This window comes from Leptinotarsa decemlineata, unplaced genomic scaffold (genome assembly GCF_025532065.1).
Source record: "Leptinotarsa decemlineata unplaced genomic scaffold, Ldec_3_MD MMD2_tig00000505_RagTag_RagTag, whole genome shotgun sequence".
In the NCBI taxonomy this organism is placed as follows: Eukaryota; Metazoa; Arthropoda; class Insecta; order Coleoptera; family Chrysomelidae; genus Leptinotarsa; species Leptinotarsa decemlineata.
Genome location: NW_027412549.1, coordinates 8,453,888 through 8,598,066, shown reverse-complemented (window position 1 = coordinate 8,598,066; position 144,179 = coordinate 8,453,888). Strand labels below are relative to the sequence as shown.

The following is a 144,179-nucleotide window of genomic DNA, read 5'->3' as shown; positions in this document are numbered from 1 at the left end:
ATACTGATGCACTGACGAGTTCCTAAAATATCTTCCATTGAAATTGTTGTTATGTGATGTACACCATGACACTATCAGGAATAGAGAATAAAATAATGAAGATAAAATATTCGAAAATTTTCGAAATCAGTTGATTTTAACTTCTCTGAGTGAGATTTTTATTCATCTGATAAGAACATTTTCGAAAGTGAATATTTGGAATGTATTTTCAGAAGATAGCTTTTTATGGAATGAAGAAACAGATTCATTCAAATTGAAAACAAAAATAACAATCGATTTGGAGACTTTCGAAAATAAGAGTCAACATTAAGAAAATAACCTAATAAGATCAGTGAATTGATGGATGTAGCCGTTACTACGTGGTAGGAAATCATAATGAAGAAAAGAAAATTGAAACTTCCTATGTTCTTTACCACTTTTATTTGTACCTAACGTTACTGGAGTTTCGTCCTATAAGGACATTTTTGAACTTATACATTAAACTAACTGATATCACTAACGCCACTTCCAGAAAAAACATATTGACATCTATGATTATTTTTTGGGGTTTTCGTTATTGCTTAGCCCTTAGTTTGCCGGAGTATTGAAATATTCGAAAATATTTGTTTTTTTTTGTAGTTATATTATTTAGGTGATTGAAAATGAGGGTTTGATTTTTTTGAAAATTTTACGAATTATCTTTCTTTGAAAAAAATTGGCAGTACTCTTGAGTACCGTCAGCTGTAATGGTACCAAAACAAAAAAAAATTTGAAATTGGCTTATTTTATTAAAAATTATCACATAGCTGAAAATAATTATATCTGTATTTCATGAAATATATTGAAGCAATTCTTCTTTTCATTACTGCAAAGATGAATGTTGCAAGTGGAACACTTGGAATGAGGTCTAGATTGTATACCTTCCTGGCTGCATACTTCACATCTACCTCTAGTTTGAACATATATTATCCAATTAACACCTTTATTGGCTAACCTCACGTCGTTTACTACGGAATAGTTAGTCTTATGGCGTTTTGTTGGTGCGTTCATGGTAGAATTTTGTTCGGAAGATTTTCTTTTCGTTCCCTTGGCCAATTGTGAATAATTCGTCAAGCCTTGCACTATCGATTTTCGATATTCGAGTAATCTAATTGATGAAAAAAGTTGACAGTAGGCAATGTAAGAGTTAATGACAACAATATCCAGCATTCCCCAGAATAACCGGTGCCACCATTTTTTTGACCGTCTAGATAAACCATAGGCGGCACGAAGTTGATCAGCGTGGTCAACGCCGCCCATATTTTGATTATAATCTTTTACAATATAAGGACAGATGACATCGATTGATGTACCATCCTTTTGCTTCCATTTCACAGTTGTTTCTTCGCTTCCGTGATAATTACTGCAAAAGAAAATAGGTTTGCTGTCCTTCCATTTGAAAACACCAATATCTAAATTGGAATGCCTAAAGTCGTAGTCACCCCTTTTCATATTTTTATCTGGTATCAAATTTTTTGGCATGAATTTTCTAGTTTGACGTATAGTTCCACAGGCCAAAACTTTTCAGCTTTCAATTTTTCCAGAAGAGGAATGGATCTAAAAAAGTTATCGAAATACACTTTCCTGTTCTTTCCCCATTCATTTTCAGTTAGAGTTAGAACAACTTTTCTCCAAGACCAAATCCCGGAAACTTATCAGTTTCTGATCGATTTTTGCCTTGATATACGTCAAATTTCATAATATAGCCCCTTTGATCTGCCATGCACCATAATTCGTATCCACGCTTGATCGGCTTCATTGGGTTATACTGTTTGATACTACTTCTATTTTGAATAATATCATGCTCTCGTCGATGCTAACTTCCCGTGTTCCTTTATAAAGTTTGATTCAATGTTTGCATAAAAGGACGTAACTTATAAAGTTTATCGTCATTGTTGGGAGGTATCATTGTATTGTCGTTTACATGCAAATTACTGAGAATTGCATCAAAACGATCTCGTCTCATTCTGGAACTTACAAATGGTATAGCCATATCATCGCCTGTGGACCAATAATGCTTCCAAGAAGGCAGTCTATGATAACCCATCAATTGGTTTATTCCAATAAATACGTACAGTTCTTCTTTTGTGAGGTTCAGTTGTTTGCCTCTTTGTATTGCATACAAATTACTCTGGAAATCTAAATCTTCCACAACAGGCAAAACGTCAAAAAAACATCGGTGGGCAAGTTGCAATTTTCAAAACAATTGTCCACTGGCCCCACAAAATAATCATAGTCTGCGGTTATCTCATGCATATCTTTCTTTCTCCACTTTCTCTCTTGGGCTTTTTCTATATGCAATAGTTCAGAAAGAGGAATATTGTCATCTGAATCAAAATCAGAGTGTTCTGCTTCATAATTGTTTCGTTTGGATTTGGATTTTCTAATTGCGGATGTTCTACGTCTGCTAATGGCATGTCCTCATTTTCTTCTAATGCATCGTCGTCTTCTATATCTGTATCATAATTATTATCTAATGCAAATATACAATCCTCATATGCTTCTTCAGCTGCTGCGAGCAATTCAACGTCACTCAATGGTCTTGTCCAATATCGGTCTTTTTTTCTATCTATAACAAAAATACCACTAATAGTTGACTTCAAACACGAAGGAAAATCTAGTAATGTAGCTTCAATTGTAGTTCACCTAAAATGTCCGCTACTAACTTTACAAAAGCAGCCATATAAGACTGAAGGTACTTCTAGGTACCATTTATAATTTACCCGATTTAGGAGATATTAGTATCTCATTTGTTGAAAAGTATTGGCTAGCACATTATATAAGCCATGATTATTGTGAAAAATATAGATTTACTCACCTCAGGCTTGATAAAACACAGTAAAAGTAGAATTTTTTTAGAGCTGATGAACCACCTGTGACACATTAACTTCAACCTCACTTTTGACATGCACTATTAGCTGCCTACATTTAGGCGTTTATTCAGTTGGTTATTCTAATGTACTTTAACGTACCAACCGGCCCTCGGCAGCCAAATATATTTTCTGTTGAAGATATGGAACTTTGAAACGCTTGGACTTTAAAGTACCGCCTTGATAAAACACAGTAAAAGTAGAATTTTTTTAGAGCTGATAAACCACCTGTGACACATTAACTTCAACCTCACTTTTGACATGAATTATCTCACCACCTAGGACAATCCCGCTGATCTAGCAGTACCACTACCCTGTTCCAGATGCTGACAAGACAGTTCTCACAGGAGCGCACATCTTCGAAGCTTCGCATCCAGAGTCAGTCAGATTTTATTCATCAAACCAACAACACGTATAATTTCATATATTTTGTATTTCTGTAATTTTTCATTTTCAAGTTTGTAACAATAAAAGTATTTTTTTAAAAAGCAAGTTTAGTGCCGTCGATAGTTAATTGGCGCAGTCGACAGTAGGATTGTCAGAATTACGCGTATCGTACGAGTGATTTTCGTTTCAACGATTAATTGGCAATCGAACCTTTGTGAACAGAACAAGTTGGTGTTGAAAGCAGAGCGGCTCCTAGAACTTCAGGAAACCCAGTCAATCGAAGACCTGCAGAAAACTCCGTACCGAAGCTGTTTTCGAGAAGAGGAACTTCATCGTCCCCTTCTGCAAGGAAGAAACACTCGGTGAAGACAAAATCGCTGAACCAGGGCAGACTCCTTATAGTGGTTAAGAAAGCGATGGCCAAAATCTTGCTTTTATTGTGAGTACTCTGATTTTATGTCGCTTGAAAATATTTTTCAATCATTGTCTTTAGCTGACTCAGACAATTCTATTCCCAACCCAAATCCAAGAACCAATCGAGTTTTTGTGAACCCCTTTTCAAATCGAAGTAATTTAATTTCTCAATCAATTCCAATCAATAGTAATAATACATCTTATAACCAAAACCCAGAATTGAATATTTCAAACTCTTCAGAAATGGCAAATGTTTTCAAACCCGAATATTTAAATTGTGTTCCACAATTCGATGGGAACCCAAATGAACTTAATAGATATTTGAGTACTTGTGATAGCTTAATTACTCATTTTTATGATGCCGAAAATCCAAACTCTTTCCAAAATACATATCTATTGAATAGTTTGATTAGTAAACTAACAGGAAATGCTAAATTAGTAGTTAATATTCAAAATGTCACAACTTGGAATATTTTGAAAGACTGTATAGGAATTTTGCGGATCAACGCGATGAAGCCTGTTTGAATAGAGACATGGTTATGATGAAACAATACCCGGCTGAAAAACCTCAACAATTTTTTGATCGAATTTTGCAAATTCTCAATCTGATTTGTTGCTATATTGATTCTCATGAAGCAGACGAAAATTCGAAAGTTTTAAAACGCAAATTATATAATTCATTAGCTTTAAAAATGTTTTTATCTGGATTAAAAGAACCTTTAGGAACCACAATTCGTTGTATGAGACCTATTGATTTGAATGAAGCTTTGCAATTCATCATTCAAGAAGAAAATATCAATTATTATCAAAACCAATCAAACAGAGTTTCTGTGAGACAAAATAGTAGCCAAATAAGATCAAATTCTAATCAAAATTCAAATCAGTCTCATTTTCCAAGAACTTCTTTTAATGCTAATACAAGAAACGATCAATTCCAAAATCGTCAATCGTTTAATCAAAATAGATATTCAAATAATCAATTCCATTCACAAAACAATTTCCCTTCACAGCCTATAAATATTCAACCAAGAACTAATGTTCCACAACAAAAATTTTTCCGAAATTCCCAAGTTTTCAAACAACCTACTAATAACCAGAACGTTTTCAAGCCCAATCCCAATCGGAATCTTCCCAGTCAAACTCCTATGAGTGTTTCAACAAGGCAAACGTTCAACAGAAATCAACCAGGTCCCTCATTTCCTAGTAGACCTCAACAAAGAAACTTTATCTCAGAAGAACTTTTCAATACAGAAACGAATGATGTCGAATATTATTCACAAGATTCTGAAGTTGAAAATCAGAGCCAGTATGAAAATTTCGAAAATACTGAATGTAATCCTGATGAAAATTTTCAATTGATAAACCAAGACATCAATCAAACGTAGAACCAGTGATAATATCTTTAAATTCAAGTAATTCTAGTGAATTACCCTATATAATTCTACCTGAATATAATTTGAAATTTTTAGTCGATACAGGCTCGACTAAATCTTTTATTGATCCAAATCTAGCTTATAATCTATACCCCGATAGAATCCAAAATGATCCTTTCATAGTGTCAACCGTATTTCAAAAATCTTGTCACAAACATAGTGCTTTCATTCCAATTTCAAGAGTATTTAATGTTTCTGGAAATCTGAAATTTTATTTATTCAAATTTCACAATACATTTCATGGATTGATAGGTATTGATAACTTGAAACTACTTCAAGCAAATGTTAACTTGAGCAAAGGATTTTTGACAACACCTCATTCACAAATCAAATTGCATTATCATAAAATAAAAAATGATTTGAACCTCATTACCATACTTCCCCGAAACGAACAAGTAATTAATATAAAAACATCTGTACGCGACGGTGAAATTATAATTCCTTATCAAAAGATACACAACTGCGAAATTCCAGAGAGTTTGTCGATCGCGAGAAACGGAGAAGCGCTAACAACTATATTAAATAACAGTACGGATCAGATTACACTAGATTTCTCTGAACCTATTGTCGTTGAAAAATTTGATAGAACATGCATACAAGAATTTAACTTCAACAATTTTGATGAGACGTACAAACGTAAACTGGACTTATCTAACATTAGAACTGACCATTTGAATGTCGAAGAAAAATCAATGATAGAAAAATTATGTTTAGAATTTTCTGATATTTTTTACAATGAGGATGAACCGCTCACTTTTACAAATAAAACTAAACATCGTATAAAGACAACTGACGAAATACCCGTTTATACAAAGACATACAGATATCCATTCATTCACAAAAAAGAAGTCCAAACACAAATTCAAAAAATGTTAAATCAAAAAATTATAAGGCCTAGTAGTTCACCTTGGTCGTCCCCAATTTGGGTCGTCCCTAAGAAAATGGATGCCTCCGGTAAACAAAAATGGCAAGTTGTTGTAAATTACCGGGAGCTTAATGAGAAAACAATTGATGATAAGTATCCCTTGCCAAATATAACCGATTTACTAGATAAACTAGGTAGATGCCAATATTTTTCGACTTTAGATCTTGCCAGCGGTTTCCACCAAATTGAAATGTGTGAGGAAGACATCGAAAAAACAGCATTCAATACCGAAAATGGGCATTACGAGTTCCTCAGGATGCCATTTGCTCTCAAGAATGCTCCCGAGACCTTTGAACGAGTGATAGAGAATATCCTTAGAGGTATTCAAAACGAAAAATGCTTAGTTTATTTAGATGACATAATCATCTTTTCCACATCTCTCCAAGAGCATATTGAAAGGCTAAGAGCAGTTTTTCAAAGACTCAGAGAGTCAAACTTCAAAATTCAACTCGATAAGTCAGAATTTTTACGAAAAGAAGTGGCTTATCTTGGGCATATTGTTACTCCGAACGGTGTCAAACCAAATCCGGATAAAATTAAATCAATAAAGAACTTTCCTATTCCAAAAACAACTAAACAAATTAAAGGATTTTTAGGACTGTTAGGATATTATAGACGATTCATTAATAACTTCGCGAAATTAACGAAACCACTTACCAAATGCTTGAAGAAGGGTGCACAGATCATCCACGACGAAGAATTTCTATCGTGTTTCGAAACTTGTAAAAATTTACTAATTAACGAACCAATCCTTCAGTATCCAGATTTTACTAAACCGTTCAATTTAACAACGGACGCCTCAAACGTAGCTTTGGGTGCAGTCTTGAGCCAAGGACCTATTGGAAAAGACCTTCCAGTAGCGTATGCTTCAAGGACTCTAAACGACTCCGAATCAAATTACAGCACAATAGAAAAAGAACTATTGGCTATTGTCTGGGCAACCAAATATTTTCGTCCCTACCTTTTTGGCAGGAAGTTCAATATAGTCATGGATCATAAACCACTCCAGTGGCTATTTTCAACGAAAGACCAGAGTTCTAAATTGCTAAGATGGCGAATTAAACTTGAAGAATATCAATATAATATAATTTACAAAAAAGGGTCATCCAATACGAATGCTGATGGACTTTCACGCATTGAACTACACACAAAAGAGTCAAAGACTTTTTGGGAAGAACTAGACGAGATAATCGAAGAGTCCGAACGTCTAGCCGGCCCCTCTATTACTTTTGATAAACAAAATAGCGTTAACCCCAACTTAAATACCCCAGACTACCAACCATCTTCAGATATATTAGAAATAGGTAAACCTCTTCAAGATAATATTTCTATGATAGTTAATGCCGACACAGAATCTACTCAAACTCCTGAAAAACATGAACTAAACCCAACTAAACCCAATTGAAGAAATTGATGACGTTACCGTACACACTAATACCGAGGAAAATCCAATTGTTGAAATACCCATTTCAGAATCCCCAGTAAATTTTGGCCAAAACCAAATTATTTTTCAATCTGTTCTTCATTCACCATCTAAACCAAAAATAACGATCTTATTTGAGAAGAAACAGAGAATGACTGTTCAGCTTTCTTTAAATAACTTTGAAAGAGACGTAATCGATTTTGTAAAAGAATATATCGCACCTAACATACCTTATTATCTTTACTTTGAAAATTCAGATAATTATGAACGATTTTGTGAAGTAATTAGACAAAATTTCAAATGGCCTTCATTAAAATTTAAAAGATGTAAATTCAAACTAATCGATGTCACAGATAAAAAAGAAGCTTTAGAACTGATACAAGCATATCACGAAGGAAAAAGTAATCATAGAGGCATTGACGAGACCGAACAAAAACTCAAAACCCTTTATTATTGGCCCAATATGAAAGATTCTATCCAAACCTTCATTAACGAGTGTGAAATCTGTCAAAGAAGTAAATACGAAAGACATCCTATCAAAACAAAAATGAATATAACCCCGACAGCCACCAAACCATTCGAAATTATCCACATTGACGTTTATACTTTAGAGAAAAATAAATTTCTTACTATTATAGACAGTTTTTCGAAATACGCGCAAGCATATCATTTGCCTTTTTATCGGCTACCGATATAGCTGACAAACTTTTGATATTTTTTTCACATCATGGCGTACCTATCCAAATTATAGTTGACAACGGATCTGAATTTAAAAATACAGTTATTGAAGAACTTCTCAAACTGCACAAAGTAAAGGTACATTTCTGCTCACCCAATCATCCCCAATCAAACGGACAAATTGAAAGACTTCACTCTACTCTCATTGAACACATTAGACTTCTCAATACTAGAGGATTTCTTAAAACACCGCCTCAAACGAAAATGGTTTACGCTATACTTGCATATTATCACTCAATACATTCCGCAACAAAATTAAAACCCATCGATATAGTTAATGGACATATAACCAATGAAAATCCATTCGATATCGACATAGACAATATTCTTCTCAATGACTATACAAACGACCACCGAGAAAAAACTAAATTACTTTACGTGGAAATAAACAGAAAACTAATGAATCGAAAAGAAAAGGTTATTTCAAAATCTAATGAAACGCGCGATAATCCAGAAATGTTCAAACCTAATTCTAAAACGTACGTGAAAAAACACTTGAGACAAAAACACGCTAACAAATTTGAAAAACCAACCACTATCACAAAAGTAGACGAATCTATGAAAACAGTTTCCACAGAAAATCATGAAAAAGTACACATGGACAATTTAAAAAGACCAAGAAAGAAGTGCTATGATTTTAATAAATAGTTCATTTCATTTCTTTTCAGAATACCTTTTGTATTCGGACTTCAGGACAGAATAACATTGAAAAACCTGGAAAACAATACTGGTATGATACCTTTAACTTATTAGGGAAATTCAAAACAACCAAAAAGAATTGGCTTCTAGTGTTGTGGAACAAAATTCAGTTTCAATCAATTTGATCAATAAATTCAATCAAACTGTTCAACAAATAATTCACAATGAAAAATTTCTTCAAGAAAAAATAGTTCATATTGCTGCCATATTCCAAACAAAAAGTTATGAAGAAAATAGAGCATATGTTCACGATATACTCAACCAAATGATTGATATGTTTGAAATAGTCAACTCTGTCTTACAGGACATTGAGAATTCTATAGCATTCGCGAAACTCAACATTATGCATCCAAGCATAGTGAAGCCCACTGACTTATACGCCGAACTTCTTAAATTACACGGAATTATTGCAAAGAATCAATTTCCTATTGATATTACTTTAGAAAACATCTTGAAATTAGAGAAAATCATAAACATCGAATGTTTTATTCTGAATAATAGAATAACCTTTCTTCTTCATGTTCCAATCACATATCCATACATTTTCGATTACTATCACTTATATTCAATCCCTACATATAGTCAAAGTCAGTTCAAGGCACTTATACTCAAAAATTCATTTTTACTGAAGAACTCAGAATATTTCACGTTTAAAAGCGACGATTGTGTCAAAGTCGAACCACAATTCTATGTCTGCAAGAAAATGCCGATTAGAGAAATTTCTGGAAATCTCTGTGAGCTGCAACTCCTGAAGATGGAAGACACTTCCACATGTAGACAAATCGATGTTACGATTACTAAGCCAATAGCTAACCAACTGGAGGACTCTACCCAATGGATAGCGATATTTCCAAATAAAACGACAATCCACCTACAATGTAATGAACAAGAGGAAGTTCAAAGAATAATTGGATCCTATTTAATTGACATTCCAGTAGGCTGCAGAATCAAAGCGAATCAAATCGAAATAATCAATGAAGAAAATGTAATCAATAGCAATCAAATAATATCGATTCCCGAATTGAACCAAGATCGCAACCCTCCAAGAAGTGTAAATATGAGCTTTCAATTGGACGATGTTGACCTGAAAGAACTCCAAAACCTGAAAAATCAGCTAATTGATAACAATCCTGAAATAACATTCAACCAAGGCGGACTTTACCAATCACCGAGTATATGGACTTTAGTGGTTTACTTAGCGATCATATCAATGATAGTTTACTTCTTGTACAGGAAAAATGTACTTCGATGTTGCACCAATAAGAAGCCAAGTCAAGAAGAGAACCAATTACAAGTAGTAAATGAAGTAACCGATCTATCCACTGTTCAACTACCCCGCTGCGCATGATAGTTGAATCTTCGGGGGGAGGAATTATCTCACCACCTAGGACAATCCCGCTGATCTAGCAGTACCACCACCCTGTTCCAGATGCTGACAAGACAGTTCTCACAGGAGCGCACATCTTCGAAGTTTCGCATCCAGAGTCAGTCAGATTTTATTCATCAAACCAACAACACGTATAATTTTGTATTTCTGTAATTTTTCATTTTCAAGTTTGTAACAATAAAAGTATTTTTTTAAAAAGCAAGTTTAGTGCCGTCGATAGTTAATTCATGCACTATTAGCTGCCTACATTCAGGCGTTTATTCAGTTGGTTATTCTAATGTACTTTAACGTACCAACAGGCCCTCGGCAGCCAAATATATTTTCTGTTGAAGATATGGAACTTTGAAACGCTTGGACTTTAAAGTACCGCCTTAATAAAACACAGTAAAAGTAGAATTTTTTAGAGCTGATAAACCACCTGTGACACATTAACTTCAACCTCACTTTTGACATGAATTATCTCACCACCTAGGACAATCCCGCTGATCTAGCAGTACCACTACCCTGTTCCAGATGCTGACAAGACAGTTCTCACAGGAGCGCACATCTTCGAAGCTTCGCATCCAGAGTCAGTCAGATTTTATTCATCAAACCAACAACACGTATAATTTCATATATTTTGTATTTCTGTAATTTTTCATTTTCAAGTTTGTAACAATAAAAGTATTTTTTAAAAAGCAAGTTTAGTGCCGTCGATAGTTAATTCATGCACTATTAGCTGCCTACATTCAGGCGTTTATTCAGTTGGTTATTCTAATGTACTTTAACGTACCAACAGGCCCTCGGCAGCCAAATATATTTTCTGTTGAAGATATGGAACTTTGAAACGCTTGGACTTTAAAGTACCGCCTTAATAAAACACAGTAAAAGTAGAATTTTTTTAGAGCTGATAAACCACCTGTGACACATTAACTTCAACCTCACTTTTGACATGCACTATTAGCTGCCTACATTCAGGCGTTTATTCAGTTGGTTATTCTGATGTACTTTAACGTACCAACAGGCCCTCGGCAGCCAAATATATTTTCTGTTGAAGATATGGAACTTTGAAACGCTTGGACTTTAAATTACCGTTAGTCGACTAAGGGTTAGGTACGCTATACAATAGCTTTCGCAAGCGTTTACGCAGGTGAAACACGTGTCGCGATTTTTGTAAAACCCTTTATAGTGAAAATCATACAATGAACTGTATTGATCAGTTTCAATATGGATTTTCATAAAGTATCGGCCAGTTCTATTAATTTTTTCCAAATTTCAATTTTAAGCTTATTACTATTCCTGTCGTTAAGCGATTTTAGGTCAATTTTTCGGTCAATTTAGCATCGAAGATGAGCCCTGAAGTGGTCGATTCACAGTAATTCAGGACGAGGATTTGACGACCGCGGTGGAGAGTGACCCATCACAAACGATGCGTGGGGTGGCGGAAGTACTGGGCATCAGCTCACATGCGATTTTTGATGGTTCAAACGTATTTGAAAGGTTGAAATGCTCGAAAAGTGGGTGCTTCACGATTTGAATGATCAACAGAAATTGTTACGTCTCGAGGTCTGTTCTTCTTTGCTTTTGCGAAACCAAAACGATCCTTTTTTGGATCGGATCGTCTCGTGGCAACAGGAGAGGAGGTAGGATACCGATGAGCTACACAGGCAATTTCCAAAGGCGAAAATCCTCCAAAAAAGACCATATGGTGGTCAGCGGCCGGTGTGATTCACTATAACTTTCTGCGATTGGGTCAAACTATCATAGCAGAGTTCTATTGTGGAAAATGGACGAAATGTACCGAAAATTATGTCAAATGTAGCCAGATTTCTTGCCAACTTTCTACCATCTTTTCAAGACCAGGCAAAAACGGCCTTTGTCTACTTCATCGAATCTCGTGCACATAATTTTATGCTGATGGAATTAATCGACTTGTGTTGGCAAAAGTGCAGTGATTCGAATTGCTCTCATTTCGATTGAATGGAATGAAGATCCACTGAGATATTACATTTTCAATAGATCATTTAAACGAAGATAACTTTTGGAACAACCTAATTAAATTTCACTTTCAGGTAAAATTGATGAGAATTACTTTTACTTTCGGAAGATACCAAATAGGTGAAATCATCTGTTTTTAGTTGAAACAACTTCTTGTCTTCCAAAATTTCTATCTTCAAAAAATGTGGGTACCTGCATCTGGAAGTAACTTCTGTTAATGATCTACACATTTTTTCAAATACTTTATTTTGAAGTTCATGCTTTCTTCCTTCTTGCGAAAGTTGTTTCGTATTGTTTTGATAATGCACAAATAGAAAGTGAAATGCTTTTTTTTCGAAAAGTTATTCTATTGTGATAAATATTACTTTCCAATTAAATGCTTGATTGAGTAAGAGAAAAAACTGTGACACACAAGTTTTTTTGGTTTGATGATTCTGTATCGTTTTGTTACTTATGGACCATAATACGAACTCTTTGGAAGTATGCCATATCCCCATATCCATTTTCAAAATAAATAATAAATTATTTCAGTGTATGTTCGACTTATTCTTAAAAATCTTCATTTTCTTAAAAAGGTAATTTGGTGGTAAAGCCTCTTCTCTTAAGCTATGCGCAAATTGAGCACGTGTGAGCTGACCTGCACGAGCCGCTCGTGTCACACGCGTAGCGTGAATGATCCGCAAATTTAATACCGTTCCAAAGTGAAAATCTTACTGCTAAGTCCGATTGAGTTCGGAAGCAGAGTGCGACAATGACGCTGAAAACAAACTTTTGCTTTATTCTTTGCTTGTCAATAATGAAGTGAAATCACCCTTGGAAACGAAAAAATGTGGACAATTTATGATATCAAAGAAGATGAGTGATTTTAGTAATAACTTCCAACTGAACCAAAACCTATTTGCAGAATTGCATGGGGATGATCCAACGAGACATGCCCAACAGGAATGTCATGCCCAACAACCTATTCCTACAGAGTATAGAAAGCCTTTGGCGACACGCGAAAGAATTGGCACGGAAAACTGTATCTTAACCACTGTGCCACGCGAGTCACGTGTCACGCTAGTGGCGACACCTCGTGTCCGGGCACAGACTTACACTGTTCTATTGGTTTTCATGGGTAGCAAAAAATCGCACTGTGCTGCGTCACCCCACACGCTTTCAATTTGCGCCTAGCTTCACTGAGGCACTAAATTCACCTCATCTTATCTCCTAATCAGCGGTATTCTGAACAGTAATTCACACACATTAGAAATGTATAGGTTTTTCCACAAAGATTTACTGTTATGTAATACTCAACTGATTAAATATGTTTTAGATATATATCTACTCTTTGTTATCACTGTATATTCCGCTACAAACTTCTGTTCCTGTTCCGAACAAATTTCTGTTCCTACGTTAACGTTTCTGTGAAGCAGCGATATATACAAATAGTGTTTATTGAAAATAAAACTGAATTCGTTAGTTTTTTTTGTTATATTTCTAAACTCCTTGTCTCTCGTTATAGCACTTTTCATGAACAGATATTTGCCTTTGATACGTCAGAAAGTTATACCTTCAATGACTTTAAAGTAACGTTAGTTTGGTCAGAGATCTATAAACCGTGTTTTATCATAATTCTACTTTCTCTTCAATTTGCACACGTCAATCATTATTATCGAAGATAAGCATTTTTTATCTGAACTGTTTAAGAGTTTATCTGAATTAGTTCCCGATTTATACGAGTTACTAGAAGTTGAACAATATTTTCTGTATATTCTACGATGAATAAAATGACGTGGAAATCGCTTCTGTTCTCTTGTATCCTTTTTTTGGGAGCAATAAATGCAGTCCTCTGTAGTAGCTTCATTGAATGTCCGGACGTTTCGAAAGCGTAAGTTTTGAATTATTTATGGATTTTCGAATATCCTTGTGAAAGTTCCTAGGAAGTATATAAATATTTATTACTATTTGCCATTGTCTGCACTCAACAGTTGGTTCGAAATTCAAGCGCCGGCAGACATACATCATTTCAACAAAAGCCAAAATTTTGACAAAAATTGTGTGAATATTTACATTTCATCAAATGTAGCAGAAGCTTTCCGAATTTCGCGGATATCATCAGTAATTACTGTGGTTGATTGCAAGGCCGAGACAATAAGCTCATGGTATGAGAAATAAGAACCATATGTTTTCGAATGAAAGATATCAAGAGAAAACTGCATCGATTATTGTTCCATGTCTTGCTGTAGGCTCATTTCGGTTATTATTCATTTGTAGTTCCAATTTATCTTGTAGAAAGTTTACCATCTATTTTTTCGGTCGTGAAATTAACATTGTCTCCTGCTCAACTTAGTGGCAACGTATGATGGTTTTTTCCTAATTCTTCAACGCCTACTCGACCGTAAATGTGTGCTCGCACCCCTCTCTCTCTTGCTCCTGCAGTAATATACAAAACGTTACTCTCTCTCTCTCTCTCTCTCTCTCTCTCACTTTCTATCTTCACTAACTCATACTTCCCTCTCAACCTCCGTTCGCCTCGACCTATCACACTTTTTCGTAACGCTCTCGTCACGCATTCACCAGCTCAAGGCTGGGCACAAATTGAGCGCGTGTGAGCTGACCTTCACGAACCCCACGAGACGCACGTGTCACACGCGTAACGTGGATGATCCGCAAATTGAACTTAGTTTTGAAGTGATAATCGTACCACTATGTCCGATGGAGTTCGGAATCAGAATCCGAGAATGATGCTGAAGTCGAACTTTTGCTCACGCAACAAGAATGTTCTTTTGGAAAGAAAAAACAAATGGACCATTTATGATATCAGAGAAGACGATGATGTTGATTTTAGTAATTACTTTCGAATGAATCGAAATCAATTTGCAGAAGTGCATGGGATGATCCAACGAGGCAGTGACTCGAAGGAATATCATGCCTAACTGAGCATACAAAGCCTTTGGCAACACGCGAAATAATTGGCACGAAAAACTGTGTCTCAACCACTGTAACATGCGAGTCACGTGTCACGCTAGTTGCGCCAAGTCGTGTCTGGGTGCCAACTTGCCCTGTTTTATTGGTTTTCATGGGTTACAAAACATCGCCCTGTGCTGCGTCCCCTCACACGCTTCCAATTTGCTTAAGCTAGGCGGATCATCTATACTACGCGCGTGACATGTGCGACTCGTGCAGGTCAGCTCACACGCGCTCAATTTGCGCCTAGCGCTTACTCCCCAAGTCAAGCGCGCGTGCAGCTGTTTCATTTAAAGAGGAATGAAAGAGCGGTTGGAATAACGATATATACTATTCACTTATGATTTTCTCAAAATAGTATTCTGTAATGAAAATCTACAAACCACACTTCAAAGTATAATATAAAAAATCGTTGGGATTGTTGAAAATCACGGACACAGAGTAATACTGCATCTTCATTATCTATATTTCAACCCCATTAAATCAGTATTGGCATCTCTGAGGCAGTAGGTATGAAGCTGATAAAAACTTGAATTTGAATTTTGAGTGCATGATGGCTTGTGTAACGAATTATTCACATCGTTTTCTAAGGAAGAATAAAAAAAACATTCGCACACGATGAACGCTTCGAGGAGCTTCATTCCTCTGAAGAAGACGATTTTAGTTAAGCTAGTCATAAAACAAATACAAGGTAATAGTTATGATGACTGCTATTGTAGTATCATGTTCCATGTTCATTATTTTAGTTCTTTCATCTGACAGTTAGAATGTTCTGTGATGTCAATTATGTCAATAAAAAGAAACACATCGACTATCAGTAAAAGGTGATTATTTCCATCAACCCAACCATACCACATTTTATGGCGACGAGGATAAACCAGTGAGAGTTTAGAAGACAGATAAACATATCAAACAGTACGACGAAAACATTCAACACAAGCAGCCAACAAGATGAACCAACCAGATAATTTGAACTGTGTCAAGGGAAAAATGTCAACTTAAACAGAGCACTTGAGATATTTCCAGTTTGAAAGATTTTCCCGGGAAAAAGAAGGCTGGGAGTACTACATACAACGTTTCAAAATGGAATTACAACTTCATGGTCTGGACACAAACGATGAGCCTACTAAAGTGAAACGACGTAATTTGCTTTTGAGCAAGGTAGGACCTGAACATTTTAAGATTCTGGTTGATCATTTTAAGCCAGATGAAGTGACAACAAAATCTTTTGACGATATCGTGAACGTACTAAACAAATATCATGGTAAAACGAAATATATTCTGTCAGAAAGGGTAGCATTTGCGCTCCGTTATCGAAAGGACAGTGAAACTATTACCCAGTTTATGAACATTTTCCGTGGACTGGCAGGAAATTGTGAATTTTCCGATAGTTCGAAGGAACGTCTTCGAGATCAACTAGTTATTGGTATCAACAACATGGCCTGGCAACAGGAATTAATTAGGTTACATCCAAATAATACAGCCACCCTAGAAGAAATTGAAGCAACAGCACTTATTTAAGAACAGGCTTCGTTACAGTCAAAACAACTTTCGAATCTATCAGGACAGTTTGATGTCAAGCATACAAATGCAGTAAATCCAGACTTTAAACGAGCAAGTCGAGAATTTCTTGAACGTAATGACAGAAGTAATAAATTCAAACAAGATAAATACAATAACACTCTGATATTGAACATTGAAAGACTATTTATCATGTGGAAAATTACGCCACAGGGGAAGAGACTCATGTCCTGCTAAAAATAAAAAGTGCTCAGCATGTGGAGCATTGAATCATTTCTCATAAGTTTGCATAACAACGGGACATGCTCGAATACAAAACCAGAAAAAGAATACACGACATGTACATGTTGCTGAAACGAAGGACGGCGATGAAAGTGGTGATAGTTATAGCTCTACTAACACAACAAATGTACGAAACATATATTCCACAAACAAAGTCATGCTCATGACAAAAATGAATGGCAAAGAAATAGAGATGCTATATGATCCAGGGCCTCACATTCCGTGTGTGGTAAAAAGCTGTGGAAACAGATTGGCAGTCCGTCTCTTAAACAAACTGAAAACTTAGTGGCGTATACAGACATGGAAATCAAAACTCTTGGGAAGGCAAAAGTAGAAGTTGCATGTTTCAATTGTCGACCAAAAATACTATCTCTTTACGTAACCGAAACAAACGACATTCCTTTATTTGGTCGCGATTGGTGTCTTGCTTTTAACATACCTCTTCCACCAGGAGCCAAGTTATGCCAAATTAAAGAAAGAAAAAACAAAGAAACAACTCAACCACTTGAAAATCGGACACTAAATTCATCACTCATATCGGATATAGAAACCAACGTTAATCACGTTTCAGAACTTGAAGCCATACTTGAGGAATTTAGTGATTTATTTAATGGACAAATTGGAGCAGTTCGTGAACACTTAGTTAAGATACACATGAAAGAAAATGCTGTACCGAAAGCAGTTAGACCAAGACAAGTTCCTATAGCCTTACAAGAACAGGTGAGGGCTGAATTGGATCGTTTAGTTGTAGAAGATGTACTGGAACCCGTCAATACAACTATTATACCTATTGAATGGGCAACACCCATAGTTTTGGCAATCAAATCGAATGGAAGCATTCGCATTTGTGGGGATTTTTCAGTAACAATAAATCCTCACGTGAGAAAAAATGATTACCCTCTTCCACGTTTCGAAGATATAATGTCAAAACTCAGCGGAGGCCGATACTTTTCCAAAATCGATCTGAAGGATGCGTATCTTCAGTTGCAAGTTCATCCTGATTCAAGGAAATATGTAGTTATATCAACAATCCAAGGTTATTACCGCTATAAACGACTTCTTTTTGGGGTAAATTTTGCACCATCTTTATTCCAAAACTTAATGGATCAACTACTAGCAGATATTGATGGAACAGTGTGCTATTTGGATGATATTTTGATAACTGCACCAAATAAGGATTTACACATGGTACGACTGAGACAATTGTTAGAAAGATTACAGTTAGCAGGAGTTAGAACACAACAATCGAAGTGTAAATGGTTACAAAGCTCTGTGACATTTTTGGGTCACAAAATTGATGCAGAAGGATTACATCCTATATCAGAACGCATTGAAGCTATAAGTGATATGATATGCTGAGATCTTTTTTGGGATCGATAACTTATTATGGACGTTTTATACCAAACCTACATGTTATTTGCGTTCCATTATACAGACACCTGTAAAACAACTCAACATTCAAGTGGACAGTTGATGATGAAAAATTATTCCATGAATTAAAGAATATCCTTAGTTCATCAGATACTCTGGTACATTTCAATCATGAATTGCCAGTAGTAGTTACAAGTGATGCAAGTTCGAAGGGTATTGGGTCAGTTTTGTTCCGCAAATTCCCTAATAAACAACTAAAACCAATTGCTTATGCTTCACGCACGTTGAGTGATGCGGAAACCCGATATTCTACTATAGATAAGGAAGCTTTAGGAATCGTGTTTGCAGTTACAAAATTCCACCATTATCTATATGGAAGACATTTTACACTGTTAACAGATCACAAGCCTCTAGAACGAATATTCAGTAAAGACCGTGAAACACCAAAAATTGCTAGTAATAGACTTCTCAGATGGGCCATGACATTGAATAGCTATGATTTTGACATAGCGTACCATCCTGAAAAAGAAAATGCACCAGCAGACGCATTATCACGTCTACCACTTCCTGATACAGAAACATCCCCTTTGGAAGAAGCTGGACTACCTAAAAGAAGTCAACTTTTGCATCTCAGACTACACCATCTTCCTATCACGAAGAAAGTTTTGCAGTCAAAAACATCAAGTGAAAATGCATACAATCTTATTGGCCTGATAGAAGACAACTACCTAACGGAATTCTTCCATACTTCGAGAAACGTGAAGAACTTTCGGTTGAGGAAAATATCCTTCTTTGAAAAGGAAAAATTTGTATTCCAGAAGCACTTAGACATGAGGTATTGATGATGCTTCATGATGGACATCCTGGTATAACTGCCATGCAGTCCAGTGCACGTTTACATGTCTACTGGCCGAACGTGGACAATGACATTGTGAGTTTCATTAAAACATGTACTTCTTGTCAAGAATCTAAACAAAATGATCATAAACTACCATTGTATCCATGAAGTGCTCCTTCGGAACCCTGGTCGCGAGTGCATATAGACTTTGCCGGACCTTTTGAAGGAAAAATGTGGCTAATCATAATAGATGCTTACACACGCTGGCTCGAGATCTTTCCGATGAAGAACATCACCACGTCATCAACAATTAACGTGCTTCGTGAAGTGTTTTCGAGATTAAGTTATCCGAAAATAATTGTGTCGGATAATGGTCTTCAGTTAACCGCTGAAGAATTTGGTTCATTTTGCAAGTCTTATGGTATCACACATATTCGATCAACACCGTATCACCCCAAGACAAACGGACTTGCAGAAAGAGCAGTGAAGACTTTCAAAGATCACATGTCAGCTAGTGGACAAGAAAAAAATCAAGATGAACGTTTACAAAGTTTTTTGTTGACTTATCGTAATACCATACAACGTTCGACAGGCAGGGCACCAAGCGAATTGATGTTTGGACGACATTTACGTACTCTGTTCGGCCAATTGAAACCCGATCTATTCCGACACATGGATAAGGCAAAACTTGATCAGAAACGAATTCATGATCGTAGTTCAAAAGACTCGATATTTCATCCAAATCAGACGGTCTGGGTGAATAATCCACTAGGTAAAGGATCCACACCAGGAACAGTAATGGATCAAACAGGACCTTATTCATATATTGTTGAGGTAAATGGAACACCAAAGAGGAAGCATGGAGATCAGTTAAGATCTCGTTTGAACCAACCTATCAAAAACAGGAACATGCCAAGGATTCTGAGAAACCTTTTATGACATGTGTTTCTAATGCATTGCAAGATGAAGATTCCACCAGAGAAAGCATGACACAACCTGTGAATATAGAGATACAAGCCATTGACGACATCATTCAAGAAGAACAGACGATCTTTCCGGAGCCTAGAAGAAACCCGTCACGGAACCGGAAACTGCCTGCTCGTTATCGTGACTGAGTAAAACATTCATTCCTCATTTTGTTTTGATAGGGAGAAATGTAGTATCATGTTCCGTGTTTATTATTTCAGTTCTTTCATCTATCAGTTCGAATGTTCTGTGATATCAATTATGTCAATAAAAAGAAACACATCGACTATCAGTAAAAGGTGATTATTTCCATCAACCCAACCATACCACAGCTATCGTGATGGCAGAAGTAGCAAATCGGATCTCTCACTAATTCAATCTTCATAATGATATAAAACGGAAATAAATTTTAGGTCATTCTTTCATTTTTTGCAGCTGATTAAACTGAAAATAGTTTGACCCAGGTAATATGTACCTATTCAAATCTGCATGAATAGCAAGTATAGTACCCTATAGTAAATGGGTAGTGAGTATCTAAAGTATCTAAAGTTTTCTTTCTGCTAAACAAAATATTTCACCTTGGATTCACTCTAGATTGAAATTTATGAATGAATGTTGGCTTGTGAGTGTTGTAATTATTTTCCTCAACAATGTGCTTCGCTGGAATTCTTTACACACCCGTGTATTCATTAACTTGTATAAACCTTCCAGGATTTCCGATAAGTACCTAACGTACTTCAAGCTGGTTTTCTCTCGTGCATAATACAGTTTCAGTATGCTCTTTATTGTAAGTGTTTGCTACTGGTCCCGTCTATTTGAAATGTTTCAAAATTCTGCCGTTTTGTTGATTTGAAATATGGTAACAAGGATTTGGAATACCAATTTCATACCTTGTTTCAGAATTTTTTCAAACGCATAATAAACGCAAAAAAGATGAAGTTGACGGTTGTCTGAAAAGTACCAATCCAAGTGGAATCTACTAATGCGCTTCAGTTTGTAACGAATTGCATCCAATAGATTTGATTGTGGCTGCTTTACGTATGTTATGATTCACAATACTGAAAAATACAAAAAAAAAATGAGACTCTGTTTTGAGTATAACCATAAACTCTGAATTTTTTTTCAAATATAATTCCGTTCTATTTCTCAAAATGATGGTTTTTCATTCTTGAACAAATTTAATTTTTTTGACTTGTACCATATACTGTTTGACTCTTGACTTCTGAGTGCATCTAATATAGTTATCAAAAATGCACTAACTTCCGGTAATTCAAACTTAGATTGTGCAGTTGATGAAAGTATTCATGTTTGAGAATTTGGGTAATAGTCAATATCTGTTAGGTATTTGGGAAAATAAATCATTCTCTGACTAGTTGTTTATAATTTATCTCAATCGTAACAAATCTGTGAAGAACTTTTTTTCAAAAAGCTATATATATTCGAATATCTCTATAGTATTCAGAAGTCATATGCGATATTCATCAAGGTATTTATCTATCTATCCTATTTTTCCAATGTAGGACCAGAACTTGCTAATAAAATACCGCGGACTTCAAATTGTAAACATTCGTACAAATCACTACCCCATTCAATTTTCTTGGAACCTGCAACAGAAGAAGAAGTTATTAACACCATAAAATCTTTAAAAAACAAAAAATCACCGGGTTACGACGAAATTACTGCAGAATGTTTGAAGGAAATTGCAAATGAGATTGCAACACCACTGTGTTATTTAATAAACAATATTATTTATAAAGGTGTATACCCTTCTTGTTTTAAATTATCAATTGTAGTCCCATTACATAAAAAAGGAAGTAAAACTGAAGTTTCCAATTATAGACCTATCTCCCTGATTTCTAACTATGCAAAAATATTTGAAAAAATTTCGAAAATTCGTATAACAAAATACTTAAATAAATACAATTTAATATCAGAACATCAATTTGGGTTCAGGGAAGATAGGTCAACACAAGATGCAATCTCTTTTCTGACAAGCAAAATTTATAAATCACTGGATACAAACAAAAAATCGTTATGCATTTTCTTGGATGTTGCAAAGGCATTTGACACAGTGTCTCATAATAGGATGTTGGAAACTTTACAGGATTTAGGTTTCAGGGGCAGTGTTTATAATTTGATGGTAAGCTATTTAGCTGGAAGAAAGCAAAAAGTCAAAATAAATGATAAATTAAGTGAAGAAAATTCAATAACATATGGTGTGCCGCAAGGTACGGTTCTAGGGCCTACTTTGTTCACCATTTATATTAATCATTTACTTACCTTGAATACTGAAGGTTCCATTATTAGTTTTGCAGATGACACGGCTGTTTTTTATCAGAGTGAGTCATGGGCTGACCTACAACAAAAAATTAATCAAGATTTTATTCACATTATAGACTGGTTTGATTATAATTTATTAACTGTTAATTACTCAAAAACGTGCTTTGTTCCATTTAGTTGTTATGAAAATGGTTTACCAGATTTTAATGTTGTACAGTTACATGTCAACAATAAAATAATAGAAATAAATAGAGTTAGATATATAAAATATTTAGGTATAACAATTGACGATACTATGAAATGGAATATACATATACAAAATGTAATTAAAACATTAAGGCCTATGCTATATAAAATAAAATTTCTGAACCGATACTTAGACTTACCTGTGATAAAGATTGTATATTACTCTCTGGTTGAATCTAGGCTAAATTACGGAATATTGGGATGGGGTGAAGCCGCAAACTGTCATTTGTCCAAACTTGAGACTCTACAAAAAAGATTCCTAAAAATAATATTTAAAAGAGACATGTTGTATCCTACAAACCTTCTTTATCAAGAGGCTAAAATATTTGATATTAGTCAGTTGTACTACATACAGTTAGTGTATTTTCAATATAAACATAAACGTCACGATTATATAGACCACGTACATAACACTAGAAATAAAGTAAAAAAATTGATCAAAACAGAACTGACACTCAAAACAATTGGTCATCGAAGTCATTTGCATTCAGCTAGTCGAGCCTATAATATACTTTCGGAGTCCATTCGACAGGCAGAACATTTTAAAAACTTTAAAAAATTAATTAAAAAATTCGTTTTGGACGAACGACATCAAATTAATTTGTTACTAAGAGCCTGACGTCCTAGTAACATAGTATGTTGTTCTTTTTTTTGTATTGGCAAATCCTGTTGTTTGCAATGGTTTGTAGTTCTTTTTGTTTATTATTATTTTTATTAACTACTACATACAAAAGTTTTATTTACTGTCTAGATTATTTCTTCTGTATTTCTTTTTTGTTTGTTGCTATAGTTTATTTCAAAAAATACGTAAATTTTTTAATCGAAAATTTTGGCAGTTTCATCGCATCCATGCTCTGCTTTCGCGATGTTCTGTGTCGGTGTTTATTTGTATTTATTTGTATATTATATATAATATAATCGATGTAAATTAGCATGTGAACAATTGACAAATAAACATATATTATTATTATATTATTATTATCAAGTGCATCTATGCATATTTCCAGGAATGTGTTGACACTGGACCTCGAAAAGCACAAAAGTGCGACTGTTGGAAGTACCACTCTTGATTTCCGACTTCCTGAAAGTGGTTTGTTCCATCAGCCAATTAGTTGTATTGTGGTGAGTTTGATATTTTGATTATCTGCTTATTGATCAGTTGTTTGAAGATACACCTAATTTAATACTCATTTTATGTGCTGAGATAAGTACAGATTTTCACAATAAATTGAATAATTATATATAATTGAATGTAACTCACTTACTAGTGTATACTAAAACTAACTTAAGAATAAAAATGACAAATGATTTGTGATAGAGGAGAATGAGAGAATGAATAAGAGAGTGAGTGCTGGAAATGAGATAGATGATTCCACATTTATTGTCATGTTTTACTTATAATATAATCAGTTATAATCATTTGAGTGAGTGTAAAGCAGACTGTAATTCCACTGGGACTGATAAAAAAATCCATATCAAATTCATCATCATTAGTAGCAACTCTAAATAGGAGACATTGTTTTTCATAGTTACAATGATAGAAGTCTACAACAAATGTTTCTGTATACCTTGTACTCCTAGACAAAAATGTGAACCAATTTGAGCTGATAGAATAGTGTAATATTTAAAATAAGACTTTCAAGTGATTTTGCAATCTGGGACCACTGAGTTTCTGTATATTTGCAGTTTAATGAGTATCATTTGATTAATGGTTCCTCGGAAGCATTGTTGACTTGAAAGTTAAAAATAGAAGGAATTTCTTTTGCAGCTTTTTAATGGTGTATACAGGACTTTCATGAGTGTGTGCCCAAATGCAACTGCAATGATCAAGAACTGACCTTAGTGGAGAAAATACAATATTTCAGACATTCTATATTTGAGAAGTCCTTGGAAGTACGACAAACAAACCCTAGTATTTTCGTTGCCTTAATTATTATATGTTCATATTGCAGATGCTAGTCTATTTTTTGTCCATCACCATTCCCAAATCAGTTACGATTTCAACACAAGTTAGGATTTCACTAGATATGTTCTGTACCTGTAGAGTAGGGATGGTCAGTGTAGGCCCACAGCACTTAGACCACATGTGACCGATTGTACATCTTCCTGAGGAGTTGTCCTCCTAGGTCATCGTCCATCCTGTCCTTTCCAGGAAGGTGAACAAGTCACCTCAAGATAATGTTATAATATAATAATATTTTATACGTGGTAGCACTCGATAATATGTCACGTATTCATATTTATCGACGGTCAAGTACATATCATTGTGTGAACACCACATCAGTAATACTACCTAACACTGACTTGTCTTCGAAAAATTATCAGCAGAAAGTAGAAAGTCAGAACATTTTGAATTACCCTTTGTTCCATCTTCTCCAGTTTTCTTTTATTTTATTTTTTATTTTTCTCTTTGTGTATTTGTCTATTGATGATTTTCACTCAATTTGCAAAATTTTTATTCAACGCGGAATTCCGCTGTGTTTCCTATTCTGATTAAATATGTGGAGCGCTCCTTGTATCAATATATTTGGTCAGTCGCTGAAACAGCAGCAGAACAACGGATTTGATATATAGACTCGCTACAGAAAGCATATCAGGTGATTCGACAACCTATTCAATGAATTAAGAAAGTTGCTGGCCAGCTGGTGTTTTGTGATACAACGGGTTCTTACGATAATCCTCCAGGAACCAGAAGTCTCGCTACAAGCCGCTACTAGAGCCGACATACACTCAAGTGAGAACCACAGCCACGGAATCTCTCTCGTCCTAAACAAAATTTTATTGGGAACTTCCTCAACTCATACAATCATATATTATACTACAGTCCACTTATCTGATGAAGCTACATCCTTGATGTCGCTTATGAAAATGTCTAATCTATATATTAGTATTTCAGTATGAATTATTGTTCTCTACTTGAGTATTATAATTGTATTTCGTATTTTGTAACACAAAAACACATTATTGTTCTACGTGTTCAGCAAATTGTTGATAGTGTAGATAATGTTGAAGATTGGAAATTCAATAATTATAATCTATATCCTTATTTTTCCAAGTTTCACATATTGACAATGAATGAATTACGTCTAATTGTTAACTCCTTAGACAAAAAAAGTACAATGTTCATGAGATCTTGAACTCCAATATGCTCAAAGTCATTTTTGAAACATGTGGACATATAATTTTAAACCTTGTAAATACTTCTCTTCAAACTTGTAAAATTACACATTCTTCAAACTAGAGTTCCCATATAGACCTATAAATACATTACCACCAATATAAAAAACTCTTGAACAGGTACTTGTGCAGGTACTTGATCATGTTGAAAAAAATGAAATTTTTTAACAATTAATTTTCAGTAGCTGTTTTTCTTGATCTGAAAAGGGGTTTTTGAAACAATTGACTAATAAAGTTAAGAGATGATGGCATTGATGATGATGTTTACCAATGGTTGTCCGACTATTCATCTCATAGGAAACTAATAATATATCTCAGTAACTGGATATACATATAGGTGTACCGCAGGGTAGCGTGTTAGTATCTCTGTTTTCTATCTTATACTTGAATGACATAACCTTGTTTATGAATGTTGATTTTGTAAATTCATTTGCAGATGATACACTATTGGCATGCTACGATACAAGCTTAGATGAAGCTATTGATAAAATGAATGCCGCATTAAAGGATGTAAATGAGTACTTTATGGCAAATTAATTGAAACTAAATAAAATGAAAACCAAAGGAATGATTATGACAACAAAATATAAATGAAGTGAATCTACAAATCGATAATGAAAACATTGAAATTGTGTTATGTATCGAATATCTTGGTTAGTTTAGTTAACTTCTTACTGCTATTACTTTTTGGTAAAAATATATATGATTATATTTAAAAAAATATCTAAAAAACTATATTTCTTTGCAAGAATTTCTGGTAATTTATCCACTCAGTCTAAAATTACTGTATACAATGCAATTATCCAGCCACATTTTGATTACTGTGCTTCTATTATTTTCTTGTTTAATTTAAATTAAACATCTCGATTACAAAAACTTCGAAATCGCCCTATGCGAATTGTTCTAATAGTGAATAGATTCACTGAAATCGGAATCATGTTACAAACTTCGCGGTGGCTACCAGTTTCTTTACGGTTTTATTACTTAACTATGACATTTATATATAAAATTCTGAATAATTTATCACCTTCATATTTTTCTGAATTTGTCAGTCTGAATTCAGAAGTACACAAATATGCCACAAGAAATCATACTATGCAGAACAAATAGGAGAAGTGCCATGAATTCGTTGTTTTTCAAAGGGTTTGATGCATACAATAAATTACCAAATGTAATTAAATCTAGTCCATCATTAAGTATTTTTAAAAAACAGTTATTGAAATCCATCCATAATGCTAGAATAATACTTGGTAAGATGGTAGATGATTAATAAATATAGTATTTGTATGTTGTTTTCTCCTATTTATCATTGTATTGGAGCTGCACCTATGTTGCAATGTATTTTTAATAGTATATGTCGATATTTTTCAAACTAGAAATTTTTTATTTTTTCATTTTCATTCTTGAACTATATCTACATTTTGAGTTTTTTATAATTATTTTTAATTTCTATAATGTTAGTATATAATATTGTATATTAGGGTTACCTATTTCAATAAATATATTCTTCTTCTTGTATAAAAAAATAGATTAAGGCTGTCTATAGAGCCGCGATTAGGGTATCAATCAATCAATCAAGATATGCTTTATTGTCAGAAGAACATAATTCTTGTAGACAAAGCTATACAATGTGATTTGGTCAAACAATTAGTTAGATTACATCTACGTAAAAAATCTCAATATCTAAATCCTAATACATAAAATTGAGATTTATACATGTTTTACAACTCTACACATGATTTTTATATTCATATATGGCTACATGCTGAGATGTTTTATGAGCAGCCCACGTAGTAAACATACAGTTATTAAGATAATTAGTCAAAAGTGGAGGAAAAATATGCATTAAGGGTATAAGGTGAGATTTCAAGCAGTAGTTTTTTGGACGATTTTCTGAAACGGTTAATGCATGCGCTGTCCTTTATAACTGTCGGAAGATGTAGATTTTAATCCCATTATAGATGATTGAATCCTTTATTAAATTGCTGGAGGGGATAGGTAGTCTGAAGAGAGAGCTTTACCTCGATTCACGATGATTCAGGGATCTATGTAAGGTATGTCTATTCTTGTGTATGAGGCTCACCGTCTCAAGTATATAAAGTGATGTTACTGTTAATATTTTATGATGCTTAAATAATTCTCTACACAAGCATCTTCGATCCACTTTATGTGGGATTCAATCAGAGCGAAATAAGCAGTTCTGGCCGTGGAACTACCCAAGTCATTGGAGATTATATGAACTGTGTAACAACCTGATGCGAGTTTTTTACACAAAGATTTTATGTGACATTCAAATTTCAATTTATTGTCAATTTCGAACCCAAGAAATTTCTTTTGTGATTTATTAGTTATTAGTTCATTTCGCATTGGTATATCAGGAAGACTGCAGCGAAAAGTGACTATGCTAGTTTTATATAAGTTCAGAGCTAGAAAGTTTGAGTCGCACCATTGTTTTATTTTGCACATATCCTTTTCTATTTTATTAAACAGTTGCTATGGTGTTTTACTGTGCCACAGTACAGTGGTGTCATCCGCAAAGAGTGTAATTTTTGCTGAGATGTTCAATTTAGTGATATCGTTTATATACAGTAAGAAAAGTAATGGGCCAATAACCGAGCCCTGAGGGACGCCATATTGTATGTGTCCTACTTCAGACTCCGTACCATGTCGAACGATTTGTTTGCGCTGTTCTAAATGAGCTTTTAGCCATTTCAAACTCCCATTTCTGACTCCATAGAATTTGAGTTTTTGCAGCAGAATACCGTGGTTCACACAATCAAACGCCTTCGAGAAATCGCAAAATACTGCAGCGGCGCACTCACCTTTATTTATGTTATCATACATGTTCGATAAGAATGAGAAGAGAACATCGTTGGTTCCCTTATTTGGTTGGAATCCGAATTGTTCTTCTGTTATTATATTTTTTGATAGTAAAAAGTTTTGAAGTCGATATTTCACTAGTTTTTCTATTAACTTCGCTAAACTGTTTATGAGCGATATTGGTCTATAGTTTGAAGGGTCGTTTTTATTTCCGCCTTTATGTAGAGGAATAATAACTGCATTTTTATTCATCTAAGGCTGAATCTAGGAAATTCTGTATTACTCTCATTGAGATATCATCAATTCCCGAGGAGTTTTTGAGTTGAGTATTGTTGAGAATTTTTTTCAGTTCGGAAAGATTGGTGTCGTCCAAGTAAAACTCTTCTGTTATGCAGGTTCCATTCATGTAATCTAAAGCAGAGTGAGGTACCGAAATTGAGTTAATTATCTCACGTGCTATGTTGCAATAATAAGTATTTAGGTCGTTGGCGTCTATTGAAATTTCTTGATACTTTTTGTATTTACCCTCAATTCATTCATCACTTTCCATTATTCTTTATGCATATTATTTGCACTGTCCATCCTACTAGTATAATGATTTGTTTTTGCTGCTTTGATGACATTTCGGTATGTTTCACGGTATGCCAAGTAATACTTGTGGAAGAATGGTTCTTCAGTAAATTTATGAATCAAGTGCAAGGATCTCATATTTTTTCCCGCTATTTTGATGCCTTCGGTTATCAAAGTCTTTAATTTGTTTTTGCGTTTAATGTTTTGAATAGGGAATGCTTTTTCAAAGTTGGTGCGGAGTTTTTCATAAAATTCCAAGAATGCATCGTTATTACGTAATTTAATTGCCCAATCAGTTTTATTACAAAGCTGTTGAAATACATTATATTTTTTTTTGCTATTGTCGCAACTCAGTTCTCGCTTGGCTATTAACGAGAGGATTTTTATTTGCTATTTCACCCGCTCATTTATTCATCCCAAATAATGAAAGAACTCATTTAAAACTTAATAAAATATTTATTGTGAGAGAAACGGAAAAATACTTTAAATAAATTCACACTCAATGTTAATAAAAAAAAATACATTAAAAATAATCAAAAAACTTACATTACACTGCCACCCAGCAGGATTGAAGAAAAGGAGATGTGCTGCATTTCTGATGACCCAATCGATACGTAAATGAATACTGTCTGTTGACTGTTAACTGTTAACTCTGATCCATGATCTTGACCTCCCTCAATATTTATAAAGAATTATACGCTGACATTGCGACTTTGATCCGGTCACTGTACTGAGGTAAAATGCACAGCATGCAATCTGTGCCAAGTTTGCATATTTGGAGATTGTTTTATATTCCATATCCTGTGATCGGATCAATTTCGATGTCTATGAACTTGAAATATCAAAAGATGGAATTCTGAATACTGAGTGTTCTTGTGTTAAAATATTGAAGTGAGGTTGGAATATCTTTCAATTCATATATTTACTCAAATGAATCTGAATCATTTCATGATTATTTTCTATATTTGACACATCTCCCCTCCACGTTAAAGCTGGCCCCCAGCTTTCTGGGTGGTAATGAAAAACAAAAAAAAAATGAAAACTCACAACTCAATAAAAATATTTTGAATAATAAAAAAACAATGGGTTTAAAATATGATTATAAACATCAATTACAAACTACATGTCCTATAAAAGTTGGAAAAAACTATATTGTCCAATTGATTCTGCAACTATGAGTTCCCACACTAATATTGTCATAGTCCGGCACTGAACTTTATCTGTCTTTGTGTCACTCCACCAATCTGTCCGCACATTGTTCCGTGTCTTGGTTCTGATACTGTTTAGGTTGACGGCTGCTCGGCTACCACAACTCAACTGGATGGAAACATTGGCAACGTAACAGTGGACTGAATTGGACTGGACTATAATTACGTATTACGTTGTGCTTTGCGTTTTCTCGTACTCACAGAAAATGTTTTTATGGTTTCTGTGAAATGTATCTGTCATTCTGTTCCATGCCTATTCTCTCAATTGTGTATAGAGAAGAAGATTTACGACTTGACATGACATATGACATACATATAATTTGATGAATATGTGAATATTTAGCGCCATTTTTCGTTCACTGAAGTGATTTTGATTTTACACTTTGAAATATATTTATATCTGTGTGTTCATCGTGTAATAGTGTGATCAAGTTATTAGCTGCCAGGAATATAGAAATTACCCCTTCGAGAGCTTTTGGGAAACTTCAAACATCATCGTCTGTGGTTCTGTTGTGTCAGCATTTATGAAACTAGCGTCGTTCTCATAAATTATTAGTGAAATATTTTCTGTAGGCTGCTTGGGATTTGGATTATCCTGGTACTCAACGGTATGACGGTGATTCTGAATTGTTTTGAGTATTACAATTCTATTCACATATTATGTCTGTGGATGATGTCTGCCCACACAGGAACTGTTTATCAGCTACTCAGAACAACTGGTAACGCAACAACGTAAGTATTTGTTTCTGGTTGAATATGGCACTAGTGACTGCGATATTCCTATAGTCCATTCATTTGAGCCATGATGATTCAACTTCATGTTTCCCTAGGTCATCGTGCTGTCTGTGGTACGATCTGCTGAATGTCCTGGAGTGGAAAACCGTAACAGTGGTGATGGAGTAGTGGAGTAGTGACTGCCTCGAAGTGCCTTGGGGTGTGGTGTTGCCTCGATTGCATGAAACAAGAGAGAAATTCGGCAGTAAGTTCTTTCATGATATACTTTTATTCTTATAGCTAGGTTATGTTACTATTAAATTCGATAATAAAAAAAATCAACAAAAATCACTGCATTATATAGTTAACAATCATTTGACAGTTTAATCTAATTGGTTAGAGTACACATAATATACATTAAAGTTAATTTGATGATAAATAGCAAATAGCTTACAGACTTTCTTTTCAACTTTGAAACATACTTTTTGATTTATGCTTGAGCATACTGTCAAAATCCATTGGTTCTTTATGACACACCCATTTCAACATCAATTTCTTTATGTACAATTTTTTTTTTACTGATTCCTTACAGTCTTTGTCACCTGCCTATTCAATTGTCACCTCATGTGATATACATTTCACTGAATAATAGGAAATTGAAAATAGCAATAGCAATTTATTTTCTTTTCAATGAAAATAAACAGCTATTGGAAATATTTATCGAAAACAACTACTTTCCTGGCTAGTACCAACGACGAATATTGAATTATATCTGATAAATATATATTAGAAACCACATGTAATTTGCATCTCTCAGATTTTGCATATATTATTATTATTCTCTTTATACTCTTTCACCTTTTTTCATAATTACCATGACGTAGTAACTTTCTACATCTTGAAACATCATATTTGTCTTTTCTTAAGACAACTTTCTGTGTCGTACTTTCTACAACATCGTACCTGTCTTTCCTCCGAAGACCTCATATATGCGCATTTCATTTCATGCCTCATACAAAATTCATATTATAATCATCATTATTTCTCATGAACATCTAACATATTTCACACACCTTCAAAAATGAAAAATTGCATGCAGTTTTGGGAGCGTCCTCCACAGTCTGCCTTTTCATCTCGTGTGTATAGTCTACCTATATAAATGATCCTTCTTCAATACATAATCATCAATTCTCACCTTTTCAATATATCTATACGCTTCTTTTATTTCTCATAATATTACAAACTTCACTGTTTGTAGATCATCAGTCTGAGATGCTATTTTCTATTACTTTCCATACAAAATAAAATTAAAATAAAACTATGTGGTGACATTGAATTGTTTGTACTACTTCTGGCAAGGGGTGTGTCAATAATGCATTCATTATTATTATGTTTCTTTTCTTATGTAATTACTCCTTATTTTTCCTTAATTAATTGTATGTGAAATTATATTTTTAAAAAACTAATTGCAACTGAAAAAATATTTTGTATCTGCATTTTTATTTAATTACTATTCTCTAATGTTTATATCCTAATTATTCTGGATTCTTATATGTTTAAAATTGAATATTTTAATTTGAGTCAGAATACTCATTCATAAAACAGTTCACAGTTCTGGAATTTTTGCGTATAATAGATACCTAACTAGATAAATTAATTGTTGTTTAATATTATATGTACTCTGGACATGCCCTACCGAGCATAATTTAACAAATTTAATTTTGTTATAGGGGAGGCACTTAAGATTATGCAACGAATAGTGAACAATAGTATTTGAGGAAAAAACTTTTTGTGAAAGAGAGGTAAGTATGCTTGAAGTGTAACACTGACATGTAAAACATGTTTCAATAAAATTTTTGAAGACCATCTTCTTTTATTACCTCTTGATATCAGTCTCGCAATAAATATTTATAGCAAATGAATTGTTACTCTTCAAACTCAAAGAAAAAAAGTTATATTAAAATAAACCTATTCCCAGAATTTATTGAAAATAGTAAATCTGAGGGATTTTTTAAATATTTTACGTTGCGCTGTATTGAAAACAACATCATAAACTAATCGACAAGGGTTCATATTTATACTGTATGTCAAAAATGAGGATTTTTTCATGTTGGCGATCATGATGGCGTTCCTTATCTCAACAGTTTTCAAAAAGTCAATAAAACTCAAAAATGGACCTTTTTCTTGTGTCAATATTCTCATTGATTAAATTAAATGTATTAATTACTTAATAGCTGATGTTGATGACTACTATAATTTTTTTTTTCGAATCATTACCAATAAAATGTTGAAGGATGATTGGGAACATGGAATATCTTATGAATCCAACTAATTGATACTATGATACACATTCCCAAGCTGATGAAACAGATATTGGTAGGTGTATCATTTATTTTTCAAAAAGTCAGATACATATGCAAAATTTCGAAATCATGTAATGGGTAATCGTACAGAGCTGGATGAACAGATATTCCATGCGTTTAGCCAATTCAACTGTACAATTCCAAGCTGATAAAACAGATATTGGAAAATGTACCGCTCATACTTTCGAAATTTACAGATGATAAATGAAAATTTTTTCAAATTATTCCATTGGCAATCTTAAGAAGCTGAATGAACAGATATTCTTTATGATTGCTCAACTTCTCTTTCTAAGCTGATGGACAGTTATTAGAAAGTGTATCACTCATAATTTGAGGAGAAGGGAAACATGGAAAGTTGACTGAAATGATAGGTTATATTTGGATTAAAAAAAATTGAAGCACAAGAACCAACATATTCAAAACTAATTATCAAACTATAAAAAAAAACATTTATTTGAGGTATATCAAAAAGAAGGAAAAACTGTAATTTTACTGGATGAAACAGCTATTAAATTCTTGGAAAACAAAAGAAAAATACACTTTTCTGCTAATTATCACAACATATTTTCAAAAATTGAACAATTCAACTTTTTGTATCAGAAAATTAGTTTCACAGGCCCATTATGAAGAATGGAGCCCCCGAGAACGAGAGAGGCGCCTCCACCACGTGTCGCAACTCAGTTCTCGCTTGGCTATTAACGAGAGGATTTTATTCGCTGTTTCACCCATTCATTCATTCATTCAAATAATAAAAGAACTCATTTAAAACTTAATCAAATGTTTATTGTAAAAGAAACGGAAAAAATACTTTAAATAAACTCACACTCAAATGTTAATAAGAAAAAAATACATTAAGATAATCAAAAAACTTACATAATACTGCCACCCAGCAGGATTGAAGAGAAGGAGATGTGCTGCATTTCTGATGACCCAATCGATACGTAAATGAATACTGTCTGTTGACTGTTAACTGTTAACTCTGATCCATGATCTTGACCTCCCTCAATATTTATAAAGAATTATACGCTGACATTGCGACTTTGATCCGGTCACTGTACTGAGGTAAAATGCACAGCATGCAATCTGTGCCAAGTTTGCATATTTGGAGATTGTTTTATATTCCATATCCTGTGATCGGATCAATTTCGATGTCTATGAACTTGAAATATCAAAAGATGGAATTCTGAATACTGAGTGTTTTTGTGTTAAAATATTGAAGTGAGGTTGGAACATCTTTCGATTCATGTATTTACTTAAATGAATCTGAATCATTTCATGATTATTTTCTATATTTGACACTATAGAGTCTTCGTAATTTTACCTTTTTATGTTCTACAGGAGGAGTATCAAAAGACACTATGCTGACTATGGCTTCATGATCTGAGAGACCTGTTGATATTACTGAGCAGTTGATCCTATCTAAGTTGGAGCAAAAGTAATCAATAGTTGTAGCGCTATGCTTAATTATTCGTGTATGAGTATCGACGTGCATCTTTAGGTTGAATGAATCTAGTAGATCCTGGAGAATTTGTTGATGGGGATGAGTTTTATTGAAATTAATATTAAGATCTCCTGCCATTATGATATGAGAGGAGATGGGCAGTTCTGACAGCAAGCTTTCTACTTTGTGTAAAAATGTGAGTGCCTCTGTGTTTGGTGCCCTATATATACAGATTACATAAAGGTTCAGCTTTTGACTAAATATTATTGAGAATACAAAGGTTTTCCTCTAGTAGTGAATTGTATTTGCTAATATCAGTAAAAGAGATGCGTTTTAATGTTGTTTCTTTTACTACAATTAATGTTCCTCCGTGGGCTGCTTCATTTCTGGAATACTTAGAAGTAAGAATATAATTCGGAATATGTGTGCTTTCTGAGGGTTTAAGTCAGTGCTCAGTTAACATAATTACGTCTGGGTCATTATTATTCTCACATAAAATGTGCAATTCGTCATTCTTACCTCCAACACTTTGAATATTCAATACAATGAATGTTAGCTTACTATTGTCTGTTGAATTATTTCTAAAAAATAGTCACCTCTATCTTGTGTTTCATGAGAATTATTCTCCTGGTCCAACGACGGTAGCATTGTCTCCTTACTGTAGCCTCCTCCATTGGTGTTGCTAGTGGTGACATGGATTTCTTCCGTAGTAAGGTGTTGATTCGTAAAATGTGGTCGTAGGCTTAGGTCATCATTTACAGAGTGTGGATTTTGTATGTGTAGAAGCGGCTGTTTTTCCTCAAAATAAGTTTCTATGTGCCTCATTAATGCCTTATCTAGAAACCATTTCGCCGATTTTTTTAGAGTATATCCATTTGAACTATAATTCCTTCTGAGGATTGTATTGTTGCATTCAAATATATTGTGAGATCTTCTCATTTCGTGGAAGTTCGTTTTGAGTTTTAAGTTGATTTCATATATTAATTTGTTAATATGTGGCGAGTCGAAACGGAGTGGTTGCTTAACCAGTATCAGTTGTGGCGCATCCAGGAGAATGGTGGATAGATCATTTAAGATTTGATCGCTATACTTGTCTGGCCAAAATATAATTATGTCATAGGACTGTGTGGTATTGGTAATCAGAGTCTGTAGTAGTTCCTGAAGGGATGCATTCGGTTTCAATATGGCATTGATAGAATAGTCATCATTAGTTTGTCTTATTAAGAATTTCGCCATATTTCTACCGTTATGTCCTGCTATGATAAGTATTTTCTTTACTCTTGTAGGTTGGGGGTTGGCTTGGGTAATTTTCGAAGGTGATTGTACTTGATTATCAATATGTTTGAAACACGTCAAATTTGTTTTGACTCTTTTCCTAATGTTTTCATCATTATTCGTTTGTTTAGAGGTATGGGATTTAGTAGCTCCCTTATCACTGGTACCATCGTTCTCAGTTAGAGTTAAGTTAGAGTTGTCACGCCGTGCTGGTGAATAAGTTTGGGTGGACAATGGTGGATAGATCATTTAAGATTTGATCGCTATACTTGTCTGGCCAAAATATAATTATGTCATAGGACTGTGTGGTATTGGTAATCAGAGTCTGTAGTAGTTCCTGAAGGGATGCATTCGGTTTTAATATGGCATTGATAGAATAGTCATCATTAGTTTGTCTTATTAAGAATTTCGCCATATTTCTACCGTTATGTCCTGCTATGATAAGTATTTTCTTTACTCTTGTAGGTTGGGGGTTGGCTTGGGTAATTTTCGAAGGTAATTGTACTTGATTATCAATATGTTTGAAACACGTCAAATTTGTTTTGACTCTTTTCCTAATGTTTTCATCATTATTCGTTTGTTTAGAGGTATGGGATTTAGTAGCTCCCTTGTCACTGGTACCATCGTTCTCAGTTAGAGTTAAGTTAGAGTTGTCACGCCGTGCTGGTGAATGTGTTTGGGTAGAGCCGTTCTGTATTTGTGTTTTGCCGTTTTTTGTTTCATTTCTTCAATTGTATCTAGTAGCTCTGTTATCGTCTTTTTTTGCTGTTCCACTAAGGTATTCAAGTCGTGTTCATTTTTATCAGCCTCTTGTAAGAACAATTGATGTTCATCTTTCAGTTTTTTTTATATGTTTGTCTTTGTGTCGACCATCTGCATTTGAGTCATTGATGGTGGTTTCTAATATACTGATTTCCTCGGAAAGTGTTTGATATGATATGAATTCAACTTTTTCTTTAAATGATGTTGATACACACGTTTTATGATAAACACCTGAACAGGAACGGCACTTTTCAGGAACGGTACTTTTCAAAAGTGAAATATTTCTAATTAGTTTCATCTGCCCGATTCAAATTCTCAATTCCGCGCAGTGAGCTCCTCTGAACATTTACACCCACAGCAAAGAAGGCGAGGATAGTAGAAAGTATGCATAAATTTTCTGAGAATGCAGAAAACTGTTCAAAACGTTCACGTTTTCACAAGTGAAGCCTATAAACCATCAAAAGAGCAAAAGAAAAAAAATCACCATCAGAAGATTATTCCAACGGCTTTGGATTGATAAAAACCAAAAAGCTAGACACTAGTAGCTATAAATAGGGCCTTATTGATGCCACAAACTCTGAGTCACGATACCTTGCATTCAAAAGGATTGTAGAAGAAAAACTGCTAAGTTATTAACTGTTGATCAGAAACATAATAAACTTCAACAGATCTGACAGACGCAAAATCTAACTCCTTGAAAATTGTAGAGCCTTCTGGAAATTGCCTGTTCAAAACAAGTGTTATCCTTCAGATTTTCTGAAGTATTCATATTAGCAAAATGAAATCTTACTTCTAATAATCGAAAGCTAATCTTCTTGAGGTAATCTAATATAGGAAGTAATTGAGCTTTCCTTTATTCAAATCTGGATCTATATCCGATTCTGAATATCAACTTGAAGCCGAGTAATCTGTGTACACAAGAATATTCTGAATTTTATTCAGATTCTATCGAAGTTTTCCCGAATAGGAATTACTCCTAGACGAAGTGTAAAATGGTTATTAATGGTCGCTAACTATATACTAGTGACATCCTGAAAATCCATTATGTTTTCAGAAGAGAAAAATTTGCCCTCTAACATTCACACATATTCCCATCCGAAAATTTTATCTCAATTTCATGAATCACGAGAAACGTGTCATATAACAAAACACCACTACATATTGTTTTTCTTTCATAGGTTTTCAGAAAAGTCTGCGATGGCATAAGCCTATCTTCTGAGGAAATCTCACTATATTCATTCATGAAATTGAATACGTTCGTTATATTAAGCATTCAAGCATATTATAATTGCCATGTGCATCATACAATTCAACTTAATATTTAAGAAATTTTTACAAAATTAAAACTATCGCGGGATAAAATAAATTCAAGCCATGCAGAAGTGAGTCTATTATAGATGATTGCTCAAAATATGTTAACCAGCTATCACACTCCTACGAACGACAGCCCTCAGAAGTCGAAACTTGTGCAAGCTGAGGACTAACGAGGTTTTACCTTATAACGTGTGATTTATAACACGGGTTGGACGAAAGCAAGTGAAAGTCGAGCGTTCAGCCTGGGGCTTGAAACATCGACTCACACATCAGCCGATTTACTGAGACCGACCAATATCTTGAAATTTCATAACGCTGTCATGACCGCTCCCCTAATAATTTGTTATTTTGACAATTTCGTTTCATTCGTGAAATTTAAATGTCCCAGTGATTCAAAATTTCTTGGAAATCAACCAGGCCTCACGCAAGAGATATTGAATTTATAATGTTGTTATATTTTTGTGTTATGAAAGAGATCCATAATAATCATTCACTCATCAACCCAAGAAAAATGTCAAGACATGAAGTTTCCTCAACATTGAATTATTATTTTCAGATTACGGATCTTTCAACCGATGGGAGTGGTGGGGACGTATCAATCATATTCGGTGGTATTGGATCCAGGACCGTAGAGATTAACATCGTCTCTCAGTTACTGAAAGGCCTGGATTATAGAGTACAGATTTATTCAGAAAATTGAGGTTATGATTATTCAAAGATTGAATTGATGGCAAAATTGTTTTTCATTCCATCCATCATTTCTTGTTATATCGAAAAAATAAATAATTATTGCTTTGAATTATTGCCTGATTTACAATCATTATATTCCAAAGTGCTTCATTCATTCATCCAAATAATAAAAGAACTCATTTGAAAACTTAATGAAATATTTATTATAAAAAAGGGGAAAAATACACAAAGAAATGAACTAACATTGAATAGTTAAGAGAAAATCAAAAAATCACCAAATGCACATCCGTGCAAGTTTGTGTATTTGGAGATTGTTTATATTCCTACCGAAATCGAAATCCGTCTTGACTTTATTCAGGTTGAAGCCTGGCCTCCTTCCCCTTTTAACTGAAGTTTGTCAGAGAGACAAATGGGTCACAACTGATGTTTGATGGTGGCATGAAAGTCCTTAGACATCCATACCGCCCTTCGCGTTTTTACCCCTACCTGGCTGGGGTGAGATAGATGAAGATATTATTCATCTGTTAACGGAGGACATAGGGGCCTCATACGACAGAGTGTCGGGGCCTTCTATATCGGGAGGGGTCGTCTACAGCGTAATCTATAGCTTCCCTGACTAAAGGATTTTCGTGAGTTTCAGCATAATCTAAAACTCGCCGATTCCTCGACTGAATGGACTGCTGAATGGAAGGCAGCTTCAAATCTCTGCGGATGGCTTCATTCCGCACGAACCACGGAGCATTCACAATCATCCGTAAAATTTTATTTTGTAAAGTCTCCAAGATGGAGATGTTAGTCGGAGCCGCTTGTCCCCAAACGCCTGAAGCATACATGATGACAGACTTGAACATCATGTTATAGATCGTGATTTTGTTCTTTAGGCTCAGCTTGGATCTTCTATTGATCAAAGGGTACAGGCTTGCCACCCGACCCTGGATCTTTGCCTTCACGCTTAACAGGTGCGGGTTCCAGGTGAGCCTACGGTCTATAATAAGACCTAGGTACTTGACCCGCGCTTGCCAATCAATCTCCCTTCCAGAGATTCTCACTTTCATGGCCGGAGAAGCTATCGTTCTTCCCATGGTTATTGCCTGAGTTTTATCCGGATTCACTCGGATCTTCCACTCGAGGTACCAGCGCTCGAGGTCGCCCAATGCACGTTGCATATAGACGATCCCGAGCTCCCGACCCATGGAAGATGAGAGGAGAGCCGTGTCATCGGCGTAGAGGGATACCTTCACATGCTCGGACCTCGGAAGGTCGCTGGTGTAGAGAGAATATAGCGTGGGAGAGAGCACGGCCCCTGTGGTACTCCAGCGAGGATCTCTCTGTTGTCAGACAGAGAGCCCTCTACTCTAACCTGAAATGTTCTGCCTCTCAGGAAAGACCCAATCCACCGGATCAGGCCCCGAGGCAGGTCGAATGCGATTAGTTTGTGGAGAAGGCCTTCATGCCAGACGCGGTCGAAGGCCTTCGAAATATCTAATAGAACTAAATGGACTTTTTTGTTCCTGTTCAACTCCGCGATGGTGTTTTCGACCAGTCTCAGAGCCTGCAACTCAGTGGAATGCTCTCTCCTGAAGCCGAATTGCTCATCAGGCAGAACATTTCGGTCCTCAACTTCTTCGTTGAGCCTTTGGAGTACGACTCTTTCAGCTAACTTAGCCGCCGACGAGAGTAGACTAATCGGGCGATAATTCTGCGGGAAAAGCCGGTTCTGCCCCTGTTTTGGGAGCATGACGACGACCGCATGTTTCCACCTTCTGGGGAAGTATCTTAGGGCCAAGGAGCTGTTGATGATGCTCAAAAGGCTCTCAACGCAGTTTTCCGGGAGCTTCTTCAACAACTTGTTAGTTATTGAGTCAGCCCCGGGGCCTTCTTGGCTTTTGCAGCCTTGATGTAGCCCTTCAATTCTTCCACAGAAGCCGGACGAATGACATCATCGTCATCCTCCCTGAGGATACGGTGAACCCGATCTTCGAGCAGAATATCGCGGTCGATGTCGTCGTTGTCGTCAACGTTAAGTTGAAACTGACGTTCCATCGAGTCAGCAAAAGCCAACGCTTTGTCGGCGGGGGAGTAGCATACTCCGCGCTCTCCGTGAATGGGTGAGGGAGCTGTCTTCTTTCCCTTGAGTCTTTTAGTGATTCGCCAAAGCTCGTCACCTCCAGGCTCAATGGATTCCAACAGCTCCTCCCACCTGTCATTTCGGTAGTCAATGATGGCCTGTTTTACTTGATTGGCCATCCTGTTTGCCGCTGTCTTGTCTCCTGGGAAGAGTGTTCGCTGATAGAGCCTTCTCAGGCGGTTTCTCTCTCGTATCATGGCTTTGATACGAGGGGGAAACTCATTATAGCTCTTCTGCGGACACTCCTCGCTGGAGGTGGCCGTCCGAAAAGCATCATTCACGGAGATCTCGAAGCGGTGAACTGCCGCGTCGAGTTCGTTGGGAGAGCGGAGACCCTCAGGAGGGGCGCGCATCTCTCCGAGCTGAGTTGTGAAGACATCCCAGTCCGTCTTATATCTCATGCAATAATCAGGGGAAGGAAGTTCATCACCCAATACCAGGATTACTGGATTATGATCGGAGTCCAGTTCCGACTGAACGTAAATTTCGCTGGTCAGAGAGACATTTCTGAGAAGCGCGATGTCAAGCACGTCAGGCCTATACTGCCCGCGGTAGAACGTAGGTTCACCCGGTCCCAGCACGAGATATTCGTGTCTGTCGGCATGCGCATGGAGCGCTCGGCCGTTTCGATTGGTGGCTCTGCTCCATAGTCCGTGCTTGGCATTGAAGTCGCCAGCAGCAATTGTTGGAATATCACTACCCATCAGCAATTCATCCAGTGATTCTGGGAGTAAAAGATTAGTCGGAGGGTTATAGACAGAGATTAATCTGTGACAACCCCGTCTCAGTCGAATTTCGACCCCTACGGCCTCAGTTCCGTGTAACCGAGCACTGTCAATGCCGTATTGGACACACTGGAGGGATCGTTTGACAAGAATGGCAACTCCCCCACCAGCACGTCCAATACGTTCTCTATGGAAGAACTTGTAATTTGGAATGACAACGGATTCATTCCTCAGATGCGTCTCTTGGATTAGAGCCGCATCGATGTTATGTTCAATGAGAAAATTCTCAAAGTCGAGTTTCTTAGGTAGAAGGCCATTGGCATTCCAAAAGACTATCTTCAAAGATCTAGGCAATGTCGGTTGTCTAGACATTGGCGGTTCCGGTTAGCACGTTATTATTCACCGTGAACATTTTTTCGAGCACGGGGAATTTGCAGAATAATTGCTTCATCTGCTCCAAAGCGGCACAGATGTCTGAAGCCCCCTGAGTCTGAGGTGAGGGCATAGGTTGAGAAGGAGCAGTCTTTGCCGAGCCGTTTGCACCCTTGGATGCTGCTCTGGCAAAACTAACTCCTTCCTTAACACGACCAGACCCCGCAGGTCTGCCTGGGGGAGATGGTTTTTTAACTGGCTTGCCTCTAGACTTCTGAGCCTTAGGAAACTCAGGGCAGCCTCTATAGTTGGCAGTGTGTACCCCTTTGCAATTATTGCACTTTGGGGGGTCAGTCCTTGCTTTCTTGCAGGCGTTGGTAAGATGCCTGCCGGCGCACTTGACGCATATTGGAACTGCCATGCAGTTCCTTTGGCAGTGGCCAAAGCGTTGGCAGCGATGGCACTGACCCACCGAAGTTTTGGGGTGCTGGGGTTCAACCTGCACCTTCACACTCAAGAGGTCTTTGATCTCAAATATGTCCTTTTGGTCTTTGGAGACCAGTACTAGGACCATGGGTAGTGGCTTGTTTGCTCGCCTCATCCTTGTGACTGAGGAGGGATCAAAGCCTCTGGCTTCTAACTCCTCACGGATGTCGTCGACTGAGAAGTGCTCAGGTAATCCTCTGAAGACGGCACGGATTTGCCGGTCTTCAGGGAGGGAGTACGTGTGATGGGGGATGTTCTCCGTCACAAGGAGTCTCGACAATCGACGATAATCGTCAGGAGTCGAGGGCTGAACTTTGATGCCATCATGAAGATTGACGGCTTTGGAGAAATTTATTTTCTCCTCGGCTGCTGTTTTGATCAGCTTAACCCATTTGTCCTTCTGACGAACGACAATTGGTGGAATTTTAACTTTTTTGGTAGGAGGCTGGTTTTCCTGCTTACGTGGGGCAGAGGGGCCAGGCTCCTGGTCCTGAATAGTCCTGACAGTTCGTTCTGAATGATCAGAAGCACTGTCAGCTTGGACGGCTGGACTTGTGTCCATATTTTCATTTGAGAGAGAAGTGGCCACCTCGCGGGCCAGACTTCGTGTCACCGGACGCGACGAAACCTCGGACTCGGAGTAATATTGTTTCGCTTCGTCCCTGATGTCGTCTAACACAACCTTCTTCTGCAATCTTTTTGCTTTTTTCGGTTGTTTGCCTTTCTTAATCCACTCGTCTACCTTGTTTGTGGACACATCTGGTAGAGGTGGAAAATCTTCGCTGATTCTTCTCTTCTTCAAAGCGGAGGAAGAGGAGGAGTGTACGCTTTCGTGATCGCTGTCACGGAGAGAATTGTCACTCGCAGGCGGAGCATTAGCCACTCCCTGATTCCCGTCTGTCAGATTTTGACAGCCGGGCCCAGAGACTGGCAATGTATTGCCCTGCAAATCTGCCTGGTTTAGGCCGAAGCACGAGATCAATTGGCAAATGATGCTAATGATCTCGGTCTTGTCCCTCCCAGCCAGATTGCGAAGCAGTTCCTCCATACTGCTTGACATTTTACTCGCTTAAAACTGACAGTAAAGCTCTGAGCAGTTGAACGCAACGAAAAATGATATATTTAGTCGTACTCACCGGAAACGTTTCTTCGTTTGCACACAAGAACCAACGAACCACTATCACAAGCCAGAAACACCACAATACGGCTGATCATCAACCAGAAATCTTGGCGAAAACACAACCGAACGCTATGACACTTCCGCACTTGTTTTATATTCCTATATCCTATAACCCAGAATATATACCCCAAAAACAGAGACCAGAAATAAATTCATGATCCAACAACAGACAGCGCTGTTTCGACTTACCATAGCTGGGTGCATATTTCGTCAGACTTAGCTGACTTAACAGGACAAATCTGACTATAGAAAAACATGAAAATTGCCTCTTACGAAGACGCCGTCCATAGGATTAGCGAAAACCAAAAACCTCACATATTAAAGATAAGGAAGAACGATGAGGAACGATATTTGTCGTGAAGTTTTCAGCTCCTGGCGAGACGAATATCGTCAGAAAAGAGGAGGAAAAACGGATAAAATTTCGATATTTTCTCTTCGAACTCCGCAGATTCTCTCCAGATCACTCTGTCAAGATGGTTGTTCTGATTATTGGAGTCCTTGGAGTCCTACGTGTAACGTAATCGAGGCAAAGAGAGATGGAGATGGTATCGAGGTTTTACCGGTTGCTGGCGCAAGCAGGTGTTGCCGGTTTCAAAATCAGGAGTGAAAGACTCGATGAAAATTGGAAGCGCGAAAATAATATATTTTAAAATAATGAATCAGATTTAAGGAAAAATATGACAACTCAACCTGCAATCCCTCATTGTATACGGGGTGTCTCAAAATACATCATTAAAAGAAGAAAAAACATGACTTCGAAGTGAACAGGGTGCGTCAAAATATATCATTTAAGAAAAAATATTACAGATTAATGAGACTGTATCGTTTCAAAGTGCGATCCCTCAATGTTACAAGGTATCTCAAAATACATCATTGAAAACAAACATGGCGTCGAAGAGTACAGGGTGCGTCAAAACACATACACCATTTGAGAAAAAAAAAAACATAACAGTTCCACGAGGCTGTAAGTTTTCAACGTGCGATCCCTCAATGTGTTCGAGGTGTGTCAAAATCCATCACTTAAAACAAATATGGCGTCGAAGTGTACTGGGTGCGTCAAAATATATCTTTTAAGGAAAAAACATGTCGGTCTAAAATATGATATTAATGTGTATACAGGGCGTTTCAAAATACATCATTTAGGAAAAAAACATGTCGGTTCAACAGAAGTCTAGAGTTCCAACATGTCAGAAGGACACTGAGTCTCGTATCTTTGTTAACCAAATTAGCATCATCAGGAGAAGAAGGAGATGGCACAAAAGGTGTCGTGGAGTTACATATTGTGGAGTTAACATTCGAAAATGGGTAAAGCGAAGTATTTGACCGTTTTACAAACGTTTCGACCGTTTTGCGTGCCACCGTTTTGCGTGCGTTTTCGACCATTTTCGATCGTTTTGCGTGGTTTTTCGACCGTTTTCCGTGCATTTTTGACCGTTGTGCGTGCGTTTTTGACCGTTTTCCTTGCGTTTATTCGTTATCGTTTCATCTTTATTGTCGTCACGGTTTTTCGTGTTTCAATATTACAGTCATTTATCATTCAACGCGTTCCGTTAACCAATTGAACATCATCAGGAAATGACTAAAGTCCAAGATTTGTCATATGAAGATTCATTTTGCGAATTTTCAGACTCTTGAACGGAACTTTGTGGAACACTCAACCCAACTTCTGGTACAGAGTAGTGTCGGTCAGCTAATCAGAATGGAGAAAACAAATATCGCTCGATTGATTGTGCTAGATGAAATTGAAGTGGAGAATGAGAGTCGAATAATAATAATAATAGTGATAAAACATAAAAGCCTTGAAAGTGACGTAGTCAGCATGTGAGGTGGTGGCGTCCGTGAGGATTCATGAAAATTAATGAGGTATTACAAAAAATAATAGCACAACTGTCAGAAGGGCACTATGTTGTATATTCACTAATAATGATCGGATCGTTGCGTACAGCACGTCAAATGAAAGGATAAGAAATGAAGAATTCATCGACAAAGTAAAAGCAAAGATGAAGCAACATGTCAGAAAGGCACTAAGCCAAATCTTCGTTAATGATAGTTGAATCTCAACGTGCAGCACATCAAATGGAAGGGAAACGAATACAGAGTGTATCGACAGAAAAAAAACCAAAGATGGCGTAACGAATATAATATCCAATAATATGAAATAACATAGGAAGAATTGCAAATTCAACAAAAATCATGACACGAACTTTGAATTTAAAAAATGTTGGGTTATGAACAACTATAAGTTTATTTCAATTGCAGAAGCTTGATTCAAAACGTAGAATTTATTGACAAAGAAAATGAAAAAATCATTGTTTACTGAAACATAGGATATATTTGAATTCCTTAGGGTGAGGAGGTTTCGAATCCATCAAAAAACGACCACTTCCGGTTTTCACTTCCGGTCGTCCGTTTTCGATGATTTCGACATCAATGGTCTCTTTTACATGCCATGAAACATAATTAATCATTTTTCGAAGTCGAAAGGACCTTGTAATCTATTTTCATTATACTAGCAGCAACAGATCGATGTGGGTACTCATTTCAAATGATTTCATTTGTAGATTATGAAAAGTTTAATATACAGCTTCTGATGTGAAATAGCATAGGAAGAATTGCACATTCAAAGAAAATCATTGAACATACTTGAAATCAAAAGTTGTTGGGTTATGAACAATAACGAGTGTAATCCAATTGCAGAAGTTTGATTCCAAACGCAGAATTTGTTGACAAAAAAATGAGAAAATCATCGTATACTGAAACATATGGTATTTTTGGATTTCTTAGGGTGAGAAGGTTTCGAATCCGTCAAAAACATGTCACTTCCGTTTTTCACTTCCGATCATCCTATTCCGATGATTCTGACATAGATGGGTTCGTTAAGATGTCAAAAAACATAGTCAATCATTTTACGAAGCCAAAAGGACCCCATAACCTATTTTCGCTATACTAGTCGCAATAGGTCGATGTGGGTACTCATTTCAAATGATTTCATTTATAGACTATAAAAAATATGATATCGAGCGCCCAATGTGAAATAACACAGGAAGAACTGCAACGAAAATCATTGAGAAAACTTCGGATCGTCACGTACAGCATGTCAAAGGAAAGAATAAGAATTGCAACATTTCAGAAGGGCACTAACCCACATCTTCATTAATAATAGCTGAGTCTCAACGTGAAACACATCAAATGAAAGGGAAAAAAATGCAGAATTCATCGACAGGGAAAAAACAAAGATGGCGCAACATGCCAGAAGGACACTAGGCCACATCTTCGTTAATAATTGTCGAAACGTCACGTACAGCACGTCAAATGAAAGGAGAGGAAATGCAAAATTCATCGACAGAGAAAAAAACCAAGATGGCGCAGTATTTTGGAAGAACACTGAGCCATATCTCCGTTAATGATAATCGGATCTCAAGGTGCCGCACATCAAATGAAAAGGAAACGAATGCAGAATTCATCGACGGAGAACAGAAAAAAGAAGACGATGCCAAGAGGGCACAAAGTTGTATCTTCACTAATATTAGTCGCATCATCACATGGATTCATATCTAAGGTGACACGGATCAATGTCAACGCTGAATAGGCATCTAACAAAGGCTACTTGGTTTTCTTTGTTTCATTTCAGAATATGTCATCACTAATTTTCATATTCATCCCCACGGTGACATTGATCACTGCCAATGCTGAATCTGCATCCGGAGATACGCAGTTCTCAAAGCGACGAAACAAAGGCTCCTCTATTTGGTTTTGAAATATGTGATCACTTATTTTACTATAAATATACTTCCTGCATGGCGAAATGAGTTAGATGAACCCGTTAAAAGTGATGCCAGTGACAAGTGCACCGATTCTTTTTGAAAGTAAATGTTTCAAGTTTGACTCTTTCCTCAGATGAATTTATTCAAATGTAATTTAATTGAAAGTTGGTGAGAATTATTGAATCATTTGATTTCCAAAATTTTTCTCGATATATATATTGGATGATTTCAGTCAAATGTTTTTCATGTCGTGGTTTGTTTGAGATAGTATTCGCATATATTGTGAATCAGAACATAAACTTTTTTTTATTTTCCCCAGATGGATTTACGAAAATTGAATGCGAGTTCGATCGTGAAGAGGAAGCCAAGTATCAAAGTAGCAGAGTTGCCTGTGGAGATGCCGCAGTAAATTGTTGGATTTGGGAGACAAAGTATCATTTCTGCCCCACCGAGTGACGGAGGCGTATTGCCCTCACTTAGAAGAATTTTCATCAGGAAAATACGCTATTGTGTTCAAAGTGTTGATGGATATTGAGAAACCGAATCGTGTCGTTTCATTTGAAATTGTACGGAATTAAGGTTAGTACTGTTTTCAATTTTTTCTCCGTTCAATGAGCAGAGAGAATTTTTTGGTTGGATACAATATTTCTTGATCGTCTCAAAAATTCCCATTCATTGATATGATCCGCATGTTTTCATACAATATTTTTTCTTAATTTAGTACGTGCAGAATATGTGTTTTGAATTCGTTATTTTGAATGAAACTTGATTTTTTATTTTCATTATAGTGTAGCAATCACTTCATGAAAGACATTACCCTCTCTGTTGACAAAAGTATTTTTTAGTTTATGTTTGTATTGAAAAATCAAATGTATTTCAGAATAATGAATCAACGTGTGCAGTCTCAGTCAGAGTCATCTCAACAACAACAACAACAGTCAAAACTGTCATAGCCACCTTTCCAGAACGATTTCCAAATCTCAGCAGTTTTCAATTTTTTCAGTCTATAGTTGCACATTATGAGGCTAGAATTTGTCGATATTCAGGGATTTATTGGACAGACTACGCCTATTCAACATATACACAACCGTAGTAAATTTTAAAGACTTTGAAGATTCACGACGGTGTATTCCAAAATTCAAGAAAAACACGCCGTTCTCTATGGAATATTCCAACGGGAATTTGTTCAGCTGCAGTCTCAATAACGTTGATATTTTATATAAATAGCTCCATAATATACTACCAAAATGAATAAAATGCATATCACACACATCTTCTTTTGAAAATGAAAACTTATCTTATACTGAGCAAGTTGTTGAAAATATGCAATAACGAAGAATTATATACGAAAGTTTATAGTGATGAATGAACATCATATTGAAAGATACAAGGTTGACAAAAACAGGTCATTTTAGAAATAAAGAAAATAAGTTTGTCTGTCATTTTAAATTCTAATTCGTTGGGTCGTTTTGACAAAAAGTGGTATTTTATTTCTTGAATTCCATTCAGAACATCATTATAGATGATTTTTATCAGACATTCAATTTCAGTTATGATATTTGGAAATTCATGTCATATTGTAGTTTTTTCGATATTCCCATTGAAAATAGCATCCTTTGATATAGATATCAGACGAGTCTATTATGTGTAGATAACCATTATAACAGGGGGTGAAATGAGTTCTTGGACATATAAACATAACAAAGTAACGGTACACACATATGAAAAATCTTCATAAAATAATTCAAATCCATTCAAGTTAATACATGAATTGAAATGTGTTTTAACTCAACTTCGATATTCTGTAACAAAAACACTCAGTATCCACAATTCCATCATTCGTTATTCCAAATTCATAGTCATCAAAATTGATACATATATATATATATATATATATATATATATATATATATATATATGTTGCGTCTTTATTTGTAATGTTCTGTTTTTATTACTATTATTATTGTTGGCATGGAGCGACTTCTGAGGGCGCATGCTCAAGACTCGATTGAAGTCTGCTTATCTATCAAAACCAGATGAATAGAGATCTACCTACGATCTCATGCTAAGTACGCTACGTGAATCGCTATTATTTTTGCTAATTACTTATTTCGCCGTGTGTGCTCTAGACTCTGTGTCATCTTCGACTGTTTGGTAACTCATTTTAACTTCCCGTTTTGTTGTACAATCCAGTGAACCTGAAGAAAGAACACTCCAAGAAAGGGCCCTTTCAGAAGCAGGGATTTGTGCTAGGAATTCGGTGAGTTCGCTTTATGCCACAATTCATACAGTCCACTCTTGTTTCCATTTTTATTATTTTTTAAGTATTCGAAGACGCGACATTGGTCCTTCGAGCCGGATTAGTTTGAAAATATATTTTTTTTATCAATACAATTTTTTGTTTTGATAACGCTCACAGTTCCATTCCCTTCATTCAGTCAGGCGCAAAGGAGAGTTGAGAGATCGTAGTGGGGATATCGCAGTATACAAATACATCAGGTGTCAGTTGTTTCTTTATCACGAACAGTGAATCTATAAAAAAAGCATTTGTTTTTCTCTTCATTTTATCGCATTCGCTTCAGATTGTTTACAATTTGTACTGGCTTAGAGTTCAATAATGGCAGATAAATTGAAAAGGTACAAGGCTTGGCGGACTAGCACACTTAACGAAATTTATTCCTTGCAGGGAATCGCAAATTTGGCAAAAACTAATAAATCTCAACATACTTTGTTCAAAATTAGATATGCTGAGATAGAAACTCTCAGAGATGAATTCATGAAACACCATAATAATATTTTGGTTAGTTTATCTAGCGATCCAAACTTTGAGCTGGATCAGGAAAATACTTCAAAGGAAACATTTTTAGAATCATATTATGATATTCGCACAATATACGCAGATCTATTTGAAAATAGTTTACAATTGAATCAGACTGTTGAAAATACGAATTCAATTTCCGATAATTCGCGCATAAGGTTACCTAAAATGGAACTTAGGACATTTTCTGGTGATTACAAGGAATTTCCATTGTTTATTGATCTTTTCAACAATACGGTTCATAATAACGGATCACTGAATGATTCTGAAAAAATCAATTATTTAGTATCGTGTTTAGACGGACCTCCTTTAGCATTAGTAAAGATGCATCCTTTAGAAGGACCCAGTTATGCAACTGCATATGCAAGTCTTGTGAAGAAATATACTAATGAAAGATTCAGAGCTACGGCTCACTGGAATGAATTAGAAAATTGTCCAGAAGTTGATTGTGAAAATCCAATTTCGTTTCGACATCTGTTGGATGTTTTTTCAGAAAATTTATCCGAGTTGAGGAAGATGGGTCTTCCTATTGATGAGTGGAGTTTTATTTTGGTTCAAATGTTGATTAAGCGTATTAATCCAGAAATGATGAGAGATTTTGAGCGAATTCATTGTTCTACCTCTATTCCAAAATACATGGATTTATATAGTTTTTTGGATAAACAATGTACCGCCATTGAAGCTTCAGCTTTTTCATTTACTTCAAAATCAAATAAAAGTTCAGATACAAGTAATAAGTCAAGTATGAATTTCCGCTCTAAAGGTAAAGGTAATTTTTCAAAAAATGCTTCATTTTTTGGTAAAACTGAAAAACGAATTTCAAATAATCAGTGTCCACTTTGCCAGAGCAAACATTCACTATATACCTGCCCTAACTTTCTTGAGAAAACTGTTACAGATCGCTATAATCTTTGTAAATCGTTACATCGATGTTTCAATTGTCTGAGCAATATGCATGATATTCGGACCTGCAAGTCAAATGTCTGTTGTCGGTGGTGTAATAAAAGACATCATTCTTTGTTATGTTTGATGGAAAAATCAACTTCATCAACGCCTCAAACCCAAACATCTACATCTAATTCTACTGTTGGCAACACGCCTGCTGCTCAAGAAGTTGCTACTGTCAACTGTGGGTGTGGATTTACGAAACGCAATTCAGTGGTAATGTTAGCAACAACACGCGTTGGAATTTTGAGTAATCGAGGAAATTATCACAATTTTCGTGCTTTATTAGACCCAGGCAGTCAAAGTACATTCATTACTCAAAAAGCTTTCAACAATTTAGGCTTACCAAAATATCATTTGTCTTTGGCTGTGCAAGGATTAGGTGAAACTAAAACTGTTACTAGTTCAGGTGGGGTAACATTGTGTATCAAACCATATAGAAAAACTTCACCTGTATTTACAACTGATGCTGTTATTTTACCAAAAATATGTGAAAAACTTCCCTCCACCAATATTTCTATTCAAAAATGGCCACATATCTCCAATATTGAGTTGGCAGATCCTAACTTTAACTGTCCAGGTCAAATTGATCTCCTTTTAGGCGCAGATATATTTCCAAAAATTTTGTTAGGAAATCATTTGAAGGGTGGAAATGGGGAACCGTACGCTTTGGAAACAGTATTTGGTTATGTTGTAATGGGTCAATTCAACTGTGACGCTTCGCCTTCACTAAATTCATTTTTTTGTAAGATCAATTGTACATCTCTAGAAAACAATATTAAAAAATTTTGGGAGCTTGAATCTGTTCCTGATGTAACCTGTTTATCACTAGAAGATAAGCTGGTTGAAGATTTATATAAAATGTCAACTACAAGGGATCAGTCTGGGCGCTTCATTGTTTCATTACCTTTTCGAGACTCACCCCCTGTATTTTCCCGAAGTAGATGTCTTGCAATCAGTAGTTTTTTAGCCCTTGAAAAACGTTTACAAAAACAACCACATATTTATAAAGATTATTGTTCATTTATGCGAGAATACTTAGACCTTAATCACATGGAATTAATTTCGGAAAACAAAGTACCAATGAAAAGTTATTATATACCGCACCATTGCGTAATTAAACCTCAAAGTTCAACAACAAAGTTGAGAGTAGTGTTCAATGCGTCTGCCCGTGATCCAAATGAATTATCACTCAATGATTATTTATTAACTGGTCCCAAATTACAACGTGATATTGTCACGATCCTGTTAAATTTTCGCATACATAAATATACCCTATGTGCAGACGTGCAAAAAATGTACAGGATGATTTTAATCACTCCCGATCATCAAGATTATCAACGCATTATATGGCGTTTCTCGCCATCTGAACCTCTTCAAGATTATAGACTGCGCACCCTTACTTATGGAATTTCAGCCTCGCCATATCTGTCACTGAAAACTATTCAGCAATTGGTGGCTGAAGATGGTGCCAATTTTCCGCTCGCATCTGCTTCTTTGTTGTCCGATTGTTATATTGATGACATCGTAACAGGTCATGCGACGTTTGAAGGTGCTTTACGTCTTCAAAAAGAGTTGGTAACTCTATTGAAGAAAGGAGGCTTCGATCTACGTAAGTGGTCGAGCAATGAGCCTTCCCTACTGTCTCATTTACCAAAATCATATTTAGACACATCTCCAATTTCTTTTGATCAATGCCAAGAAAGCTTCCATAAAATTTTAGGATTATTTTGGAATTGTTCTGAAGATAACTTTTCATTTTCAGTTGAAGTATTGAATAGACCTTGCACGAAGCGAAATTTACTGTCCGAACTTGCTCGTGTATTCGATCCATTGGGAATTCTTGTCCCTATAACGTTTTCAACAAAATATCTTGTTCAACAGTTATGGGTTTCAGGTTTGGACTGGGACGAAACTCCCAATGAACGAATTATTCAATATTGGTCACGCTATAAAGAAGAATTGAATTCACTGTCAGGAATTCAATTACCCCGCAGATTATTACACAATATTCATTTAGAATGTGAACTACATGGTTTTTGTGACGCTTCCGAAAAAGGTTATGCTGCTGTCATTTATTTTCGTGAAATAGAAAATCAGAAATCGAAGTTATATTTTGTCTGTGCAAAATCTAAAATTGCCCCGCTCAAGCGCATATCTATTCCATGTCTGGAGTTGTGTGCTGCTGTACTCTCTTCTTTAATGTCATTTGTCCTTAGTGTATATCAAGGTAAACTCAAATTCAGTTCTATTTGGGCATGGACAGATTCGGAAATTACTCTTGCATGGATTAAAGCTTCTCCACATAGATGGAAAACTTTTGTGAGTAATAGAGTCACATATATTCAGGATAAAGTGTCGCCTGAATTATGGCATCATGTTGATTCGAACGAGAATCCTGCTGATATAACATCTCGTGGCCTTCTTCCATCTGAGTTGCTAAATCATCGTCTATGGTTTCAAGGATCCACTTTTTTGCAAAATTTTCAGAATAAGTGGCACAAGTCAGATTTGAAAATGTATACCACGCATGAAGAGGAACGCAAACTTGGTTTGTTATTAGTAAATCGATCACACTATTTGAGCGAAATATTAAAAGATATATCATCATTCGGAAAATTACAACGAATTTTAGCATATTGCCAACGATTCATTTTCAATTCGAAAAATCCGAGAAGCAAATTGTCTGGTTCTCTTTCCTCTAAAGAGCTTCAAAACGCAACGAAACTTCTTGTTAAACATACTCAACAACTAGCATTCTCAAAAGAAATTGAATCACATAATTTTTCGAAGCCGCTCAAAAAATTGAATATATTTATAGACAATGAGGGACTTCTCAGAGTGGGAGGTAGATTAACAAATTCTAACCTATCTTACGATAAGAAACATCCGATTCTTTTACCTAGTAACTCAGATTTCACTTATTTAATTATTGAACATTTTCATAAAAAGTATTTCCATGCAGGTATACGAACTGTACAGTTCTTACTATCTCAACAATATTGGATTTTGGCATCAAAACGCGTAATTCGCAAAATTTTGTCTCGATGCATGGCATGTTGGAAGACGCACCCTGTATCATTACAACCTCCCATGGGGAATCTTCCTCTACCACGCATTTCACAAATTAAGCCCTTTTCTAACGTTGGTGTGGATTATGGTGGTCCACTTTTTATCACTATGAATAAACGTAGGGGATCAAAAACTATCAAGGCATACATATGTCTATTTGTATGTCTCGCTACAAAGGCGATTCACATCGAACTCGCTTCAGATCTTTCGAGTGACGCATTTTTAGCAGCTCTTCGCCGTTTTGTAGCTCGTCGAGGACGATGTTCTTCGATAAGCAGTGATTGCGGAACAAATTTCATTGGAGCTTGTAGTCAACTTAAACTTTTACAAGAGGCCGCGTCCTCTGAGAATATTGAATTTCACTTCAACCCCCCTTCAGCACCACACTTCGGAGGTATTTGGGAGGCGGGAATCAAATCAGTAAAGAGTCATTTGAATAAAACAATCGGAGAACAGGTTCTGACATATGAAGAACTTTATACGGTACTGGTTCAAATTGAATCATTATTGAACTCTCGTCCATTAACACCTTTAAGTTCAGATCCTAATGATATTTCAGTTCTAACTCCCGGCCATTTTTCAACTTTAGAACCCCTGTCTGCCGTTCCTGACTCCGATCTCAAGTCAACTCCTTTGAACCGTTTATCGCGGTGGCAATTACTCCAACGAATCCATCAAGATTTCTGGCGTCGATGGAAAATTGAGTATTTGCATACATTACATCAACGTAGCAAGTGGATTAAACCGATGACTCCGGTTGCACCGGGTACATTAGTTTTGATAAAAGATGTTACGCCCCCACTCCAGTGGATTTTAGGTCGAATCACTACTTTGAAACGGGTAGTGACGGAATTTCCCGTGTTACTGTGGTCAAAACAAAAAATGGTACATTAACACGACCTTTGGTCAAATTGTGTCCTCTACCAATTGAGGAGACAAATTGATTGAAATTCATTCTTTTCTTTCAACTTGAATATATTTCGTTTTTTGACATTAATATTGCTTTTTTTTATTTTAGAAAATTATAATTTTGTTTCGAATTGGAAAATGCATATTTAATCATATGCATTTTGGGGGCCGGTAATGTTGCGTCTTTATTTGTAATGTTCTGTTTTAATTACTATTATTATTGTTGGCATGGAGTGACTTCTGAGGGCGCATGCTCAAGACTCGATTGAAGTCTGCTTATCTATCAAAACCAGATGAATAGAGATCTACCTACGATCTCATGCTAAGTACGCTACGTGAATCGCTATTATTTTTGCTAATTACTTATTTCGCCGTGTGTGCTCTAGACTCTGTGTCATCTTCGACTGTTTGGTAACTCATTTTAACTTTCCGTTTTGTTGTACAATCCAGTGAAGCTGAAGAAAGAACACTCCAAGAAAGGGCCCTTTCAGAAGCAGGGATTTGTGCTAGGAATTCGGTGAGTTCGCTTTATGCCACAATTCATACAGTCCACTCTTGTTTCCATTTTTATTATTTTTTAAGTATTCGAAGACGCGACAATACATATAGATATATGGAATGAAAACGAATGCAGAATTCATCGACAAAGACAAAACAAAGATGGCGCAACATGTCAGAAGTGCACTAACATGCTTCTTCGTTAATGATATTCGGATCGTCATGTATAGCACGTCAAATAAAAGGAAAACGAATGCAGAACTCATTGACGAAGAAAAAACAAAGATGGCGCAATATGTCAGAAATTCACTGACCCGCATCTTCCTTAATAATAGTCACATCGTCACTTGCAGCATATCAATTGAAAGGAGATATGTTGAATTCATCAACAAAGAAAAAACAAAGAGGCAACCGAAAGGGCACTGAACCATATCTTCGTTAATAATAGTCGGATCGTTGCATTCGACGTGATTCATTCACTCAAGACTGAAATGGTTGAAAGATACCAACGGAGATGTTACGGTGACTATAAGTTCTGGTATGCTTTGTTAGGTATCGAATGATGCGAGCATTTTTGTTAATTCCAGCGACATGCTTGTTCCAAGACATATTGGTGTCCATTTGAACCTCTAACAAACTTGGTGTAATATATCTCCTATTTTTTTAGGGTTCCACCTTCTGCTTCGATAAGTTTGTTGGAGGTTCAAATGGACACCAATATGTCTTTGAACAAGCATGTCGCTGGAATTAACGAAAATGCACGCATTATTCGATACCTAACAAAGCATACCAGAACTTATAGTCACCGTAACATCTCCGTTGGTATCTTCTAACCATTTCAGTCTTGAGTAAATGAATCACGTCGAATGTAACGATCCGACTATTATTAAATAAGATACGGTTCAGTGCCCTATCGGTTGCCTCTTTGTTTTTTCTTTGTTGATAAATTCAACATATCTCCTTTCATGTGATATGCTGCACGTGACGATGTGACTATTATTAACGAAGATGAGGGTCAGTGAATTTCTGACATATTGCGCCATCTTTGTTTTTACTTTGTCAATGAGTTCTGCATTCGTTTCCCTTTCATTTGACGTGCTATACATGACGATCCGTATATTATTAACGAAGAAGCAGTTTAGTGCACTTCTGACATGTTGCGCCATCTTTGTATTCTCTCGTCGATGAATTTTGCATTTCTTATCCTTTCCTTCGACGTGCTGTATACGATATTTCGATTATTACTAGCGAATATACTACTTAGTGTCTTTCTGAGAGTTGCGCCATTTTTTTTTGATAACACATTCATTTCTACAAATCATCACACATTTTCTACCACGCCACCACTTCCTACGCTGATTACGTCACTTTCAAAGTTTTAATATTTTATAACTATTATTATTATTATTATTCGACCCACATTCTCCAGTTCAATTTCATCTCACACAATCATTCTACTGATATTTGATTCATCCATTCTGATTGGCTGACCGACACCACTCTGTACCAGAAGTTACGCTGAGTGTTCCTCAAGGTTCCGTTCAGGAGTCTGAAAGTTCGCAAAAAGAACCTTTATACAACGAAGCGTGTACTTTAGTCACCTCCTGATGGTGCTTACTTGGTTAGCAAAACGCGTTAAGTGATAAATGACTGTCATATTGAAATACGAAAAAATAACGACAATAACGATGAAACGATAACGAATAAAGGTACGTAAAACGGTCAAAAACGCACGCAAAACGATCGCACGCAAAACTGTTGAATACTTCACTTTCCCCAATTTCGAACGTTAACTCCACAATACGACCAAATTCTGCCAAATTCTGAGAGAGAATAGTTATTAGGGGTTCCAAACGACGTATTTCAAATATTGATACACTCTGTATATACGCGCATATATTTCGTAGAATTTTCAATACGATTTTCACCAAACTGAAACTCACTTTCCAAATGTAACTGATAAATCAATCGCAAACGTGTTATGATTTCGATATATTTTGAGGTAATAATATTCAAAATCGAACGAATAGTCATGAAGAAAATTATTAGTATTGTATTCCGAAAGCTTTGGAACCGTTTCTGGCGAGTGATCAATGAACATCGAATGAATTTCTTAATACCTGTTGATGATCTTGACCTTTCCCAATATTTATAAACATTCATATCATGCTGAAGTTGTAACTTTGCCCCCGGTCACCGTACTACGACAAAATGCTTGATGTGCATTCATGCAAGTGTATTTGTAGATAGTTTTATATTCTAATATATATTATAATCGTATCAATTTTGATGACAATGAACTTGGAATAACGAAAGATGGAATTGTGTATACTAAGTTTTTTGGTTCAGTTTTTTGGTTATTTCAATTCATGTATTTACTTGAATGGATTTTAATTTTTTTCGAAATTTTTTCATATTTGTCTGTACCGTTTCTTTGTTATGTTTATATGTCCAAGAACTCATCTCATTCCCTGTTATAATGGACTCGTCACCATACCTAATGACATTTATTTGTCATACAAAAGAAACTTAGGTTATCTACACATAATACACTCGTCCGGTATCTATATCAATGGATGCTATTTTGGGAATTTCGAAAAAACTACAATACGATATGAATTTTCAAATATCATAATTGAAATTAAATGTTCGATATCAATCATCTATAATAATGTTCTGAATGGAACTCAATATATAAAATACCACTTTTTGTTAAAACGAACCAACGAATCAGAATTTAAAATGACAGAAACTTATTTTCTTTATTTCTAAAATGTCCTGTTTCTGTCAACCTTGTATCTTTCAATATGATGTTCACTCATCACTATGAACTATACTATAACTTCGTTATTGTATATTTCCAACAACTTTCCCTGTATAAAATAAGTTTTCAATTTCAATAAAAGATGTGTGTCATATGCATTTTATTTATTTTGGTAGTATATTATAAAGCTATTTATATAAAATATCAACGTTATTGCCCGATGTAGTCCTTCTCGACCACCAGAGCAAAACGACATTTGTAGTCGAGTTTTCAGCTCCTGTCAAGACGAATATCGTCCGAAAAGAGGAGGAAAAACGGAAAAAATATCGAGATTTGCTCTTCGAACTCCACAGACACTATTCAGACCACTGTGTCAAGATGGTTGTTCTGATTATTGGAGTCCTTGGTGGAATGATACCCTCTCTACTATCAAATCTTAAAATCATACCGGCTTGCCGCAGTAAGGCAGAAATCTTAGCCGGACAAATGCAGAAGGCTGTCATTCTTGGCTCACTGTGCTTGCTCATGGCACATGGTTCTCGGACCCAATGATCACTTGCCACACGGTGAGGGGAGTGGTCGTTGGTTGATAATGCTGGCGTGCCCTCCCGAATGCATCGGGGCTTCGTGGGATAGGGCCTCACCAGCGCACACTACGGTGAAAAAAAATTATAATAATAAAGGTCTTTTGTTAATTTTCAATTATATTCATACATGTGAACTAAAAAAAAAAAGTAAATGGGAGAGATTCAGTATGGCAATCCGCACCGGAAGGTGCAGACTGACATCTGTTCTTCCATCTAACCCAAAACAGACTACTAAATGGCAAATCAAAACAAACACAAAGATCAGTTGAAAAACATACATAATTGTTTTAAACATTGTAAGTGCTACATTAATAATTCTCAGATCGAACTAATCAATAAATTCTCAGATTGAACTGAAGATGAAGAATGGGAAACATGAACAGAATTCAAAAATAAAAATAGAACGTACTAAACTATCGAGAAATCTGATGATACGCGTCCGGAATGTTGATTACGAGGGTTCTTTCAACTCTGGTGGTATTCTATTCATACTTTTGGTGATGTGATGGAAAAATGAACGTCTTTATGTGTGAAACATTGGGGGAGAAAGCAAACTTTTTCGTCTGATGTCTAATAATACATCAGAGCGGAATGTTATCTTATTGCACAAATCGGGGGGTTTCGGTATTTTAAAACTTTGTAAAAGAAGCAGGCAGGCCTAACCTAACCTAACCTTCGATCACTTATATTAAGCCATTTGTGTGTTTTCAATGTGTATGAAATCCTATCGTATTTTTGGATGCCATAGATCAACTTCAAGCAAGTATTTTGGATCTTTTGAATTCATTTGATATCAATGGAGTTCATACTAGGAGCGTAAAGAACATTGCAGTAATTCAACCTGGATAACACTAAAGAGCCACATAGTGAACTTTCAATTCTTTCATTAAATAACCTATAATTTGATAAATCCGTTTAAGAATACAGTATGCTTTTTGTAAACTTGTGCTGATATGATAAGAAAATCTCATATTTTCGTCAATCCACAAACCCAGATTCTTAACTTTATTAGAAAGTGTTAAAGATCCCTCTCCAATCTGAATGCTAGCAAAGTGGTTTGTAGTAAATTCTTTTTTTGCATTCTCTACTAAAAACAATTGCAACAGTTTTATCTGGATTCAGTTTTAGGCAATGATTATTAGAGAAGTGCTCAAGATTATATGGATCAAAATTCAAAGCACCAATAGCCTGAGAGTATTCTTCAGGGTTGAATGACAAATATCAGCATAATAGTGCTGCGTTCATGATAGGAAGGACTTAGGAAAATTGCAAGTATATAGACTGAAGAGAAGGGACCGATTTTGGACCGTTTCCTCCATAAGCTGACTACTTATAGGTCATTTGAGTACTTTCACTCATTTCTGCTTTTCTTTTTTCGCTTTACTGGTTTAGTGGGAGATGACCGTTTGGCGGGAGTTGGCCATTTTTCGCTTGATTATGGGTTCCATATGTTGTGTATCTCTACGCTAGCTTGGCTGAATGCATTGTTGGATAACATGTATGCGGCTCCTTTGAATAACCTCGTAAACCAATGTTCCTCTTTGTGTATGATCTCAGCTTGGAACCATTCGTTGTTATGTAGATGGGTCCAAACATGCTCTGCTATTCCTGATTTGGTAATTTCTCCTCGCTGTGAGTGTTTCTTGTGCTCGGCAATGCGAACATTCAATGTCCTCTTAGTTTCACCGATATAGGATTTTCCCGAAGATGATTGTGGATACTAACAATGGAAAAGTCGTGAATTAACTTGGCTTGGAATCTTTTAACTCTTCAATTTTTTTTTGTTCAATTTGTTCCATTTTCACTTGTATTTAATTTCACTATTATTTCATTTCAGGTTTTTTCTTCTTTTTTAGTTCATTCAGGGATTTCAAGTCATTTTATATAATATCAAACAATCATCTATTAATGTGACTGACTTATCTGTTATGTGGGTTGGTTTATCTATCTTTTGTTTTAGCTCCAGAAATTCAAAGGTGTCATTCGCAATCTCTGAGTTTTTGCTATTACAATCAAGCAAATGGATATTAAAATCAGCTAGACAAAAAAATTTCTCAACATTTGTATTGATTGTTGAGACTTCAGTTTCAAATTTGTAAAAAAATCCAACTGCATTTTGACTTTGATCCAAATTTGCTCTATTTGATTCGATGTTTGAATTATTGATGTTTCCAATCCGTCTCTAACGTAAATAACAACTCCCCCACCCCTGATCGCTCTATCAGCATAGAAAAATTGAAACATATTAATATTGACATTGTCATTGGTAATAGTCCTATTCAGTCACCAAGAATATCGATGTCAGACGATAACATCAGATTATTAATGAGTTCAAGAGATCTTACATTCAAATTAGCATATTTGATTTTTTTATGGAACACAACAATTAGGAAAATGTAATAATTTAACATATTCAATATTGACAAGCGATGAGAATGGTATCAATCACAATAAATCATTAGAATTTAGGTGAGTTTAAATCCAGTAATGTTCTGCAACAACATAAAACTGTTAAATAGAACATTTCAATTTGAGTCCCAACAATTTTTTTTATATACACTGTATTTTGAGACGCAGTTCTCTGTAACGAGTTCAGAAAGAAATTAATGATTTCATATCAGGAAATGTTTCCAAAATATAATCACGAAAGAGAAGAAAAAAAATTTCTTCTGTATTAGCCGCTCCCTAGAAAATCTTATAACTATAATTCATGTGCGTTGATGGGCATAGTTTATTGATTGTTCAGGGCCTACACTTGAGTAGTTGTTTACAGCTGATTCTCGGCCTCCCCCACCACTATGACGTATTAATTGCTTTTTTTATTGGTTGTTGTTTGGTGAAGTTTTTTTGTTGTGCAGTGAAGTCAAGGCGTTGTGACCTTGAAGTGTCTGGTGCATGGATCGTTCAGATTTTTTTTTCATATGAGATTTTGTGTGTTTATGTGTGTGTGTGTGTGTGTGTGTAGGAGAATGCACGGTACAGGGTTTCATCATGTGCTTGTTTGTCTATGTACAAACATACGTCTGCATACTTCGAAGATCCTCCAAGTAATAAATGCTCCATCGGTGTTAGGGCACCAAGTTAGTAGTGGAGTGACGTCACAGCAATAACCGTTCAACGGCTAGAGAGCGACATGTTCACTCCACGACGTGTGGCAGAGTAATGCGTATTCATCGGTCTGCCCTCACCTCTCCCGAAGCGATGAAGGTTCGCTCTAGCCCCGCTATCGATGGTGACACAACGGCAGCCGAGGACCGTTTGCCTAGCGTCTACCCTCTCCGAGACCGCAACGACCACTGCTTGCTCGTACCGGCAACTGTTTTCGCATCAAGTTGGGAGATGGGCTTGGCTGTGACGTCAGGCATCTCTAGTGGATAGCAACTAGCAATGTGAATCTTTCACGGTTTCATGGTGGGGGTGACTCACACTGTTTAATATAAAAGAAATGCCTGGCACACTATGAAATCAGTAGACGAATATATCTGCAGCAGTTAGCAATTGGTAGAGTGTTATTCAGTTCGTAATAGAAGGAAGACGGTGAGTGTATTTGTCTGTTGGAAATTGTTTATATTTTCGTATATATTTTCATCATGTCCGTTTCAAAAGTAGACTTGAATAAAATTAATAATTTGATTGTACAGGAGGTTGAAATAGTAGAGCAAAAGGCCTTATCATCATTGCCAATTGATGAAGTGTTCATAATTAAAAATATGTCAACTTATTCTACACGATTTGGTAAATCAATTTTATTAACTCTGCAAGATGTGAGCAATGATAAATTATTTAAAACATGGCTACCAAAACGTATTTCGTTGCAATTCAGTGATGACGATATATCTTGTATCAACTCATCAGGTGGTAAATATACGATGATGTATTTAGGACAGAGCCAACAAAGTTTTGCTGGCATGAAAACGCGATCTCTAGTCAAATTCAATATAATTGAATAATAATAGTAATAATTTATAGTGAATTTCTTTAGGTCATAGCTTACGAAGTTTTTTTGGTGTGAAAACGCTAACTCTAGTCAAATTCAATATGATTGAATAATAATAGTAATTATAATGAATTTCTTATTGTTTTATAATATTCATATATTAGATGATAATAATTATATGGAAATATAAACATTACTAACTTAGTTGAATACACTCACTTTGTAACTACAAGTAAAATGGGAATGTGAGTATTATATCACTGAAAAATTGGAGGTTGCTTATTGTTTTTTTTATTCAATTTCAGTTCCACCATTTAAAGATGTGGATGCAGTACGCAAGTCAAGATTGGGTCGATGTTGTAGATCTCAAATCATCGGTTCAACATTTGTCGTCTAAATTGAAGGTGTTGGGTGATGGAGCCGAACATGCAAGCAATTATGATATGAGTGTATGCTATGATGAAAAACAAATCGAATTATGCCTTCGTGATGCTGAGAACTATTGGAGTGGTGCAGAAGTTTGTAACAAATTTTTGGATAATGAATTGGAATTGTGGCAACTTTGTGATGTTATGATTGAACTGAACCTAAGAAGATTCCTGTATAGCCTCCAACCATACTTGCCAGAATGGATTATTCATCACTTTGAATTGAATGATGAAAATCGAGAGGAAATTGAAGATGGTCGCGAAAATGATGATTATGAGGAAGAAGTTATTTTAGATAGTCTGTATGTTCCTGTAAATCATAAATAATGTCAAATAAAAAACTTTGTATTATTTTCATGATTTATTTATTTAAATCTCATGAAATACAATAGAAAATGATTACAAAACAATAAATATGATATAAAATACAATACATGATATAAGTCAGTTACAAATAAAAAAAAAAGATCATGAAACAGTACATGATAGAGTGAAAAAAAAAAGTGTCAATATCTGCTATGAACTGAACCATCCAATGCATTGTATGTTAAAACTGTATCATGCAAAATTAATGCATATACTTTAGTGTTGTCTGGAAACTTGGTCTTCCTCGTCTCAAACTCAATCTTTATATCAATAGTTGATGATTTTGTTGCATTCGGTTGATGAGAACAATCGATGACGAATAGTGGATTCTCTCTAAATTGTCCAATGTCCATCAGAGGTTCACTCATATCTTTATCATAATAACTTCGCTGGAAACTCTCAAAAGCATAATAAGCAGGAGCATCAAGTTTTTTATCGAAATTCAAATTCCAACGCTCATATGGATAAACTTCAGAATTCAAGTATACTCGAATACTATTGATATCAGCAGTTGTGAATTTTGTAATATCCTGTGTTCTATCTTCAGATGTGGTAGTACTTTGGAATGCGATGATGACAAAACGAGGAGTTTCCAATGCGTTAGTTGTTTTGATGGCCCATATGTCTGAAGAAGTCCCACGTAATGATGGTAGTTCATAGAGGTCCCACATACGATACGCCAACTTGATTTTGGCATTCAGACCGCTTTTGTTTATTCTACTCAAAAGTTTGAGCTTGTGTTTATCATCTGGTACAATATGTCTTATTTTCCATTCGATTTTATTTATTTCCAAATCAGCATCAACCTCACCTATATATGAGTTTTTGAATGATCGAGCGATAATCAAAATCAATTCCTGTTTGGCATTCAAGATACTTTTGTTGTAATCTTCAGCAAAACCCATCAAATATTTCAGTAGTAGTTTTCCACTAAAAACATGACTGTTTGTATCCAAGATATCTTGCTTCAATTGTGAAAGTCCCCAACCAGATGTCAATAATGTGTTAGCATGAGATTGTCCAAATGATATCATGGTTTTCATTGTAGATGTTATCCCAGGTTTTCTAACAACAGCCACTTGTTCACCACCCATTTCATAACGAATTTCGTCAAAGAGAAATGCAATTGCATTATTCGAGAGATAGCATGTTTTCGCTACATCTTTGGGGGTGAATTTACCTTCTATGTAAATGAAGCTCTCGGCAATATCTAGTATAACATCTTGATTATTGATTGCAATTCTGATTTCATCCGAATTCCTGAATAGCGGTGATCAATAGGGCTTATATGTGTGCTCATGTAAACTTATGAGAGAATGATCGAGCACTGGTTCATTGAATATATTCAACTTTTCATTGTTTGTTTCGAGCACCATTGTTATTTTCTCACTTTCAATCCAATCGATTTCAAAAATTTAAGATCACTCACAGACAGAGCGTTATGTGCTAACTGTTTAGCATACACTTGTGGAATGAGCTTCTTTTTATGCACACCTTTCTTTTTGATAGTGCAACTCGTTTGGGATTGTTCAATGCGATTTTGTCTATTATAAATGAAACCCATAACAACAGTTATTCGATTTTCTTCAATTCCAAAATAATGAAAATCTCTTCTTCACTTCCAAAATCGATAAGGTTATTTTTTTCATCCAAAATACGCACTGTAATGTTGTGAATCAATTGACGACCTTCTGGACTGACAGGCATATATATAATACTGTGTGGTTCTTTAGTAAGATTGTAGCCAGGTTCAACATCAATATCGAATGAGAAAAGAATGTGGGATTCTTCACCATTTATATATGAACCAGATATTATATTGCAATCTAAGCGGATAAGTCTCACAGTTGTAATGTTTATTGGTAATGATGATTCATGTATCTGATTTGGTGGAAATATTTCATGAGCGAACCCCATCATTTCTGCTATTGAATTTGGATGTGTCAGATCAATTTCATATTTGGATCGCATTTCACATTTGAATGTATTATTATTGGCGTGTAGATAGAAAATATCATCTGCAACGACATCATTTGGTTTTTTATCATGAAACAATCTGAACATGATATGTTTCTGTATGACGGCATTGATCTCTTCTATTTCATAAGCACCACATGGAATTTCAATTGTCAACTTTTGGGGTATCGATGAGTTGTCATTACTGATTCTAAAACTAACTAAGTTATTAGCTTCAGTTATATTATTGATTGTATTGCACCCATAGAATCCCAAAAGTCCTAATCCATAACGACTGTTCCTATCCAATTCAATTGGTGGAAAAAAATCCGCACTCAAGACACTTGTCCCGACAGCTTGTAGCTCGAACTTTCGTGACATGACTGATGAATATTTTGAAACACATTTCAATTTATTATTGTACACAGCAACAGCACATTTGAGACAATTTACACTTTTTGGAAGGTGTTGTATTGTAATAAGTATCATTTTTATTGATACCAATATTCACATCCTCTATATTACAAATACAACACATAGATTTCCGAGGTATAGGACCGTCATTAACATCCGATTCTGAATTTTGATCGTGGTGGTGGTGCTCATAACAATATCTATGTTTCATTATATCGATGTCATCTTGCAGATGCTTAGGCAACTTTTCCCAAACATATGCAATCTCATGTGCAACACATGCAAGTATCACTTCCTTAGGCATATTTGCAAGCATCACTTTATCCATTTTTTTCAAGGTACCATATTTTGAAAACATTCTAAGTGAAAACCCCATTCCCTTGATAGCCTCCCGATCCAGTTTTGGTGTTGAATCCATTTTTATTTGGAAAATTATTTAGAGAGAAACTGCAAGCACAAGTGACCACAGAGAACTGTATTAAATTTCTGTTGTCGATCATAGTTATATTTGATTTTTACATTCGAACATTTTCGAAAGAATCGAGCCAATTCCAATGGTGGGGGTAGATCTCCAAAACTATCGAAATATGTGACTTCTTTCCCACATTTTTTATATGCCACCCAATGTGTTCCTGGTCCACTTATTCCATCTAAATTAACAATAGCTGTCTCGTTTTGTTTTGGACCTGAAGATGGTAATCTATCACGCATAAAAACACCACGAAAATGTGGAATTTTCATTTTTTGTGCATAATAACTGAGATCGTGATCAGTAAGAGGCCTCTGAGGTAGGGGTTCAATTAGTTTTTTGTTTTGTTTGTGGCTTTGTATGGTTTTAAATATAGTCCTAAACCTTTACGGTATGGTTTGAGATATATTCCACTTCCGCGTTTGCCTAATGCTACAGCCTCCATGGTTTTATTGTGACGATTGGCTTCCATTAAAGCCGCTCTGCTGGCTTTTGCCGAATTCACGGCCTTGGTAATACCAGCAGCGGCTCCCGCCAAACTTCCTAGTGCGGATAGTCCAGCAAAAATTGGTATCAATGGTAAAAGTCCACCGATCTTGGGAACAGGAATTATGCGTGGTGTGCGGATTTTCTTCTTTCCACCGGCAGCTTTAAGGTATTTACGTGCCGCCTGCAATGCCACAGTAATAGCTTTTTTGCTATTATTCGTCACAAATTGATTCCCACCAGCTTTCTTCAATACATTTCGCACTTTATGGACTATCCCAGCACCAAATGCAGCTTTTTTAATTTTATTTTTCTTCGTTTGTTTCCTCTTACATTTTTTCTTATTGGTACTACAACCCATGCCCATATATCTTTTCGCTTTCATAATGTTGGTGACAAGTAATGCAGCTGCTCTTTCCCCAATACTCGCGTCCTTCGATTTAACCCTATCCCAAGCGCTGTATTCAAGTTCTTTGTCGGCTAAATGTCTTGCTGCAAGATCGGATGGATGCTTAGAATATTGAATATCGTGTGTTTTTTGCATTCAATATCTAATTTATTGATTCCAGGATCGTTACGAGCTAAACGTTGTTTCAATTTTGTACCTGGTCCACAGTATTAATAACCTCCGGGTAGATGTAATTCGAAAGGAAGTTTGTTTATTAAATCATTAACAAAACCACAACCTCTTTTAATTTTACGATCACTTTCAATACGTCCGTATCGTTTGATGGTACACATTGAAATGAATAAGCTAATAACATTTATATAGTCTCCAACCACGGCACGATGCGCATTGTAAAACAGAAAGAAAAGTTTGCTGTAGATAATCTAGATGAGAAATTTGGGTGTGGATTGAATGGACAAAAGGTATTCAGACATGGTCCACTACTTCCATTATCAGTTGGAGGACTCATTATAGGACCTTCAAATTGTGGAAAGACGAATGCAATGATATCACTATTAACACATCCACAAGGACTGAGATTTAGAAATGTGTATCTCTATTCGAAATCACTCAATCAACCTAAATATCAGTACTTGCGAAGTGTTTTGGAACCTATAAAAGGATTAGGTTTCTATACATTCAGCAATAATGCAGAAATAGTGGAACCCTCCGACGCTAAGCCTAATTCTGTTTTCATTTTCGATGATGTGATATGTGAAAAGCAAGATATTATTAGATCATATTTCTGTATGGGACGTCATAAGGATGTTGATTGTTTTTATCTAGCACAGACATATTCACGGGTACCCAAACAGTTAGTGCGTGACAATACAATTTCATTTTAATGTTCAAACAAGATGAGACGAATTTACATCACATTTATTCAGATCATGTTTCACCCGATGTAACATTCAAACAATTCCAATTGATGTGTGTTAAATGCTGGGAGGACCAATATGGATTTCTAGTCATTGATAAGGATAGAAAAATAGATGAAGGTAGATATCGCAAAGGATTCGATAGTTTTATATACCCATGATCTTGTTTTTTACACTTATTCGATCACTGAATATTGTAGAGGTCACTTCATCAGCGAATTAGGCTATAATTTAAAAAGGGCATTATGAATACAAAAAAAGATTCTGAAAATAAAAACAATGAAATGAATTTGAAACGTCAACTAGTAGAGACAACAGAAGCTGTCAGGCAGAAATTCAACTCTATCAAGAATGATAATATTGAAAATCGTACGACACTTGAAAGATTGTATGAGCCCATAATGAAACCATTGAATGTTTTATCATCAAACGCTACTTCTAAATCACCAGTGTTATCACCAAATCATGGAACTGTTCAATCTACTTCAAATTATCCCATGAGTACTCCAATAGGAAGAAAACAATCTTTTGCTAGTGTATCATCTGTGAATAGTGACACGAGCACACTTCAAGACGATATGAGAACAACTCTATTCGAAACACCATCATCGTCCCACATCGATTCCTCGGATCCTGACACCTCACCTGATATGAATGAAAGTGGTGAAGATGTTTTGATGAAACATTTGAATAATGTAAAATCTAGAAATCCAGCATATGATGGAACATTTGGCGTACGTATGGATCCTATTACACAAAAGCTGAAAATGGGAAGTCTAGTGGTGTATTTCAAAGATGGAAACATTTCATTTTGGGATGCTAATAAAGTGAAAAAATATGAATGCGCAGGTAGTCCAGAATTGTATGATATGATCTTTTTGAAGAATCCACGAGATGTTGATAATAAAGAAACTCGTCAAGTATATTCCAAAATATTGAAAATAACGAATGCTCCATATAAACAATATCATCAGAAGAATGGTTTTAAAATACAAATTCTAAAAAATTTCGTGAAGTTATCAAACCTCTATTAGACTCACGACAATATCCAATAAGAAGTAGAAGTAAAATTGGTGGAGCACTCAAACGAGTGAAAATGGAGAAAATATATAATTCTAAACTGTGAATTATGTGTACTGGAATTCACCGAAAGAGTTAGTTGCTCGCCTACGATTATTGGTAGCTTCAAAGTCAGCTGGTCATACAGGACATGACAATGAAATAATTTCAATAATTGAAGAATTACGTGAAGAAGGTATAATATATTAACATATTCACATGTAATGATCACTGTCACATCATCATTCAATGCAGTAACATTATCACATTTTCTCTTTAATCATATTGAAATAGAATGACTAATGAAATAAGTGATGTCAAACGACAAGTTGTTAATGAATTACATAAACCTGCAAGACGTAATTTTCGTAGAAGAATAACCACCATCAAAGGTTTTGCAGATCTATGGCAAATAGATTTAGCTGAACTGCAACCTTATGCAAAAAGTAATGAAGGATACCGATATATACTTGTAGTGATAGATTGTTACTCCAAATATCTGTGGACTGTAGCAGTTAAAGATAAAACAGGTAGTACAGTAACTAATGCAATGAAACATGTACTGAAAGAAGCCAAATACTCCCCCAAACACATACAAAGCGATCAAGGGAAAGAATTTTTCAATAAAAGCTTCTCATCTCTCATGCGAGAAAATAATATCAATCATTATTCAACATTTAGCACAAAGAAGGCAGCTATAGCAGAAAGAGTGATTCGTACAATAAAGGGGTGGCTCTATAAGGAATTTTCGATGAGAGGTCACCACAAATGGCTTGATATTCTTCCAACTATAACTAGTAGATATAACAATAAAGTTCATCGTACAATAGGTATGGCACCCATTAATGTTGATCCATCAACAAGATTGATATTCAAAGGTATCAATGGAGTTGGAAAAAAACAAAGTAAACCCAAATTCCGATTGAATGATATTGTACGAATAAGCAAATACAAAAATATTTTTGAAAAGTCTTACACTGCGAACTTTACCACGGAACTCTTCAAGATTGTTAAAATCAATAAAACTTTTCCCACAACCTATAATCTTGAAGATATGAATGAACAACCTATTAGAGGATGTTTTTACGAAGAAGAGTTATTGCGAACCGAAAATCCTGATGTATATCTGATCGAGAAAGTGCTGAAGAAAAGGAAAAATAAAGTATATGTAAAGTGGTTAGGACTTCCTAGTGAACAGAATTCTTGGATTGATGAATCAAATATGCTTTAAATGTATCTAATAATGTATTTATGAATAAAGTAATGTTAAAGTTCATTATTGTTTTCATTTCAATTATATGTAAGTGAATTGAAAAAATATTGCAGCGGTAAACATTGCCCCAACCATTCGCAATGTTCTGTGTATACCAAACCAAATTAATTGTATACTCCATTCCCGCTTGAAATTTTTTTCAACTCACAATATTGAGAACACAATACCATTCCCAAAACTAATCGCTGTCACTTTGAAATGCTTTCTCCAACTCTTTTCGCCAATTATCTCTCACTGATAATGCCGTCTCATAAAGTCGAGTCGACTCCTCAAGCTCTGCCTGTGCTTGCATTCTCGAACGTTGATTGAATTTGTCATCTTTCATGATTTTTGAACGTAGTTCATCTGCTTCTTTGCTCATGTTAGCCAATTCAATTTTCGCTAATGCAATCTTAGCATCTAATGCTTGAAGAGTGTCCTTATTGACACTAATAGCTTGCTCACTCTTTTCATGTTCAGCAATAGCCTTTTGCGCCTTTACAAGACGGCATTTCGCTTTCTTTTTCATATCTCCAAACCGAAGTAATGGAGTGAAAGAAGATAGCGATTCAGTCATCAAATCACCCTTCATTTCTTTGGGTTCACATTTTGTCTTCCTCTTCGATCTGTCACTTTTCGTTGTGGGCTTTTTCTCCTGCAAACCACTTTTCGATTGTTTTTTTTCTTTCAACTCAGTGACAATCGATGAAGATGCATTATTAACCTTCCTTTTGATAGTTCTGGATTTTTTATCAACACCAAGAGGGGGGGTAGATGAAGGGTGTTTGGATGATGATGATTGTGAAATGATTGGAGTTTCAACGATAATTTGTTGAATTGGTTCCGGCACATCTGCGAAGTTAACGAAGTCGCTAATATCAAAATCACTTATCGAGTCTTGAGACTGTAAATGTAATACTGGAATATTTTCAAAATTAGTGTGATCGATATCAACAAGTGGTGAACCATCTTCAGCAATCAATTGTGGCATGGAGCTCATGATAATGATTATTTAGGTTTGGAGGAATGATATGTGATAGCAATAGAATGTGGATAGGAAAGGTGATGATGTTACTGATACTTCACCTTTTATAGAAGAAAATAAACTAGCGCATGCGCTCTTTCGTCAACTAGCCCACTCTTTCATCGACTAGAGATGCCATATCCTTCTCTCCCACTTAAAACGAGTCAAGTGATAGGTGGAAGTCGTACCACTTCCGTTTCCTATTCAATCGTATAAGTCGACTTGCGATCCTGAAGTTCATTCATTCACTCTCTACAACTGTGAGCAAACAACAACAAGATGAATTCTGCAAAAATAAATGCTGCATTAAATAGAATATCTGCTGTTGATGAAAACAATTGGATAGACGAATCAGATGATGATGATGTCAATGTTCCGCTAGAGGAAGTGATAGTTGAAGCAGAAGATGTTGGAGTCGATGAAGATGAGATAGACGAAGTTGAAAACGAGGCCAACCAAAGCGACGAAGATGATGACGTGATGGAGTTTGAGAGGGTCATGGATGAAGAAGGAGATGATGAAGGGATAGAAGCTGACACAACTGAAGGCGATGGTGCTTTGAGGATCGGTATGCGAACGCTCAATGTCAGTGAGACATTGGAAGATCCCTTGGATTTGTATTGTGCAATGGATGCATACGTATTGATCAGCACAATAGATGGAGAGAACAAAAAACTATGCTGGTGCTGCTTTCGGTTTTATTCGCATAGAAACAATAATGGAGGGTGGTATGCCCATGTCAACACCCACAACACTGTCTCAATCATGGAAATGGGACAAAATTGGTGTGAAGCTTGCGAGAGGCCACTAACAAACTTCACCCGAGTATCTACATGTATTATATGTAATAATGTCCAACCTGTGGCACAATAACCGTGGACCTACTGGTCAAAAAAAAAACAACAGCCCTTTTCAGGGCTACATTATTCACACAAACGGTAGTAGTAGAATTCACAGATTATGTGATAAATGACTACTTTGACTAAAAAGTCGAAGTTAGGATTTGGTTTATCATCGAATATCTGTGTATATGATGAGTACTACTTTGACTGAAAAGTCGAAGTTGATATTTTCTCAATCATTGAATATAATGATGAGTACTACAGAGTTGGATGATGATACTTTCACATAAGTTTTGACTATAGTGTTAACCTATTTCTGATTGAAAGTATAATGATAGCTCTGAAAATAGTTGTTTATTGTCTTTAATTGTAGCCCTTAAAAGGGCTGTTTTTCCTATTAATCCATACAATGGTATGGACTAACGCTCTTCATCATCAGAAACAATCATGATGGTGTCATCATCTGAATCATCTGTATCTGATGATATACTGATGATGTCGTCCTCCTCATATTCATCAGATTCATCTGAATCAGATGATATACTAATTATGTCGTCCGCATGATCATCTAGCTCGTTATCCTGTAGATCGTCTAACTCATCTACTTTCTCTTGCATACGTTCCGGGAAATCATCAGGAAGATCGTAGATGCGTTGCAGCATTTCTGCGAAGGTTGTACTGAAATGATCAAACGTAGAATCTATTTCATGTACCTGGATGGGTCCTGTACTCATCATAGAAGACTCTGGTACACTCATCGGTTCGGTGGTGGAATCAGCAATCGACATTGTGGAAGAATGATGTAGAACTGGGATTGATACTATATTTATATTGGAAGAAATAAAACGGAGGGGGTGAAGTGTAAATGTAGAACAGTGTTTGAGATTCGAAAACATTAAAAATGACGATCTTCATGAAACTCTGAGCGATTATTATGAGAAATTCTAAGTGATTATTATGAAAAACTAATAAGAGAGAGGGAGGAAGACACTGCCCCAGCCTCGCAGTGCCTCGTGTACACCAACCAAAAAAGTGTGTACTCCGTGGAAGGAAAGGAAAGGAAAGGAAAGGAAAGGGTGGGAGAAACAGGGAAACGATTACATATCGTCGTCGGAATTTAGGACATCATCGTCATCAATTAGGATAGGAGATGGCGGAGGACTGTCCTCGATAAGGATTGGGGATGGTGGAAGTCTGATGTCGCCAGCGTCATCGTCGTCGTCGTCGTCATCCTCATCTGTGATGTCTACAGGCGGTGGGTCACCCCATTCGTCATCCCATTGGTAGGGTTTGTGAAAAATTATTTTGGTTTTAATGTTAAAATTTATTTTCAAATTTCAAAAAATTTTTTTCAAATTTGCTTTTTTTTTTCAAATTAAATTTTTTTTTTCAAATTTTAACAGTTGGGAACATGTCAAGTCAGAATTCGAGTACATCACTAATGCCACTTCAGGGACATTGAAATATATATAATAATACTTGTTGATAACTTTCATTATTAATTTTTCAAATACACATTTTTTTTCCTAACCTAACTTAATCAGGCCCTGCCCAGGCAGGCTATTCCACTTCACTATTCACCATGTTGGTTCAATTAATACGTCATCTGTTGCTTTTGGTTTTGGTTCTATTATTCTAATATTTGGATCAATGTTCAGTCCTGGATATCCCACTCCACCTGATGGCCTGACTTTATGGCTTTTCTCCAAAACTTCAACTCTCTCTTCCAGTACATCATACTTTTTCATTGTAGTCGCTGTTATGTTTGACATAGCATCAAATTTTTCATTTGTAGACGCTGTTATGTCAGACATTTTTATGTCTACATCATTTGTAAGTTTGTCAAATTTACGAGTGAAAGTTATCCGAGCCTCTGCAATTTTATCGTCAAATGCTTGACGGGCATCGCGAGCAATATTGCCTATTGTGGATTGTATTGCAGCTTGTAGGGCTAAAAGTATAACCTCCTTTGTTCCGTTAATTTCCCCCTCAAGGTATGATACAGTTACACAATCACTCTTGTCAATTGGTTCGCTTGTATTTTTCAATATTTTTCTTTGCATGTCATAATGACCATCTTTTGTTAATTTAAATCCATTGCCGGGTGGACCTCGGATGACATTACCACCCCATTTTTTTTTTCTGCAAATTTATCGATTGTTTTAGACATTGTGCACCCACGATGATTCTTTTCAAACTGATATTCCTTTCTTTTACATTATACTATATATTGCAGTAATCGATTAGGGAAATAGAAATAATACAAATAAAATTTCAATCATTTTATATTCATTACAGTAATACATATACATACATACATAATACATTAATATCACAATACTTCTGTCATATTGAATTTTCCGGTTTTGAAGATATTGAATGATACTTCAATCATTGATCTCGGCAGATAATAAATTAATCAATTGATCCAATGGAGTCTCCTGAGATTGTGATTGTTGAATAATATTACTTATCCAACGAATGTTCTCATTTGGATCGTTTTCATAAAATTCAATATCATTATGACCCCAAGGAAGAGTGTGGGTAGTATTCGGAATGATAAATCGTTTATCGTCGTGGTATGATAATGCAACTTTATTTTTCAATTCAGTATACATATCATGCAACACGCTTCTAAATGAATTCATCTTTCTGAATATCATACCACCTTGTTCGACGATTTTTTGATAATCTTCGCATGTCAATTCATTCTTTATTACCGATCGTTTAACCCCTTTGGCTTTCTTAAATTCACCATCAACAGATTTCACATAATATGCTTTAGCACCTGTACCATAAAAACTCATGATTGGATCATTTGGAAATTCATCTTTGAAGTTCCAAGACTGAACTTGTTACTGGAATATTGAATTGGTTAACTATACTGTAATTGGATGTATCAAATCTACTTATGTTAGTTTTTATGAATTCATAAAAATTTTCTGTGTTTACTTTAAGAATGAGCGAGTCGGTATCTGTGTAAAGTAAGAGACATTTTCATCAAAGTGTTGTTTGATGCATCCATAGAAAAAGTCATACATGACTGTTTTAGATAATTCTAATATGGAAAATCCCAAATATAATGGTTTATCGTAATGAACCTTCACTCTACCCAATTGAATGGCAACGAAATTATCAGTGAAAATTGAACAATTTTTGAAATTTGGTGCTGGCACCTATATTTTTCTTTATATTTTCCCAATGTGTAACGAGTCTAACATCAATTCGATTATCTACATTCTCCATTGTCTTTCCATACACCGCATTATTCATTAGTTTATAGAAATCTTTAACAGATTTGTTGTTAGACCTATTACGCATTTCAGTATTAAGATCTATATAGGGTTTCATCCAGCATGATTGTTTGAATTTCAATACTCTATGTGTATTCATTACAATCAATCCATTTTTGACAGCTTGCTGTAGATTCCTATAATGAACAATATATTTTCTTTTATCATTCAAATTTGGAATTAATTTGGGAATTTTCGATTGTGTACGAGGTGGTATTATTTTTTCGACTAAAAATGGAAGGTCAGAATGTTTATCATGCAACTCTTGTGGATAATGAATGTCCACTTCAAATACATACCCATACGGACTATCAGTACTCACATCCATCACATCAAGATTAAGAATTTCATTTGGTGTCAACCATGTAAATTCACTTGTTGGTAGAGGTTGTGACATACTGTGACCGTATAGATTTGTTGCATCTAAATATGTAATGAATGTGGAAGGTTCATTGGGATTATAATTGGGTAAAAATCTATTATTTGCTATATGTTTCCTCTCGCTACATTGACTAATTCCACCTCGTATACCTTTTTGAAAAAAGTGAATCATATCAATGTCAGTTAGTAATTCCAATTCAACATTAGTGAACTTCAACATGGCATCCCATGATAATCCAGGTGCAGTATAATATTGTGCCGGATCTAAGTTATATATCTCTAAACTTGTGGTGCGGAAGTTTTCAAAAATATCACATAGTAGCAATACATCCGACTTCAAATACAAATCAGAGTATTCCCCCAAATTCTGACACTCGAATAAATTCCAAACATTTCTAGCCCTATCATAATCAGTTTCCGATATATGTTCACAATTGAGTGTGTCATAAAACTGATTTTTTGTCGGAAGTAATGGATAATTCAATTTGTCAATGTCATCAACAAAACTATATGGAAATACACCTTTCTGTCTCATCAAATTGAATTTCTCAATTTGTGGGAAATGTTTGTGCATCTCCAAACATTGATCGGAGGTCAAGTTTGCACCCAACTTCTCCAACGAATTAGTCATAAATTTATAACTATCGATAAATCTCATTTTGAGATAATTCTTCCTAACCACACATCTTTATCGGTATAGCTGTGTGTGAAGAGATGCTTCGTGAAAGATATATATTTCTCTTTAGTTTGCGGGATAACATCAACTTTCTCTTTATTCCTATACAATTCTTTTATGAATAAATGACAATCATAACCACTTAAATTATGAAAAATGATAGGTATGAAGTTTGGTATTTTGAAATTTAAATTACATTTCGAGTGAGCGGCATGTGATCTTTTCTTTCCTGTGACATGACAATGATCTCTTACTTTGACTTCACCATCAGTAAATGCTTTATTACATATACCACAAGTTCTGGCTGCAGCAAACTGTTCTTCTTCTTCGTCAGTTTGTGTATCCATCGGTTTAGGGTTTCTGAGATGATTTTCATGTATCTCTTTCAAATCATCTTCAATGCTACTCACAAATTTCTGAGCTGCATCTACACCCCTATATGTAACAAATTTTGACAAATCATCATTATATGAACACTTTATCAAATAAGCAAATGAATATGGGGCATGTTTGAATGTTTTAATCGTGTATGAACTTTCAGGATTTGGCTCATTCACATGAATCGGTTTAAGCACTGATTCAAAATCAGCATACACTACAAATGGCACCCTCATTTGCCTCTCAAAGTTTTCAAACATTAGTTTATTTTCCGCAACCATTCTACCATATTTATTGATCTTTAAATTAGTAGTTGGTGTTGTGGTACTAATGTGATTACAATCATACATATTATGACGTAAAAGCAATCTCTCATCAGAAAAATATATCAAACATCCGTCACAAAAATATTTTTTCTGTCTATGAGCTGATAGTTGATTAGAAACTAATCTTGAAAGATCTTTGATCCAACAATAGTGACCATTACCGGAGTCATCAGTTATAAACAACAAATTGACATGTCTCCGGAGTCTTCTCTGTGAGTATCGCAATGGACCAATCACTTCATACTTCATTTTACCCTTCTCAAATGTACTCTCTAAACCGTAAACATTAATTGAAATATCATTCCTATCTTCGAATATTTCGATACTCTTATTATTAACTTTAACCGGAAAATCCATACCTGTGACATCTAAAACAGTGGAAAAATGTGGATATGACGTAAGTTCGGACACTCGACTATCTGCAGGATATAATGCTGATGTTATAGCCCAAGCAAAACAATATTGATCTTCATTACGAACATTCACAACAGCTTTCTTCCATTGAATACATTGAGGCAGCTTCACATATGAACGTCCTTCCAGTGGGCTGTATTTATTAATGTTGACCTCGAGAAACAATATTTTTTCACAAGTCCAACCTGAATTATTAAAAAAAAAAATTACTATTCAATCTTATTGAAATTTTTAAAAAATAAATACCTGAGTCACGATCCTGGAACTCAGTCGTTTGAGCCACAATTACATCACGGAATCCATCAAAAACAGCATTCAAATCTGAAGATTGGTCCACTATTTTATTTTGGGAATTAAATGACTTCGTGTCCCTCGAATCATCAGTCTGAAGAATATAATTCCCAAAAACTTCCATATTCACCTTGATGCTTTTATGGATCCTGATGGCTGATTCCAGTAATTCAATGACCTTCTGCCTAATCTCATTGAAAAATGACATGTAGTCACTGGTTACAATCGAACTCTCCACCCTGTATGTAGCAATGCGGCAATTGAATGCATTCGTTATAATTTGAACACCGTCGGACAATTGAACACATGCATTATTTTTATGACTCATGGTTCTTCGGTGAGAATTCACTTGGGTCATAGGAATTGTCACATTACAACAATTGCACGTATACATAGGTGTTGCATTATCCACTCTCACCCGTTTCACTGCAGGCCCTCCTTGGCAACTCTGGAGCTGATGCCGACGAAGATTATCACTACGAGTGAAAGATTTACCACAGTCACAGGAATACATTTTATATAATAGTTCTCACTAACTCACTTGATGTAAACTGACATAGCCAACACTCGTACGCTTCTTAAATACACTCTGATAGGACCCGTCAAGACGTCATAGCCAACCCCACTTCTCAACTACATGCGCCAAGATTACCTCCCAACTGAATGCGATAACAGATGTCGATATACGAGCAAGCAGTGGTCGTTGCGGTCTCGGAGAGGGTAGACGCTAGGCAAACGGTCCTCGGCTGCCGTTGTGTCACCATCGATAGCGGGGCTAGAGCGAACCTTCATCGCTTCGGGAGAGGTGAGGGCAGACCGATGAATACGCATTACTCTGCCACACGTCGTGGAGTGAACATGTCGCTCTCTAGCCGTTGAACGGTTATTGCTGTGACGTCACTCCACTACTAACTTGGTGCCCTAACACCGATGGAGCATTTATTACTTGGAGGATTTTCGAAGTATGCAGACGTATGTTTGTACATAGACAAACAAGCACATGATGAAACCCTGTACCGTGCATTCTCCTACACACACACACACACACACATAAACACACAAAATCTCATATGAAAAAAAAATCTGAACGATCCATGCACCAGACACTTCAAGGTCACAACGCCTTGACTTCACTGCACAACAAAAAAACTTCACCAAACAACAACCAATAAAAAAAGCAATTAATACGTCATAGTGGTGGGGGGAGGCCGAGAATCAGCTGTAAACAACTACTCACTTGGAAGGTCATCTTCACTTCTGATACGTTACTTTATATTATTGACATTGACATAGACATCACCTCTCCAAGTCCAGCAATTTTTCACACCTAGCCTTTCTCGCACTTTATTGAATTTCCGGCAAAAGCATTTCACTCATTGTGATACCAGTGTCTTTTAACCCTTTCTTCGACATGCAAACAACGTCTCTCTTCCATTTGTTTACGAACACAACTGCCACGGGCCGAGCCTTTTTGTTTGTCGTTAGTTTTTTGCCAATTCGACAGCAATAGTTGATATCGCTGGGTGGTATGAAGATTTTGAGTTTTGTTTTTATTAGTTTGCATGCTTCTTTCTGCAGATCTTTCTCTTTCTCTCCCATACCATAAACCACAATGATATTATTTGCTCGTTCCTGTTTTTATATATTTATTTCTTTCGTACTTATAGCAACCTGCTCACGAACTGTATTTATCTCTAACATGAGTACATTTATGGACTGCTGCAGTTTTATTTTCGAAGGCAGAAACTGTTCAAAAACTGACTCACATTCTTATCTTCCGGAGAAATGATCTGGGATGTTAAATCATTCAAGCCTTTGTTTAGGCATTCTTCCCGCTTATCAACACGAGAAGTTATTTCGCTGATATCATCTGCTGTCTTTGCACCTTAATTGTGTTGTTTTCTGCCGGTCATAACTGAGTCACCGTTTGACCAGTTATACTCGGATCTGAACAATTCAAAATAAATAGCAGCACACTTACAAACAAAACAATAGGATTTCAGCTGAAGGTATCTATTCAGTACGCGCCATCTTGTGGTCTCAGTTTATTTGATTGACGACTTCTCATTTTGTGAAAATTCATGTTAACTGAGGATACACTACAAAAAACACGCTTTTGTTATTACACCATTGAAAATGGTGTGATGACCGAAACTAGTCGACAATAAAGGAATTGTAGAGAAAGTGTGTTTTTTTTAGTGTATCCTCTATATATTATATCATATATATATAAGAAAGGCAGAAGGGCTACTTATTTTCATCATTTGTATTTCGCAAATTTCGTTTTTAATAGCGAAATTTCAATTTCAGACTCGAAATTTCGAGTTTAATGTAAATTTCCAAGTTTAAAGTGGTGATTTCAAATGCGGGCGATTACATATCCCCTTTTCAAGATCTCTTCCACTGTCGTCCTCTGTTTTCCACATATCTCTATACACATTTATATTCGTATACGCACATAAACACATTTTGTTACATTATGTGCTTCAATTGAGTCCCAAGAATGACAGAGAATTCAGCTACAAAAAATTCATCCAAGTTATGGAAGAGATATCTTAAAGTGAAACCTTAACACTAGTCCAGAGTTCATTATAATTCTCTGTATCCTTAATTCGTAATGGAAAGCAGTTGTATATTTTCAAGCCGTTATATATAATAGAGTCCTTCACAAAACTACTTTCAGTTAGGAGCAACATAAGATTCAAATGTTGGGAAAGTCGAGTATTGTGAGATGATGACGATCCTTTATATGTGCTTATATAATATATAATATTTATATTATCAAGCACGATGTTTCCAAAATGAAAATAGAGATGATTGTGGGGATCTGATAATTTTTGAAATATTCGCTGAATGGATCTCGACTCTCAGTTCTACAGAGGACCCTTATGGATTTTTTTCCACAATCTGGACCATCTTCATCGAACTTCTATTGCATGCACCCAATAAGTGATTGCATAACCTATATGTGATTCAATTAATGCATGATACGTAGATTTCGACTCCCATAGGTATGTCTAGTAGTGCTAGGCTGGACTCAACTGTCCTTGAAGAACAAGCCTAAGTAGTTACTAGCGATAACATCTCCCCTTGCGAAGACGACATATTTGGAATCAACAGAGAACACAATATTTGAATATCAAAGATGAACGAGACTCATCAGGTGATCAATTGCAAATCCAAGCTCCAACAGCGACCAACAGCGAACGCTGTCTTTCACTGTAAGGCAACTAGTTATAAACTAGAGTCCAAACAACGCAATCTTGATTCAATATCAGACAGCGCTGTTTCGACCCACCGTAGGTCACATCAGTGATGCTAGGTTGAACCACAAATACATTTCTTCCCATAGATGGCGTCTTCGTACGGAGGGATGCCATCCCTCTCACTCGAAATTACGACTCTCCCGAAATTTTTAGTTTTAACTCGAAATTTCGAGTTAAAAGTCTGGTAGTTCCGATGTTGGAATCAGAGAACTTTAGAGTCACTATTTTCCGGGTTTGAAGGCCGTGGATTTTTGGAATTCTTTTCTGACTTATCGCTGGTGAGAATGGCTAGCTTCCTCAAAAGTTTATAAATCCTGAGTTAATATATCCGATGACTGGATATTACGGCTGTGTAACGCGTATTTATAATGATTCCTCAGGTAGTTCGGTCTGCTAATACCTGTTCCTGAGGACTCAACATAAAAACGCGTTAAGCAGCCGTAACATTCAGTCATCGGATATATTAACTCAGGATGTATAAACTTTTGAGGAAGCTAGCCATTCTTACCAGCCAAAAGTTAGAAAAAATTTCCAAAAATCCACGGCCATCAAACCGGAAAACAGTGACACTGAAAACCTGAGCCGTGAAAGCTTTAACCATTTTGTCATCACAGAATTTGGACATAAACATTCGTTATAACCGTGATCATGAAATTGAAGTCATAGGCATATGAGAATAATGATTGGGTATTTTTACAGAAAATATGTGAAAATTCCACAACAATTGCCAATTTTGTTTCAATCCACCAACCTGGTGGATTGGAAAAATATGTAATTCAATTTTGGTTCATATATCGTTACATACAAGGTGTTTATCAATAATATGTTTATATTCGGAAATGTTATTTTTGGACCCATTTTGAAAATAATCCCTACTAATAAAATCAACCTTCTTGGTTAATATATGTGGATAAAAAGTTACAGTTCAGATATGTGAAGAAAATATTTCTGATGAAAGAAGGTTTTTAATTCACAATATATTTTCACAATTAATGTTAGCTTAATATAGAAGTTGAAAGTAATTAATTTTTTCATCTCGAACCATGTAACCATAAAATTCGTTCTCCATCCTCTTCTGTCTTGCCATTTTTCCATATTACTATTCATTTCAAATTTTTACTTTCTCTGAACTCTTAAAAGATTTTGTTTGTCCGCTAAATACGGATTTCGCCTTGTATTCCAATTTTCGTTCGAATAAAACCCTCAATAAATTGTTGATATTTGAATATAATGCTTTTGAAAAAGTTCCAGAAAAAGTCTTATCAAAAACAAGCATCATTGAAGAAAGATATACTCGTATCTATTTATTTCAGTGTTATCAGTTTCGTTATTTTTCCTCAGAAAATTCAAAAGTGAATTATTGAAAATTCACAGTGAGTGAACAGATTATGAAAGATTATATTTCAATGAGTTAGCACATATTTCAATCGTATCCTATGAAATCCTTGATAAACCAATACGTGACTGATGTTATATTCCTAAATGCTTCACCATCTCTGTTCACACATTTTCTACATCAATCAGAAAGTCTTCCAACATCAATCTGGGACAATGGAATGATGAATAGTATGAAATATATTTCAGTCTAAACTCAAAACCAGCACTGCTGTCAAATAACAGAACCACAATACTCTTCTCGACATGCATTAAAACAACCAATCTGGCGTCTTCAGAAGATTAAATTAATAAATATTTAACAGGATACAATTTCACTTGAAACAATGGAATCGGGCCTTCATCACACTCCATGGTTTTCATACCACAGACTAGGGTCGTGTTCCGATTCTGAAAAATAAAAAAAAAATTCATTTATTTTATACCCATTCGTCAAGGAGACAATAAACTTTTATGATCTTCAAAATCAGATATATGCAGCAAGTTTTTTGAAACGATTTTCAATAGCTCACTTAGTCCACCCCATTTACTTCTGACACAGTCATGAAAAAGTAATTTTCATATGTAAACGCTCCCCTATCATCCTCAAGGGGGCATCCCAGTTGAAATATAGAAAAAACCATCCTCATTGCATATCATTCCTCATTCCTCAACATGAAGCGAACTTACAAACAGAATATAATCTTTCAAAAATATAGCGGTACAGAGAACCAGTGATAAAAAGGTAATTTTCATATGTAAATGCTCCCCTTTCATCCCCACGGAGAGCTCCTGAGTTGCAATATTCAAAAATACTTTCTAAGTGCGCATCTAAGACTATATATATATATATATATATATATATATAATATATATATATATATATATATATATATATATATATATATATACAGGGTGTCCCTGGACTTCCTCTTTTCCTCTCGGGAATGTATAGATGGGGTCAAAATATCACCAGTACTTCATATAACTTTTTTTCCTAAAAGTCTTCGTAACCAAGTTACGGGCCCTCGAAGTTACAAAATGAAAAATGTTTTTCTTTGATAACTTTTCAAGTGAATATTCAAAATCATCCAAATTTTGGTAATTGACTAAACAAATGAATTCCGTTGATGAGCTTTCATGCAGGAGTCAGTTGTTTTGCTACAAAGTCAGGAACGGACTACCCCCGATGGTCCACACCCCAAAACTTTGAAATGACAGATATTTTTCAATATTTTTCAACAAAATAAGGTTACTTGGACAATTTTATGAATAAAAGTACTCGTGTGGAAAGTCGATCGGAGCAACGAATCTTGATAAAAATGTAGTTCTACTCGACGACATCAAACCCGCTCGTCCACCATTATTTGAAATGAATAATTATCAAAGCAGAAATAATAATGATAACGTTAATTCAACAACATTTATAACAGGAATAATACAAAATATGCTAAAATGAAGTCGTAAACAAAAAGTACAGTACCTATATGGAAGTTTAAGTCACAATTGTGATAGCAGATATTTTTTCAAAAGAAATATCAAGTTCTGTAGATTCGTGGTGTTTTTAAACTAACAAGCTACTCTAGAATGAAATATCGAATTCATTCCATATTTTGTATGTACATAATACGTGTGGAATAATCACGTTTCTTGTTGATCAGTTATCTGAATCTCATGAAACTCAACATTCGAATGTTTCAAATTCTTCTTCACAGCTAAACTGTTGAGGAGTTTCACTGATAATTATAATTTTATGGGAGAAATTCTTTAACACGAATCTAAATTTAGCTGAAAAAACGCACATCGGAAAAAATATTTACTATACTAATAAAAAGCAAACGAATGAACTACAAAAACGGCTGCACATGATCAGGTGAAAAATATCCAGGGAATAATATTTCTTTCACAGATGTTGACAAAAAAACCTTCTAGAAAGTTTTGATAAAAAATGAGAAACTGGAATGCGATTTTGTTTTGTTGAGTGGTGCGTTGTCATATGACTATCATTGTATTGTCAATATTCTATAGGATATTTTGAATTTTTTTGATATGGCCGAACAGTTTACATTAAATGAATATGCAGATATGCATGTATTTTATGGACGAGCATTTTGTAATGCTGCAGAAGCTCGTCGTCTGTATTCCGAACATTTTCCCAATCGAACGGTACCGTCAAGAGAAACATTCGAGCGTGTCGATCGCAGCTTGAGGGAGACAGGTATGTAATAATTGATAATTAATTTGAGCACGTTGTTCCATTTCGATATTATTGTAGGTACAGTTTTGCCAAAACGAGGTGGTGAGGGCGCTCCTAGGACTGTACGTACCGTTGTATTGGAGGAAAATATTTTGGAAGCCGTCGCTGATGATCCTTCAATGAGCATCAGAAATCTATCAGAACAGTTCCATACATCCAAGTCCACTATTCATAGAATAATTAGGGAACAACTGCTCCACCCATTCCACATCCAGAAGGTACATGCCATGACACCTCAAGATTTTCCAGCACGACTGGAATATGCCAATTGGTTCATGGATAGGCAAAGAGAGGATATGACTTTTATTAATCGAGTTTTATTCACTGATGAAGCAGGTTTCAGTAGAGATGGAGTTATCAACTCTCATAATCTCCATATATGGGCCGAAGAAAATCCCCATGGGATATTGCAAACCAAACGCCAACAGAAATTCAACGTGAATGTTTGGGCTGGTATCATAGGAAACCATCTTATAGGACCATTCGTTCTACAGGACCGATTGAATGGAGAACGTTATTTGGAGTTCATTCAGAACGATTTGAATGGACTTTCGGAACATGTTCCATTGCAAACCCGAAGAGATATGTGGTTTATGCATGATGGCGCTCCTCCTCATTTTAGTTTGATTGTGCGTGACCATCTGAACCATATTTTCCACAATAGATGGATTGGTAGAGGTGGGCCATATTCATGGCCATCGCGGTCTCCGGATTTAAATCCATTGGATTTCTTTCTGTGGGGGCATCTAAAAAGCCTTGTTAACGCTACACCTATTCACACAAGAGATGCATTGTTGAATAGAATAACATTACATTGTGAAGCCATACGAAACGACCCTGGAATGCTATTTCAAGTACAGAGAGGGTGTCTTCGCAGACTAAGAAAATGTATAGAGAGAGAAGGTGGTCATATCGAGCAGTTTCTCTAGCGGATTTTTCATTTCTGTTTGCTCTTGAGGCTCTTGAGTTTCGTTAGTTAAACGTGTTTGCATTATAAAAATTCGTTATGAACATTTTACCTTTCATTTCCATTTTCCTTAAAAACTAATATTTTCGAATAATGGTAGACATCTCAGGATAAATATTGTTGAATTAACGTTATCATTATTATTTCTGCTTTGATAATTATTCATTTCAAATAATGGTGGACGAGCGGGTTTGATGTCGTCGAGTGAAACTACATTTTTATCAAGACTCGTTGCTCCGATCGACTTTCCACACGAGTACTTTTATTCATAAAATTGTCCAAGTAACCTTAATTTGTTGAAAAATATTGAAAAATATCTGTCATTTCAAAGTTTTGGGGTGTGGACCATCGGGGGTAGTCCGTTCCTGACTTTGTAGCAAAACAACTGACTCCTGCATGAAAGCTCATCGACGGAATTCATTTGTTTAGTCAATTACCAAAATTTGGATGATTTTGAATATTCACTTGAAAAGTTATCAAAGAAAAACATTTTCATTTTGTAACTTCGAGGGCCCGTAACTTGGTTACGAAGACTTTTAGGAAAAAAAGTTATATGAAGTACTGGTGATATTTTGACCCCATCTATACATTCCCGAGAGGAAAAGAGGAAGTCCAGGGACACCCTGTATATATATATATATATATATATATATATATATATATATATATATATATATATATATATATATATATATATATATATATATATATATGTATATATATATATATATATATATATATATATACCCAACCAGCAAAGTTGTTTTATAATTCAGTGGTGTTGCAACAGTTTTATTTTATTAGTATTTTATAATTACTTACAAAATGCTAATTGATCGTATTAGATGATGGGTGAACACAATACAGTTGTAGGTAATGAAAGTGTTTTATAAATTTGTCATAGAAACGTTTATGAAATAAAACTAAAAAACCATTATAAAATAGTCAGGAAATTATCACAGAAACGTTTTTACAACTAACTTATAAAACTTATTTTCCTATAGAAGTGAATTGTTATATAGCATATTTATAACACTTTTCTGCGAGATTTTCATGATAGTTATAAAACTATTTCAAGCTTATTTTATAACTGTTTCCTGTAGCTTCAATGAAATTATTTTATTAAAATGCTTTCAGACACAATTTTATTTTCATTATCATATTGTCACTTCAATGATAATTTCCCAACTATTTTATAGCATGGTATATTTACTACAATTCAAAAACACTAATATAACTATTATAAAATCAAATTGCTTTTGCTAATATATATTTGCTGCCACCAAGAATAAAATGCAGCATTTAAGAACAATCAGCTGACATCGATTCCTAATCACAGCTTTGCAAGATTCTTCAAAATTTTAGTTGTATTTAGTAAGAATATTTTTGTTAACTTATTCAAGTGGAGCACCATCGATGTCGTGGTGGAAATTAGTTCTTCAGCAACTTCTAAATATTTGATTCTTATTGAATATAGGTACCCCATAAGTAAATTCAATATTTTCAAGGCATTGGGTTTAGTAACTCAACCTTATTATTCACAATTTGGAAGACTGTAAAATACAAAGGGATTGCACTTTCAAGTTTTAATTTTTAGTTATCTATTCAGGAAACCTGGATATTTTGTTCTGAGTGAAGCAGTTTCGTGTTACAACTCTTTAAATGATGACAAATTCAGGTACAGCAAGGTATGCTTCACAGACAGTATTCAGAAGTAACTCCTCGAATAACTAATAACTACTGTCATATAGACGGTGTTCCATAAAAAATACATAACTCTGGCTTTTTCACACTTTTTGTGACAACTTGTTTGGATGAAAATAACCCTGCTTGCTTTTTGGGTTGCATAGAATTGATAATTTTTTCTTGTTCTGTATCGTCATTCTGCAGCATTCGTTCTAATAGTTCTTCTTCAGCAATTTGGTAGGTCATCAAATGAATTTGTTCTAGTTTATACATCATTGTAAACCAACTGGCTTCGGGCATAGAATTGTGGTTTCTTATTAGCTTATCAGCATCAATTTTTGGCCATGAGGGTTGGTTATTATTTACCCATGACGACGGAACTATGGTGAACATATATACCTAAAACTTAGATAAAATGAGTCACATCCAGCTTCGAAAAGACAGAACTATCAACTGAAAATATAGGCCTGAATTATCAAATATCTGGTCAATTATATTGAAGCTAATTGAAAGATAATTATATTCTGACATCAAAAACTTACCCATCATTTCTGTTAAGACTCTGTCCTAACGGTATCCATTTATTTATTTTTGGTAGTTTGGAATAGCAAACCCGCCTATGAGCCCTTCGCGACAGCGCGGAGTGGGGTGTGCTAGTGAAGAGCGAGCGCCAGTACGAGACAATTCCAAGGCAAAAAAAATAACATCGATGCATACAAAAAAAATAATTTTGTTTTTATGGCAATTTTTAAGCATTGTATTTTGTGCGATTCATTTTGGTCATTTTTAGTAGAATAAACACGTTACAAGTAATTGTGTTTAAAATCCAGGGAAACATCCCAAACATGGTAGCAGAGCGTGGTTCGATTGGTCATATTAATTGGAAGAAAAGGAATTTCATACATACATGAGCAAATACATCGCAAAATCGTAAGTACCTCGATTTTCTAACAATTACATACTTTTTCCTTACCTGACTTTCTGTGTTTTTGCTGTGTTGAGCTTGTTATAAGCGCAATCGAGAGAAATTACGATTATTTAACAATATTATTAGGGCATTTTAAATAAAAATAATTAGATACAACAGCTATTTATAGTTTTTTGAGGTAAAACCATACAGGGTAACACATTTCAGGTTTCAATACGAATACATAAATATTTGATGATAAATAATTATTCATATCTAATTTACCAATGTCGTTATCAGAGGTAAAAGGTGATGGGGAACAATTGCAAAATGAATTGAATAGATTGCAGAAAAGAAGGGCAACGGTCAAAGGGCAATTATCTAGGTTTGAAACATTTACAAACAAGTACACTAAAGAACAGAGTGCGCAATTACCGGACAGAATAGATAAGTGTCGTGAATTGTGGAGGGAATTTAATGACATTCAATGTGAAATAGAAATCATTTTAGATGACTCCGAGAACGCTGAAAATGAACGTTCAGATTTCGAGGAAAAATATTTCAGGTTAATAGCATGGGCGGAGGTTAAATTACGAGAATTAAATATTGATGAAAATGTCTTAGCCGGTGAGACGTCACAAAATGTAACCTTTCCTCAATCCCCGCGCATAGATAGAAACGTCAAGTTGCCTACAATAGATATTCCGAGTTTTCAAGGGTCTTATACAGGGTGGCTCGAATTTCACGATACATTCAATGTTTTGATACATAATAACGAAAACCTAACAAATGTTCAGCGTTTCCATTATTTAAAGAATTCATTAAAAGGCGAAGCCGCAGGTGTTATACGTTCACTGGAAGTTTCAGACAGAAACTATGAGGAAGCATGGGGCCTATTAAAATCCAGGTATGAAAACAAAAGATTAATTGCAATGAGTCACATCGATTCACTATACAATTGTACAAATTTATGTAAAGAAGGTGGAGGTCAATTAAGGAACTTTTTGGATACAATACGAAAGGATCTTCGAGCATTAAAATCATTGGAAGAGGATGTTGAAAAATGGGATATTCTGTTAATATATATTTTAGAGCAAAAACTGGACCCAATTACAAGGAAAGAGTGGCACAAGGAAGGAAAGCACGACAAATTCTCCACAATTGCGGATTTCCAAAGTTTTTTGGAAAAAAAATGTCAAATGCTCGAGGTGTTGGAGGCAAACAAGCAAGGTTCTAAGGGTACATTCATTGATCACAAGGTAAAGGTAGGTAATAGCAGATCATTTGTAACCGTGGAGGAAAAATGTCAATTTTGCAAAGGAAGACATAAGGCATATACTTGTAGAAAATTTATTAATTTGCAGTTAGGCGCAAAACGGGAAGAAGTGAAAAGAACAAAATCATGTTGGAATTGTCTACAGCTGGGACACGGGGCTCCAGACTGTAAATTAGGGGGTTGCAAATCATGTGGGAGGAAACATCATTCTCTCCTCCATGATTCAGCGTTTCGCACAAATGCAAGGACACAAGCTTCAGGAAATAACGGGAACCATTCTCATCAGACACAAGATGGTTCAAGGGCACGATTAGGCAATCAGTTAACTCACACTAGCGTTTCAAATCAATCGCGATATCAAGTGTATCCAACGCATTCATCATCAAATGATAATTTTAGGATGGAAATAAATCAAGGTAACACAACTCAAGAAGAGCAAGGAAATATTGGGGCATTTCAGTCCATTAGCATAGGGGCAAATGCAAATCAAGGACATCTGGTTAATGATACTAATGATCGTCTCTTCATGGGCAATAATTTAAGACAAGATTCGGAAACGGTTGTTTTGCTTTCCACAGCGATTGTTTATATCACGGGTAAAGATGGGATTCTACATGAAGGAAGGGTACTTTTAGATTCAGGATCGCAATCCAACTTTATGTCACGGGAGTTCTTGGAGAAACTAGGGTTAATACCAAAACATAGTGATATTTTGGTTAAGGGTATAGGTCAGGGTTCTACTAAAATCACGCACTCAGTAGATGCTAGGGTCAACTCAAGAGTTAATAACTACTCATTCAAGGCTTCATTTTTGGTAATAAATGATATTGTTAGCAATCTCCCAGTAGTTGATATCAATTTAAAACTAATTCAAATTCCGGAAAGATTAACTCTCGCAGACGAACATTTTGGTATATCTACCAGGGTAGACATGATCTTAGGTTCATCAGTCTTTTGGCAACTTCTATGCGTGGGACAAGTGCGTATAGAAAACACTAACTTGACGGTTCAAAAAACGAAATTAGGATGGGTGGTAGCAGGAGCTATATCTTCATACCCAAACATGTCATATTTTTCAAAAATCGAAGCACACACTTGCAACTTTTCTGTTAATAGTTCTATACACAAACAAATAGAAAAATTCTGGTTGTTGGAGGAATTCGGGGATGAACGTAAATCAACCAAAGAGGAACAGGAATGTGAGAGGATTTTCAAGGAAACAACCGTAAAAAATGAAGAAAGACATTTTACGGTAAATTTGTTGCTTCGTGATAACATAAAGCAGCTAGGAAACTCGTCATTGATGGCAGAAAAACGATTCAAACAGCTCGAAAGAAGGTTAGAAAAGGATGAAGATTTGCGAGGGTTATATCATGCATTTATTCGGGAATATATAGATTTGGGGCATATGTTAAAAATAATTTCAGAAGAAGCACCTACCACACAGAGAGGGTACATTTACTACTTACCACATCACGGGGTATTCAAACAAAATTCTAGTACTACAAAATTAAGGGTAGTTTTCGATGGTTCAGCATCCACAGATACTGGTGTCTCGTTGAACGACACATTAATGGTTGGGCCTAAATTACAAGACAATTTGTTTGATATTCTGCTAAGGTTTCGAAAGCATTCCGTCGTAATTAGTGCCGATATTGCCAAGATGTATAGGCAAGTGCAAGTGAAACAAGAACATAGAAATCTACAAAGGATTTTATGGCGATTCAATAGGGAGGAACCAATTCAGACATACGTTCTTAATACGGTCACATATGGAACAGCTTGCGCATCATTCCTATCTATTAGATGTCTTCATCAAACAGCTCTTAACAATTTAGACAAGTATCCAGAAGCAAGCAAAATAATATTAAAAGATTTTTACGTCGATGATTTATTGACAGGTGGTGATACAATTGAAAACGTTCAAAATTTAAAGAGTGAAATTACAGATATCGTAAAGGGGGGCGGATTCTCATTGAGAAAATGGGTATCTAATCGAAAGGAAATTTTAAACGACGAGAGGTATTCCAGTGTAGATATTGAACACTATTTTTCGGATACGGATGTCACAAACACATTAGGAGTTTTATGGAACTCAAACGAGGACACATTACGGTATAGCATCAATATTGATAAATCACAAACAAGAGTAACAAAAAGGATCATTCTGTCAACAATTGCACGTATTTTTGATCCAATGGGATTGCTTGGGCCAATTGTTATTCGAGCAAAGTTAATTATGCAGCAACTTTGGAAGTTAAATCTGACCTGGGACGAATCTGTTCCGATGGACATACAAACAATTTGGGTATGTTTCAGGAACCAAATAGATGAGCTAAGCAAGATCAGTATTAGTCGTCAAGCAATTTGTAAAAACAATGTCGAAATAGAGCTTTATTGTTTTACGGATGCGTCCGAAGTGGCTTATGGGGCTGTTTTATTTATAAAATCAACAGATACAAATGGAAATAATTACGTAAATTTGCTTTGCGCCAAGAGCAAGGTAGCTCCACTAAAGGTGGTATCTTTACCTAGATTAGAATTGTGTGGATGCCTACTGGGTGCAAGGTTGGTCAAACAAGCTCAAGGAGCAATGGGAATTTCAATAAACAAGGTTCAATTTTTTTGTGATTCAACTATTTCGTTGTCTTGGATACGTGGGGAGCCCAGTCAGTGGCAAACATTCGTCTCGCACAGAGTAGCAGAGATTCAACAATTATCTTCAGTGACATCATGGAGACACATTTCTTCTGAGGACAACCCAGCTGACGTACTATCCCGGGGAATTGATCCAAATCAATTATTGAAATGTAAATTATGGTGGGAAGGGCCTGAGTGGCTTAAGCTCGAATCGAATCTATGGCCAGAATCATTAGTCAATAATGTTCAAGAAATACCTGAAAGGAAGAAGAAATCGGTATTATTATGCGCTTCAACGGTTTCCGTGATAAGAATTGATAAGTTTTCTAGCTTTACTAGGATTCAAAGGGTTTGGGCTTACTGTCTTAGATTCATTAACAACTGTCAGTTTTCAAATACAAAATTAAGTGGGACATTGCAAGTAGATGAAATTCATAAGGCAACGATACATTTAATTAAATTTGTTCAAGCAGAAGCTTTTGAGAATGAATTAAAAACACTGAAATCATTAGGCATTGTTAAGGGAAATAGTAAATTAATTTCATTGAACCCGTTTATTGACGAACAGGGATTAATCAGGGTAGGCGGTCGTCTGGAAAAGGCGAATATTTCATATGAACAAAGACATCCGATAATTCTACCCAATAATAATCATTTAACTAACCTAATTGTTCGAGGAGAACACTTAAAAAATATGCATGCAGGTCCTCAACTATTGTTAGGAATAATAAGATTGAAATATTGGCCCATTCAAGGTCTTCGGACAGTATCGAAGGTTACAAGAAAGTGTGTAATTTGTTTCAAGGTAAAGCCGGTGACACAAAAGCATATAATGGGAAATTTACCAGTTGAACGCATAACACCTTCTAAACCCTTTACCAATACCGGAGTAGACTATTGTGGACCATTTGATATCAAGGTTAGTAGACTTAGGGGAGAGTCATTTGTAAAGGCTTACATATGTATATTTGTTTGCTTATCGGTTAAAGCCGTTCATTTAGAGTTAGCTTTCGATTTAACTACGGAAGCCTTCATTAATTGTTTCAAAAGATTTATAGCACGAAGGGGTTTGTGTCAGAATATTTTCTCAGATAATGGGACTAATTTTGTTGGGGCAAGGAATCATTTTGATGATCTTCATTCGTTTCTTGCTAATCCTGGAAATCAGACAAAATTTACAGATTTTTTCTCGAATATTAATATAAGTTGGTCATTTAACCCTCCACGGTCCCCACACTTTGGTGGAATTTGGGAAGCAGGAGTTCGAAGTGTTAAATTTCATTTACGTAGAGTAATGGGAAATGAACGGTTAAGCTATGATGAGTTTAATACGGTAATAACACAGATAGAGTCTTGCCTCAATTCCCGTCCTCTTACACCTCTAACCGAAAATCCTGAGAACCTAGAGGTACTTACGCCTGGGCATTTTTTAATTGGTTGCTCATTGAAATGCTTACCTCAAGAAGACTTACGACAACGTAGCGGACGTGGCATTTCTAGATTCCATCACGTCACCCAAATCATTCAGCACTTCTGGGATAAGTGGTCTAAAGAGTATCTCAGTCAGCTTCAAACACGAAGTAAATGGCGTACTTCAAGCAGCAGACAATTGCAACTCGGCGATATGGTTATTATCAAGGAAGATAATCTTCCACCTCTCAAGTGGCAAATAGGCCGTGTGATTGGTATTCATCCAGGCAGAGACAATGTAGTGAGAGTGGCAACAGTGCGTACAAATAACGGACAATTTAAACGCAGTGTTAATAAACTTTGTATTCTACCCATTGACATGAAATAACCTCAGTTGTGCTATTAGTTTCATGAGCTGAACTTTCATTATTTGTTTCATGTGTGTCAAATGGGTTGAAAGGCGGACCTTCCAACAGGGGGCGGTATGTTAAGACTCTGTCCTAACGGTATCCATTTATTTATTTTTGGTAGTTTGGAATAGCAAACCCGCCTATGAGCCCTTCGCGACAGCGCGGAGTGGGGTGTGCTAGTGAAGAGCGAGCGCCAGTACGAGACAATTCCAAGGCAAAATAACATCGATGCATACAAAAAAAATAATTTTGTTTTTATGGCAATTTTTAAGCATTGTATTTTGTGCGATTCATTTTGGTCATTTTTAGTAGAATAAACACGTTACAAGTAATTGTGTTTAAAATCCAGGGAAACATCCCAAACAATTTCCACTAAACGCACTACAAATTAAATATCAACAATATTTAATCCGCGTTCATATAGGTTATGTCTAATATAACATGTATTTAGCATTAGACAACGAATATTTATAATTAAAAATGTAATATGTGATGAATATAAGTAATTTATATTATAAGAGTCACCGAAATGTCATATATTAGCAAAAATGTTGCCAACTAACTTATAAACAATCACAATAGTTGTGTACCGACAGCAGAGCCACAGCGGAGCAGAAAGGCAAACAAATATTAATAGGGCCGTATTCTTACTATTCATCAAAATAACGGGATGCTTAGTTGTGTTTCGAAAAAATATTTCATATAGAAATGAGTTGTTAGGGTCGGATGGGAGTTCAGTTTTAGCAGCTAAACCATACAAGGTGATTCACGGAATTTAATTCATTTCGGAGTATCTAGGTTTCCGATAATTTTGTGATTTGTGAGTATGCGTTCGCGATCAAATTCAGTTGTATAGGTTCGCTACCCGCTTTCTATAATTAATTTGTGACAGTGTTCATATCCATAGGTATTCGTTAGTGTGAATGGCTTTGATGTTGGGATGTTGACTAATTGACGTATGATTAATTTTTGTGGTGGGTTCGAATACTCTATTTGTAACAAATATTTTTTTATAATTTTTTGTTTAATGAAAGAAGGGATAATGGTTGGTTTGGTTTTGTTTCAGTTATTTCAGAAAATCCATTTATTAAAAAAATACGGTCGGAAATCTTAATAGTGGGTCTAGACCGGTTTGGTGTTGGGAGAAAACTCCAGTAATATGAGGTAACACACTTGCAAAATACTTTCATATTTTAAATACATTGTATCTTACGGCCAAGAAAATATTGAAAACTCATTTTTATAAATTATAATTAATTGATACATTTTGTCAATAACTAATAATCAGTTTCTATTGTTCATATTCAATTCCAATTCATCCTTAATTTCAGACAATATGATAATGCATATCATAGTATCTGAAATTATTTAGTGTATTAGTATATTAATTTATAATTTCAATTTGATAATAATTCCATTGTGTGGATACTGTAGTTGATTTTTCAGTTTGTATCCCGAATATATAAATAAAAATAAATAATAACTCAATGGCGGTCATTTTGAACATTTATGGGGTATATAATAGTTTTAGATTCAGCTCAAGGTGCTTCAAATAGACGAAGAAATGACTTGGTGTTCCATAAAAAAACTTTCTGGAAGCTTTTTGAGTCGCCCTCTATATTGGAAATACTAAAAAACATTTCAAATTATCCCACCTAACCTAGTGCTTCAATTTTTTCTTGCGAAAATCAGGAAAAGGTTATGATAATGGTTGAAACCCGTCGTTGAGCCTTTATAATCGATGAAAGAAACTTTTTAGCCAAAACATCAAAGACAGATAATATTTATCCAAACTATATGTGAGAAATATTTTTTCATACTAGCACTTTCCTAGAAACCTAAAGCTTTAAAAGTAGTCCGACTCTGCCGCAATACCATCACTTCCAGAACTAAGTGTTTCTTAACAGTTTTATAGGGTCAACATAGTAGCTGAAATGCTTGCTACTGATACCAATTCATTTTATAGAACGACGCCATTTGTAATGATAGCGATCCAGGATACTGGAATTAGATGAGTTGAAAATATGAAATACCCCACATATAGTGATATTTACAGCTGAAAAGTACATAAATATTATAACATTATATTATTTAGAATTAAGTGAGTTAAGTTTGCGACTAGAAAATTAATACGTCGACAGAGTGAATTTTTGTATAATTAATAATTTTACCGAAAACATTTATAAATGAGTGGCGCGCTTAAATTTTGCTAATAATAGGCTATATATTTGTCAATAAAATTTCATTTGCAGTAAAAATATCAATCTTCGAAACATAAACAATGTCTTTAACAGTTTTATGAGTGCAGAAGTGAAATTTTAAAACGGCTTCAACCTTTCTATTTGTTAGTTTTCAGTTGATGACATATCTATTATATTTTCCTAGTGTCAATACAAAATTACTTCTTGCGTCTTCAAGAAAACATTTTTAACACTTTTTTATTTTATTGTTATCGTTTTCGGCTGTATTATATTTTATAACGCCTACTTGGAACTACTAAAAAACTCTTATAAAATTGTCTTCTGATTATTTTATAAGTATCGCTTGAATATGTTGCAAAAGTTCAGTAAGGAAAGTCTTTACAAAACTACTTTTTAAGAGCGTTAGACAAATTTTATAGTAACTGCCAAAATGTTTATAAAACTGTTTTGTAGTGTTTGTAAAAGGCCTTACAAAATTATCCGCGGTTCCGCGACCGTGACCGCGGATCCGCGAATCCGCAGAATAATTTTAACGGCAGCCATGAATTAATTCAATTCGCGTGTCGAAAAATTTTTGAAGCGGAGCGAAGCAAAGCGGACCACGTCCTATTTCCTATCTTTATCCCGCGAATTATGATTCATTCAACGGATTGAGTCGTGATTCATTCCGCCGCAGTCGCGGAACCGCGGTTGCAACCGCGTCATAACTTTAAAGCAGAGTGTATTCAATGTCTCACGTACATCGCGAACTTTCATCGATTTCGCGGATTATAGCGGATCTGCGGTTTCATCCACGGATTATTCGCAGGATCATGATATTTGGGGCAGGATGTAGTTGATATTCATTCTCAATTGTAAGAAATCCAATTTCATACAACTACTTCCGTCATAACTACTTTCCGTGTAAAATCGAAAATAGACTAGTTATTCAATGAAAATGTATATATTCAGTTGTAATCCGGTTTCATATTCTACTACTACGTGGAAATTTTCCAACTTTCATTCATATGAAAGACCCGAGAAGAAGAGTCTCATGCCGTGAGACGATATTCTCTGGTGTACTAACTACTGTTTGTATCGATAATGTAGCCCTGAAAAGGGCTGTTTTTTTTTACCAGAAGGCCCACGGTTAGTGTGTCACAGGTTTGACACTATTACATATTATGTATGCTGACACTCTTGTGAAATTTGTGAGCGGTCTTTCACATGCCTCACACCAATACTGACCCAGCTACATCATAGAGACCGTATCATGGGTGTTAACATGTTGATACCAGCCGCCGTTATTGTTCCGTATCGAGTGAAATCGAAAACAGCACCAACATAACTTCTGGATACCACCATCGATCGTTTTGATTCTTACGTGCGCATCTGTCACGCAATACAGATCCAGTCGATCTTCTAATGTGTCGGTGACGGTGAGCCATCGGACGCCGATCATTAAGGCACCATCATCTTCAGATGAATCAGCCACAATACCTTCATCACTCAGGTCATCCTCGATGATATTCCCTCCAATAATCTTCTCGTGCTCCGAAACATTAGCTTCTTCGTCGACTTCAATATCTGCCTCGTCTCCTATAATTTTAACTTCCTCTTCCACAATTCCCTCTATGTTGGGAGCCATTCCATCCCCATTCAATGACTCATCATCCGTCCAATTATTCTCATCATCAAGTGATATCCTTGCAGCGGCGATTTTTTCGAAATTCATCTTGATGTGCTCTCATATACTGAGTGAGGTTCAGGTTCGGAACTCGACTTTCATATGATTCGGTTGTGGTGGTGGTAGCGTCCCCACACCACTTCAACTTCTCGCTCTATTCGATTAAGAGAGGGAGGGGGGTATGCCAGCCCAGTCGACTTCACGAGACGAGCAGATCAGGAGACGAGAAATCCATGGTAATCGTATATCGACATACACCCAGATAGGCTCTGGAATTACCTGCTGATTTTAACTCTATTTTGTCAATTCAATTCATTTCATTATATGTTGATTTATAAAATAAATCAATCCATTGCTACAATATTACTTGTAATAATTTTTGGTATTTCGAAACTATTTATTCAGCGAAGAATAATAGATTCCACAGTTTTAGAAAATTTATAATGAAATTCAAATTTATTACATTCCACTTTATTTTCCATCAAGTATAATAATAATGCTATTACACTAATGAATTTTCATTGAACCAAGAGTTGTGATGTTCGGAGAATCCCAGCCATTTTACATAAAGACGACGTCCTTTTCGTTTCAAAACTCGCTCCACCAAATATGTATTGGGATCATGGGTTTTATTCAATTCCATACCATAGAAGGAACCTTTAATTGGCTGTCCGTTCAAACCTTCGAGCGCATAAGTTATAGGATCTGTTTTATTTACTTTTACAACTTTGAAAAGCTCAGTTGTAAAGTTTGCCGTATAACCAATTTCGAAAACGCCTTTATATTTACTGATTCGCACCATATCTCCGATTTTAAATTCTATTTTTTCACGTTTTCCATGCTGCTTCTTTGATCTTGCATAAACTGTCAATTTTGTGGATGGTTTTACATCTGCAGGCTTCATGCCAATGGTACGATGAACTTTGTTGTTATATTGACTGGTAATTTCAGGAAGAATATTCAACCAACTGTAATTGCCTTGAAGTGAAAATTGTCTATAAAGCCAACTTTTCAACGTCCTGATGACTCTTTCCGCAATTGCAGCTTTTTTTGTGCTGAATGTTGAGTAATGATTGATACGGTGCTCTCTCATTAGCGATGAAAATTTTGAATTTTAAAACTCGGTACCGTGATCAGATTGTGAGTTCCTTGGAAATGCTTCGCATCTTTCAACACACTCGCCATAGCTGCAGTAACTGAATCAGCAGTTTTATTTCTCAATGGTCTTGACCATATATACTTCGAATAACAGTTGATTACTATGAGGATGTACCTATGACCGTCATTTCTTTAGCATATGGTTGCATTTTCATGAGATCCATCTGCCACAAGTCATAAAATCCCTTTATTATTGTCTTTCGACGGGGAAATTTTCGACGCGCCGGCTTATGTATTTCCTCCACAACCTGTCATTTTGCATCACTCATATTACTGCTATATGGCTTCTTCGAAGTGATGGAGTTGAGGATTCAGTTCGCTACTGTTCACATGCAGGTTCAACGACTGACTGTTCAACTTCAATAACTCGCTCAGTAAAAGTATCAACCAACTTGGTTATAACACCAATTTGCTTCTCCACATTACTCAATCGATCAGCTAATGCTGAAGTGATGAATGCATTTTTGTCAATGATGATTCGCAGTTCGGTATATTTTGAATCAATGTTTTTTTGACGTATCGTAGCGCTGGTGCAATGAATTCTTGGAAATAGTTCAGGGTTGATTCCTTGGCTTCTTTAATGTGATCGTCAATATATCTTTCAGTGACAGAGTCTTCACCGTCTAAAGGTTCACCAATATTCTGCAACCGCTCATTCTGAATGTCATAATCACCATGTGATGTGAGAATGAATCCAACACCCGATCTTCCAACAAGTGGTTTACTAACACCACCCCTTCTACGCCCAAATTTATCAATTGTGGTATTCATAGTTAGATCGTCTGTGAGTAACTGAGTCAGCTTCATACATCGTGTTCATTATATTACGGTCAATAGACTAATCCTTCTTCACGTAATTCCTCAATTATGGCCAATATTTCATTATCGTGCCCGGTATGTCCAGCCATTCGTGAACTCCAAAGCAATCGAATGCGATCAACCAATTCTTCGAGTTTATTTCAATAAACATAATCTATATGCTCATTTCTGATATATTTCTTTTGAGTGGGTTTTTTGATTATGCCGGCACCTTCTCTACTGGAGTTCTGCAGTGGGTCCCCATTGGATAATAGTGGTAGAATTATTTCTCGATATTTCTTTCAATTATTTGATAGTAGACCCTGTTTTCTCTCATTGTATTTATATGCTGCCTTCGTTAATTTGAGTATATCACCATAAGCAGCCATATCAGAAGAGGGGATATTTCCCGATGGTACTTTCATGAATAATTTATATAGTTTTGGGGTAGCCTGATAAGTGGCAATAGTTTTACCATTTTTCTTGAACACAATTTTCTCATCGATGAACTCCACATCAGCCACACCCATTTGTGAATTTCCCGTTTCAGTGTTCATGTGTACTCCAAAGACGGTATCGTATGAGGGATTTCCTGATAGTAACTTTTGTATGTGCTTTTGTACCTCATCATCATTATCAATCTGAAGTTGTCGATGAAGAAGCTTGAAGATCCTTCTAGAAAGCCTCTTCAAATTTCGGTTTTACCTCACTTTTAACTATATTTTTGGCGGTGTGTGGTGTAACACTCTTTGTTGTCTGCATCACCTGATTTATCTGAGATGCTCTCCAGTCCAGTATTGGCAGATATTGCTTTCAAAGGTGTTATTATTGGCTCATAGATTCTTTTGAGTGCTAGTTGATCACCTAAGCGACTATTCTTGATATAATTGGATTTCTTCCAAACGGCATCTGTTGCTTCAAACACATTTCGTCATCATTTTTTCCCTCCATAATGTATTCACTTCAAATATGTGTACAATGAAGCGTCGTCCACACTATCTAGCACTCGAATGATTCAATTGTTTCAAGAACGTCAAGGATATATGAAAGCATTAAATCCTTTTCGATAACGTCCATCTAGCACTTCTCGATCCTTATCTATTACTGAAAATCCATATTTATCCTCCCAACATCTCGCACACATATCTTTGAATTGCTTGTATGCCACATCTGGTGATACGTGGTCAGAAAAATATGAGTGAGATTCATATCATCTTTGAATAGCACAATAAAATTTGCATTATCTCGAATCAATTGTTTCGGGACACGTGAATATGTTTGGGCTAGATAGAAGCCATCCACATTTTTGTGACGACCCATACTGAAATATGATCGTATAACATCCTGTTTCTCACACATCACATCATCGAAAATGAATATTGAATCGGTTTTGGCATCTGAAGGCTCTACTATTTCAGCTGCATTATTGGCGAAAGTGTAAAATCCAAATCCTTCAATTGGAGCTAATACTTCACGTAAATACTCATATTTGGGTTGATAAAGGGACTTTGAATAAAGATAAACATTTGCAAATCGTAATCCTAGAGGGTGAGTCAGTAAAGAAATCATAACATTTGTCTTGCCGCAATTGGAAGGTCCGATAATCAGACCACGGATGGATAGTGGAAGTAAGCATCCATGATGTTGTTTCACACCGCTTTCCGATCAGCCACCCACTTTTTCATCGAAATTATCGATAGAAAATTAGTACTTCTGCTTTAGTGTGCGCATTGTATGACAGTTGGAGACTATATAAGCAGGTCTCCATATTTAAATGGGGGTTATAAGCCGATGCAGATCTCCTGAGCGGCATTCAAATAAATCTGGTAGGGGATTGGTCAATTACCTCATCAATAGTCTACCTTTCGAATTACACTTACCTGGCTATCAGTATTGCGGCCCTGGCACCAAATTGCAGAAAAGATTGGCGAGAGGTGATCCGGCTGTCAATCAACTGGATTCTGCATGTCGAAAACACGATATTGCATATTCACAGAATCATAACAATCTTCCAGCTAAACATATAGCGGATCAGGAGCTTGCAGAAAGTGCTTGGAGTCGATTCAAGGCAAAAGACGTATCTATTGGAGAGAAAGGAGCCGCTTGGCTAATTACGAATATAATGAAGGCAAAACGGCGATTTGGTATGGGTTGCGAGTCACCATCCAAGCAGTCACTAATACAGAAAAAAAGGGTCCTACCAAGAAAAAAAAATCAAAAAAACTATTGAAAGATTCTAAGGTGATAGCTTTTGGTTCTGGAATCGTTAAGAAAGTGCGTGATTTTCTACACAAAGCGGGTGGATGAAATTGTCAAAAATTCCAAAAGAGCAGCTGAAATTGCACTGAAAGCAGCACGCAAATATACGAGGGCTGCGGGTGGGGAAAAAAATTCGCACACCGCGAATCATATCAATTCTTAAAATTGGTGAAATACTACCACTCATTCCAATTTTTGCTGGTTTATCGGCGCTAGGTAGTTTAGCCGGTGCTACAGCTGACATAACAAAAGCAGTACAAGCAGCGAAAGCGAGTAGGGAGCAATTGAGTGAGGCAAATCGACATAATAAAAACATGGAGGCAATCGCTCTAGGTAAACGAGGAAGCGGTATCTACTTGAAGCCTTACCGTAAAGGATTAGGAGTTTAATTGAAACCTCAAATTTCAAAAAACTCATAGATTTGCTACCTCAAAGAGCTCTCTCCAACATCGACCTCAACTGTCATGCTAAGAAAATGATGATTCCATATTTTCGAGGGGTATACAATATGCGTGACGATTTGCCAAAATCGGACCACCCCGATTTGAATCTGCCATAGTGAATTTGGATAGTCGACATGGTCAAGGGACACATTGGGTAGCATACAGAAAAAGTGACACTTTAGTAAAATATTTTGATAGTTTCGGTGATTTACCCCCTCTAAAAGAATTGATTCACTATTTTTATAGGGGTTGAAATCCTATCAATATTATCACATATAACTATGAGCGTAAACAACAATTCAACACAGTATGGTGTGGTCATGTGTGTTTGGAATTTCTACAGAGCAAGACATGGAGATAACACCAGCGCAGGACAGGGAAACTATCAAGAGGATGAGTCATTCATTGATCGCATATTCCAGAGTACACATTTTACGAGAAATGAGTAAAGAACAACTCGCTGATATGCCGAAAGAGGTGTTGAATGGGTGTGCATCGCATGAAATTGCATCTGTATGGGATAAGTTACCACAAAATCTACAAAATGATATTGATGTCTTAAAGTATCAGTACTGCGAAGACCATCAGAATAATTCCAGCGGCAACAGCAATAATTCCGATGTGAATGATGGGCCACCTACAAGAAAAATTTTCTGTTGTTATTGTAATGTGAATGATGTGAATGTAGTCACACATAATGGGATGGATCATCTGGACAGACCACCTAAAAAACGACGATTACTCCACAATTTCTGTTGTCAACAATAGAAAGACATGAATCAGTGAAAATTCATCAGTCATGTCACGCACGTTTTCATTGTCAGGACACTCTAGCGAGTTGAGCGCCAACTTCTACCCACCCATCGAATTGGATATTGGCGCTAATTATGGTCTGGGCTTACACGGTTTCTATTCCTACTACTCCATATTCAATGTGGATGTGAAAAATAATGTTATCGCATATTCTAAAGAAGCTAACTCACCTCCTATCATTATAAAAATTCCACCTGGAGCATATGAAATTGATGAAATCAATAAGGTGATTCAAAAATTCCTCAAATCCAAAGAAATGCAATTGGAAAATGGAGCTGAGGAGAATATCGATGGAGTATTTCTCCTACACGCAAACAACAACACTCTGAAATATGAAATGAGGTCGAAATATTACATACATCTCAAACATGAAAACACTATTGCCGAACTTATAGGGTTCGAAGCCGATGTGTTTGGCATCGATGAAACTCATGAATCAAAATTGCCCGTAAATATCAACAAGGTGAGAATTATTCGTGTGGATTGTAATGTCACAGCTGGAGCATATTCAAATGGTGATGAAATCCATAGCATCTTTGAATTTGATTTTGATGTAGAGCCCGGTTACAAACTCACCAAGGGACCGCAAAATATTATTTATATGCCAATCCAGCCTGGCGGTCGTAAGTACCTCGACAATATCACTTTACGCATATTGGATGATAATGGTAATCTAATCAATTTCAATGGTGAAAAAATAATAGTTAAATTAGAATTGATTAGGCTATAATGATCATCATTTCTCATATGTTGATTAACAACATCGACGACCGTCATAAGTGTATCACAAAAATGAGTGGAGGAAGCATTGATAAGTTTGGTCGCAGAAGTAAAGCAACTTCAAATACTGTTTTGCGAGGACAACCTGGAGTTGGTTTTAAATTGACTTCCGATGGAAACTGTGATATGGAAAATAAACGTTTGAAAAATATAGCCGAGCCTGAAGAGAGTACGTACTGTGTTAATCGGGAATATGTTGGTTTTTACATCTCAAAGATCAGAGAAGAATTAGATTCTGATATTGATAAGATCAATATGAGATCAGATGGAGTAGAAATATATTCCGCATCAGTCAGAGAAGATCTCATTACGCTTGGGCTGAAATTAGTGGAAATTGTAAAAAAGTGCGAACATATGGAAAAGGATATCAAATTGATGCAATCTGATGTGAGAAAACAATCCTCGATAAGCATTCGAACAATAGACAAAAACGATGTTGAGCGATGATCATCTGTGAAAAAATCAGTATAAAGCAGGAGTTGGCAAAATTTTAACTCAGTATTTATCATTTCCTAACGCTGAGCAGATGATAATAATTGATAAAGCTATTGATTTCACCAAAATTGTTTCTGAAAAATGGGGTTGTGCTTCAATAGTCAGCAATTACAGTAGCGGCAGCAGTTGAATCAGCGTAATGCATTTGGTGGAGACTATGATCATGTGCATGAATCTAAAAGTCGATTCATTCCACGTATGTCCGCCAAACGGTCAAGACATAGGCTAAGCGCTAGTAGTTTAAACTTTTTCAAATCTATTGGCTTGAAGGTGCGATATAAAAAATAGTAATAACATGGCGACCATCACCACGAGTGATAAGCTGGAGGTATTCGAGGAGCCCATGTTTGATCATTCTCTAATCAGTCTCCACGAGCATACATATAGACCGTATGGATCATCATATTACAAAAATTCAGATGAAATCCGAATCCCAATCAATTTTTCAAGACCTTATACTCGATATTGCAGACACTTACATTTATATCGAGGGGAAGTTCACACCATCTGATGCTACGAAGCAGTGCTATCTATCCAATAACGCCCTTGCCTTCCTCTTCGACGAAACTCGCTATGAAATGGGTGGAGAGCAAGTGGCCGTTGTTCGAAAACCCGGCATAACAACCACAATGAAAACAATGATATCATTTGGACAAACACATGCAAATTCCCTACTACCAATAGGTAGTAGGGAACACATGGCATGTGTTTATTCACATTGCCATGTGAGTGAACAAGTATATTGGATTCCGTCAGCAATGTATTCAGCGGTAAATTACCCTTGAAGTATCTCATGGGTTTTGCTGAAGATTACAACAGATGAGTATTGAATGTTAAACAAGAGCTCATTTCGATTATTGCACCCTCATTCACAAATTCCTTCATTGGAGAAGTCGATGCTCATTTGGCAATCAACAAAATACAATGGAGAATCAGACACATTGTGCCGGAAGATCGTCAGAAACTGAAGCTATTGAACCGCATCAATAAAAATGCGAATAATTCAAAAGTAAAGGTGGCTTATCGTATATGGGACGTGTATGAATTACCCACACTTCGTGATACATCCTCAGATATTTGGGCCGTGAAGACCACCAACAGCCTTGAAAGACCTCGATACATCATCATCGGCTTTCAAAGCACCGACCAATCTGAAAATATATCAAAAGATGTGACGAAATTCATACATGCGAATATTAATAATATTCGACTATCTCTAAACTCTGAAGTATACCCATATGAGCGTTGGAATCTGGATTTTGACAAGAAGTTAGACTCGTCAGCCTACTATGCATATGAAAACTTCCAACGCAGCTACTACGATAAAGCTATGAGTGAGCCGATGATGGATATTGGTAGCTTTCGCAACAATCCACTATTTATCATCGACTGCTCCCACCAGCCCTATGCTATGAAGTCATCTACAGTCGACATCAAAATAGAATTCGAAACACGCAAGGTGAAGTTTCCAGCAAACACCAAAGTATATGCACTCATCCTACACGATGCTATTTTGTCCTATAATGCCCTAAATGGCTCTGTTCAGACTGGATTGTAATAAAATTGACATGTAATTCACCATGGAATATTCAATATTGATGAATAATAAAAAATTATTGCATTTTATTTACCAAACAATTAGATATAGACAAACATGGATTGAAACATTATTTTATTTATAACGTACACAATAGATTTTAAATATTCACAACACCATTATTTGAAGATTCTTTCGGTTGTAGGTTGGGATTCTGTCGTTCCAATTGATATTTCCCTATGATATTCTGTGGTAGGTAGACGAATATGCTGTGAAGGAAATGCTTCAAGTCTGCTTCAATTATTAGCTCACAGAACTCATCCAAATTCCTGCTTCCATACGAATATTTATGGCACAGTGCTACACCAAGCTCATATTTCACGCTGAGCTCCAAAAGTTTTTGTACCTCTTCAGCATCATAACATACACTTAAATCGTAGTTTGATGAGTGAAGAGAGTCAAAACTCAAGTCGGCTAATTCCCAAGCCAACCTCCTTATTGCAGAATCCAAATTGACTGCTTCCGGCCACTCTTCGGCTGAATATTGCATCCACAAGTTCGTACTCTGAAAATACACAAAATGTATTCATCAGTTTGGAAATTATGTTGCAAACAAAAAGCACTCACTTGAAATTTGATCATGTTTGAAGCACGGGAGCTAATCCATATTTTACATTAATATACCATATTTCTACTATTTACAAAGATATCGAAGTTATATTCAATCTAAAATATCGAATTTGACTAGTGAGCGGGTTTTGGCACCAGGATAATATTGAGAACTTTGACCCATATATGTAAAAATGAATTTGGCTTTCGATGAATTCACTTTGTGAATCATTTCTTCCGTAAAATGTTCTGTGACACGTTTTGGAAGCCATTATTTAAAAGAAGTATTATTTTCCTCGTCCAACAAAACTACTTGAATGGATTTACCAAATCGCGTGGATAGCATCGACATCTTCTCAATTTTATAACCTTTATCGATAGTCAAAGATATCAAAGGCTTCTGCTCCATAGCCACAGTTTGTTGAATTATTGCAGAATTGATCTTTTCGATATTAAATTTCAAATGATCCATTTCGAATATAGTGGAATTATGGTATAGAAATATAAAATATATTCACCTGGATTGCTGTGTATACTCCTGACGTAATACTCTCTAATCTATTCGAGTACGTTGTGTTATTCAAACTAATGTGAAATGATGATCCTCCGAACATTTATAGAACGTGGTTGAAGAAGAGGAGGGGTACTTCTTTACCACAAGCTGGGTGTCCAAAAACACTACTCCAAAATAATATTGTCTCTATCGCGTGACGTAGTTGGAGGTCATTCAAGGTCAGACACAAAACTCTCCCTCAAAGTCACCTTGGCTACGTTGTGTCGTGTTGCTTCAAAACTTCAAGAAAGCCCCGTAACTGGCTGGCTCGAGTTCATTCAGAGTCGAAGTCGCCCTGTTGGAAGTATGGGAAGTTAATGGAGGTCATTCAAAGTCAAACCCAAAACACTGCCTCAAAGTCACCTTACCTGCGTTATGTAACGTTGATCAGGGTCGTTCGAAGTCAAATTCGAAACAATCGTTCAAAGTCACCTTGGTTACGTTAGATCGTGTGATGCAAAACTGGCTCGAATTCATTTGAAGTCAAAGTCACCTTGTCGAAAATATAGGGAAAAAATGAAGGTCATTCAAAGTTAAACCCAAAACAGCACCTCAATGTTACCTTCTCTGCGTTGCCGTATGACGTAGGTCAAGGTCGTTGAGGTCAAACTCATAATACTTTATCAAAGTCACCTTTGCTACTTCGTGTGACGTAGAGGTCATTCCAAAGTTAAAAGTGGTGGGGAGAGGTTCTGAAATCGGGTTAAACTAACTACTCATAAACAATACTCCATACGGCGGATTTCATCTCCTTCGTGCAAAGTATGTAAAGATTTGGGTTTCAACGCATGTATTTTATGTCTCTTTAAACACCTCCATATTTTACTGCGGGTCATATTGAGTTGAAGCGATAAGTTTCTCAAACTAATTCTAGGATCAGCTTGATAAGCCGTCAATATCATATCATAATCAAAATGATGTTTAACAATTTTTCTGTCCTTTATTACTTGGCCGGTGCTCACGAATAGATTATATATTTTCTGTACAGTTCCAGGGTGTACAGCTACCTCTAGCGGGTGTCTTATATTAAATTCAGCGGCCGCTTCACGATAAGACCTCACCCCTTCATCAATAATTAAAACAATTTCAATTTTTGCTTGAAGTGACAGACGTGCTATGTTGAACTTTATCAATCAAAATGAGCTGATATCAGTTGAAATGGGAACTTCAGAAATAATTAAAATATGAACAGGAATTCACGAACAGAAAACAACTGAAACACAGGAACAATATCCAACACAATTACAGGAAAAATAAACACAATGAGAACAAAAACACGGCAGAAAAAACAGGAACAACTGTGATTCAAAGAACAACAATACTAGAAACAACAAATGCAATTAAAACTGGTCTAGGGGTTAATACAACAAGATCTTTTAACAATATTGTCAGGTTGACAGTAAATATCAATGAGCAACTGTTTTCCATGGTGATTTCAGGGCACCGCATGATTCAATGAAACTGATGTAATTCAATCCCTTCAAATGATTTCAGACAACAATTCAGTAAATAGGTAAAATAATCTAAATTCAACCTGTTCACCGAGTGCGATTTTTTTTTAAATTAACAGTTGTTTCGGTGTTGAAATGAGTATGAAGATTGATTTTGTTTCAGATGGTAAACTGTTTCCTCAATATTTTGATAAAGGACCCCGCACATTTCTTATGAGAAATGGCTTGCCTTGAATTTTGCCGAAATTTTGATAAGTTGTAGTTCTTGATGTGCTGATTGAAAGTGTATGCAGCCAAAGCTCAGAATTGTACAGTTTTCGAAATGTGAACCTTTGAATATAGTTTTTTTCCATTGTTTGCAATTTTTGCTCATCAATCGAGAGCTCTCACTTTTGGTTGGGATAGTATTTGGATATTCAGCAACCAGAATTAGTTTTACGAATAATCTTCTTCAGTTATAATAGACGCCGCCATCGATAATTTTTCATACACTGCTTCACACTATCTCGATAATCTGAGAATGTGGTGCTGTGACATTTTCCTCAGATAGGCTCAAAATGGATGATAGCATCTCACAGCATCTGTATCTTTCATACCTTAGCGTACTCTTCAGATAGAATGAAGGGGTTCAGGTATTGGAAGCGAACTATTTTGCTCCATAATATGTTTTACCTAAAAATGGGGTGTTCCATCGGGAGTGGCGGACAGTGTATATCACTTTGGCCAATCATATTCAGGTGGTAGGTGCATTTTGAGCATTTCCATCAGTCCTGAGAGTTTCATCGTTCCACCTCGAATATACGGGGGTGTTTCCATAAGAAGTGAGACAAATTCGGATTTTTTTCAGTACTGAAATTTTTTCAGAAATAAAGTGTATTCGTAGTGAGTTGGTAGTCCTGATCACGAATCTGAAGGAATTTTGAGCCTATTTTGCCCCCTAATATGTTTTACCGTAACAATGGGGTGTTCCATCGCAAGTGGCGGACAGTGTATATCACTTTGGCCGACTTCATTCAGGTGGTAGGTGCGTTTTGATCATTTCCATCAGTCCTGAGAGTTTCATCGTTCCACCTCGAATATTACGGAAAGTACGGTAGTGTTTCCATAAGAAGTTAGACAAATTCGGATTTTACAGGACTGAAATTTTTTCAGGAAGAAAGTGTAATCGTAGTAAGTTGGTAGTCCTGATCACGAATCTGAAGGAATTTTGAGCCTATTTTGCCCCCTAATATGTTTTACCGTAAAAATGGGGTGTTCCATCGCGAGTGGCGGACAGTGTATATCACTTTGGCCAACCCCATTCAGGCGGTAGGTGCATATTGAGCATTTCCATCAGTTCTGAGACTTTCACCGTTCCACCTCGAATATTACGGAAAGTACGGGAGTGTTTCCATAAGAAGTGAGACGAATTCGGATTTTTCAGGACTGAAATTTTTTCAGGAAAAAAGTGTAATCGTAGTAAGTTGGTAGTCCTGATCACGAATCTGAAAGAATTTTGAGCCAATTTTGCCCCCTAATATGTTTTACTGTAAAAATGGGGAGTTCCATCGCGAATGGCGGACAGTGTATATCACTTTGGCCAACCCCATTCAGGCGGTAGGTGCATATTGAGCATTTCCATCAGTTCTGAGACTTTCACTGTTCCGCCTCGAATATTACGGAAGATACGGGAGTGTTTCCATAAGAAGTGAGACGAATTCGGATTTTTCAGGACTGAAAATTTTTCAGGAAAAAAGTGTAATCGTAGTAAGTTGGTAGTCCTGATCACGAATCTGAAGGAATTTTGAGCCTATTTTGCCCCCTAATATGTTTTACCGTAAAAATGGGGTGTTCCATCGCGAGTGGCGGACAGTTTATATCACTTTGGCCAACCCCATTCAGGTGATAGGTGCATTTTGATCATTTCCATCAGTCCAGAGAGTTTCATCGTTCTACCTCGAATATTACAGAAGATACGGGGGTGTTTCCATGAGAAGTGAGACTCATTGTATATATATATATATATATATATATTATATATATATATATATATATATATATATATATATATATATATATATATATATATATATATATATATATATATATAATATATATATATATATATATATATATATATTATATATTATTATTATCATAAGATGCTGAATATGTTGATGTGGGTTTGATAAATAAATTTCTGATTATTATTATTATTATTTCTTGAAATGAAAATTTCATTCGGTTAGACTCTTATGTTGCGTTTAAATCCTATCACTCAGTGTATACAGATTCTTCTTAACACCTCAGGTGGATTCAGGCACAAATACAACGATTACTTACCCAAATTTGACCTCACTTGCAGATGTTCCTGTGAAGAAATTTGAAAAAGACACAACTGATTTCAGAAAATGTAAAACAATTTTAATAATGAATGTAAAAAATGTTGAATTCAAAAATATATATAAATTACCATATAAATTATCAAAAGAGAAAATAACTTGATTCTAAAAATGTTCTAAACCTACACCGAACTATTTTAGTGTGGATATCGGAACGCACTCTTTGTCTGTAAAATGTCAGTTGATTATTCAGGGTCACTGTGATTTGGTTTGCAAACGTAATTTCTATATTCAAAGTTTGTTTTTATTGTCCTGTTATTTTATTCTTGGACAATTTTTTCTATATATGCATTTATTTTATTTGAATTGGAATCAGTAAATACCTTGTTTTCCTCCAATGTTGGTGTGTGGTATGAGTTTTCTTAACTTCGGAGCTGATTCGTGGAAACTTGACTCGAACTGGGCTTGACAATTTTCCACTGAATTTACTTTTAATTAACAGTATACAATACAATAATGTTCAATTCTTAACTTTTCTCGCACAATATTTTTCTAATTTCTGGAGACAGAAAACTCACGTGGCGTTCACCATCGTCGCCTTGAGAAGAATTTACTTGTTGACAAAAGAGTTGAAAATCTTTGTTCGAAGGTGATTGACAATGTTTCATGATGAATTTCACTAGTTCGGACTTCCATTGTCTACTATATAAAATGATTTGAAATCCCTGAAACAACTAAAAAAGAAGAACTAAAAATGAGATAGCTGAAAATAATAATTATATTAACCAAAATAAACCTGAAATGAAATAATAGTGAAATAAAATACAAGTAAAAATAGAACAATTGAATAAATGAAAATGAAGAAATGAAATGAAATGCTGGTTTCCCCTCGCAGCGAGGAAAACCAGCAAATCAGGAATAGCAGACCATGGTTGGACCCATCAACACAACATCGAGTGGTCCCAAGTTGAGATCTTGCACATAGAGGAACATTGGTTTAGGAGAAAATTCAAGGAAGCCGCATACTTGTTGTCCAGCGTAGAAATACGCAACATATGGAAACCCATCATCAAACGAAAAATGGCCAACTCCCGCCAAAACGGTCATCTCCCACGGAACCAGTGAAGCGGAAAATGGAAAGCGGGGATAAGTGAAAGTACTCGAACGACCTATAAATAGTCATCTCTCTGAGGAATCAGTCCAGTCATCACCCGAAGACGATTGTAGATACTAACAATCGAAACGTCGTTAACTAACGTGACTTGGAATCTCTCCACTTTTTATTTTTATTTTCTTTTTTCATTTCTTTATAATTATTTATTTAATTGTTCTATTTTTACTTGTATTTTATTTCACTGTTATTTCATTTCAAATTTATTTTGGTTAATATAATTATTATTTTCCGCTATCTCATTTTTAATTCTTCTTTTTCAGTTGTTTCAGGGATTTCAAATCATTTTATATAGTAGACAATGGAAGTCCGAACTAGTGAAAGTTGAAAATCTCGTGCATTTTAGGAGGGCGTGCCTACAGTAATCAATAACCACTTTCTACAACATGGGTAATTGATCATTGGGTCCAAGAAACCTGATCCCTGAGTGGATGCAATGAGCCAATAATGATAGCCTTTTGCATTTGTCCAGCCCAGTTATCTGCCTTAAAGTGGCAAGCCGGTATGATATTGAATATTGCTATTGATTGGAGAAAAACTAATTTCGTATTTTTGGTAGATAATGAAGTTTGTGAACTTAAAAAGTTCTTGCAAAGTATCAATAGTTGAAAACATTCGATAATTCAGTAGTTTTCCAGAATTCCAGAAAGAGAAGTGACCCACTCAATTAACGAAATGAAAAGAAGACATGAAAAGGAGTATACTTTAGAAAAATGTGGGAATCTTCCAAAGGAAAGAAGAAAATAAATGATTTCAAAATAGACTCTATATAAAGATGTATATTTCATGCACAGAAGTAACTTTCAAGCATAAACTGGAAGAAAAAGCCCTCTCATAACTACTCTCATATAAACACTGAATTACACGGAAGAAAAAATATGAATCAATGAGATAAATGAAAGTTATTTATTGTGGAAATATTTCCGAGAACAAACATAGTAGAATCTTCACTAACTAAAATGTCCGAGAAGAGAATTCAAGAACTACTTTAACAAAATCGGGATCGACTCAAAATAATTACAGGACTTCTCTGTAGATACTGTTTATTCGAAGGACAAAGAGCAAAATAGGACTGAGAAATGAAGATCTCAGCTGTCGGCAATGCAACAAAGGCAGAGAGACAGCTTGTAGACAAACAATTCATGGACAACCTAAACTATACTATTCATGAGGACAATTTCCAATAAGTGTTGTATAGTCCAGAAGAAAAAACTACCCGTTCAACTCCGGTTCTCTCAGTTCGATGGAAATTGTCAAATGAGTATCTACTGTTCGTACAGCGATTACTGCAAACCTCAACAACAATACGATTCATCGGCAAAAACTTTTTTACTTTTTATTGACGTTAGTACATTGGTAAAAATTGACAACTCTTCTGACAGACATAGTATTTTCAATTCAAAAAAGTATTATACAGGGTGGTTTGTGACCAAACTCAAAATAGATTTCTCAACATTTTCGTAACATTCTCCCACCTGAGAAATATTATTATTCGTAATATTATTTCCCACATAACATCAATTATCAAATCTGGCAGGTTTTTTCGAAATTCTGCCACTACGCGTTTTCATAACGGAATCGGGTACTCTGCTTTTTGACACTTCCGATTCGCCCGAATGCACTTGCGGATCACTATCGTGATCTGATACTCTACTTTTTGAATTCACTCCCGCACTATCATCTTCTTCAACTAGAAGACATGGCGACTGGGATTCCAAAGGATACAGCTTCTGTACTGGTCGAAGAATTTGACCATTCTCAGTTTGAACCCGAACCAGGCGAACTACACCATCTTTTCCAGGTGAAAGTTCAATAATTCGACCCATTGACTCAATGCGCTTCTGATTGTCGTTACCCACCAGAACAATCTCATCAAAAAAGACACTTCGTGATATTTTATTTGATGCAATTTTCAGCGTTTCCAAATATTCATTTCTGAAACGCAGATCATCTCTCAATTTCTGTTTGTGCCTCATATTACGACAGAAAGACTTTCTGTCTATTTGATCACAATCAGGCATACCATACTCATTACCAAGATCATTTAAAAACATAGCAGAAGTCAAGGTAACTAGATCTGCTGGATCGTTAGACACATAAGTAATTGGTCTACTATTTACCACAGCTTCACACTCGCAAACCAAAGTTGTTAAATCTTCATAATACAGGGAAGCCCGACCCAACACTTTTCGGAGAAGAGTCTTTACAGCACCAACTGAACGTTTCCAGAACCCACCCCACCATGCACAATTTGAATTGAAACTAACCAAGTTTGCGGCAGTGGGTATCGGTACTACCGGTGAGCTCACATTTTTCTTAGCCGAAAAGTTCGAAACAGTTCTTGATAAATTAGCACTGGCGTTACCTTGACCGACGAAACCAAAATCCTCCGAAGCCAATGTAATACGCTGCTCGTTTTCAACTTCGGTTTTCAGAAACTTCATGAGGTTTTTAAGACGAGTGTCTAACTTACCCGGACCTGACTCCGTTGAGACATTTGTAGCACTCCCTGAATTTTCAGGTTCAAATCTATGCGAGGAACGTTGTCATGCTCTCAATAAATCTTGAGGGACATAACTCAATGAGAGGAAAAAGCATCGCAGAACACTTATCTGATGTAAAGCCTGAAGTATCTAACGCTCGAATCAGTGTCTCGATCTGGTCATACAAAATTACCAATTCAAGCTTAGATTTAGATGTAGCATTACACAAAACCAACTCAAGCAATTCTCTGACGTAGACCTTGATTTGAAGATCTTCTCTGCCAAAACGAGATAACATGGCTTCGATAATATGATGATAATTTTGCCCAATAGTTGGATAACTCTCTACCAGTTGCCTTGCTCTACAGTTGCCTGAATCAAATAATCGATTTTATCGACTGCCTCGATATCTTTGGCTTCGTGGAACCTCTTAAATTGAGACCAGAAAGGTCTCATCTTTGTGAAGAGTTTATTCGATATTCAATTGCTCTCATCTTTCCTTTGGAAGTTTTCCATAGTTTTTCATACGGAGATGAGGATCTGAAAGCCAGATTTTTTTTTCACAAATAATATTGAAAAATGTTTTCGAAGACGAGCGGAGTATAATAAGTCAAGCGACGTCATTCTACATCTGATATGAATAGTACCAAAGTCTTCAGTACGGGAACGAATCAGAATATGAATCAATGAGAAAATTGAAAATGATTTATTGTGGAAATATTTCCGAGAACATAGTAGAATCTTCACTAACTGTAATGTCCGAGAAAGGAATTCAAGTACTACTTCAATAAAATCGGGATCGACTCAAAATAATTACAGGACTTCTCTGTAGATACTGTTTATTCGAAGGACAAAGAGCAAAATAGGACTGAGAAATGAAGATCTCAGCTGTCGGCAATGCAACAAAGGCAGAGAGACAGCTTGTAGACAAACAATTCATGGACAACCTAAACTATACTATTCATGAGGACAATCCTAAATTTTCACAATATAGAATTCATTTCCAATACGTGTTGTATAGTCCAGAAGAAAAAACCACCCGTTTAACTCCGGTTCTCTCAGTTCGATGGAAATTGTCAAATGAGTATCTACTGTTCGTACAGCGATTACTGCAAACCTCAACAACAATACGATTTATCGACGAAAACTTTTTTAGTTTTTATTGACGTTAGTACATTGGCAAAAATTGACAACTCTTCTGACATACATAGTACTCTCAATATAAAAAAGTATCATACAGGGTTGTTTGGAACAAAACTCAAAATAGATTTCTCAACATTTTCGTTACACGTGTTTCACTACGACAGTTGAACTGAACCTCTACATTACTTCAACTACTTGGGGTTTGACCGCCCGAGTCACCATCGAAAACACAAAATCCGGGCTAGTGGGTCGTGATCGAATGGAACCAGAAGTACCTACACCAAAGTTTCTTCTGCTACTGCGAAAGACATATCAGTGGTATATGCATTTAATACAGTAACGAAAGTTTTATATCTCCAAATCTCAGTAACGAATATTCATTATATTTTCTTTTGAAGGTAATCTTCCACCACTCTAAAATTCCTTTTTAAGAAAAATTTTCTAAAATCAGTCGAACCATCAAAAACAATTATTTTTACCTGGTTACCTGATCTTATTGATGCCCGTTCACCAATCAGTAATCTATAGTAGTTATGGAAGATAATTCATATGAAAGGTCTTCCAATAGGGACTTCCCTATTTTGACAATTGTTAACGGCCATTTTGTTGAAGCTAGATCTGTCAAATTGCTTGTTATTTATTCAGTCTAGTTTGCCAAATCACCAAGGATGGATAAAGCGTTCAACTGCACGTGAAAATGAACAAATTGTTTAAACAAAATGGGTGTTCTGTTCGGGCAACGTACCGCGCGCATGTTAGATCTTCATTATAACTTATTTCTGATCCTTATTTCTGAAGGATATGCCTTTGCCTCTTCAACTCATTATTTCATTCTGACAGTCAACAATAAATTTTGTTTTTCCTAACAAGAACAATATACGGGGGCTCAGAAATAAGTAATAATGGAGATCTAATATCCCTCCATTTGTAATTGTATTGATGAACAAATTGCAAATCAAATCAGAAATGAAGCTGGGCCTTGATTGACTTCTTTTTTCTTCTCTTAGAAGCTCTACTCATCATTTTTTTTCTAATCATTTTCTTCTTGATTCTCCCCTGGAATTTTGCAAACATTTAAATTTTCTTTTCCGTATTTTTTCTCTCCAGATTCAGTTTCCAGAGAATATAATCTCTGAATTGATCGAATTAGTTCTCCGCGATTCTATTTGACTCTTGCTATTCTACAGATTTAGTCTCTTCCAGGAGATAGTTTTAATTTTTTTTTAATCACATAACAGTCATGAGTTCATGATTAGTTTAGGATTTTCCAAAATTTCGACGCAAAAGCTCTTTTATTATCCTCATCATTCGCTCTCCCCATCCTCCCCATCAAGGAGCTGACAGAGGTTTCAAAATCCACTTAATTTTTCTTGACTCAGCTAGTAGTATTAGTACAGAAACTATTTTTCCTGACTTTATTCTGAGAAATATATGGGTAGCATAAGCTGATTTACTAGTATTACGAAATTCTTAGATTGATGCATTTTCTGCATCGATTGATATTCAACCACAGAATGGTATCTGAATACTCTATAAACTCAAAAAATCAATTCGTTTCAGCCATAATTCAAATTGTTCTGAATTATTGCTTGTTAATGTTTTATCACATTCTCTCAAAAGTCTGTCGTAATCCTCCAGCTTATCAAAATCCCTGCGTTTCTTCGTTGTCGACATTAATCTTGGCCAGGCTACGTCTTCATTATTTAAAATTGTAGGATGACATCCGTGCAAATGTACCTCAAATCTACCCTCTGGACACCGAATAACTCTTTCGTTGAAATGCTTCATGATCATCTGGTGTTTTCATTTCTGCTGGATATTTGATTCCAATAACAACCAAGTTCCGCCAATTCGCTACTGAAAAATTCGAAAGACCAAAGAATAAGAAAATGTTATCATAAGTTCTCCAAAAATATCTGCTGCAATAATTGGATTTCATTTTTAACGTCATGAATTCCTGTATCACTCAGTATACTATTTTCATTTTTCGAATATTCGATTACAGATAGATTCTTAAAACGAAATATCGAATTGCCAATTTTTTGCTGTTTCACCACTAATATATGTCTTTTGAAACAACACGTCGGATTTTCAATTTTATAACGTGTTTTTTCGGTCTAGACTGGAATCCTTCAAAAGCTCCCTACATAATGTGTTTTTCGCGTACTTTTTCACATATTGAATCAATTGCACAATTGGTTAATATGTATGACCTTTGGGATCCAGAATCTAACATAGCTCTTACATATCTTTGTTTTTTTTGACAATTTTGACAATGACGGTTTGCAATAAAGTCTCATTAGCAAATCTCATTGTCAAAGAATTTTCAACTTTATCTTGGGTATCAACCATTTTACTTATGACGTCTTCAATCACATTTTCAACAAATTAAACATCTAACGAAATATTTACAAATTTCTCTGATATGGTTTCTTTTAATTCAAAAAACAGCCTTTTTTCCTCATTATTGTAACTTTTCTTTCGACAATTGAAAGTTTTTGAGTCTTCAAACAATCTTGAGTAGCATTCGATGTCGTGTCTCAAAATGAACAATAGTTTTTATTACCTTCTTTTGAATACTTTTTTATATTCACTGTATAAAGGGCAGCTGGGGTTTATAATTCAGGTCCACCTACTTTCAAATTATACTTTGGCATATTGTTGTTTCTAGTCTGTTCTCTGTCCTTTCCAAATCCCTTTTGTGCAAGGCTTTGACGCTCATCCGATTCTACTTCTGTTTTCAGGAAATCTAACAATAATTCAAATAATCAATACTTTTCGAGATTTTTCAATCACTTCCGTTTCCGATTTTTTTCGGCAGAACTGTAATGTCCCTTCCAAACTTTCAACAGATCATCAGATAACGCCGACTCTATCAAGGGAGATAACATAACTGCATACTTTTCACTAGTAACTCCTAGTGACTCTTACGCTCGCAACTGGGTTTCTTGTTTGTCATGTACAGTGGATAAAGACATACCTGCTTCACTTCTGGAAGTCGTTTGTTTGAGTATTCAACTGGTCGATGGCCTTTTCGTTGTTTGGTCCAGATGGCGGATAAATCTCAACCAACCATCTTGCAGCTGAACCACTTTCTGTTGTTGAAGTAGATACTGAAACTTATGTCCTCTTCTTCGTGGATCCTTCCAAATTGTTCGCAAAATCCAGTTCAGCTCTCACATTTCTATCAAATTTTTTCATTTCGATTTTAGGTAATCTGAATTTTCGGTGATTCTTGCATCCTGTCTAATAATTAAAGTAGCTTATTTCATCATCTGGACACTCCACTGGATTATTGAGGCAAAATTCACATTCAGATCAGTACTTGAGGAGCTGGTCTCTATAGAATTCAATTTCGTCATACTCTACGTCTAATTCATCTCCTTCCAAATTCATTAATGTAGATGACTTGTAGATCTGCTCGTCTTAGGTGAATACTCGGTTGCTTTTATCTACTAACAGCTATAATAGGTGAAGGAAATTTTCTCTCGCTGCTTTTATAACACATTCAACGCTTTTAACGCATCGTCAAGCTAATTTGTCGTTATCTTGAGAAGTCGTCTAAGTTGCTTTTCTCAAACTGTCCTTCACTAATATGATTGGTCGCCAAAAAATTAAATGATCGATCAACACCCGTACGTCGACGAAACGCAAGATCTGACGAAAACATCACTGCTGTCTATGAGGGTGTGCTGGAAAATCCGCGTCGCTTACAAGAACTCAGATTTTCGCAGACCACAACAATTTCAGGTCTTAACTTGGACCTGGCCACGTACAAAATTCAATGGACCCAGGAATTGAAGATAAACGACCATAAATAACGACGTATGTTTGCTGAATGGGGTCTGGAACAGTTGGCAACTGACCTTAAATTTCATCGAAAAATCATTTTCAGCGATGAGGCTCATTTTTGGATGAATGGGTAAGTGAACAAGTAAGATTGTCGAATTTAGGACGATACCAATTCACATGAGATCTAAGAGCATCCATCACTATCAACGATGGGCATTTTAGGTCGATGACTACTTCTTTTGGCTTGAATTGGATGGTCTGGGCACTGACGACAGGTGGTTTCAATAGGACGACGCTACGTGCCACACAGGTCATGCCACGTTGAATATTCTTCACGAGAGATTTGAGGGCATGGTCATCTCACGTAGAGGTGATGTGAACTGGCCCTGTGATCGTGCGATTTGACCCCGATTGACTTTTTCCTGGTATATTTTCTCAATTCGCAGGTGTATGCGACCTAACCTAACCCATGACTTCGGTCAAATTCAATCAGATTTATAAATGACAGTCATGGAAAATTGGACATTTTGGATGCGCTCCATCCAGACAAGCCGTGGCGGAGATTTGAACGAGTTATATTCCACACATACTGGCATCAATAGGTATTTCAAACAAATTAAAAATTTCCATAAAATCCCACAAACACTGTGTTCTATTCAAATTTAAGGCTAGAAAGCGCTAGATATTGCATTGTTAAATAGTGAAGACTACCAGTCCAAATGAGGAAACTACTGTTGTACTGTAACGCGTTTTGAAAATACATTCTATTTCGCGAAAATTTACAATTATGATCATGAAGAGTGTTATTGATTTCCACCAATTTTCCAAATAGAATTGTTTATTCCGAAAAGTGTAGTGTACATTTATCAACTATTATAAATTAATAATAGCGAAGAAAACCAATAAGAGACAAGGGCATCTAGGCATGAAATGCCTGTGCTATGACCCAATCTCAACTGCTTTCTTCATATAATTGTATATAATGTATATAATAATAATGTATATAATAAATGTTTAATCTACGAGTGTTTCAGAGTAAACAAACAAAAAGAAAGCGAGGATAACGACGACGAGAGGGGGGTAAAGTCAATTTATTGAAACAGAACATCGAATTTTTCTGGATGACTCATTATAGTTTTTTTCATGTCTTGCTTATATTTATTATTTTTTTTGTAGACTCCAGTTCAACTGGAAGGACATTGTAAAATTTAGGTGCGAAATGAAAGAACGATCTTTGTGTAATTGTTTTTTTGAAAAGTTATGAATGTATATTTTGGTTAGATTATGATCTGGTTATTCTACTGTTACGATTTTCAAAATTATTATTTTGAAAAACATATTTTTAAGGCACTGATATTCGTAGAGCTACATTTCATTACATTCACCTCTTTGTATAATGAAACAGTGGAATAAGTACATTTTTTTCTGAGGATAAATTTTTCAGTAATATATTTGAGCAGTTTGAAGATTTTGAAGTCTAGTTCTAAATTTTCCACTCCAAGCTGTTATGCAATATGTTATAATTGATTCGGCTAATGCAGTGGTCGCCAACCTTTCGATCGCGAGCTACCGATAGCTTGCGGAGGCAATTCTGGTAGCTCTCACAACGATTTTAATTTAAAAAATACTGAAACTGAACTGAACTGAACTGAACTGAAAAAATCAGAGCAGCTTTTAAAAAATCATTCCCACTACATTCTGCCGCCAGAAAGGAAAAACTGAAACAGTTAAAAAAGCAGTTAATTGGACAAAAATCAATATTTTTAAGAACAGTCGACAAAAAATAAGGCTGCAACTGAAGCATCGTACCGTGTGTCCCAGATAATTGCACAAAAAAAGAAACCTTATGAAGACGGGGAAATGATAAAATAGGCGTTTTTAGAAGCTGCTGATTCGTTATTTGCCAACTTTAGAAATAAAGAAGAGATAGTTTCAGCTATAAAATCCACTGTTCATTCCACTGAAAGGACACACTACTGGACATGAGTTATTTTCTCATTTGAAAAATATAATTTTTTCCGAGAAAATTCCAATATCGAAAATGGTAGGCTTGACAACCGATGGCGCTCCAGCTATGGTGGGTTGTGATAAGGGTCTGGTGGCGTTATGTCGTAAAGATGAAACTTTTCCGCAATTTCTCTGTTACCACTGCATTATCCATCAGCAAGCATTATGTGGAAATTTCCTGAAACTAAACAACGTTATGAAACTGGTGGTAAAAATTGTGAACAAGATTAGAGCTCAAGCGTTACAAAGAAGATTATTCAGAACCTTGGCCGATGAAGTTGACTGATGTCCTATCTGGCATATTTCAATTTTCCAAACAACGTGATGAACCGACTCCGGAACTAGAAAATTCAATCTGGCTTAGAGATTTTGGTTTTCTCGTGGACATTACAGAGAAATTAAACGAACTTAATTTGCAGCTTCAAGGGAGATACAAAGAACTAGCAAAGAACTAGCGGAAATTATTTCTGATATAAAAGCATTCATCAAAAAGCTGGAGTTTTGGGAACAAAACCTAATTAACAGCGATGCCAAGCATTTTCCTATTCTTTCAGAAAAAATATCTCAAAATCCATTAGAACCATATGACAACAAATATCATGTAGAAATAACTTCTACCCTGAAGAATAACTTCAAAAATTGTTTTAAGAATTTCAATGAAATGGCTTTGGTAGCGCAGTTTGTTGTTTCACCCTTTATAGAAATTGATATCCAACAGTTTGCAATTTGTGTTATGCAGAACTTTGGCGAAGACATCGCTGCAACAGAAATGGAAGTCATTGAGTTTCAAAATGATTTAGCCTTAAAATCGTTAGTTTCAAGTACTGAATGTATCTGGCCTATTGTAAGTAAAGACAAATATTCAGTTCTATGCCGTGTTGCCTTGAAAGTGAAAGCATTATTCAGTTCAACCTATTTGTGTAAATCATCTTTTTCCAATATGAAGTTTATTAAGAACAAATATCGCAATCGACTTACAGATGAACATTTGGATAATTGTATTCGAATGGCTGCATCAAATTATACTGCAAACATTAAAAAAATTATCGATGAGTCTGAGTGTCAGCCTTCTCATTGAACATGCTTTTTTATTTTTCAATGTTTATGTTCATGACAGTGCGTTACTTTTTTGTTGTTATTAATAACTATTTTTAAATCATACGTAACATGCCGTTGTGGCTGGATAAAAGTTTGTGTTTATTTTTCAAACACCTTCGTTTGATAGGTAGGAATGTAGCTATGAACAAGTGTACGTACTAGTAATATCAGTTATTTTGTATTATGTATTACCAGTTAAATAGTAAAATAAATACATATAATGATAAATCAACTGTGGATTATTTCATTTACGTTGCGTTACGTGGCTTCCGTGTGGGTAGCTCGATGTTTATTCCAAATTTAACAAAGTAGCTCAACACATTGAAGAGGTTGGCAACCACTGGGCTAGTGCATTATATAACATCATAAGCGTTTTATTCGTGAGAATATTCCTTGAAGAATAGAATTTATGAAATACTATTCGAATTTTATTTGTAATATATGTAACGTAATCATTGTATCCTCAATGTTTGTCTACAATAACACCTAAATATTTTATGTTTACGGGCGAAATACAATAATCAGAGTGACATCATTCTAAATAATACAGGGCATTTCAAAGAAAACTTGATCCCCCCTTGTAAGTCAGAAACGGGAGTGTGATCGAAAATTTCAATTTTTGTTTCTAGCAGAAACTACACCTTTATTTTTCAATGGCATGGGGATCGAGTGATACATCATTTGAAAGGTATCTTGTCGCTCTATTACTTCTGTATTTTTTATTCAAAATTGGTTCATTCGCTATTGAGAAATTGAATGCTGAACGTTTTATTTAAGAAAAACCAGAAAATTCGCTGTCGCTCATTTTATTGAAGAAATCAACAAGAGTAATATCAATGGCAATACAATCAATGGATAAAGTGTTCAAAATGACCTTCATCTAGTTCCATAAAATATTATAGTCCGGAGTCAGAAATCGGCGTTCTCGAACAATTCTCTGTCGAAGGTTTTCTAGATTTGTAAAATTTATTTGGTAGTAAACGCTTTGAAGTGGATGACACTGTTAGTTTTTTCTGCACTGCTAGTTTTTCTTGAATTTAGTTGTCGCAGAATAAAAAGAAGGTAGATGGCCATTGTCATTTCTCTACGAATTATTGTTCAGTAATCCTTATACACTGTGTTTCAACATGGTTTATTCTATTTATGAAGAAATAATAGAAATTGTTGCAACCTATTATCGAAATAATGAATGTGCTGAATTCGTTAAATAGTTGATGAATAAGTTCCGAACCTCGGGTTCTGTTCACAAGAGAAAACATGAAGTCTTCCGTCCTGTCATAAATGACGGAGTTGAAGTTGAAATTTGAGGACATGTACAAACGGATAATCGACAATCTATCAGACAAGTACCTAGAGCATCTGGTGTATCAGATACTATCGTTTTTCGGATTTTGAAAGCCTACAAATTCCATCCTTCCAAAATAAGGCTAGTTCAGGAATTAAACGGAGATTATCCTGATTGTCGACTTTCGAGGTGTCGAATTTTGTAAGGTGTTCAACGAGAAATTGACCAATAAACCAAACCTATTATACAATAAATGTTTTTCAGACGAAAGTCCTTTCATGTTGAATGGTGAAGTGAATAGACATAATTTTCATTACTGGAGCGATGTGAATCCTCATTTGGCGATGGAAACACATTCACAAACTCCACAAAAATTTAATGTCTGGGCTGGCATTCTTGGTAATCATATTGTTGGACCATTTTTCACGGGAGGTAATCTCAATGGACACACATACTTAAATCTATTAGACAAATGATTCCACAAATTTCAGAAAATGATGACAATTTATTAGAAAATGAAACAACATTCCAGCAGGATGGTGCACACCCACATTTCGATTTTCGGGTGAAACAGTTTTTGGACGAACATTTTTCAATGCGCTGGATCACCTGAAGAGCTCCAGTGGAGTGGCCAGCTAGATCACCTAATCTCATAACAATGGTATTTTTTCTGGGAGACCTGAAGTGTACTTTATCGAGCCTACAAATTCAGAAGATCTGCGACGGAGAACCAATTTCGAAAAAACCCACAGAGATAATAGAGGGAGAAAATACCTTCCAAATGATGTGTTCTTTGAAATTTTCGATTACATATCCGTTTCTGATTTACAGGGGAGGTCAAGTTATCGTTGGAACGTCCTATGGGGGACGCTACAGTAGTGCCTCACAATCTCTCCATCCTGATCCAGAAAAATGTGGGAAACTTTCAAAGTAAAAAATGCAATATATCTCAATAAATTAACTCTATACAAATATGTCTAGACCATGCAGAGAAATAACTCTCAGACACAAACTGAAAAGCCCTATCGAAACATTTACTTTCTACACATCTTTGCATAGAGCTCATTTCTTCAGATTGATTGCTTTTTTCTCTTCTTTGGAGGATTCACAAGTTTTTAAATGTATAAATTTATCTCTTCTAAAGGTATACCCCTTTCAATGTATACCTTTCAATTGTATGGTCAGCCAAACTAAACTCCTTCCACTTTTTTATTTTCAATGAAAATAATGTGAGAATACGAATAAATGGGCTTTCAGAGCACTACTTATTTATACCTGTGACCAACTTATTTGACCAGTTTTTCATAAATGTTCACTATTGTAAGCTAACGGAAATAATGCAATATCGTATTTAATAAATGTGATTGATAATTTTTAGATAATAGATGAAACGTATTCAATTCCGATAAACAACGGTTTCGAAAGACATATCAAATCGAATTAAGTTTTATCTAGCGTGATACTCATGATCGAAAAATAAAGTTTTCAGTTTTATCAGTATCATTAATTTTCTCGGTATTATCATTGAATAGAATAGAACAGGAAATACATACTCAAGTGACTCTCTCAAGTAGTTTCACAATAATTGCATATCATTCAGAGAATTTTCGTTGCCAAATATCCTAGTTATTCGAAATTTACGAACAGTCACATACGGTTAGTAGCACATATCTGTTTCTCAAAGTTTTCTCTCTCCTGAACGTTGGTCATCAGAAACATAAATGTTTCCGAACCGGATATAATAATGTCGTTGAGAGACCGTAATTTTTGTTCTGGTGTTGGGAAAGTGTTTTCAATACATTAATTTAACGCTAGAGGTTCCAGTACGAACTACCATTTTCGTCACATTAATGACAAACTTTGCCTTGATGAACCTCTTTTTCCTAGTAACTCATGATATTTTTTATGAAACATGCAGTATCCAACGAATTCAACCCTGAGTCACAGAACCTATCACAGAATAGAACGGGTTTCTCAGCTTTCCAACTCTTGAACCTGTTGTTGAATGTAGGAGGCTAGGTAGTACCTCTTCAAGAGCAGGATATCTTATCAATACAAGCGTACTCTGCATCAAAAAAGGAAACAAATTTTTTCTGATAACGATGTATGACTCAATCAAATGAGTCGTCTGGTATAGCTGACGTACAGATGTCTTATTGTGGAAAGTGTCCTGAAGTGATGTCTTATTGTGGAAAGTGTCCTGGAATTGCCCTCAAGTACAATCCCAGACCTGTCTGGATGGCTACACGTTACCTGTTGCAATGAGCCTCCTGACTGTAATGTGCAGTTAGTACCGTACAGCCATGGGCGTCCCTCTGAAATGTGTCACGAAAGAACAGCTTTCCAAGCCATACATTTATTTAAAAAAACTAAATGATACAGTATGATTTTCACTATGGAGGGTTTTACAAAAACAACTACACGTGTTTCGCTATACAACAGCTTTCTCAAGCGTAAACTAAAAGTTGATTCTAAATTACAACCATTTTATACTATTCATAGAAGGAAATTTGAGATCACCCCTGAGGAAGCTATTGTATAGCGAAACACGTGTCGCGATTTTTGTAAAACTCTTCATAGTGAAAATCATACAATAAACTATATTAATTAGTTTTAATATGGATTTTCATCAAGTATCGGCCAGTTCTGTTTGGAGGTAGCGGACAATGTTTCTTGGTGCATTTCATTAGCTTGGACTTCCATTGTCTGATATGATTTAAATTGATTTCAAATGCCTGAAGGAATCTGTAAAAAAAGAGTATATTTTTCAACTTGTTCAGATTTTAACTATCAATAATCAAACCATTGCAAGAAAAAATATCATCCTTTGTGAAAAATTCAAGGCATTTTGTTGAACTACTAGGGGCAGTCGAAGTCAAAAAGCAGGATCAACTGATCAGTTCCGACTTGGAAAGCCTCTACGTCAACGTCCCTGTCGAAGAAGCATTTCAAATCTTATGGAGGAAGCTATCCGAAGATGCTATATACGAAACTGCTACTTTCAACTGAAGGACGAATTCTTTACGCAAGATGAGGACTGCCATTTTCACCGGTTATAGCCATATATATATATATATATATATATATATATATATATATATATATATATATATATATATATATATATATATATATATATATATATATATATATATATATATATATATATATATATATATATATATATATATGCCCAATAGGCTGAAACAGCTGTATACCGGTGGCTCTTAAATTGAAATCATTCCATATATATATATATATATATATATATATATATATATATATATATATATATATATATATATATATCAATATACAGTGTCACACATAAAGTCCGCATCAAATGGGATTTTTTTTGTTCATCTCTTCAAGCAACTTTTGATATCTCCAATAGGTTGTGCTTTAAAAATGATGCCAAATGACATGCATATGACCGATCAAGTGATTTTTCTTCCCTGTCCAATTTGACATTTTTTCCAAAAAAGTTCAGAAAAGCAGTTATTGCTCGAAATTTCGAAAATCGGTAATGAGAAAAGGTAATTGTTTTTTCATTTTTTACCCATATACCAATTTTTAGCTCTCTAGTACAAATTTAGTTTTTTTACAGTTTTCGAAAAATTGACATTTGCCGATTTCTCAAATTTAGCCAAACCTCAACAAAGTTAGTGCTTTATGCCTAACTTATTTTTCCAACGCATTTTTATTATCAATTGCAATTCTAAATACAACTTATTTCGCAAAAATTCAAAACACCAGAAAAAATTATGCCAAAAATGATGCAAAGTTGATACAGTTTTTAAAAACAAATAAATATTTCACTTTATTTCTACTTTTTGCGAAATAGCTTAATACATAAGCATAATTAAAAAACAATATCAATGAAAAGTCAATAATTTATTCTTTACTGCACTTTTCAAACAGTTAAACTTTGATTTACTAATTACGAAAAATTACAACGCAATTAAACTAAGGGAAGGAATTATACGAAAGCAATTTCACATTTACTAAATATCTTTTATGAGGTATGAATGAACAAAATTACTTCAAAAATCAATTTAGATTTTGTTGCCTTGAAAACTAAACCGTAAAAAATTCTAACAAACATCTGTTAAAATACAGTTTTATAATTTAAATTAAGAACACTGAATCAAATCGAAACATATGCCTAAACCATGTAAGTACCAATAGAAATACAAAATAAAAAGTCACATTTCGTTGTGCCTTCCACCACGTTCAATGCAATCAATTGTCCTTTTTGAAACATCTTTAACTGCATTCTTTATACTACGGGGTTTCGTGCTCACGAGCATGAAACCCCGTCGAAATTACGTTATTTTTTACAACTTTACTGCCCTCCCCTTTCTTTGCGTCACTCTCAAATTGTCAGATTACTGGAATATACACTTTTTAGCAGGTAATTAACTAACCCTACCTTAATCTGACGCGCTCAAGAATTTCTGATGATCAATTTTTTTTACTAATCTGATCCTTTTTCCCTCACAGGCGGCCTTATATATGGGGCTCATATTTGGTGGAGGTACTTAACCGGGTACAAGGTATCCCCCTGCATATCAATCTGCCGCGCTTTAGTAAATTCCGAAATCCCCGCTTGGGCTCCCCCCTATTATTAGTTGTAACTCAACTGTTCAACCGATGATTGAAAGTGGAGCAGTTGAAGGAGCAGAAACAGTATCGAAATAGTTTTCCTGTGAGTAATAGGCTAGAATCTGATGAACCAGGTGGTGTTGGTGATCATAACTCTATAAATATTATCAATATGAATGAAATACTATTGAAATAAAAAAAAATCTTTGAATCCCAAAATTCATAATTTCAGAGTTTGAAAACTCATTGCGGTTTTTACTCAGTCGATGGAATCACCTTGCATTTTCAACTCTCAAGTAAAGCAAGATAGAATATTGAAAAAAATGTTTTCAGGGATATAGCTGAAGGCAGAGTTTATTGATATTCCGTGTGAAATAATATAGAATATAGGCTCTGGAACATGGTGCAAAACGTCTATTGGTAAGTTAAAACGAGCAATCGAAACTCGTTTCGAAGAACATTTACCTCATTCCGGAGAACAAAATTTCGTCCCAAATTATCGGAATAGGTACATGACACAAGACTTCTGGATGCTCACGAAAGTCTGGAAATAGCGAAGTGTGGCATGAGAAAAGGACAATTATTCAATAACACTCTTGAAAAAATTTGCGAGAACTTTAACGAGAAAAATCTGTAAGTGAAAATAAGATATAAATAGGTGAGCTATATAGTTAGGAATCAGTATACTCCAACTTCTGTAGACGCAAATTTGGTTGATGAAACGGGCGTCTTGAAGAGTATTGCAGTTCTTTTGTTCGGAAACAATGCTTGTTTTGGATTCATTCTACGCCAGAGGTTCAAGTTCTACCTTTCAGTCAAAGATAGTTGAATTATTCAAAGAATTTAATATTTCTGCGAAAAACAAACTCGTAGTTTTTGGAGTACTCAAGTTCATCCATTTCGTTTGCGATTGTGAATTATAGTTTTGCTTGGTTTTTATAAAATCAAAACTTAAGTGGCGCTGAAGAAAAAGTCGGCAAATCTAGGTTTTGCTCATATATATTGTTCCCAGGCAAACAGCTGTTAAGTGCTTCATGTACATGTAACTTTGTGTTTCGAAAATTTAAATGTTACATTAATTTAAAGTTGTGTGGCAATGTTTGATATCATCAATCAATAGTACTCACGGTATCATACTCCATTATATTTTAATCAATTCCATTTCAATCGAAGGTATATATATGAAGTTTCATATTGTTTATATAGTTAACGGCTACCTTTGGTTGACAAAATGTTCTCAAAATATTTTTTGGTTAGTGTAATACTCGTAATTTTTGGGACAAGTCCATGTCTTTGTGATAACTTTCGTGACTGTCCTAAAGAGGACACAGCGTAAGTATTTTTCATTATATTTGATGGGTTTTTCAAAGTCACATTACATATTTTCCGCCGAACATGATAAAAATGCTTTTGATGTTACCAGATTGCAAGCTCTGCTTGATGTTGCTTTTGATCTAATTTGGTAGAAAAATATCACAATATTACCCCTAAGAACATGGATTTGTTGAGATTTTTTTTTTCAAATTGAACATCAACATCAAGCAACTACACAACGTAATGAATTGAGAAACATCAATATGAAAATCACTTTCACTCTCAAACCGCTCATTACGACCGAGTAGTGGTGTTTCCGTCGGTGACAAATGTTTCTAAACGTATGCAGGTTTGAGTAAATTGTCATTCAAGTTGTTGATTTACCAAACATTCCGTCTAGTACTGCGGCAAACATCATCTGTGGTATATGCGTTGACTGTGAGAATGAGGATTATATTTTGAAGTCAAAGCAAGTATTGACTGTCAATCGTTGCTGAGACTTCAGCCGCAGTAGCAAACGAAACGTTTAGTACCTCAAGTTATATTCGACCACGGGCTACCAGCCCGAATTTTAATCGTGACTTCGGTCGTGGAAGCCTATGTTATAATATTTTTTAGAATGTTTGATGAACTCATTTGAAAATTAAAAATAAATGAGATATGTATAATGGAATATTCGTAGTAAAAGTAGTTGTTTGGGGCAGACCTTATTTTTTCATTTTTCCAAATTTCTCCTGATGTGCTTCTATTTGGGAAATTCTCTCCAGAAATTAAACTCCAATCATAATGTTCATTGCAAGTTTGATAGATTCTATTTTTTATCAACTGTTACACAACGTAAATCCAGAAAGATATATTTTCAGAGATCTATCATAATTTATCAGTACAAACAGTGCATTTCTTTAATGTCCCCCCTTTCATTTTTCAAACGGTTCAATTGAAAAAATTGAAATTTGGAATAGGTTATGAAATTAATGCTTCAATACTTCATTTTGAAATAAAATTGACAGATGAAACTTTCAAGATAGCGACTGGGCGCCATCCGGAAAAAAAAATTGATTGGAAAAGGGGGTTTTGTGATACATCATTTTGAAGCTCCTGACGAATATTTCATAACCCCAGAATATTAAGTCAATATCTTCACTTACTACAAAATGGGGGAACTTTGAATAATTGCCTGAATACATTGACATTTAACTACATAATATGTGGTAATGAGCTTGAGGTTAGTTTAGACGATGCTCGAAATGGTCGCTTTGAACTTCTTGGCATATGAACAGCCTATTCTATATTTCACGCCGAACATTTTCGAACAAAGTAACGTCAATATCTCTAGAAATATTTAGTATTCTCTGTCGTATATCCGATATTGTAGCAGGTCCAGTTTCGTACCCATTTTGCTGTAGTATCATTCTGTAGTATCCAAATAGTTCCTCACTTGTCTGGAGTGATGTGGTGGTGCTCCATCTTGTTGGAATACAATATCCATATTGAATTTATCAGGATTCGCTTCGACGATTTCAGTGATGAGAAGGTCAGTAGTTTCAGCATATTCAAATACAGTTCCTCTGTTGAATTTTGATCAATGAATAGAGGTGCTACAATATGTTTTACCAATATTCCTGCCCTGCCCTGTATATTCGGTATATGGTTTTTCGAAAAACATGAGGGTTGGTGTCACCCCAATAACGGCAATTTTCTACTAGTAAAACCGAAAACCAAATGAGAATATTCTAACTGAACAATGATGTTCATTGTCATACTGGCAATTTTTTTTTCGTTTTTATAGACAAAAAATAACTTAACAAACCTTATCGGGTTGTTGGAATTGCCATATGGTAGATAAAAAGAAATATTTCTGGAAATATCGATAATAATGTGTTTATCTTCAGGAAATTATTCAATGTTCCGCCATTTTGTAGTAGATGAAGATATTGACTTTATATTATAGGGTTATGAAGTATTCGTCAGGAGCATCAAAATGATGTATCACAAGACCCCCCCTTCCTTTTCAATTTTTTTCTCAGATGGCGCCCAGTCGCCATCTTGTACTATTAATTTCACTTCAAAATAAAGTATTCATGCATTAATTTCATTATCCCAAATTTCAAGTTTTTGAGTTGACCCGTTCAAAAAATAAAAGGGGGGGACATTAAAGAAATGTACTGTTTAATGAAATACATATAATGAAGGTGTTTATCAACGCAATAGAACCCAATCCAATAATTTTCGATTTTTGCGCTGATCTCAGTGTTTGATTCATCCCAATCAGTTCATCAATAAAAATGTTACATCGATCCAACAAATCACGTCGAACATTTGTTGGAAAAATATAACATCAAAATACGTTTTGGTTCCAAATGACGGACGTGAAAGCCCCTACTTTCACACTTTCAGTTGGTTTGGCTGGTTAACTATATGCGTATTTTGAACGCCTACCAACTCCATCTGTCACCAATATCACTTCCAATATCAAAAAATGATCTGAAATATCGAACATTCATCCTATACAGGGTAGACCAATGGAAACGAAACAAGGCCGATTTCTTATAATTGGGTTTGAAAAATCGCTCAGATCTGTCGATTTTTGTTTTGAGGAGAAAATTACTCAACACATTTTTTGAACACTACCTAATTTATGAAGTTAGAACGGTGATTATCGTGAATTATTTTTCTTGTTTGTTCATTAGAACTTAGAATTTGATACTTGCAAATAAAAATTAACGCAGTGTCATCACTTTTTGTTGAAAGTAGATGTGATTATTAATATTCCATTCATTGATATTTTCAACATCGACAATGAAACTGACATACATTCTCAAATAAAGAGTCCATTACCATGAGAATGATACTTCATTTATTTATAAGTTGATGAGGGGGAATTTTTTTTATTTTCTGAAGTATTTTTTCATGATTCCTTCATGATTGAAATCCGAACCTGTTTCAATCGACCGTTTTTGAATCAAGAGTATTGAGGTTGCATCTGAGATGTAGCCCAGAACTTTATACCAAATTGTAAGATATTGTGAATATGAACTATTCTGGCAATTCTGATTCGTATTTATTTTGTTGGCTCTGAAAAAAAATTCTACAGTGTTTGATTCAATATGTGCAGACCAGTTCATTTTGCTATCGATAGTAAGACCTATAGAATATATCATATTTATAGTTTCTTCAACTATGCTTTCTGTATATTCCATTTTTCAGTAATGATTGAAGTGAATGCTTCGAACTTTTCGTTTAGAAAGAATTTTTCAATTCAAAAACAGTTCGAAATGCCATTTCCAATATCATGTGAAAGGGTGAGAAGTAACAATAAATATTCGTGATGAAAAATGAAGTTAGTGTCATTAGCAAAACAAAAGTTGCCCTAGAAAAGTTAATGACAATGTTATTCACATAGAAAATAAATAGTGTTGGACCAACTATGGATTATTTTTCTGATTATCTATGTTTCTGAGAAAAAGTTTCATGAAGAATCAACTCAATTCTCACGCATTCTGCTGATATAATGATAACTTCCTAATTGTGTTTTAGGAATCCCACATATACCGTAGTACTCAAGCTTGTCAGTCATATATTTATCACTCCATCTGTTCATATAGATTTTAGAAACTTGTCAAATGTATTTTCGTCGTTTTTCAGATTCTAATTCTGGTGTTCACCCATATTTTTGAACAGTTTTATAGTATCGAACTTTCTGAATGTTTTTTAAAATCATGTAGGTTTTTTTATCGAATCATTGACAATTCCTTTAAAATCCTTATAAGAGGCTTTCTATTTCTTACTATTCACCTGATCCCTACACAAAAACTTAAACTTGAATATGGCTCCTCTCACCATCCTTTTAAAATGGACACCAATATAATTCGGCACAATCATGTCGCTGGATTTGCAAAAGCCTCTTTTCAAAAGCTTGGAACACTGTTCCGAACCAGAAAAATGTACACAAATCAGCAAGTTTTGATGCTTTATAAAGTTCAGATCAGACTTTAGAGTCTTGTTCTTATGTATGGAGCTCCGCCCCTAAGCATACCCTCAAGCTGCTAGATTCCATCCAGAAAAGAGTCATGCGTCTGATTGGAGACACGAACATCTCTTGCAACCTTGAAAGTCTAGAACATCAAAGAAAGGTTGGAGATGTGTCTCTCTTCTATAGATACTTTCACGGGAGGTGTTCAAGTGACACGGCACATTTGATTCCATTAAGAGCGGTACATATCAGAAATAAGTGAGCGACTGTGGCTGCTCATCAGTTTAAGGTTCAATTGAGTACACCTCGAACTTCACTGTTTAAGAACTCTTTCATTCGGAGAACTGAGCTCGAGTGGAATAAACTTCCTGAGAACGTTTTTCCAAATGGATTTAATTTCCAGCGATTCAAATCCAGCGTGAATCGCTACTTTCGCGCAGGCACCGCTAAGAGCGTCGCGAGGATTTTTCTGTAGTGCTTGTGTTTTTCCTTAAAAAAATGCTCTACTGAGACAATATTCAACTACTACCGTTTTTCATTTTTCCAACTTTTGTTTTTCCAGACAAAAATTAGTAGCTGCTATAGAAAGAGAAAAGCCAGGCAGCATTTTTGGACCTGTCACACTTGATGTCGTCATTCCGGAAAATGGATTGTTCAACTCAACAATCACATGCGTCATAGTGAGTAAAATGATTCATTCAATTTTCGATTCAGATTCTACAATATTTCGTTTCGAATTCCAGGCAAGAGCTAGTGAATACCTACCATATGAATAAATTAATATTTCCAAGAAAAATTTTTAATATGTTGAGCTTATGAGCTTAGACTCAGTAGAGAATAGTATAAATACGTTTATCATTGAAACTATAGCAACTGTCAACTCGTTTTCACTTAGAGAACCCGTCTGTGACACTATACAGTGCATTCCAGATAGAACGAGTCATCCTAAATATTTTCGATACTATAACGATAAACTATACAGAGTTTATATTCAATATGGAACTAGGAAGTGAAATTAAATACTTCAGCAAATGTTCGAACTGACAAATATTTACTTGCACACAATGGAATAGAAAAAATTCTGACCCCTCTCCTGTATTCTGAAGAATATCAGGTGTTAGCAGTCATATTGTCTGTTATGTTGTATGTTACCAGTTTCCATGCATTCATATGAGTGACGTCAATTGTGGAGTGGTTATATAGGAACATATTCTATTGAAGTCGTAATTAGCAAGTGATTTTTTTTTGTTGTATCAGTTTTCTTGTCATAACTGGCTTAGTTTCGATGATATATACTGTTTTTAAATGAAAAATGAAGATGTTCTCAATCACTTCACACAAGCTCATGTGAGTTTTCTTAATAAGATGCATTACTTTTGGTAACTTCACGTTTGAACTTTCAATTTTTCAATTATACGAACCTTTTTTTTTATTTCCTTGATATTTCTGGTGTAACATGCAAAATAACTATTGAATACTTTAGAATTGAAGGTAGTAACAGACATATTTCCATTAGCAACACATTCGTGATGTATTTGTCGGACATTAAATGAAGAATATGTTTCATATGGTGAAAAGATTTCCGAAAGACGACCTCTCTTTGGACCCTGTACTATTAATGTGCTTTAAATTCGTGATTTCGAATAGTATGAATGCTGTTATGCTACTTTCAATCGAATAAGGTACTTCTGCATTTATGTATTCTACTATTTGACTAATACCCATTTTTTTCTGGTTGAGTCGGCCGTTACTTGATGAACATCCATAGTAATTTCATAAACGACACTATGATACGATCCCCACACACTTCATTTAAGAAATATATCACTATATTGATATCACTATATTGATATATTTCTCAAATAGAGTTCGTGGAGATCAAATCGTAATATGTAGTTTATAAAATTTATACCTATTTGTTAATGAAATATACATTGAAACTTTTGGATCAATTCTGTAATTTTGTTCCTAATATTAATTGAACTTTTTTGTGTTTTCTATAATAGTGTTTGATTATCTTTGTAAATGCCAATAACATTATAAAATACTGCTTCTTCAATCATAATCATCCGTATTTTTCAAAATTATAATAATTTTATTATTGAAGGAATTTTAAATGCTATATTCATATTTTATTAGTTCTAGTGAGAATATTCACAAGAAATTAAAATAAAATTTTATGGGTATACTGACAAAGGTCACAATTTTGGTAGAGCTGAAAAATTTTGATAGAATAATTTTAGTATTGTTTCAAATTATCAATGTGTCTCATTTTGTCATTTTCAGATACTTCATTGTTGCTACTGGTCTCTGTGTAGAAAGGAAGTTTCTTCTAATTATTTCCGCTTCAATTATTTCCACTGCCATTATTTTGAACACTTTCAACATCAACATAGAAGTATTTAATGTGGTTTTGTCTATTTTTCACATACGAATATAATTTGGTAGCAAGAAGCACAAACATGGGTATTCATACAACCAGGCGGTTTCATGATCTGAAGGAATCACTGCCATCGTAAAGTGAAAATAAAATATAAAAATGTTCCTGTCATTTCTCTATATCTTTCCTTCCTTTTTCTTGCTTTTCTCTAGTCTTCTCATTCTTTGTGTCATTATTATATCATCTGAACTCTCACCTTTTATTTACCTATATCTATATTGTTTGTAGATTTGTGGTAAATAATAAACGTATGATCATTATCATTATCATTATAATGGGTCGTCCGAACGTGCATTCGACTAAATTAAACTGATGAACTGATTTATTACGAATTTGCAATGAAAAATGTGATGGCATATTGAGAAGGGTGTTGAACTCTTCTGAAAAATTTCTTACTTGTATCAACATTGTGAATGCCCCTCATCCGATTTTGTTGAGATCCAGTAATATGATTTTCAATGATAAAAGGTTCATTTGGCCTCAATTGGATACAAATCATCGAGTTCAGTGAAGGCTCGTGACACAATTCAGCCAACATTATTGACCAAAATAGTACGCCATTAACATTTCTTGTAACATTCAATGTTTTTATAGGTGAAACATCTGAATTTTTTTTGTGGCTCGTTTTGTTTTCCAGAAAAAATGAAACCACTTCATTGCATACCCCTCGATTGTTGATATGTAAACGATACTATTAGGAAATTAAGTGTATCTACAATAACTGTTGGATATAACGACCTGCCGCCAATAGTGATACAGACATTTTTCAGAATAGTTCAAAACGTTGTATGTTATAAGCAATGAAGTTTTCGAAGATGATCACTTGGTGATCGAAACACATGTCGAGGTGTTAAAATAATGGTTTGATGTTGGGAAAAAACTCCAGTAATATTCATTACTACACCGAAGGTTCTAAACAGTTCATTACAAGTTTCCGACCTACGTTGTCACAAAATTAGCCCCTGGAAATTTGTTGATCACTTTTAGGAAACATACTGTATATAGTTCATCAATTTGAGAAGATTGTTCAATAATTTTCACTCTTTCGTGTTTTCTCTATTGTAAAAAAATGTCGATGTAGGTTCAGATTCATGCAAGTCTGGTGTCCAAAAACACTTCATTCAAAACAGTACTGATGAGCTTGATACTTCCTGGTAAATTTAATTTGACGGTGTTTTTTTAGGTAACAGACTTATCAGAAGATGGACATGGAGGAAAAGTGTCAATAATTGGTGGAGGAGTTGGTTCTGAATTTGTAGAAATAAAAATCGTTTCTGAGTTCCTGAGGGGGCTCCATTATCGGTTCGAAGTTTATACTGCCTAATGATTGGAACCATCGTTGAACTAGATTTGAGTAATTTTTTGTTTTGTTTACTATAATTGAACAGAAAACCTGATATTTGTTTAGTTTCAATAAAAAATAAATCATTGAATCACAATTGAAGTCATTCCCCTGTCTGTCTATCTGAACACGAGAAATCCATGAACTACCCCATCGATTTCCATACGATTTCAACCAATGGGAAAGATGATTCAAGAGGAAGGTTTATGTATAGAATATGCCTATCTTTCAAGGAGTATACCCATTTTATTATGGTCACATATAATGTACTTAAATATTACTGTTCGATCTTTCTCTTGAAGATGATCACTTGGTGATCAAAACACGTGTCGAGGTGTAGAATATGCCTATTTTTCAAGGAGCTCAGTATACCCATTTTATTATGGTCACATATAATGTGCCTTAATTTTACTATTTGATCTTTCTCTTGAAGATGATCACTTGGTAATCAAAACACGTGTCGAGGTGTTGAAATAACGGTTTGGTGTTGGGGAAATATTCCAGATATTCATCACTACACCAAAGGTACCAAACATTGTATCACACGTATATAATGTGCTTATTGGAAAACTGGTGAGTAGGATACGATAATGATCTTAATCAAATAATTATTTATGTTACCTGAGCAATTTGGCGTCTTCAGGAGATGAATTTGCCGACTTGGTTGATGAAACACGCGCGTCCAGAAGAGTATTACAGTTCTGATGATAAGTGAAAGTACTTGTTTTGGAGTGTCATATTTATCAGTGACTAGCTGGGGTACCTACCCCCCAGTTTCACTCAGGAGAACCAGATTGTGTTGTAGTCGGGATGAATGAATGAACATTAATTTATAAGAGGCCGACTGATCTGAGTGGCTCCACTATACAAAAATGGCTCTGAATGGTCTATGATGTTCCAGTGTTCTGTTCTGGAGTGTTCACAATAATCTGGGATATTCCAGCATGTTCCTGAAAGTTCCAGACTATTCCCGAACATTCTATAACATTCCAAAATGTTCGAGTATGTTCTAGAATGTTGTGGAATGCTCTAGAATAGTCCGGAATATTCTGGACTGCTCTATAGATTTTTAAAGGGTGAAACTTCCATCACTCATGTCTGCAAAATGATGCCGTTTGAATAAGAACGGAAGCTATCATCTTCGATGGTGGATGAAGAAAAAATACATCATATAACTACCTCATCCATTTCAGGATGATATAAGATGTTCTTGAACATTCCAGACTTTTCTTGAATATTCAAGGATGTTTCGGAATATTTTGGAATGATGTGAAATATTGTCGAATAGTGTCGATTGTTCTGAACTGTGCTAAAATTTTCTAGTAGGTGAAACTTCTACCCAAACTCATACTCAAATGTTTTCCGTCCAGGTAAATATGAAAACTTTATTCATGGAGCTGAAATATCAGAGAGAAATAAATGTTCGCATATATGAATGTTCCGATACCTGTTGCTAATACAACTCATAATCCATTTTTTATCGACATTTGTGGGTATTTGTTACTTTCCACAATCTGAAAAATATTAAAATTTCATTGGAGAACTTTATACAAGTGTAGAAGGGCAAACTATTTAGTTTACTCCGATGAGTTACTGCGTAAAAATCAAACTATTTTTCACAAAGAAAAATCTTCGATTCATCAGTAAATTGTATTCAACAATTTCGCCTATCAAAAATTGTTAAGAAATAATACTTATTTTAACGTTTCGGAGGCCAAAATCTGCCTCCGTCTTCAGAAATGGACAAAAAAATTCTAATATATTGGCAGTTATTCTTTTTTGATTATTTATTTCTTCACTTCTACGACAGATGTCAAAGGAGTTTTGAAATATGAAATTATGTCAATGTTGTTGATTGACAACTGAAACATTCGGTGTAATACAAGGTGCCCTCCGATATCAGTCTGTTGCCATTTTGCCACTATCCAAATTTTTCTTCAAGATGGGTAGCCAAGTACGGTCTATTTCTAGTGGATAGTGGCGGAATGGCAACAGACTGATATCGAAGAGCACCTTGTATTACACCAAATGTTTCAGTTGTCAATCAACAACATTGACATAATTTCATATTTCGAAACTCCTTTGAGATCTGTCGAGGAAGTAAAGAAATAAATAATCAAAAAGGAATAACTGCCAATATAATATAATGAGTATTGTATTATTTCTTCGTATAATTCAATATTTATAACAAATTCCCAAAAAAGGTCGATAAAAAACTGATTTTCCCCACAAAAAAATGACTTTCGTTGAATCATAATCCATGTAATCATCAATGACTGATTAATTCATCGTCAAAGTTCAATAGTCTTGGTTACATGGCGTAGATAAACTTCTGGAACTCTTCGTTCCATGACACAGGTAATAGGATGACAACAGATTTTGAAGTTTTATAGAACTAATAGTTTCTGTGCAGAGCCTGATCATCGTTTTGGATAAAATGTTTATGCAGTCATGAAAATTCTATCGATTTCAAGTAGAGAGTTGTGCAACTACTTTTTCATTGAAAGCATAAGAAAAACTGCCAGACAAAAACTCTAACTCACATTGAATTCTCTTTGGAATATCTCTCACATATATGGAGCCCGCTTTTGGTTATTAGGTTGATTCAAAAGTTTTATCCGTTTCAATATCATGTGGTTTTATAGCTCCACATCTCAATAAATATTTATTCTCCTGTGTCGATAGAGAATTTTGTACCCTATGTATTGATGCTGTTAATTTTGCCTCTTTTCAGCTCATCAATATATGGTAGCGTTAGGCGATTTCAGGTCAATTTGAACCAACGCACTGCAGAAACAGCACCAAAAATTAACCAGTCATTTGGAAATTATAGTTTCAATGAACGCACTCTTCGAAGTTGGTAAGCGAAATTTCGTTCCGAAGATGAGCTCCGAAGTGGTCGAACAGAACGAGGATTTGCCTGGTGGCGACAGACCCATCGCAAACGGTGCTTGGAATGCAGTTTTTGATGGTTTCGAAAGTATAAGAGAGGTCAGAAAGTTCGAAAATTGGGTGCCCCACAATTTGAACAATCGACGTTAGGTTACGGGCTCTGTTCTTTGCTTTTGCGCAACCAAAATCGATCCTCTTTTGGATCGGATCGTCAGGTTTGATGAAAAGTGGATATTCTACGACAATAAGAGACGTTCAGGACAGTTCCGATGAGCCACCCAGTCACTTCCTCCCAAGGGTGGAAACCTACCAAAAAAGACCATGGCGCCAGTGCGCCAGCACTGGTCAACAGAAGAGGTTCAATCCTGCTCTATGATAACGCTCCTACGCATGTTTCACAAGTCGTTGTCTGAAAATTGAACGAATTAAGCTTCGAGGTTTTGCCTCACCCACCATACTCCCCAGACATTTTAACATCTGACTACCATCTTTCCAAGCACTTTGATAATTTTTCGCTAGTTGAACCTTTGCCAATCAGGATCAGTCAAAAACAAACTTCGTCAACTTCATCGAATCCCGAACACCCAACTTTTATGTTGACGAAATTAGTCAACTTGTGTTACGTTGGCAAAAGTACACTGATTGAAATAGTGATAATTTCGATATAATTGATTAAGCATTTACTGAGATATAATAGTTTGAATTAGTCTCATAAAAACGGACAAAACTTTTGAAAGAACTAATATTTCTGTAGTTCAGATATATATATAATGAGAGAAATTATTCAAAGCGATAATATATAATAATGACGTAGATACTGAAAAAATGATACAGCAAGAAAAAAATTCGGTTGATGAGTAGGTCTAATGAAGTAGATAATAGCCGAATTATTCAACGAACGAGATGTGTGACCATTATTAGTAAGTATGAAGTTTGTCGACGCGAGTCAAAGGCGAGCTTCATGAATATTAGAGAGAATAATGTCAATTTTTATAACTTACTACAGAAATTTTTCAAAATAGGATTTAGTCGTGATGGATATTTCGAATGAAAGAAAAACCATTGTTTTTCATAACAAGACAGAAACTAAAAAAGCATCCAAAATTATTCCTCATTTTTTGTTTTTTCATTCAATTCCAATTTGTCTTATTATCAGGTAGTTGAAAAAATTCAAAAACTGCAGTCGATGAACCAAGAACCACATACAAAGTTTTTTGTACAACTGTCCTATTTTTATAATGAAATAGATGAATTTAATATGAAAACACATTTTGACATCTCTTGTCAGTTAAATATTTTCATGTTATCGTATTTGCTGTGAAGTGGCCGTGTCAGGTGTCAAATCACCTGGTTAACAACATACAGTATTGTTTACAGCTCACGCGTTTTATTTAAAGTCACTTTAAATAAATAAAGTCACATTTAAAGTTTTTGCTGGTGTTTAATGTCTTGCATAATAAAGAACAATAGTAAGGAATTGTATGTTCCTGACGATATTGAAGAGGCTGCAAAGAAAGCTTCAATTGAATTGTTATCAAAAAATTGGCTTACCAGTACGACATCGCATATTACAATTTTTTAAGCTGGTGTAGACTTGAAATCGTCTAAGGAAATTTCAGCGAAACCGTCTTCTTAGCCTATCTAGAAGGGAAATCAAAAATATGGAACTCGTCAACTTTGGGTAGCAAGTTTTCAATGATAAAGTCGAGTGCGCTCGTTGAAATTGGTGTCACTACAAGTAAATATTTCAAGGTAATAGCACTCTTAGCGGAAAATGAAAGTTATAGGCCCAAAAAATCAAAACTCTTACGTTTGAACAAGTCCAGATGTTTATAAATGAGGCGTCAGATTGAAAATATTTGATGATGAAAGTTGCTACTATTTTTCAAATATATGAAGCCTGCCGGCTGCGCCATTTATCAATAGAAGACATTAAATTAATGGATAATTCATTGATTGTTCAAATTTCAAATACAAAAACGAAAATAGGTCTTTCTTTTTGCATTGTTGAAAAAAGCATTGACTATTTCAATAAATACATTGCATTACACCCTTCTGTTATCAATCATCAACGTTTTTTTTAAATAAAAGCATTGCCAACCCAGTTGGTATAAACAAGTTTGAAAAAATACCCTCTAACATTGCTGAGTTTCTGAACCTCCCGGAAGGTCTTCTGCTTCTTTGCTAGCAGAATCAGGAGCGAATATAACGGATATTGAGAAGCACGGAGGATGGAAGTCTATAACAGTAGCTTAGGGTTACATCCATCAATCAATCTATTTCTTATTGAAAAGCTATTGATGAAAGAATAATGCCAACAGCTAGCTCCAACGTTGAAGCATCGTCCTCTTCACTTCAAGAATTAAATGTTAATGCCCATACTCTTACCATCCATTGAAAATGTCATTTCAATGACAGTTGTACATAAAAACTATATATTTCAAAACTTAATGTCAGTTCAATAAAGATGACGTTTCAGAACATATTTTGAAGTAGGAAATTCTCAAGACCCAGTTGCGGTTGAAAATAATTCAAACACAATTGTTATCAATTTGCTAATCTATGATTAATTCCAAGGTATGAGTTGAAGATTATTTTGTTCACCTACGCAACAGTAAACGAAAACATACCTGACGTTTTTTCCTATATTCATGAAACATATTTTGTACTATGAAATATATGATTCAATTGGTAAATTTTTATGGAGTTCCACACAAAAATTACCTCAAACCC

General features: G+C 35.4%; 2 protein-coding genes and 3 long non-coding RNA genes across 5 annotated transcripts; 3 read left to right on the top strand and 2 right to left on the bottom strand.

Moving 5' to 3' along the window:
* The first annotated feature begins 13,971 nt into the window (after positions 1-13,971).
* LOC111507206 (uncharacterized) lies at positions 13,972-39,163 on the top strand. The gene is made up of 3 exons (XM_074173871.1): positions 13,972-14,141; positions 23,732-23,846; positions 38,925-39,163. The coding sequence occupies exons 1-3, from the start codon at positions 14,032-14,034 to the stop codon at positions 39,066-39,068; spliced, it is 369 nt and encodes a 122-aa protein (XP_074029972.1). The 5' UTR covers positions 13,972-14,031; the 3' UTR covers positions 39,069-39,163.
* Positions 21,671-23,536, bottom strand: LOC141481760 (uncharacterized). The gene is made up of 3 exons (XR_012465155.1): positions 22,865-23,536; positions 22,479-22,554; positions 21,671-21,802 (listed from the first exon to the last, which is right to left on the bottom strand). It is a non-coding gene; the product is annotated as an uncharacterized lncRNA (long non-coding RNA).
* LOC141481759 (uncharacterized) lies at positions 30,948-33,077 on the top strand. Its single transcript, XR_012465154.1, has 3 exons — positions 30,948-31,231; positions 31,330-31,478; positions 32,944-33,077. It is a non-coding gene; the product is annotated as an uncharacterized lncRNA (long non-coding RNA).
* Positions 39,164-83,551: 44,388 nt separating the features above from the next.
* Positions 83,552-112,764, bottom strand: LOC141481758 (uncharacterized). Its single transcript, XR_012465153.1, has 2 exons — positions 112,285-112,764; positions 83,552-83,675 (listed from the first exon to the last, which is right to left on the bottom strand). It is a non-coding gene; the product is annotated as an uncharacterized lncRNA (long non-coding RNA).
* A 17,895-nt stretch (positions 112,765-130,659) lies between these two features.
* On the top strand, positions 130,660-138,645 carry LOC111517491 (uncharacterized). Its single transcript, XM_023173665.2, has 3 exons — positions 130,660-130,817; positions 135,335-135,452; positions 138,396-138,645. The coding sequence occupies exons 1-3, from the start codon at positions 130,717-130,719 to the stop codon at positions 138,534-138,536; spliced, it is 360 nt and encodes a 119-aa protein (XP_023029433.2). The 5' UTR covers positions 130,660-130,716; the 3' UTR covers positions 138,537-138,645.
* The last annotated feature ends 5,534 nt before the right edge of the window (positions 138,646-144,179 follow it).

Excerpts from the sequence above, each read along its gene's own strand:
- LOC111517491 (XM_023173665.2), top strand. The coding sequence starts at position 130,717 with ATGTTCTCAAAATATTTTTTGGTTAGTGTAATACTCGTAATTTTTGGG. Across the intron at positions 130,818-135,334 it reads TGTCCTAAAGAGGACACAGC|ACAAAAATTAGTAGCTGCTA; the intron begins GTAAGTATTTTT and ends TTGTTTTTCCAG. Across the intron at positions 135,453-138,395 it reads CAACAATCACATGCGTCATA|GTAACAGACTTATCAGAAGA; the intron begins GTGAGTAAAATG and ends GTGTTTTTTTAG.
- LOC111507206 (XM_074173871.1), top strand. The coding sequence starts at position 14,032 with ATGAATAAAATGACGTGGAAATCGCTTCTGTTCTCTTGTATCCTTTTT. Across the intron at positions 14,142-23,731 it reads TGTCCGGACGTTTCGAAAGC|GAATGTGTTGACACTGGACC; the intron begins GTAAGTTTTGAA and ends GCATATTTCCAG. Across the intron at positions 23,847-38,924 it reads AGCCAATTAGTTGTATTGTG|ATTACGGATCTTTCAACCGA; the intron begins GTGAGTTTGATA and ends TATTATTTTCAG.